The sequence below is a fragment of the Vombatus ursinus genome, unplaced genomic scaffold, assembly GCF_900497805.2.
Source record: "Vombatus ursinus unplaced genomic scaffold, bare-nosed wombat genome assembly UNPS02014778.1, whole genome shotgun sequence".
Taxonomy (NCBI): Eukaryota; Metazoa; Chordata; class Mammalia; order Diprotodontia; family Vombatidae; genus Vombatus; species Vombatus ursinus.
Window position 1 is genome coordinate 2,366,859 of NW_020954556.1, and position 144,179 is coordinate 2,511,037.

Here is a 144,179-nt window from a genome sequence, read left to right on the forward strand (position 1 = left end):
CCAACCCAATTTTTTTTTCACTCTCCTTTCCAAAAAGGAAAATGATCTTTATACCAGAAAGAACATAACATAGTTGAGAGAGAATTAAGGCTTAGCATAGAAGAGAAAATAATAATAATGCATTTGGTCATTTTAAGGAAGTTTAAGTCATAGAATGTAGATGGGGAGGGACCTTAAAGATAATCTAGTAACCTCTCCCCCCATTTAACAATTGGGAAATTGATGCCCAGAGAGACTTATCCAAGGTCACATAAGCTTTCATCATTAAAATCCACATCCTTTGGCTCCATGTGGATCTTTTCACTATAACATTTAATTTCCTCTTAGGGAATTATATAACAACTTTCAGACACAATTGTAGAACCACTTTTAGTATTCTTTAAAAAATCATAGAGAACAGGAGAGAATAGAAGCTAGAAATAGGTAAATGCAGTACTGTTTTACTATAAGAGGCTAGGGGGAAGGAATATGGATCTCAAAAATTATACATTATTAAATTTGATGATATCCCAGGAAAAATTCTAGATGTAATTGGTAAATCATTTGTTTGTGAGTGCTTAAAAAGGAAGCAGTGGTCACTAGAAGTCCCCATGGATTCACCAAGAATAAATCATGCCAAACTAATTTTATTTCCTTTTTTTTTTTAAATGGCTAAAAAATTAAAAAATTAAAAAATGGCTAACTAGGCTGGTATATCAGGAAATGCTATAAAGCCAGTATATATATATATTTTATTTTAAGAGGGATTATAACAAAGTCTTTCATGATATCTTTGTGGACTGGATAACAGTACCTTTGGGTAGAATTGTAGCTGGTTGAATGACTGTAGATAATGAGTATTGATTCATGGATCAGTCAACCTGGTAGGAAGTCTTAAGTGGCATCTCACAAGGCTTTTGTTCTTAGCTCTGTTCAACATTTCTATCAACAACTAGGAGGGATATATAGAGAGCATGTTTGTTGGGTTTTGTGAGAATGCAAAGCCAGGAGTGATATGAAATTTTTTGTAGGACAGAATCAAGATTTTATAAAATTTCAATTGGTTGGATTGAGGGCTGAATTAAAAAAAAAATTTAATAGGGATAAATGCAAAGTCTTGTTCTTAGGATAAAACTAAACAAACACCTAAGTACAGAGAAGACAGAAATGGTTTCATGTGGAAAAGACTTGGGGAAAGACTGTTGAAAAACATGACGCTTCATGGTGATGGACTATAGGTGCTGAATGATACACATTTTCAGACACAAACAATGTAATGCAAATTTGTTTTCCTTGACTACACTTATTTTTATAAGGGAGGGCTTATATTTTAGGGGAATGGCAGGACTGGTAGGAGGAGGGGGCAGTAAGACTGACACAAAAAGAAAAAAAAGAGCAACAATAAAACATTTTTAAAGCCACAGAAGACAAGAGAAGAACATTCAGAAGGGGACACAGAAAAGCAGGGCAATTTTAGTACTACCATGTTTAATTTAATAAATGTTAAAAATGTAAGTTACACGTAAATAATTCATAATTTCATATATAAGCCTATTTTTCTGGCCTTCTTTCTATACAGAAATATTTATAATTATTGATTATTTTCTAGTTGATAATGAAGCAAATTTGAGCAACAAAAAAGAAAAAGATTTGAGGTTTATAGTCAACAACAAGCTTAACATGAGTTAATAGTGTGGCTTATTTGCTTTAAAAAAAAGTTAATATTGTCTTAGAATACATCATTAGAAGCATAGTGTCCAAAACAAGGGTCTATACCAGTGAGGACATGTCTAGAGTGTTATGACTGGTTCTATATGCAGTACATATAAAGATACTGACAAGATTAAGTTTATCCAGAAAATTGTAACCATAATGGTGTAAGGGTTAGAAGACATGCCGTATAACAAACAATTGAGGGAAGTAAAATGTTTATTTTTAAAAAGAAGAAATTTAAGAATCATATAACAGCTATCTTAAATTTTTGCAAGACTGTCATATGAAAGATTATAGAGTCTTACTCTATATTTTTCCACAAGGTTGATCAGGCCCAATAGGTAAAAGTAACAAGGAAACTTTTGGCTTAACATAAGTACTTGCTTGGTTTTTTTTCTATTTAAAATTTTTTAAATTTATATCTTTTGTATTTATATCATTTTCATTTCTTTTTTTATTTTTTTTCAGCTAACAAAAATATATTTTCTCTCTTTTCCACTACTTTATTGGAAAAAAGAAAGAAAATAAAAACTATTGTAACATATATATAGTCAAGCAAAACAAATTCCCACGTTGACCATGTCAAAAAACACAATATGCCTCATTCTCCACCCCAAGTCCATTTCTATAAGAAGGTGGGTGGCATGTTTCATCATTGGTCCTCTGAAACTGTGGTTGGTCATTGCATTGATCAGAGCTCTTAAGTCCATCAAAATCATATTTAAAATGTTGTTATGTAAATTGTTCTCCTGGTTCTACTCTGCATTGGTTTGTAAAAATCTTCACAGGTTTCTCTGAAACTGTCTTCATTTCCCAGGTACAATAAATATCCCATTGCATTCATATAAAGCCTTTCTAAAAGGTAGAGAGATAAAACAATGCAATGAGTAGCCCCTGAAAAGCAGGTGGGTATCCATTCCTGGAAATTCATAATTCAAACCAGAGTAGATGACCAGCTGTCAGTGATATCAGAGGGGATTCCTTCACTGAAAAGAAGGTGGAACTTGATAACCCACTAAAGATGCCTCTAAGGTGCCTTCCACCTCTAAGGTCCTCATCTTATCATTCCAATGAATCTATTGGTTCTGTTCACTATTTATTAACAACTGGGATAGAAAGCCCGTTTTGTTGTTGTTGTTTTTGAGTACACGAAGCTAGGAGTGCTAAAAACTTCATTTTGTGACAAAGTCAGAATAAAGTAGGAAGTTGAGGAGGGTGGGAGGAAGATAATAACTTGTACCCACTATGTAGGCTATGGATTATAGTCTGGAAGTCCAGCTAGGATTTGAACCCCAGGAACGAGAGGCCATGGCTTTGGGTTAAGAATAAAGGGAAAGACTTCTTAGAACTGCTCCTGAGGAATAGCAGACATCCACAAAAATGAGATCTCCTGATTCCCAGATGAAGATTCCATCATCTAAAAAAAATGTAGTATTTTCTCTCAAGTCCCTAGAGACATTCTAAAGGAAGCTGGCACATTTCTATGCTCCTTTGCTTGGTGATGATTGGACTATTAGCAATTGGTGTTGGGGTGGTGTGGGGAGGTTGTGGTGCCTTCACTTACTGCAGAAATGTCAAGTTCCACTTAACTGGAAGCTAATACATAATGTTTCTTCCCTTTCCCCATGAGTGCAATCCTGTTAAATGATTCTTTTATGCTCACATTATTTTATTTATTTATTTATTTCGCTTTTCAACTTCAAGGTCTAAAAATAACATATTCCATCCAATTGCTTTGCCACTTTAAAGGCAACAAGCATAGAACTTGGGAGGTTTTTTTTGCAAATTGCTGGGAAAGTTGGATGTACTTCAGTGAGAGACCTCCCCCTCCCTACCCTCCAACCCCTATGAATTTTTGCAAGGCCAGCCTGACCCATTACAAGTACCTGAATTATTTTGGTATAGTACTTTTCACTTTCCTAAACACTTTAATTTCCTTTTTTTTTTTAAACCACTAACCCTACCAGGTATGTAGAACTGATACTTAATTCTCATTTTCCAGATGGGGGAAAAATTAAGTTAAATGACTAGCCTAGATCTGGAACTAGAAAGGACCTCAGAGAGCATCTAGCTTAACTCCACCCTTCCCAGCCACCAGTTTTATGTATCAAGAAACCGAGGCCCAAAGAGGGCATACAGATTGTTGTTGTTGTTTAGTAGTTTCAATAATGCCTTACTCTTCATGACCCCATTTGGGGTTTTCTTGGCATAGACATTGGAGTGGTTTGCCGTTTCCTTCCCCAGCTCATTTTACAGATGAAGAAACTGAGGCAAACAGGGTTAAGTGACTTGCCCAGGGTACACAACTAATAAGTGTCTGAGGCCACATTTGAACTCAGCTCTTCTGGACTACAGGCCCAGCCCTCTATACACTGCACCACCTAGCTATAAATGGCAAAGCCAGGAATTATGGGACTCAAATCCTATAACACCAGGCTCAGTAGAAAAGTTTAATGTTCTTTCTCTAGCACCATACTGACAGTCTGCCTGCCAGTGGTGAGACTGGGCCTGGGACTCATATTTAGTGGTCTTTCTACCTTCTCATCCAATACAGTAACCTTTCAGTCATTGACTAGACCCAAAAGAGGAAAGTTACAACTGACAGGCCAATGAATGACCTTTATCAGCAGACAAAAGTGTCGAGTTCCAGGGTGATATGTCCTTAGGAGGGAGAGGAAGAGGATGAGATAAGTGATGCCCAAGCTTCAAGACACCTTGGTTTGGCTCTTAGGCTGCACTTATTGAGCCAATTTTGATAGGTGGAAAAAACACTGGACTTGGAGACAGACCTGGGTTTTAGTTCTAGCATTTTTTGGCTACATGACCTTTCTTAGTCTCAATCTCCCTAGTTGTAAAATAAGAAGGGGGACGGAGGAGAAAAATAATCATCATAAAGCATTTAACAACCACAAAGACATTTTTAAAAAGTGATACATTATTATTTTAATATCAGGGAAGACTTGCCCAGATATAGGGATAAGCCAAGGGCTTAGAAGGCACATGTACATTCTCATCGGGTTTTAAACTAAAGGAATTAAGTTCAAACAGTGGAATTTCAAGTATCAGAGTAAGAATTCATATTTGGGCAGCAACAGACTCTTCCTGGGCCCCATGAAATGACACTGTCAAGGCGGTCCTCCTTTACCTATATGAAAGGTTTATTCTGTTTGTCTTTTTCAGAAGTTTCACCAGCATCTCTTTGCTTTGAGATAAGGGGGTCTTCATCTATAAAATGAGCTGGAGAAGGAAATGGCAAACCGCTCCAACGCCTTGCCAAGAAAACCCCAAATGGGGTCACAGAGAGTTGGACACAACTGAAAATGACCGAACAACAAGCCATAGTGATGGCTTCTTGTTGGCTTTCAAAGCATCCCTGCAGCTTTCTGACCACATATTTATTTTTTTTATTTTTTGGTGATTCTATTGCCAGACATGCCTGGTTCCAGCTTTCAAAACCAGATGGAAGTCTCCGTATGAGCACTTTAATCCCAGAGAGGGACATCCCCAGAAAATCCTTAGACAAAAAGCTACCTTTTGTCCTGTCTTATATATCTACCCTTTCCCCCAAACCCTCAAACTTGAGATGGTCCACAATAAAGTCACTTCTGTCAATGCAAGACCTGGTTCTGATTCACCCCTTCATTATCCTACAAGCCAATGAGACAGCCCACACCTCCCTCCTCCTCCTGCCTGCTGACTTCAGGCAATAAACACAGGCTGGGGGGGGGGGGGGTTTACTGATAGGGAAGTGGCAGAAGGAAGAAAGGAGGAGATAGATGGACTGACTAAGACAGAAGACCCAGGAAATTCCACGGAATTTCGGGGTTGGCCTACTAGCTTGTCTAACCCAGGCTTGGGCTAATTGAACTCAGACAGGCAGCCCATCCTACCTTCCCCAAAACCTATTACAGCCCAGAGAAAGCTTCTCACCCTTAGCAGGGAACCTCAGGCTGCAAGTTGCAACAAGACTCCCAGCCTCCCCCTCTCCTCAGCCAGCCAGGGCTTTAAATAGGATTAATGAGGAAGAGCACTCGGAACATTACTCTGAGCCCCCCAGAGGATATAAGAAGCACAAAAGTTGAGAGTTGGAAAAGATCTCATAACAACCTGGCCCAACCCATACAGGAATCTGTGGGGTTCTGCACTACTGTTTTGTTGTTGTTATTCAGTTATGTCTGATTCTTCATGACCCCAACTTGGGGTTTTCTTGGCAGAGATACTAGAGTGGTTTGCCATTTTTTTCCTTCTCTAGTTCATTTTACAGATAAGGAAACTGAGGAAGACAGGGTTAAGTGACTTGCCCAGGGGCACACAGACAGTAAGTGACTGAGGCCAGCTTTGAACTCAGAAAGAAGAGTCTTCCTGATTCCAGACCCAGCACTCTATCAGCTGAGCCACCTAGTTGCCCTATTGCTTACCCAAGTGGTTGTCCAACCTCTGCCTGAAAGCCTCCAAGGAGGGTGAATCCACTTTGTTTCAAGGCCCATTCCTACTTTGGGACAGGTCTGATAGTTAGGATGCTTTTCCTGACATCAAACCCCAACCTGCTGGCTCTTTGCAGCTTTTACCCACTGCTTCTGGATCTGCTCTCTGGGGCAAAACTGGACAAGTTTAATCCTCTTTACTCGACAATCCTTTAAATACTTGAAGATAGTTCTCTATCATATCCCCACCCACCCAGGCTTCTCTCCTCCAGGTGAAAACATCCCCAGTTCCTTTACCCAATTCTTATGTAAAATGGCCTAGAGGCTCTTTATTAGCCTGATTATCCTTCTTACTGTTCCTCACCCTAGACACTCCATCTCCCAACTCCAGACATTTTCAGTGACTGTCCCCTGTGCCTAGAAGACTCTCCTTCATTATCTTCACCTCCTGGCTTCCTTCGTGTCCCAGCAAAAATCGCATCTTCTACAGGAAGTCTTTCCCAACCCCCCTCAATTCCAGTGCCTTCGCTGTTCGTTATCACCAATTGATCCTGTCCGTATCTTCTTTGTATGCAATTGTTTCCATTTGTCTACCTCTTTAGGCTCTGATCCCCTTGAGAACAGGGACTGTCTTCTGCCTTTCTCTCTATCTCCAGCACTTAGCACAGTCCCTGGCATTCAGCAGGAGCTTCATGAATACGTGTTGATTAACTTCTGGTCTAGACATTCTGTAGCTTGACAATGTCCTTAAACTTAGTGCCTGGAAAGGCACACCATACTCTAGATGAGGTATAACCAGTGCAGAGTAGAACACACCTCCCTATAGCCTTCTTAATGCCACTTAAGATCACATTAGTTTTTTTGGTAATACCTCATACTGCTGGCTCACTGAGCTTGTAGTCCACTAAGACTATCAGCCACTTTCTCTAAGTATTATCTTGGACTGGCTGCCTCACCTTATTTGCTTATGGTAAACACCTCCTTACTTTGACCTTCCAGCTCCACTCTGAACTCAACAAAGTTGACAAGTAAGAAATGGAAAAGTAGGAGGGTTTCCCAGAAGAGGATACAGCATAAGCAAAAGCTTGGAGGTAGGAAGAGATCTGTGCAAAAGGTAATAAGTGTCCCAAGTTACCAATTGTTGTATATCTCCTTTGAAGAAGAAGGAAGAGCAGCAATGTTGCTGTTAGTACTGGAAACTAGTCACAGACTTCGAATACCATATATATTATTGAAAGACAGGCTCTTAGCAAACCAGTCACAGTAATCAGAGAGAATATCAGAGTCAGAGAGAAGAAAACCCTGTAGCAGGGGCAGTCTTCAGATACAAGACCTAATGACCCCACTGTCTCTTGCCTAGACTAAATTGCAGGTATATTCATGCATTCATTCAAATTTCAACAAGTATCTATTAAGTAGCTAGTGTGTCCAGCACTATGCCATGGACTGAGGTGGTTTGGATACAAAGTTAAGAGTCTGTCTTGACTTTGATGGAACTTGTTATCTTGTAAGGGACTAAGATAAAATGCAAATCATTTCAATAAATAATACTAGCTGAATGTATTAAAGAAATAAAAAGCAAAGTGCAAGATCTGAGGGGAAGACCAACTGACTTGGGAAGAAGGAAAGTTTCTTGGAAAAGGTTGCATTTGAGTTGAACTTTTAAAAGATGGTCAGGATTTCAAATGGCCAAAAGTTTAGAGGGAGGGAAAAGCACAAACTTAACTACAGAGTATGTCCAGGAGGCCAACCTCTTCCATTTTGGTTGGGACAGAAAGGATATAGGGGAGAGTGGTACAAGTTAAGGCTAGAAAGGTAGGGTAGCAGCCCAGTTGTGAAGAATCTTGAACAGACAGGAGAGTTCAAATTCTTCTCAGGGGACAATTAGGAGCCATTGAAGATTTTTTGAGCATAAGAGACACATGACCCTTTCTATGCAGAAAGATTATTCTGCCTGTGTATGAAGGCTGGACTAGAGAAGAAAGACCTGTTATGAAGGCATTACCTTAGTTCAAGGTGGATAGCAATAAGGGCTTGTCCTAAGGTGGTGGTAGTGGACCTAGAAATGAGTGGCCTGAAAGTGATGTTGTGGACTAGATAACTGAATGGATATGAGAAGTGAAGGAGCATTAAAAGTTCATGATAAACCCAGGTTATTGAACATGGGATACTGGGTCAATGGTGGCACCACTCATAGAAATAACAGAATCATAGGACCATTGATTTCGAGCTAGAAGGAACTTTACTGGTCATCAAGTCCAACCTCATCATTTTACTGATGAGGAAAGTGAGACCCAAACAGGTTGAATGACTTGAGCAACATCACACAAGTAAGAGTACAAAATGGCATTCTAACCCTGGTTTTCTTGACTTCATGTTCAGTGCCACATTCACTATACCACATTGTCTTGACAAATAATAAAGCCATAAGGAGAAAAAAGTGTAGGAGAAAAGTAAATAAGCTCATTTTTGGACAAGCTGTGGTTGAATTGCCAGTGGGGCAAGTATTTGGAGATATGGATTTGGAGCTTGGTAAAAACACTGAACTAGTGAATCCTTGAGATGCCTCCCAACCCTGAGATTCTGTGGCTGGGAGAAAGAACCCTTATAAGCCTATAAGGTCTACATTTCTATAGCAGAAACTTTATTAAAGTTTTGACACCAGTTTTTCCCCCAAAATCTTATAAGGTAGGTGAGGTACACATTATCACTCATGTTTTCCAGATGATAATACTGAGTCCTGGTGAGGTGAAATGATTTGCCCAGGATTACGAAGCTAATAAGTGACAGAGACAAAACCTGATGTCAGTTTCCTAGCTCCCTAGCCTTTCTAATGTGGAATCCTCAACGCAATTGTGTGTGTGTGTGTGTGTGTGTGTGTGTGTGTGTGTGTGTGTGTGTTGGGGGGAGGTGCAGGAAGGGAAGAGAGAATTACCTGAATAAAGAGAACTTGTAAATTAAATTTTAGCATCCTGGGACACAACCACCTCCATTTGTTCCTGATTTCCCCTGCCTTCCCCCCAGGGAGGAAGTGGGAGCAGGTGGGAAAAATGAGTGCTGCAAATTTCCCCACAGGAGAAATCTATCATTTCCCAGCACTCCTATCACATGGGTTTTATTTGTTTAAATGAATTTAAGAGTTCCAAGAAAGAACAGGATTGATAGAGCTGGTTGGCTCTCACTCTCTTTTAAATTTTATTGATGTCTTTTGCTTTTATGCCATCCTTATCTCCTAATGCAAGCCCCTGTGACCAACCACCATCAATATAACAGTTCTTTGTAAGAAGGAAAAACAGTGAACTAAAACTAACCAATATAGGCCATTAATGCCCAACCCCAACTCCTTCATTCCCCTACAGAGAAGAAAAAGGTTTGTTTCATTATCTGTCTTCTGGAACCAATAATCTGAGTTCAGTTGCCTTTAGTGTTTTTTTCTCCCATTTATGTTATCATAGTCATTGAGTATATTATTCTCATCATTTGTCTTTCTTTGCTCTCCATCCATGCATCCAGAACTTTTGATGATTCTCTGAATTTCTCATATCTATCATTCATTACAGTGCTATACTCTTCTACTAAATTCCTATATCACAATTTGTTAATTTATTTCCCAATCAATGTGTACCTACTTTGTTCTCTAGTCAGAAATCTTAGCTTTGTCATTTACTGCCCATGTTCTTAGGTCAAGTCACTTAACCTGGATGGTACAAGTTTTCCTCATCTGTAAAATGACAAGGTTGGAGTGGATGACCTCTGTGATTTCTCACAGCTCTAATCTGTGATCCTAAGGAAAAGCTTCCTTGTAAAACCATCTAAAAAAGAAAACAAGGTGAGGAGGGCTTGGAGGGCTAGCAAAGACTTTACCAGAAATTGTTTTATTCAAGACAAGAGGCCCTGAGTAACTTAATCTATTAAGCATTGGAATAACTGGTCTGGAGGGAACCTTCTGTGCTTCTTGGCAAATCAGCAGGCAGAAAATCAAATATATCATCAGGACTTCATCAAGCAGAATGTAGATGGTCACTCATCAGGTATAGTAGAATGGAGCTTCCTTTTCATGTATGGGTTGAACTGGATGGTTGTTGAGATTGATCCCTTATGAATCAAAATACTGTGATTTGGTGACAAAATGGAAAAACAAAGGAAAACAACCAAAATGGTACCTATATTCCCTAAAGGAGTTTACATTTTATTAGGAAGATTAAAATGTGGAAAGAGAGAGAGAGCCTGCATAAATATACATATATGTATGTGTATATGTATATGTATGCATGTATATACATGCATATGTGTATGTATTTATGTGTGTGTATATATATGTGTGTGCATAAATATATATGTATGCCAATTTGAGGGGGGAGTAGAAAAAACTTGCCTCCAACCAAAGGTAGCACATAAATTGATCCATGAAGGAAGCTAGGGATTGTAAGAGGTTAGATGATAGAGAGGAGGGAGGGAGTGAATTCCAGGCATGAGGGACTGCCTCTGAAAAGACATGGAGGTAGAAGACATAATATTGAGTTTAAGTAACAACAAGTAGACCGATTTGACTGGAAAGTAGAGTATATGAAGAAAAGTATTATGCAATAATTCTGGGAAGGTAGTCTGGAGCCAGATTATTATTTGTTTTTAAGTGCTAACCTGAGGGGCTTGTATTTTAAATTAAAAGCAATAGGGAACCATTGATAGATCTTGAGCAGGGGAGTGGCATAGGCATATCTATGCTTTATAATGCTTGTTTTGGCAATTGTGTATAGGATGAATTGAGGAGGACAGAGCCTAGATGTCAGGAATCCAGGCAAAACACTTAGTGATTTGGGACTAGAATATAAATCTCAGAGTCACCAGCAAACATGTGATATTTCAATCAATCACTAGGAGTTGATGATATCAAGAGAGAGGAATTATAGGATCATAAATCTAGAACTGGGAGGAAAGAAGGCACAGAACAGAAATTTGGTATACATTCATGATAAGAGGATAGGTAACAGATAAAGGAGCCTGAGGAGGAGAGGTCAGACAGGCAGAAGGAGAACCAGGAGAAAACAGTATCATAAAAACCAAAGGCAGAAAGGGTCAGGAGTTGGGAGTCAGCAAACTACAGAAAGTATAAGAAAGATGAGGAAAGGTTTTAGAATGTAGTCAATAAGAGATTATTGGTAATCTTGGAGTGAGTTGCTTCAGTTGGGCATTGAAGTGGAAAGTCATATTGTAAGGGTTTGATAAGTAAGTGGGAGGAAAGGAAGTAGACACAAGGAGTAAGGTTGTTTCTAAGAGTTTGACTATAAAGGGAAGAAAAGTCATGGATGATAGCTTCCTATTTTAATCAATTATTCTTGTTAAATAACAAGATGCTAGATAATCTGTTTGTGATTGATTCAAACCAGGTAGGGAGTCAGTCTAATATCCTTCTCAAATGCATTCAGGTCCCCAAACAGACATTGTGTATGTGTTGATTGTGGGTAAGACTAAGTCCCAAGGCATTAGTAATGAGAACTTACCTGCCCACCTAACCCAGGCCAAGCAGACATACGCCCAAATAAACTCACAACTCTTCAAGCTTTGGGGTGAGAGAACAGCAGTAGGGAATGTGTGGTTGATGGACCACAGGTAGTTTCTCTCCCCCTCCCCCTTCCAGTTTTTAAGCATAACATCATCCTTCTTCTGAGGGAGGGGCTGGGAGTTTATGGTGGCTGCTCCCAATGTCAATAGGATACCATCACCTGCCCTACCTTAGGAGATTTCTTTGGTTCCACTGCTTTAGGGATCTTCCAATCTTATCCCCTTACATGGTCCTTATCTCGCTGGGGGAAGGAGATCATGGAGTGTAGCCAGGCATTAAGGTCATTGTAACACCATATGGAAATTGGCAAACCCCATGTGCCTTCCTTGACCCCTGTGGCCAGGTACCCTAGCTAGTCTTCTATTCTAAAGGATTAAAGATTTTGTTCACTTGTCATTTCTATCCTTTATGCCTCCTTTCCTCCAGTTTCATCTCGAATGTTGGAGCCCAGATTGCTACAGGAAGAAGAGATACCTATTTCCAATTTTCCCAAAACCACTGAAGGGACAATGGTAGCCTACACCAGAGGTGGCTAGTGGCAGATAAACAGTATGGGGAAGACACAAGCATTGATTGCCTTACCTCTATTAGCACCAGAATGAGCCCAAAGCCACTCTTCTCATGTCCACAGGGCCAATATGGTGCCCTTTAAAAATATCTTCTTGGGTCAATGGCCACTTACCCATGGCTTCTTCTATTGTAGCTCTAGTAGTTAATGAATTCTCTCTCATTGGAGGTCTTCAATTGGAAGCTGAGGACCACTTGTTGGGGATGCTAAAGATGGAATTCCATGCATAAAGTACAGGTTGGACTAGATAGCCTTCAAAGTCCCTCCCAAATCTGAAATTCTATGAAAGACAGCAGTGCTGATTTGAAAGCTGGTGATCACTTTATAAAATGCAAGCACTATCTCTCTAGTTTGAAAAAGAAAACTGGTGGAGGTGGGTGTTCGTTGTGGAAAAGAAAACACTTACGGGAAGCCATGATAACTGTACTTAAGTATTTGAAAATGGAAGGACTGGACTTTTTTTCTGCTTAATCCAAGAAGATAGAGCTAAGGATGGTGGATAGAAACTGCAAAATGTCAAAATGAGTAAGAGATATTTGTAAAACACTTAGCATATTGTTTGGCACATAGTAGGTGCTTAATAAATATTTGTTTACTTCCTTCCTTCCTTCCTAGCCATGAGAGATTGCCAGTTAAAAAAACACAAAGATTGGATATGGAATGGATATGGATATGGAATTGGATATGTTAAACATCAAAAGATCCAATTTGGCTGGACCATAGAGTGTGCAAGGGGATGCATATACAAAAAGGCTGGATAGGTAGGTTTTTGAGGAGCTAAGTGGAAAATAAAGTCAGATGCCAAAAGTCCTTCCTGTTTCTATCTAATCTGCCTCAGTATTGCTCTTCTATGAAAGGACCATTTAGACTTGGGCCCTGCCAGCAGTTGGCAAGAACTGCTAACACACTCCACAGATAGGATAGTTCCATCCCATCCCTGGCTTTGTACCAACCAATGTTGCTGGCTGGCCTTCTCTGAGCTCAATGGCACATTTTGTGCCATTGCTGTCACATCATGTCATTTGCATGCCCTCCCAGGACACATTTCAGAGTTCTTTTGCCATCTATGAAACATCAGATAAATCCTTTCCTCACTCTATGCCTTGGTTTTCTTGTGGGAAAGCAAATTGAGTGATCTTGTGTTCTATACCGACTTTAACACTTAGGGCAGTTGTTCCCAAAAGCCAAGGTAAGACGGTGATGACTGGGGAGATAGAGGAGGGATGGTAAGAGGTGAATCATTGGATGGAAACCCTGATGTCTGCACATCCTTCCCAGTGAATCTGAGGGTGTTTCCACTCCAATCACCTTACCCTAACCATGGGTTAAGCCTACAACTAGTATGATACAGCTACTAATAATCCTAGTAATGATAATAATTAATAACCCCTTCAGGTCATAAAGTATCTTTCTTATTAGGAAGTAGAAATGCTTCTCATTTTCTATTTCATTTATCCTTAAGATACCCTTGGGATTCAAAGAAGAAAGAGAGTGGGGAAATTTCTTCCTATTTAGTAGGCAGGTAAATTAAAACCCAGAGAATATGGGGTGTTGTGTGGCTAGAGTCACATAATGACTCTGGTAAGGCACCCTGGAGCTTCATATATTCTAGAGGGAGGATAGACAGAGTGGCCATGGCCCAGTGGTAATAACACATTTGCCCAAAGGCTGTGCTCCTTCGACCTTTTTCTAGGGTGAGTGGAAAAAAGAAGTTGCCTGCCATCCTCTGTACCCTGTCTGGAAATATGAGAATTTCCCCCACATGTTTCATCTCCAGTGTCCAACACTTGACAATGGACAAGTACAAAGGCCCTCTCTTAGTTTCCAAGCTAGATCCTTGGGCTATTGGACTTGAAATAATAATAATCCCTTACATTCGCCTAGTGCCTTATACTTATATGACTTTCTCATCCATGATCTCATTTAATCCTCAGGACAACCCAGGAAGGTAGATAGGATTGAGATCATTATCACATTTACAGGTGAGGAAAGTACAGAAACAGTAGAGTTGAGTGGCTTTCCTAAGGCCACACAGCTGTCTAGTGACAGATCTGGCCCTATTCTCTTCATTGGTGATTCCCAGGCCCCAATAACATTTCATGGGGGGCTCTAGCCATGGTTACTTCATTCCCTGTTCAACTTACTGTGCAGATTGCTCTACCTCCTGAATGTCCATGCTTTCCACATGACTTCCTTTTCCTTCTGCCTTCCTCTCCCCCTCCCCCTACTTTCAAGTTCTCCTCCATATTTTTGTCTTCTCTCATCAAAATGGAAACTCTTTATAAATATGGACCTTCTTATTTCTTTGTATTTGTTTCCCTAGCACTTAGCACAGTAACTGGCATATATGCCTGTTTGTTCATCTGTCTATCTAGCTATCTGTCTGTCTGTTTATCTTCCATGTTTCTTATCTTTGATTCCATCACACTACAGCAGGCTTCAGTTTACCCAGTAAAATTCTGGGTACCATATTTAGTGTACCAAGCTTGGTTGGCCCATGAGAGTAATCTACTATGACGTTGCTCATGTCCTTACTGTTCTTCATTCTGTGATCTTCATCATACACTTCCTCCGTCCTTCCCAAGAGTCTCAGTGACAAAGGAATAGAGAACTGAGAAAGGGATTCTACAAAAGCATTTTGTGGCTATCTGGAATTCCAGACTTGGGTCAGGCCAGGTAGACCCTGAGGCAGAGCAGATGATCAGTGAGGAGACTTCTGTCTGCAAGCAGAAACCAAGAAGGCAGGAGAAAGGGCATCTCTCCTTCCCCAAACAAAGGGAAGGAAGGTCTGCCTTGGAGCCACCAGGGTGATGGGGCAGACACACCCAGCCATTACGTTAGCACTTCCAGCCACTGAATCAGGGAGCTAATTATGGCTTTGCCTCCCACCTGCTGGAACACACATTCCTGAGGCTTTTACAAACAACACCGCCATATGCATGTACCATCATGTGCCCTTCTACTCATATGCCACCCCCTCTGCCCCCCCACCCCATTCCCTCTCCTAAACATCATTAACACAGAGTATCATATATGGGAGTTCCATTTTGTTTCAAAGGAACACCAATCACAAACACTGTCCAAATCTATTACCTAAAAGAGATCTTATCAGAAGGCCATACGCCCCTCCCAGTAGCCCTTCTTGGCATGTATCTGACATAGAATCATAGAGTGATGGAACTGGATCATGGGAGGCCATCTAGCTCAACCTTTTTATTTCAAAGATAAGAAAACTGAGTGAGACTCAGAGAAAGGAAAGATTTCCCTAAAGTTATCTAGTAAGTTGATGTTATAGCAGAGAGGAAAATTTAAATCTCCAAGTTTCCACTCTTCTCTTCCATGAAATCTTGTATCTAAGGAAGACCCATCATTGAGAATCAGTTTTGTACGAAACAAGAACCCTAAACCTATTCTTCATCTCCCAAGAATGATAAAAGTATACTCGATTCCTGTTCCTTTCTCAAGATGGCACAAAATTCAATTCATTTTCTAAAATTCATTCAGAAAATTTCTATGCAAGGTACAAGTTCCCATTCTCAAGGAATTTGTAATCCAGCAGAGAAGAAAAGACATATATAGGAAAAAGTATGAATAGAGTATCAATAAACTAAGTAATAAGTGATAAATGGCATATAAGCAGTACAAACAGGAATATCTTAGAGATCAATTTTCCAGCTCGGGTGATATTTGAAATGGGCCTTGAAGGACTTGCCACATTATGATAAGTGAAGAAGGCAAGGGAAAGCATTCCACACAAAGAGAAAGGCATGAGCAAAGGTGTGGGGGTGTGAAAGCACTAGCAATAATGAGTCAGTTCAGTAATGAAGTAATAAGAAATAAGACTGGTAAGGTAAGTTGGGGGTCAGATTTTGAAGGCCCTTGAATGTCAGGCTAAGGAACATGAACTGCCTCCTATGGCCGATAAAGGTTTTTCAGTCAGGGGGAATGGTGTGAAAGCCATGTCATCCTCTCTCCATTTCCAAAGAAGGGTCAGATCTAGACTAGGACCTGATGATTATATTCCCCAAGAAAATCTACCTCTCTCAGGTGCCTAGCCAAGCCTATAAAACTCTATCACTAACCCACCTCTTCGTCCTCCAGATGAGTCTTAGTCAGACTTACAGATGCCTGAGTACTATCTCAGTAGTGTGATACATTATTGTAAACTTCTCCAGCATTCATAGCCTCCAGACTCAGCTCCAGCCTCCATTACCTAGTGATTTCCTACCTGGGTGTGAATCAAGTCAAATCTTCTGACTGTAGGTCCAAAGCTCTTGTGTCAAGGGCATCACAGCTCAAGTCAAAGGATGTGGGGTCAAGTCTTGCTTCATTACTTGCTACCTATAGAACCTTGGTTAAGTCATTTAATCTTTGGGCGCCTTAGTTTCCTCATCTATAAAATGATCCAATTAGACTAGATTAGAGGTTGTTAACCTGGAGCTCATGGATAGATTTCAGGAGGTCCATGAACTTGTATAGGGAAAAAGAATTACAGCTTTATTTCAGTATAACTGGGTTGTTGTCATTGTTTTTTTTTTTTTTTGGTAGTCCTATGTATTTTATTTTATGCATTTAAGAACATAATTCTGAGAAGAGGTCAGTAGGCTACAACCAGACTGACAAAGGGGTCCAGGACACAAAAAGGCTGAGAACCCCTGGACTGGATGATCTCAAATCTAAATCCAAAAATTCTATAGTCCTATACCAATGGAAGCTGAAGGGGACAGAAACAACAAAGTATAAAGGCAATATGTAAGAATAACAGCAGCAAACTTACCATGGGGTCTCAAAATTGGAAGGGACTTCAAAGGTTTCCTCATCCTCCCCCTGCCCTAGTCAGGAATAAAGATTATAATAAAATATTATATGATATATAATATCCAAACAATGACAAGTGTTCATTCAGCCTCCATTCTAAGACCTCCAGGAATAGGGAATTCACTACCTCATGAAGCAGCCACATCCACTTTTGCTCTCATTGTTCAGAAGTTGTTAGGTTTTTTTTTCCCTCTTTATATTGAACCACAATCTGCCTCTTCACAACTCCCACCATTGCTCCTTGTTTTGCCATCTGGGACCAAGGAAAACAAGTTTAATCCCTCTTCCAGATGGCAGGCCTTCAAATACTTGAAGGCAACTCTTCTATTCTCTAGTTTAAACTTTCCTGATTCCTTCAATCAAAACATATTTGGCATGGTTTTGGAGTTTGTCCCTAACCTGGTCATTTCCCTCCGCAAGTGGTCGTTTGTCAATATCCTTCTTAAAATATGGCACACAGAACTGAATGCAGTACTCTAGTGGTGGTCCAATCAATTGGAGGAAGGGGGGAGGGGAAGGTAACAAGAATTTATTATGTGCCTACTATGTGCCAGGCACTGTGTTGAGTGCTTTTTACAAATATGATCTCACTCGATCCTCACAACAACCCTGAGAGCTAGATGCTATTATTATCTCCATTTCATAGTTGAGGAAACTGAGACAAATAGAGGTTAAGTGACTTGTCCAAGGTTGCACATCTAGGAAGTATCTGAGTCTGGATTTAAACTCAGGTCTTCCTGACACCAGGCCCAGCATTCCATCGACTGAGCCACCTAGTGGCAGAGAACAGCAGTTTGCTAACCCTCACATTCTGTATGCTACGCTTCTACTGCCTGAGCCAGTGAGGGACAGTGGAAAATGAACAGGGCTTGGAGACAGGAGAGATCTGGTTTTGAATCCCACCTCCAAATCTTGCTAGCTGTGTGACCCCAGACAAGTGACAACCCCTCTGAGTTTGAGTTTCCTCATCTGAAAAATGAGGATATAAGTACCTACTTCTCAGAGTAGTAATATGGATTAAATGACATAAGGTATATAAACTGACTCGCCAACTTTGAAGCCGTATATAAATGCCAACTGTTTTTAATGCAGCCTAGGATCACATTAACTTTCTGGGTTGCTGTCTCATATTAATCGAATTTGCATTCTACTGAATTCTGTAGTTCTTTTCCGTGTGAATTACTAACTAGTTATATCTCCCCCATACTATACTTGTGCCCCTGCGTTGTCTTTTATTTTAATCCAAGGGCAAGACTTTATATTTTTCACTAGTTTTATAAGTTTGGTCCTCTATTCTAGTCTGCTAAGATACATTGAACCCAATTTTGTCATCCATCTCTAGGGCTTGTGGTCTACACTTGGTCCATCATCTCTACCTCCTTCCCCTGGAACCTTGAAATTCCCAGCCCCCACCAAGAAACACGTCCTTCAAAGCCTGATTTGGCCTGATCTTGCTGGGTTCTAGCTTCTATAACACTTCCAGGTCATTTATATGCCATGCCACAACCTGAAGGTCCCTTCCTTCCTCTCCTCCTCCTCTTATTTATGTGTTGTTTTCCTTTTCATTAGAATGTAAACTCCTCAAAGGCAGAGGGACTGTTTTGCTTACTTGTATTTGCTTAGCACAGTGCCTGGCACATAGTAAGTATTTAATAAATCCTCTCTCTCTCTCTCTCTCTCTCTCTCTCTCTCTCTCTCTCTCTCTCTGTCTGTCTCTCTGTCTCTGTCTCTGGCTCTCTCTGGCTCTCTCCCTTCCTTTTCTATTCTTATCTATTTTAAATTGAGAAGGTTGGACTAAGGTCCCTTCTAACTCTAAAACACTATAATTCTTTGCACTTTCTGTAGTATTTAACACTGTAGACTATACCCCCCTTAATGCCCTCCCTCCCCTTGGCTTCTGCAATAATGCATTTTCTCATGGTTCATCTCCTTCCTTTATTGCTATGTCTCTGTCTTTTGCTGGTTCTGCAATGTATGTCTTCCTCCCTCTCCCCTCCCCCCTCAAACTCTGTCCTTAATCCTCTTCTCTTGCTACACTCTCCCTCTTGGTGATCTCACCCATTCTCACGGTTTCAATGATCATTTCTTTGCAGATGACTCACAAATCTATGTCCTTATTTCCAAAATCTCCCCCAGAAGCTCCAGGCCCATGTTTACAAATGCCTGCTGATATCTTTACTTAGAAAAGCAACATGGTGTAGTGGTAAACTTGGAGAAAGGAGACCCCAGATTCAAATCCTGTTTCTGACGCTTTCTGGATGTGTGACCATGAATCAGTCACATGTCTTCTCTAAGCCTTAGTTTTCCCATTTGCAAAATGGGAATAATAATAATAATAATAATAATAGGACCTACTTCGTAGATTTGTTGTTAGAATCAAATATATAATATATACAAAGTTCTCTATAAAGCATAATAGCTTTTCTATTAGCATCTTGAACTTAACATTCTACAAACCAAACTCATCAACTTCTCATTTCTGTTGATTCTATAAGCTAGAAGAGATCGGGAACCAATTCACTTCTGTCTTTATATCCCCTGTGCTTAGCTCAATTCCAGCTCCACGTAGTAGGTGCTTAACAAATGCTTTTTGATTGTTGATTGATTTTCCCAGTAACTGGGGCTTGTAACCACTAAGCTCTTTCCTTTCCCTTTACCACACACATCCACATAAATGGATCCAATTAAATTCTGTCATTTTTACCTTTATAATACCACTCCAGTCACAATCACCCTATTTGCAGCCCTCACCTCTTCTTACTTAAACTAGTGTAATTACCTCCTAACTGGTCTTTCTGCTTTCCTGTCCATTCTTTTTGCAATCTATTCTTCCCACCACTTATTCAAGTAATCGTTCTAATGCATTACTATAATTATTTCACGCCTCTTCTTTAAAACCTCTATTGATTCTCCATTGCCCACCAAATAAAGTATGAAATCTTTATCATGTTATTCAAACCCCTCTGCAATTTGGTTCCCAGCTACCATTATAGCTTTATCTCCAGTGGTCTCTCCCTCCTCAAATGACTTACAACACTGTGCCTGGCCCCACTTTTCAAAGTGGTCTCTTTGTCTGTCTTTTCAGCTATCTTTGTTCGTGAATTTCTCCCATTGTTTGGAATGGACTCCTTTCTCTCTTCCCTCCCCCAGATCCATCTGTTGGAAGTCTTACCCTTCCTTCAAGGCCCATTTCAGTTGTTCCCTCTTCCATGAAGGCCTCCATTACCTCCCTCAAGGAAAAGTGGTCTCCTCTTCCAGAAATTTCTTCTTGTATTTTGCCTGGGCCACTCCTTTGTATTTCTTTCCTTCTCTTTTACGTCATAGGTGTTTTCACGCATGTCTTTCCCTTCCATTAGATTATGAGCTCCTTGAGAATCTGGATTATTAACAATTACACTTTACCATGGGGGCTTAATAAATATCTGTTGAAGAGAAGAGAAGGGAACCAAATGGGTACCTCCCTTGTATCTTGACCTTTCATTCAGAACCTAGCCTCTGAGAAGAATGGTTTGGGGAGCTGTTTGGCTGACACCCACGGTGTGCCCCATCCTGTTCCAAAAAGGTAAAGGTCGAGAGATGTCTTGGCAATAAAAGGAAGAATTCAACATTTTTCCTGGAGGGGTATGAGGCAAGGAGAAAAGAGAGAACTGTGAGAAAGATAGCTAGAAAATGGAGTGGGGGAGGGCAGAATGAAAAAGGGGAGAAAAAAAGGAGAAGGAAAAGGGGGGTGGGGAATGGGGGGGGGGGGGGCAAGAAAGAAACTACCACAATGAAAGTGAAAGGGAGAAGGAGTGAAGAGAAGCGCAACTAAGGGTGGCAGTGGGACATTGGGGCAAGGGAGACCAGCCAGTCTCAAGGAAACAAGAGCGAGCACGGATCAAGTTGGTGCATATTTGAGATGGGGGGGGCGGGAGGGGGGGGGAATCCTGACAAATGTACAGCTGTCATGCAGGAAACAAAGGCTTTCTGGAAGGGCTCCCGGACCTCTGCTGCTGCTGGCGCCCGAGCCAATGAGCTGCGAGAACGGAGAGGTAGCCCCACCTCCGCCTGCCTGACTGGGGTTCCTCTAGTTGGGGATGGATTGAGGAACAGAGGCTGGGCTGTGAGCCAAGTTGCCTGTAGGAGCTCCGTGCCTGGGAAAGCTTCCCTCAGAACTGGCTCGCTGGCTGTGCCCGAGTAGAGAGAGGCTGAGCTAGAGAAGACACCGAAAGTTTTTCTGCTCCTTACTCCAGGGGTCAAACGGGACCAGCGGACGGATACCATCAGGTAGGATGGGCACCAGCGCTGCCTGCTGCTCTTGGGGAAAGAAAAAAGAAAAGAAAAGCCAAAACAAAAATCTTCATCAGCCCCAAGGCGAAGGGGGTGGGAGGAGGCGGGAGGTAAGGTCTTGGCAGTGTGGGATCTAGTTACCTTCTGTTAAGTCTTTGGCTGCTCCTAGTACTAGTGATCTCCCCGGCTCTGGGGGCAGGGGCGCTCATCTGTGTCAGTTTGTGCGTCTCCCTGACCCGTCTTGTCGGTGTGTCTGTGTGTGTCTGTTCATCTGTCAGTGCCAAACTGTGTGCCTGCCTGTATGTGCTCAATCTCTTTCCAGCCCCAAGACTAGCCTTGTTCCAAAAAAGTACTGGGGTGACATTGCCAGCAGCGGCTAGAGCTCGGGCACTGGGGGCGCGTGGTGGGAGCCAGCTGCAGAAGGGAGCCCCATGGCAGCTGGAGAGCTAAAGAGCCTTGAACTTTACTGGCTGGCCATAGTAGTTGTCATCTGGGAACGAGTGCGAGAAAGGGACCAGGATTGCTTGGCGAGCAGGCGCAGGGGCTGTGGGTGAACTTGGCTCTTCTATCCAGAAACTGAATTCCGGGAGAATAAGCTAAGAGAAAGGGCAAGTAATCTGAGGTGTCAGGATGACTTCCGCAGAGCTTCAGGTCAATGGATAGGTCAATCGAGGGTCTATAGGAGAGGCAAACCACTCGTGCGGCCGGAGCGAGGGAAGAAGGGAGGGAGAGAGACAGAGACAGAGACAGACAGAGAGACAGAGACAGACAGACAGAGAGACCGAGATAGAGAGAGACACACAGAGAGAGAAAGATTGGGGAGGAGGGTGCAGAAGACCCGAAATAAGCGCAAAGCAGCGTTCCTTCTTTTCTCTCACACACACGCAGCCTGAGGCGCACACTCCCTACCACATGCTTCCCTCTCACACATCAGACAGACAATACAATAACCCTCCACGGAAGTGGGGCGGGGGGTGGGGGGTGAGGGCTAGGAGGGGAGCGGAGAGCAGGGAAGCAGGTGGAGATATTACAGTTTCTTGCTCCAAATGCAAAGGTTGGAGAGTGGGGGTTGGCTGGCTGGCGCACACCCATTTGCTGTAAAACTCGCCCACACTTTCCTTCACCCACGGTTGTCTCAAACAGTTGAAGAAACTGCCAGTGGGCTGTTTGCTGCAGAGCCCTCAGACTCCCAGGTAAAAGGGTTAACTTGCCTTGTCATCTGAATATGTGGATGTACTACTTCCCAATCCTCTCCATCCCCATCCCTATCCATTTCCTCCCACTCCCCAAAATGTCTTTGTTGTGGAGTCTCAGGAAACTTTCTTGGAAGAGAACTGAGTTCTCAAGAGCCCTTGGCAGATAAGGGTCTCCTGCTCAGCCCAGCATGTAGGCAAATTGTGGGATGTACAGTCAAAGCAAGATGAGCCTTTCTGTTTGGTAACTCCTCACTCGGCTTCTTGAGAAGGGTTTTTGGAGAGAAGAAAAGAGTGCTTTTAACTGGAGCTTTCACTTAGAACAAATTTGATATTCTGGAGGTACTGATGTGCATGAAGGAAAAATGAGGATATGAGTATGCAAATGACCTTTAGTGTGTGTATGAGAGAAAGAGAGGAGGGAGTAGAGGGAGGTGGGGGAGACACACACACACAGACGCAGACAGAGACTGAAAGAGAAAAGAAAAAGAGAGTGAGCTACAGAGAGACACAAAAACAGAAACGGACCAGTAACATCAAGGTTGCTGGAGCTGGGGTATGGAAAGAAGTGGTTTACCCCTGAGGAAGAGGGCAACATATTCTGTGGGTGGAAGTCTATGGGAGATGGGCACATATAATAATTAGAAGGAACTCCTTATTGATGGGGCAGCTCAGTGCACCTCTCAACTGCTATTTCATTTGCTATCTCTATCTTCACAAGGTCTCAGAAAAGTAGGTTTGAGAGCACCCCCATTCCATCGATGAAGGAACTGCAGGCACTGGGAGGGAAAATTACTTGTTCAGGGTCACCTAGCAACTAAGGGACAAAATTAGGTATAGCACCACCCCACCCCCAATCTTGCTTTCTCTCCCAGGTCTCTCCAACAGGAAGGACACATTGTCTTTCTACATATAGATATGAGTGGAATTGGGAAATATTTTTTGGTGGGAGGAGTAACACCATCCTCCTTACAAGGCATGATTATGTGAAGAAGAGGGGCAAAAGGAAAGGATTGAGGTTGTATGCCTTAAGGGGGAATGATGTTTAATAATAAAATATGTATTAGCAACTAGGAAGCAGCCTCAGAACTCGTATTAAGGCTTGAGTTCAAGACCACCTCTGGGGACCACATGACCCTGGACAAGTCCATTTGACCTCTCAGTGCCCTAGAACACTCTCTAAGACTTTAAATTACAGAGAAGGTGCTAACCTATACTGGTAGAGAGAGTTTCTTATACTGATGAAGGTCCTGTTCTTATTCCTATTCCCTATGTTTGTTGGGGTGCTATAGATGTCATAGTGTCAATCATCAAACATTTATTAAGCACCTACTATATGCCAGGCACTATTGCCATGTTACTGGAGAGCAGGGTAGATGTTGTATGTAAGAGAGAGGCATGGGAGAATTGTGTACATGTGGGGGTCAGAGAGTAAGTGTTGATATGATGATCCAAAGGTGAACAGCTGTGAGTTTCCCTCAGTCCACTGTGCTGATTTCTCTCTGCTATCTGGCAGCAGACAGTAACCCTTATTCAAAATAACTTATCTGTGTCAAAAGCCCTGCCTCTCATCAATAGAAAGAATATCAGGGGAAAAGCCATGTTTCATGGCCATCTTTCTGGTCTTGTCCTTCCAAAATCTTGAGAGGCAAGATGTCACAATGGAAAACCCACTGGACTTTTGGATCAGGTTTGACAAGGTTGGCGAAATCTAACCCTTAATAACATGATCAGGAAAGAGCTACTTAACCTCTTCAATTTCCTCACTTGTAAAAATGAAGACGGTGAGACCTGTACTGCCTAGTTTGTTGTTAGAAAGGTTTGTTGTGGGGAAACCCTAAAGATGAGATATTATTAGACTTCTGACTCTCTGTTGGCTAATCAATGGATATTGAGCACCTAAGATGGTCTCTGTTGTCAAGAAACTTGGAATTCATTTGGGACAATAAAATTGATAGAAAATTGGGAGTTCATTGAAGGGAGAGGTCTGTGTGAGCTTAATTAATAGTACTACATCTACAATGCATTGTGTGCTTATAACTGCTTTGTATATGTGATTTCACTTCATCCTTCAAACAACCCTGGAAGGCATAGTGAAAGCATTATAATCCCCATTTTAAGGATGAGATGACTGACTAGAAACTGAAGTTCATCCAATTAGCTGAACTTGAACTCCAGCTTCTGATTCCAAGATTAGAATTTGCTTTCAAGTCTTGGCTCTGACATTTACTAGCTGCCTGACCCTATGCAAAGCACTCTGAACTTTGGTTTCCTGGTCCATAAAAAGGGGGTGCTAAATATGGCACTAACTAGTTGAGTAGTTGTGAGGAAAGCACTTTTTAAACCATAAATGGGGATTCCTCTCCCTCCCCCCTCACTTCCTGAATGATGAGTAGTTGTTGAAGACTTCATAGAGGAATTGGGCTTTGAAGAATGACAAAGATGGCCCTAGAGGCAGTAGGAAATTCTCACTTTCCAAGCAAATAGATCAGCCTATTGAGTCAACTGAATTGTACGTTCTTTGACAGCAGAGACCATACTAGATGCTCAATATACAGTGATTAGCCAAGGAGGGGATCAATCCTGATTGTGTTGACAAAACATCTGCCTGAAATGGGGAGGCATGAATTTTTCTCCCAGGAGGAAAGTCTCTGTTTTGCTCCCACCGTATGGAGACAGACCTCAAACCTGCTCTGTCTAACCTTCTGATTCTGAAGTAGCTAACTGAAGGTGAGAACAGCAACTAATTATTTAGGATGTCAAAAGAGATGAGTCTGCAATGAGAGCAAAAGAATTCAGGCTCAGGATATTTAGAGAAATGGTAGACTCATGGTGCCTGTTGTGCAAAAGTGGTCTGGATGGACCAGCAAACATCCTTGTTCCTTCAGGGTACCTCTGAGTCACATTGTGGTTTCCATTCTATCTGGCAAGACTGCTCACCCTGGACTCAAGTGAATTTAGGTAATATGAAACATGAGAAAACCTCACTTACTTTATTCATTTGTGATGTCCTCAGAGTAAGTACTCCCTTCGACCATGCAAATTACAACTCCTCTGCAACTTAGTAGATGGTCTTCATATGCTGCTCTGGCCAACAATTTCATCACCCCATGACCATCTGGGTGATTAGTCTTTCAGTGTTCCCCCATCTCTTCCTCAAACCTATTCGTAAAGGCTTGGTAGGATCTACCAGAGCTTTTATTACTATCATAGCCTTGTAGATCGCAGTGAACACCTTGAAATGTATGTCTTGTAGACATTTCAAAATCAGCATTTCTAAAACAAAACTCATTTATTTTTCCCCTCAAACTTTCCTGTCCCACATTTGTATTATTGTTGAGGGCACCTTCATCCTTCCAGTCACCCAGATTCATTCATACTCACCCAACATAACCAATTTGCTGTCATATCTTATCATTTCTACCTTCACAAAATCTCTGCTATATGTCACTTTTCTATTAGAGTTCAGGCCCTCTTCCTCTCTTGCATGGAATATTGCAATAGCTTCATCTAACTCAAATTGGAGTGAGGAGAAAGCCCCACTCCTCCATTCAGCTGCCAAAGTGACACTCACCCAATAAAATCCTGTAGCTCCATATAACTTAAGTATCAAATAGAAAGGCCTCCAGCATTTAAAGGCCTTCATAACTGCTCCTTTCTACATTTCCAGGCTTCATATACTTTACTCCCCTCCACATTCTATGATGCAACTACACTGGACTCATTGGCTTTCTGGACTCCCTGCTACTTTTCTGGACTTCTTGCAGTTTTTCTGGACTTCTTGCCTTTGCACTGGCTGTCCCCCTAGCCTATGCTGCTCCCCTCCCTCACCTTCACTTCATGACTTTCATGGCTTCCTTTGAGCCTCAGCTCAAAGCCCACCTTCTGCAAGAGGCCTCTCCTGACTTCTTCTGCCTCATTCCTCTTCTCCCTATTAAGCCCATATATTGTGATACTCTGAATATATCCTGTATGTACATATTTATTTTCATGTTGACTCCTCCATTAGAATGTGAACTTTTAAAGGGCAGGGACGGTATTTTTGCTTTTTTAAAATATTTCTTTTTGTATCCCCAGTGCCTAGTAGCTTGCTAGACAGTTAAAGCTTAATAAATGCTTGTTGACCAACATCATGACATCAGAGAAAAAGTTGGACTATTTTAAAAGACCAATGTACTTTCACATAAACTCCTAGAGGAAAAGGAACGTAATCTGGCTTCCTTTGCTGGTAGTTAGTTGATCAGCAGATAATAATTTGAATAAAGAAAAAAGGTTAGCCAAACTTATCCAAGTAAGTAGATAAGCAAGATTTGTAATTAGCATACTAAGTGGTGGTAGGGCATTGCTCCTGTAGCGTTTAGGGATGGGCTGTCTCTTAAGTAGGTTAAGCGTTTCCTCTTTGAAATCTCATTTGGTCTCTAGATTTCTTTAGCACTTTCTCTACAGCTAGTTCAATGACAAACTTTTTTTTTTTAGCATAGTCCATATCCATATTATGCCAAATATTGAAACAATGGATTTCTAATTGAAATTTTAAAGAAATAACAAAGTTTACTTCATTCTCAGTTTTTTTGACCTTTCTGGCGCCAAAATAAATGCCTAATTTCTAGTACTCAATAATTCTAGTACCTAATTCTAGTACTCAATAAATTCCTAAACTCATTTGGCCATTTTTTTTTCCTTTATGAGCTAAATAATGTTTAAGACCACATTTAAAGAGATGACAGAGCATGAATAGATTCCACTCCTCGCATAGGGGAAGAGTACCCAGGGAAAGGGACGGAAGGGATGGGGAAAGAGAAATAGAGGGGAGGCAAGGAAAGGTGTGAAGGAGCAGAAGAGATAAAAACAGAGAGAGGAGAGCTAATAGCCAAACCAGCTAATTATTCCAATTAGGCCAGAGAGGTGATTTTTCTTAATAAGAGTAAATTGGATAGTGAACAGATGTAATGTGGGTGGAGTCTAATACCTGGAACAAAAGCATTAAAGAGCCTCTCTGCCGAGATCACCAATGGAGTAGCTCCAAAGTGGTAGAAGATAAGTGTTTTAAGGAAGTCCGCTAGGAGCCGAGACACAGGCACACACTCATAATCTTGCAGACATTCTCTCGCATACTCACACATTTTTGCAGTGACAGGGACAAACACAGTTAAATGATCATGGCCTTCCTAAGGGTCAGAGGCTACAAATCATAAAAGCAGAGACACACGGCGTTACAACTACCAGGAACACACGTATATCCACACAGGCCAGCCTCACCGTGCCAACCCTCACCCCTAAATACCTCCCACATGCAGGTACCACCATACCTGAAATTCCATCTTTGCTTTCCCCCACCATCTCCCTTTTGTTCTTCTTTTGAAATGTAAATACCCCTGGGAAGGGTAACAAAATAACTTACACCTTGATGTGAATTAGTTTATCCCTTTGCTTACTTTCACCACAGGAAAGGCTACAGGGCTTTGGAGCCCTCCTTGGTTGGCAGTTTTAGGGAGTTTAGAGAGAGTGGAAAGAAATGGAAATGGTGATCATCAAAGACCGGTCTGAAATAGGGACAAAAAGCCTGGGTTTTGAGTTAGAAGACCTCAGCTCAGCCACTTGCTAAAGTTCCAAGGCTTTGGGCAAGGCATTTCCCCTTTCTTAATCCTGTTTCCTCATAAAGAGCATTAACTTTGGAGACACAAGATTTGGGTTCTAGTCTCATCTCTACTATTTCCTATCTGTGTGCCCTAGGCCAAGTGATTTGACCTCCTTGGGCCTCAGTTTCCTCCTATATCCAATGGGGGAATTGAACAAGATAGCCTCCAAAGACCTTTCCAACTCCAGATCTGTTTCCTATAGAGCAGTTTAAACTAGGTGGTCTCATGGGTTCCTCTGAGCTTTATAACCTATAAAGTCACAGTCTTGCCCAGGAGCAGTCCTGAACATGCACACTCTGGCTGCAGAGACCCTATCATAAGCACACAAACACGTATGAACAGCTTCATGCCTAAATTCACACACTGTCCCTATCGCATAGATTCCCAGGTAACCTGTAATTCATACCCTCTGCCCAGAGGGGTACTTGATTAGACCTGTGCCCTCGGCTATTGTCAGCCTGTTAGCTTTGGGAGCATTTCAATTCTCCCTGCTGCTGCAAACCCATTTGCTGCTAAATCACCCTCCCCTTGGCACCCTGGACTGCTAAATTGGTCTCAACTTGCTGTATTTCCACCCACCACCTTAGTCATTATTCGCTGGCAGAGTTAGGAGAGTGGGTGTAAGGCAGCCGAACATTATATTCCTGCTGAAAAAGAGAATGAGAACGAGAGAGAGAGAGAGAGGAGAGAGAGAGAGAGGCTGGGCACATACACGAAGGGAGGGGGAAGGAAAAAAAGAAAATCAAGAAGAAAATGGACCCCGGAGTCAGGGAAAGAGATGTATGTGCTTTTCACCAGCCCAGGATGAAAGATGTGGAATCTTTTGCAGACTGAGATCTCAGTTTAGGAGGAAAAGTGAATGGAATCTACCAAAGGAAATTTCCTCACTAATCCCAGGTCACATTCTTGCCATGTTTTAAGGTTTATAAAGCCCTGATACACATAAAAGCCCTGAAACATAGGTAGAATAGTATTCTCCCAGGACCTTTGAGTAACTCACTTAGTGGGTCTCAGTTTCCTCATCTGTAAAATGAGAGGGGTTGAATTAGATGATCTTTAAAGTCCCTTCCAGCTCCAAATTGTGATCCTATGATCTCCACCCAACAGATGAAGGACCTAAGGCTCAAAGGTTAAAGAACTTTCTGGGGTCACACAGCCAGGAAGAGCCAGAATCAGAATTCACACTCAGGTTTCCCAACTCCAGGTCAGTATTTTCTCATACCTGTTTGTCTCCATAAATGAGGGATGACACTCCCTCAGTTAAGAGCAAGGAAAAGGTATTAATTCTTAGAGAGAAGGAAGATTCCCCTCGAGGGTCCTGTCTCTTCAAGATCTTTTCCTCCTTTGGATTCCCTTAGCACTTACTGTCTATACCCTTTCGTTGGTACTTACAGCAAGATTAAGAATCTGGGGCAATACATCCTATCTCCCCAGTGGTATTATAAGCTCTTTGAAAGCAGAGGTCTCATTCTCTTGTTTTATCCCCAGTGACTAGCTCAGCACTGTATGCAGTATATATTTGAGGAATGGTTAGTTGTTTTTGGTTTGTTTGTTTTTTGGGGTTGTGGCCACCCTCCTCTTTCCGTTCCAAGCAGCCCCACCCTGGCCCAGTGGTCACAGACAAAAGTCTTCCTAAGACGATAAGATTCAGGCAGCAGAGAGAAAGAAAGAGAGCAAGGAGAAAACTTCTACAGAAACTCCCATCTTCCATATTTCTGTTGAGACTCTAGGAAAACAGAAATTGTACCAGGTCGAGGTATCTAATTTTGGGTTGGGGGAGAGATAAGTGGATAAACTGGAAGGAATGAATGGATCAGGGTCTCTTCTCTGAAAAAAGCAGAGATCTGGAAAACTTTCCCAAGCTATTCCATTTCTGTATGGAAATCTCTACCCTTTGGTTCATGGCCACCTAGCCCAGCCATCTGGCCTTGCATGAGAGCAGAGATAATTTCTTATTTCAGACAGTTGGGGGAGGTATCTGGTGCTGGGAGTTGACGTGGTATCATCTGGCAGAGTGGAGTAACCTTGACTAGAGGTTTTCTGAGTCACTGATAAGGTTCACTTGGCCTAAAGAGGGTAGGAGAAAAAAGGAGAGCCTATCATATGTTGGCTCAGAACCTAATGGACCTGACATTCCCATCTCCTTCTCCACCCACAGCTCCAGGCTGATGGGAAGACATTAGAAATACAAGCCCCACATGTTGGGGAGCTAAGGAGGCAAGGGCATTTGAACTATGGAGTGTTTGCCAGTTCTGGGGAGATAGCCTGCCTCCTCACAGATCAGATTCCTCCAATCCTAACAAGCAGGTGAAGGAAACAAGAGGTGTACCTCTAAAGGGAGCCCCTCCACACTCCACCTGGCTTGTAAGGTGAGCTCTCTCCTTAAAGAGGCCTTGGAAGAGTCCCATCTGTAATCATTTTCTACTTTTCTCCTGCCCTGCTTGCAGCTATCTCTGCTTGGGTTAAAAAAAAAAAGACTCAGACAACCATAGTGTAAAAATACACAGATCAAAAACATCCAATGAAGACCCAATTTGGTGGGGTAGGGGTATGGAAAGAATCCTCTGTTCTCATGAGACTATGCTCTTTCTTGAGGCCGGTCAACATTATTAGGTTACCAGGTTATTCAAACCTTCCTGATAATATTCCTATCTTACATCCTTTAAGTGGAATTTTCCTGACTTTGAGGGTTTTGTGCTGTAGCCCAGCCCAGAAGCGTAGATCCAGTCCTTAAGACCCATCAGCTTCAGACTCAAATTATATTCTATGCTGCTCCACAGTGGGAAAGGTTTTAATCTTAAATTTGCTAATTTCCTTCAAGCAAGTCATTTAATTTCTCTGGGCCTTGGTTTCCTCATCTATTAAATGGAGACAAGACTTTCCCTACCTACCTTCCAGCAGTGCTGTGAAAATCTATTAATTCATGCTTGATTCAGCAACATATATATGAAAATTAGAAAGATGAGATGAGCATGGCTCCTGTATAAAGATGAAACACAGATTCATGAAGCATTTTTTTCCCTGGTCCTATCCCTTTGAAACTCCTAAGTGAGAATATGAGGAGTACCCATATGGTGTCAGCTTTACATGTCTCAGCATGTTTCCCCTCAGTGTAAATAAGACTTACTAAAAGAGAGAGAGAGAGAGAGAGGAAGGAAGGAAGAAAAAAAGGAAGGAAGAAAAAAGGAAGGAAGGAAGGAAATGAAAATGGAAAGAAAGAAAATCTGTAGAGTCTTAGAATGATATTACTAGAAACCTCCTTAAAGTTTTTGAGTCCAACCTTCATCCTTTTTTCAGTGAGGAACAGAGCGGGAAATGACTTGCCTAAGTTACTAGGAAGTTAATAGCAGAGTCTAGGACCAATCTTAAGATAATCAGTCAGAGGCAGTTAGGTGGTGCAGTGGATAGAGCTCCAGGCTTGGAGTCAAGAGGACCTGAGTTCAAATCTGGCCTCAGACATTTAACACTTACTAGCTATGTGACCATGGGCAAGTCAATTAACCCTGACTGCCCCAACAGGAAAAAAAGAAGAAGATAACCAGTAAAGTGTTCTTCCCCTACAGATGTGGTGCTTCATCTCTCTCCACCCTTAGTACAGCCGTGACCACCCCTTGTGAAAACACTTAGGAAAAAAAAAATATTATGTGCTAAACAAATGTTAGGTATTGGGAATTTTCTTTTAGTATCTGGAGAATTTGTGTTTTGGGGTTAAGAAAGAGAGGTACGGAGATAAAAAGACACTGAGAGAGAGACATACAGAGACATAGAGAGAGAAATTCTGAGATATTTTCTCTTTGATCAACTGATATTTACCAAGATAATATGTGCTGTCTTCCCCCACTGGATTGTACACTTCTTGAGATCAGGGACTGGTTGATTGATTGTTTATTTTCTTTGTATCCTCAGGGTTTACTTAGCACTTTGTCTGGAGCATAGTACAGGGCTTAATAAATGTTTGTTGATTGACTGACTGATATGGAACTCAAGTGCTCTATGTATTTAACCTTGGCTTTTGAGTATGTAGCTCTGCTGTGATGATAAGGATGCTGTGACTGACCCTAGTTGTAACTGCATCTGCATTAATGAAACATGTTATAAAAGGTTCCTATTCAACTTTACTAACTAATGACAAATTGGTCCATTACTTTAGTCTTTAAAAATATAATTGTCTTGATGTGTGTTTTTTACCTGAATGCCCTTGTCTATGTTGCCTGTCTGTGTCCCTACCCTCAAGAGACATATTCTGTGTGGTTAACACAGGGGATGTTGCCTGCACATAGGTGCTTAATGATAGGCAGTTCCTAATGTAATTTAGAGACCAGAGACTTGGGTAAGCCTGTGGACAAACAATTTTGACTTACTGGACCCATTTCATCATCTGTAAAATAGGGATAAGAATACCTGTGCTGCAAATCTCATCGGTTATTGGGAAGAAAACACTGTGTGAACATTAACAGTGTTTAGAAATGCCAGCTTTTTAGACTGACCGTATCATGGTATACACCTGTACTTCCTGCTCCTGGGTAAGCTAAAGTTATGGTGGATTGCTTGAGTCTGGGAGCTCTGAGGACAAAAGTCAATTGGATACCTGAGCTAAATCCAGCACCAATATGGTGGGAGGGGGTGGGAATAAGGCCACCAGGCTGCCTGACATGGGGCAAACTGGCCCCATACGGAAATGGAACAGGTCAGAGCCTTTGTTCTGATCAGCAGTGGGGTCAGGCCTGTGAGTAGCCATTTGACTTCCAGCCTAGCAAGAAAGGAAGGCTCAGTATCCAAGGGGGAAAGATGACAGCTATTATTGGTTCATTTTCTTTGATATAGCGATAAGCAGTAGGAAAGGCATGAAAAAGGAACAGACTGACCAATGCCCACATTGTATAGAAGCTAACAGATGCTATAATTTATTAACGAAATTAGTCTGGAAAAGGGGGAGGGGATTTCTGCTTATTTTTGAAACTAATAAGTTTGTCTGCTCTTTAGCATTGCTTTCAGTTGCATTATTGTAGTCTAGGTAGATACTCTGTGGGATTTGCTTGCTTCGTTCTACATGACACCATAAAAGTCTTCCCATGCTCATTTGAATTCCTCATTTCTGTTGTTTCTTGTGATGCAATAAACTTTAACTACATGAATAGCACTGAATTTATTCGGCTATTCTTCAGGTGATGGCCTCCTCCTTTGCCGTTTTTGCTAACACACACAAAAAGTGTTGCCGTGAATATTTTGACATCACCATAGAACATTTCTTTGTATCTTTGACCTCCTAGGGCTGTTTGAACAGTCATGGGATTGGTGGTTCAAATTTATAAATAGGTCAATGCCTTTTTTTTTGCATAATTCTGCATTTGTTTTCCAAAATGGACAATTCTCAACTGATAACAAATCAGGAGCTGATTCTTGATTACAAAACAAGAGCTTCTGAAGTCTTATAAATCATTCTAATTCTATGCTACAGTAAAGTTCAAGTTCTAGTGAGGTTGACTTTGATTCCTGGGGAAATTCTAGAAATGCTCACTTGAAAAAAGATAGCATGTAAACAACTAGAAAAGGAAACAGTGATTATAAAGGACCAGCACGGTTTCCTCAAGAATGGCACACCAGACTAACCTTATTGCCCTTTTGAACAAGCTCACCAAACTTATAGGCCAGGGAATCTCCAAGAAGATACACTAAGCTATAAATTGGCTAAATTATCTATTAACTCTAGATATAATTTAGTAGATCTAGAAGAACACACAATCAGGGGTGTGCTGAAGCCAGCTTGTAGAGCTGATGGTTAAATTTTGTGTGTGAACATTTGTACGTTGGAAATCAGCAAGTGCTACAAATTCGGGCTTGTTTGGTTGATCATCTAGACCTAAGGAAATGATGGGAAAAATGTTGATAATGCAGATTAAACTGGAAACTGTGTTATAGGTACATGTTTTCCTTTGAGAGTCAGTTGTTAAACATTTACCTGCACACCTCTGAACACAATGATAGTAGAAAGAGTAGCAGAACCGAACCGTAGGAGGTATGAATTATATAGTACATTAACATTTACAAAGTACTTTATAATATATCATTTTATAGAAGGCATTCTTATTAAATTTGCAGATAAGACAAAGCTAGGAGGAATAACTAACTTCAAGGATGACAGAATCAGGATCCAAAAATCCCTTTACCAGATAGAGCAGGGGTCAGCAAACTAGCTGCCACCTGAATTTTTTATATTTTTCAATAAAATATTATTATATTTAAAAATATAAAAAAAACCCACATTCTTAGCCTGCTGTTCTGGAAGCTGGGCCCTTGGGCCTATCATTGCTGACCCCTGGGCTATAGCATTGATCTGAATTTAATAAGATGAATTCAGTAGAGAAAAAATGTAAAGACTTACACTTGGGTTCAGAAAATCAATTTCACCATTATAGGAGAGATGAGGCATGGCTAGATGTCAGTTTGTCTGAAAATATCTGGGGAATTTCAATAGGCTGAAAACTCACCGTGAGACAGTGGAGTGATAGTGCAGTCAAAAATTTAATGCCATCATGGGTTGTTATAGAAAGCCTTGTTTTCCAGAAATAAAGAGATTATAAGTCCCTACTTTGTCCTGGCTAGACCACATCTGCAATATATTTGTTCACTACTTGGTACCACATTTTAGGAATGATAATAATCATAATATTTATAATGATGACAACAACAGTTCTCACTTACATAGTTCTTTAACATTTATGAAGTACGTTACAAACAGATCATTTTATCTTCACAATAATTTTGGAAAGTAGGTGTTCTTATCATCACCATTTTACACATTAGGAAACTGAGGCAGACAGAGGCTAAGTGACTTTCCCAAGATAACACAGCTAGTAAGAATCCAGGGTGAGATTTGAACTCAGGTCTTCCTGACTCCAGCCCCAGTGCTGTATCTGCTGTTCTGCCTAGCTGCTGGATATCGTCAATAAGCCTGATGGTGTCCAGAGAAGGACCTAAAGTCTATGTCATATAAAGATTAATTGAAAAAACTGAGGATGCTTACTTAGTTTGAGGAGAGAAGATCTATTGGGGACATGTTAGGTGTCATGCAAGAGAGATTAGATTTGTTTTATTTGGCCCCACGGGGGAAGACAAAAAGCAATGGTGGTAATTATCAAAGCAGAGACTGGTATTTGGCAAACTGGTTGTTATAGTAGGGTTTCCTTTTAAGTATGGTTCCCATTAGATGCCTACTAAGTCCCTTCTAACTCCAGAGTTCTGTGATTCTATGATTTCATAAATACCTTTACACAGCTGTAGGGAACTTTTAAAGACTTATCAGTGGGGAATAGCTTGAGACAGCTTTCTTCCCTTCAAGGGGACCCTCAAAATGTGCTTCTCAGTGATAATAGGTAGAGAACCCTGCCTTCTTTCCTTTTTCCTTCCTTTCCTGAGCATTTTAGTCATGTTATATCCCTCTGTCTCTCTTCTTTTCACTTCCTCCCAGGGGTTCTAAGAAGCTTGAAGTCACTAGCTGCCTAATTAATGTGACAAGTAACATTTACCTTGTCACTCTGCAGTTGCCTTCAGTTCCTTTCTCTGGAAGAGACTTTAAAGGAAAAGAAAAAAGAGGGGAAAAAAGCCTTCCCCTCTATGAGCGCATAGAAAAAAAAAACCCACAGAATAAAAGCCAAAAAAAAGGAAATTTTACCATGTGACAGTTGGCACTAACCACCCAGTGCCTATTGGCACTAATGAGAGAGGGGTTCCCAGACAGTAGGCAGATGCCTGGCTCGACTGCTAGACAGGTGGCACAGGACAGAAGGAACAGGGGAGATGATTAGCTTAGGACCAACCACACAGGGAGGTCCACAGCCATAGACAAGAAGGGTTTCTAGGGGCTCCCGCCCACAGATCTGGGTAGGAAGCTGGTTGAAACAGTCCTCATAGGAGACTGCCAGTTCCTTTACCAGGAAGTTGACAGTGGAACCAATTTTTCTCCCATTTGTTGGGAAGCAAACCCAGCCAAGTGAGGCAGTGGCTACAGTGGTTTCCCTGCCTTGAGCAGGGTAGCTTGTTTCTTCCTTAGATGGACAAAGGGCAGGGTGATAGCGCTTGAAGGTAACAGATTTCTTTCAAGAAGAACCTCAAATATGGACAAGGTTTTACTCTAAGATTAAGTTCTCTAAGAACCCCAGGAAGGCTAAGTAAGCTTCACTGTGAAGCCATTCTCTAGATGGTTCTCTTGTTCTCTTCACAGACAGTAAATAATATCAGAGAGGCATAAAGGAAGAAAAGAGGCTTGTTGAAGCTTGTCAATGCTTACTGATAAGGGCTGACTACCTCTGAAGGCAACTGGGCACTGGCTCAGTGACCACAAAGGTTATATTGACATGCTTCCATGTTTTAGGGTTTACATGAGAGAAGGAGAAATAGCTATGCCTGCCCCTTCTCAGGCACAGTGGTTCGGCATCCTAGGAATTTCCATAGATGAACTTAAGGAATTTCATTAATTTATTTTCTTGTGTTTCCCTCATGCTTGGACAAAATGGGTGAGGCGGCAGGGGAGGGGGGAGAGAGGACAGACTTGAAATTCAGAACAATTTGGAAAAGATGGAGTTCTACCCTTGTCACTATGGGACTTCATTGGCCAAAATCTGATTCAGTTAAAGTGGTTTTGTTAATATTGCCACATAAACAGTGGTTTTCGATAGATTCTTATACCTGCAATAATGTGGCACTGCCTTCAGTTGAAGCTCATTCAAAAGATCCAGAGGGGAGCAGGGTTAGTCTCAAACACTAGGGCTTAAATCAGGGGTTCTTAACCTCGAGTCTATGAACTTGCTTTATTATTATTATTATTATTATAACTCCATGTCAATATAATTTGTTTCCTTTGTAATCCTATATATTTAATTTTATGTATTTAAAAACATGATTCTAAGAATGGGGTCTGTAGACTTCATGAGCTTAGCAAAGAGTCAATGACACAAAATGGGTTTAAAACCCCAGTTCAGGGGCAGCTAGTGTGGCACAGTGGATAGAGCACTGACCCTGGAGTCAGGAGGACCTGAGTTCAAATCTGGCCTCAGACACATAACACTCACTAGCTGTGTGACTCTGGGCAAGTCACTTAACCCCAATTGCCTCATTAAAAAAAAAAAAAAAACCCAGTTCACAAGAATGTCAGCAACATCACTGTGCTGAGGGAGTCATCTTTTGGAGTAATTTAAACCTCTTCATATACCCAATTTCATATATTTGTCCTTTATATGCATTTTCTTGTTTTATCCTTTGGGTTCTGACCCTGCCATATTGCTATCTTGCATGTCCAAATCTTGAACACATCCTTTCCCTGTCCTCTGCCTAGGTATTACCTCAATAGAGCTAACTTTTTTGTCTTAAATGATCTAGTGCTTACTTCTGGTCCCTCACTACTAGAACTGCTCCTGCTACAGATCATCATGTCCTCCCTTCTCTTAACCAGCTCACAGAGCCCTCTCAGCTACAGACCCTGGCCAGACCTGCCCCTGACCCCACAGGGGAGTTATAAGCTGGTAAGCTAATACAGAGAAGTGAGTCTAACATCTCCTGAATGAGGTCTGGGCACAGCCAGGGGTGGGGCATGGGGAAACTCCATAAACTTCCTAATGAATTTAGTATAGTAGGATGACCATTGGGTACAGAATTAGAAGAAGTGGGTTTTCAATGTTGATTTTGACCTTTGACCAAGCTATTAACCTTCCTGGTCTTTGGTTTCTTCATCTGTGATATGAGGGGGTTGGACTAAATGACCTCCAAAAGTTCTTTTCTCTTGATCTTACAATGCTATAAATGAATGAATGAATGAGCTTTTCTCCTCTTCTGATAAAGATGGGGTCCAATCATTCTCTTTTTCCTACCTCCTAAAATCATTCCACTTGATATTCTACTTGATATTCCACTTGATATTCTAACCTGTCTGAAACAAGAATAAGTATCTGTCTCCTAGCTATTCTCAATCCAACAGGACTAGGATGGAAGTAATCACTGAGTGCCATGGGACTCTGGGGTGAAAGGGCCTCCAGAATTCCTGAGATCCATCCCTCTACCCTGCATCACAAACCATATCATAGACAGATGTAGCAGAGAAAGTGTTCTTGCTGGATAATGGGAGGAATGATTCACCATTTCCTCTTTCTTCCTGCTACCCAACCACAAGCCCAGGTCAGTGCAATTCAATTCAAACATTTATTAAGGCATTTTTATGCTTGACCTTTCCCCATCCCAATTCATTTTTCCAGAATGTTATATACTGTCAGGGATAGAAGGAGAAGGACAACAGGAAACCTCCTCTTTCCCTATTCTGTGGGGGAAGAGTTTAGGGAAGATTATACAGATGTGAAAAGGGCCAAGTCTGGCTCCTTGCCACAAGGCAGAAAACAATTTTGCATGAAAATTGAAAGGGCTCTTAGAGTTATTAATTGTTAATTTGACAAAATTATGGTTAGAATGGCAGCCAGAGCAGACCCTAGAAAACATGGTGCTTCATTACATCACCACACACAAACACACATACACATACCCACAGACAAATACCATGCTGCCATGGGATAAGATCTTGTGATTAATAAAAAAAATTTCCCAAGGTGAATGACAACTTACTTTCCTTCCCCACAACTTATAGAGACTGCCTCCTTTGCATGCTGTTCTCAAGAAGGTATCCATATCTTCTTCTGAAAGTGGAAATGTTCAGCATTGCTTCAGACATTGTCTTCAAGTATGGTGCAGCTCAGCTCTCATCTGTTCTATCATAGGAATAACAGAGGTTGACAAAACCTTTGAAATCTGGTCTGAGATCATGAAACTTACTGTTAAAGGATTCCTGATTATTTCTTTCCAGAAAGGAGCATTGAGGGGGCAGCTAGGTGGCACAGTAGATAGAGCGCTGGCCCTGCAGTCAGGAGGACCTGAGTTCAAATCCGGCCTCAGACACATAACACTTACTAGCTATGTGGCCCTGGGCAAGTCACTTAACCCCGACTACCCAACCAAAAAAAAACAAAAACAAAAACAAAAAACAGAAAGGAGCATTGAGAATGTTCAATTAGGAGAGGCATTTGGGGGAGGGGGAAGGAGAGAAAAGGGTCTATGTGTATAGAATATAGGTATATAAAAACAGATAAAAAGTGATTTGTGGAGATCATTAGACATTGGAGGGGGTAAAGAAAGACCAGATATAGAAGGTGACATATGAGTTTTCAAACAGCTGGCTAATCATGCCTCACACATCTTGGACTTGTGAAGTTCATTTTTTGTAAACCAAGTCTAAGACTTTACATTGAATCCTTTTGATTTTCATCTTACTGGGTTCAGCCCAGTATTTTAGCCCATCAACATATTTTTCAATCTTGACTCTGTCATCCAGTTGCTGACTATGTGTCACAGGTTTATCTAATCCACAAACTTGATAAATATATCGTCAATGTATGTATGTACATACTATTGTCTTGCCCACTAGAATGTAAGCTCACTGATTTTTTAAAACCAGGTTATATTTTCTCTCCTTCCTACTCTACTCTGCCTCCACCATTGAACAATTAAAAGAGAAAAAAAACTTTTATATCATATATGCATACTTAAACAAAACAAATTCCCATGTCAACATGTCCCAAAACATATGGTTTATTCTGCATTTTAAGTTCATTACCTCTCTGGAAAGGAGTGGGTAGTATGTTTCATCTCTGGTTCTCTGGAATCTTGGTGTGTCACTGCATCAGTTAGAGTTCTAAAGTCTTTCAAAGTGCTGTTCTATATATTATTATCATTGTATAAAGTGTTCTCCTAGTTTTGCTCATTCACTCTACATCAGTTCATAGAGGTCTTCTCACTTTCCTTTTGAAATTATCCATTTCATTATTTCACTTGGCATAATAACATTCTATCAAAATGTAAATTTGTAGTGATTAATGATTGTTTCACTCCCCTGAGCCTACTATGGTGCTGGGCACATAGTAGATACTTAATAAATACTTGTTGATCAGTTGATTAATCTATGCTTTTGTCTACATCGTTGACAAACATGTTACGTGGCACAGAACCAAGCATGGAACCTGAGGCACTGCCCTGGATACTTCCAAGTTGATATAGAGCCATTAATGACTACTTTTCTTTTTTTTAGGCCATCTATTCAACCAGTTCCAAATCCAGCTCATTGTATTCTCGTCTAGCCCATATCTAAGTGGCAGAGCACTTTGTCTGGAGTCCATAAGACCTGAGATGAAATCCAGCCTCAGATATTTACCAATTGTGACCCTAGGAAAGCCACTTAACCTGTCAGCCTCAGTTTTCTCAACTATAAAATGGGGATAATAATAGTGCATACCTCCCAAGACATTTATGAAGATCAAATAAGATAATTTTGTAAAGTGTTTAGCATAGTAGCATATAATAAATTCTTAATAAATGCTTTTTTCTCCCCTCTCCATCTTTTCTACAAGAACAGCATGATCTACTGCTTTGCTCCAATCTAAGTAAATGTTCTCTACGTCTATATGCAATATCTGCAACTGTATCTTTATCTGATCTACTAGTTTTAGTAACCTTGTCAAAAAAGGGAAAAAAAGGTTACTCTTCATAAGCAAATTATTCTTTGTGTGTGTGTGTGTGTGTGATGTATATGTATGTGTGTATATATGTGTGTATTATGTGTATTTATATACACATATACATATAAACACACACACATATATATATGTATTTGAGACTGTTTTGTCATTAGCTTTTCCTGTGAGTCATAGTTCATTGTGAACTTCTTTAGCATTCCTGTTCTTATAATACCATACCATGCTTTTCTATTTTTGTCTTCTTTTATCTACCTTGCTTCAATCTTCTGTACATGTCTCTCTAAAACCTAAATTGATTGGTGAGTTCCCTATGCATCCATAACAGTCTTTTCAGACAACCCCCTATTTTCCTGATGATTACCATTATTTTTCTGTCTTCGGAATTTAGGTCATTAGTTTTGCATCCCTCCTGGGTTGGCTTTTCCCTACATAATTATAGGCCATGGGATTCTACTGATCCATCTTCTGAACGCTTTAAAAATCTGTTCTATCAAAATCTGGGGTGCCCACTAGACAATGTCCAGCTGTCCTTTTCTTCTCTATCCCAAACTCTAGAAGGGAATAGTCAAAGATCACTAAAATGAGTCAAGAAGTTATCAACTACTTTTAGATGAGAGAGCTTCAACAGCTCTTTCGATAAACTGGTCTCCCATGACTCCTCTATCATTCTTTCGTGCCAGGTTTGGGATCCATTTTCTAAACTCTTCGTCTATTTCCCTCTATCCAGGTTGCCTAGAGTATACTCTGATAATAGAATTGCTTCTGTTTCTTTCTTCATTGACCTTCAACTCTATGTTCCCCAATGATTACTCTAGTTCCTATATTTCCTCGCATACTGAGTATACCTTCTAGTTTGCGATTTGATACCACCACCATATCATTTTCCTTGTTGTTCAGTCATTTCAGCCATGTTCAGTTCTTCTTGACCCTATTTGGGGTTTTCTTGGCAAAGATAAAAAATGGTTTGCCATTTCCTTCTCTAGCTCACTTTACATATAAGGAAACTGAGGCAAACAGGGGTAAGTGACTTGCCCAGGGTCACACAGCTAGTAAGTGTCTGAGGCTGGATTTGAACTTAGGTCCTTTTGACTCCAGACCTGGTACTCTATCCACTGTACCACCTACCTGCCTCGTGTATCATTTTTACTAAATTTAGTGTGTTTGTGTGTAGATATTTGAGGCCATGAGTTTGATTACTTGCTCCTTTCTTGAATTTTGTGTCATGTGAACCTCCGGGTGTCTCAGGTGCTATTCTTCCTATGACACAGTTCCCCTCTGTAGTATCTAGCTCTCTATATATCTGTATGTGGCTTTTTTACCTTCCTTTTTCTTCTTTAGTTTGAAGCTTTTCAAATTATATTTGAAACAGATCAGGAAAATGTATTCTTACCAGCCTCTGTTAGGTGATCTTCATCCTTAGAAGCAGACAAGCAAGCTTGGACTCCTTGGACAAGAAGGAAAAGTTTTTATAGATTTCAGGCTTCATCCACCTCCAGCATCAGGAACCAGCAAAAGCAATATTGATCTCTGGCTCTGCTGACTCACAGGATCTTAAGATACTCGATGCTGTAAAGGACATTAACAGGACATTGAGTTGAACCTTCCCATCCTACAGAAGAGGAAACTGAGGTCCAGAAAGTATAAGTGGTGCCAAGGCCACAAAGCTAGCATCTGAGGCAGGATTTGAATCCAGGTCTAAGTGAATCCAAGTACAACATTATTTTCATGTTGTTTTCTCCATTAAAATGTGAGCCCCTTGAGGACAGTATTTTTGCCTTTCTTTGTTTTTGCCTTCACCTGTCGCAGTTTCTGGGGCATAGTAAGCTATAATAAATAAATGCTCATTGACTGAATGACAGATTCCATAACACCCTAAGTCTGCTGCTGGGGAGGCCAATCCAGGGAAAGGAAGTGAGCCATCTGGTAGCTTCCTATTTTAACTAACTATTCTTGATAACTAGGTGTTAAGGGCAGTTGTTTCTTCACACTTAGCATCCAAGAAGCCTGTCTATCTAAGAGAGGAGGAGTGATAACCCTGACAGCAACCAGATGCTTTGGAAAAGGAGGATGAGACAGGGCTTAGAGGCAGTCCTGCCCAAACCTTCAAAATATAGGATAAGTCCTACTCCATTTTTTATATAAAAAGTCAAATTTTATTCTTTAGGAAATTGGAATTTTATCTAAGTTCTTCCAATAAACATAACAGAATATACTCCTTCATTTTATAGAGAAGTAATATGAGACCCCATAAAGGGCAAGTAACTTGACCCAGGGTCCCAGATGAAGGCTTATTTAACTCTCCCTGAAATTGAAGCTGGGCTGAAATGTTGTCAAACAGAGCCCAGATCTTGAAGACACAGACCTTTGAAGCCAGAAGAAACCTCAGAGCCCACATTGTCCAAACCCTTCATTTTATGGAAGAGAAAATGGAGGCTTAGAAGGCACTAGAACCCATGTCTCTTGATTGATCATAGGAGTTAAATGACTTGCCTATGACTACATAGCTATTATATGGCGGAGCTGGACTGGGACTCAGGTTTTCTGACTCCAGTGCTTTTTATTATGCCATCCTGATTCTCTTATACCCTACTCTGGCTCCCCCTCAGCTTAGAGGATGACTTGATATTCTGGCCTCCTTCTAGCCTATATTCTCCTCTCTTCTGTTCATCTGTCAAGCTGTTTCCAAAAGTAACTGCTACCTGCCCACTGCCCTGTCAACTCACTCAGATCAGGGAGGTGGTAGGAAATGATATAGTGGTTAAGGCAAGGAAGTTGAGGGAGCAGAGAGAATAGGGTCTCAAAAATAACAGGCTGGAAATAAGTTACTTTCAGAAATCTAATGATAGTCCATCCAGTATAGGTATGGGGGTAAGTAGGGGGAGGCGGGGGGGGGGGCAGGGTTGGGGAGAGACAGATCGGAACCTTTCCAACCTTTCCAAGGAAGGTGATGAATACTGTACAGCTAAAACCAAGAGCCAGAGCAAAAGGGGTGGGGGTCTGGTCTACTTAACTACTGACCTTGGCCAAGTCACTTACAGTTTGGATGGAGCTTTGGCTTCATCCCTGGACTTTAGAGGAAAAAAACTGATGAGAGAGAGAAAGGAGAAATTAACTAGCTGGTGTTTTAAAAGTATTTGAGCATATATAGCTGTAGCTTATATAGCATATAAAGCATGTATGTGTATGTGTGCGTGTACATACATACATGGAGAGAGAGAGAGACAGAGAGACAGAGAGAGAGATGTACATTTGTCAGGTTATATCTGTAGCTATCTATACACAAATAATTAGCTCCCAAATGTTGGGTTTTCTTCCTCCTCTCCTTTCCTCTCCTACCTCCTTTGTTACCTTTGATGCTTATTTTAATCTAACTTTAACAAGCTAAATATGTTGCAGCCAGAGTCCAGAAGGACACCTGTGCAATGTAATTGCTGCTGCTTGCATTAAGTTCACTATGTACAGTTGTAACCTGAGGATTTCTGGATAACTGGCCCGAGTACACTATTGTCTCCATCTCAAAAAACAAGCAAAGTTTCATCAAGAAACCTATACATAAATTAGACTTAATCAATGTCTTCTGGGACCTCACAGTACACTTAAGAGAGACAAAGGCATTTCTAAAGGTTGGAGACAGTGGTAAAATGTGCTAATTACAAATCATTCTTGTCTATTCACTAATTTAGTCAGTTTTTTTCAGTGGTGTGTGACTTTTCATGACCCCATTTGGGATTTTCTTGGCAAAGATACTGGAGTGGTTTGCCATTTCCTTCTCTAGCTCATTTTATGAGACAAACAGGGTTAAGCGATGTGCTCAGGTTCACACTGCTAGTACTTACTAGTCTGAGGCTAGATTTGAACTCAGGAAGATGTCTTCTTGACTTCAGGCCCGATATTCTATCTCCTGCACCACCTAGCTGCTCCCATCTATTCACTAAAGTAGATCCTAAAGGTCCTCTATTTGGACGTGTTTGGTTAGTCCTATTATATACAAATTACTTATTTACTAGGGCTTAGTATATACATAGAACTGCACTTAAACCAATGTACAAGAAAGATGAAGACATCTTCCAAGGTTGTAAGCAGTAAAAAGGTCAACCAACCTAGGATTAGAACCCATCTGGCTAGCCTTGTGTTTGGGCCACCAGGTGGCACCAACTCCCAAATCTGGAAAGTGATCCTGCTCCATTACCGCCCCTTAGGCCAGGTCTGCATGGCTACCTGCAGGGCTAGAGCAGAGCAGTTGGACTGAGTCAACCTTCACTAAGTGGAACGGCAGCTTAGGGAGGAGGGTGATGAGTGCTACACAGCTAGAACCAATAGCCAGAGCAGAAGGGACAGGAGTGTGTTCAACGTAACTACCTATCCAACTTTGGCCAAGTCACTTACAGTTTAAAATTTAAAGGGACCCTAGAGGTCATCCTAAAACAAGCCTCCCCCTTTGTCTGCCATTCTGAAGATGAGAAACCTGGGCCCAAAGAGATGTGGAGGCACAGTGTTTTGTGGAAAAGCTCTTGATTTAGAGTCCAGATTAAGGTCTTCAGATCAGGAGACCTGGGTTGGAATCCTAGCTGATACTTACTGAGTTACCCAGGGCAAGTCACCTACTCACTCTGAGCTACAATTTCATTGTTTATAAAAATGGGAAAACAATCATCATGTCCTCAAGTTCACAGGGCTGTTGTAGGGAAAGCACTTTTAAAACCTTGATAAAATACAAATTTTTTTTTGTAGTCCATGACTATGAACTGAAGTTTGAGGTTTACACTGTCTGGTTCAGTTCATAAATAAGTACTGTCTTTGGCTTGCCCCCACTCCTACCCCAAAGAGATTACCCTGGGAACCTCATGTTTTGGTTTGTTTTATGCTTCATCCAAGGTAGTATTCTAAGGGACATCAGAATTTGACTTAAGTCTAGGTATCTCCTGAAAACCTAAAGACTTCTCAAGTCCCCCGCAAGCACTCTGGCTAACGTAACTTTTTATGTTATGTCAAAGATATTAGTTACTCCAATTTATTTATTTATTTATTGGCTAGTTCAATGGGGTTAAGTGACTTGCCCAGGGTCACACAGCTAGTAAGTGTTATGTGTCTGAGGCCCGATTTGAACTCAGGTCCTCCTGAATCCAGGCCTGGTGCTCTATCCACTGCACCACCTAGCTGCCCCTACCCCAATTTAATAAAAGGAAAAGTGAAAAGATTCACAACTGAGTCCATAAACAGTCAAAACAACTTTCCTTCCTTTTCTGGTGGACCTGTATTCAATGTGGAGACTTATATGGTCTTCCAGACTTAAAATATTAGGATCAAGCAACCCTTCCTTCCCCTGCCCTCTACTCCCACACCCAGAAAGGAAAGCAAACTGTTTTGCTAAAGAGTAAAGCAAAAAAAAAAAAAAAAAAAAAGAGTAAAGCAATCATGCATTCAATGAGATGTGACCCATCTCCCCCAAAATCCTAAATAGTTATTTTGACTTCTAACACTCTCCTAGAGCAGAGGTGTCAAGTTAAAATAGAAATGGCTCCATTAAACAGTATATAATATTAGCATTATCTACATTCTGTTGTATATTGATTTTGTTAAATACTTCCCAATTGTATTTTAATATGATTTAGCTGAACCAGGCAGGCCTCTGGTAGGTTGTGTGTTTGACACCTCTGCCCTAACAGTTGTGGCACCTCCTCTGAGGGAAAAGCAAATAAGGTTGCTAGATGATCAACCCCTTTTGTCCCTTGACCAACACAGTCCATATAACTCTAGACCTGCTATTTCCAAATCCTTTCCCCTACCCCCTTGATGATCTCCATCTCTCCCTTGGTTCAGAAAATGTGGCATTGTCTGGGAACTCTTCCACCACGGTCTTCTCTCTGTCACCAATATTCTCCCAGAGCTAGCGGCTTGACCCACCAAAGTTCAAAGCCAGGTGGGCAGTTCCAACCCAGGAATCCCTTTACTTCTGTGCCATAGATACTCCACTCCACATACTGGCTTTTCTACCTGTAGCTACTGGCTTGACCGAGGAACTCTTTACCTTCCCACCATTGTCTTTGCTGCTGTCTCTGAGTCATGTGATTCATCTTTTGTTGGGATCCTCAAGCACATTGTTCCCTAGGGAGACCATGGGATCATAGGGATGTGCTGGCTTCTCTCCAGGGAACCAGAGTCCATGTATGTCCATCCTGTCTTCACTCTGTCTCATTTCTGATTTTTCTCCATCTCTCTGAGACCAGAGGCCTGCCTAGTTCAGCTAAATCAGATTAAAATACAATTGGGAAGTATTTAACAAAATCAATATACAACAGAATGTAGATAATGCTAATATTATATACTGTTTAGTGGAACCATTTCTATTTTAACTTGACACCTCTGCTCTAGGAGAGTGTTATAAGTCAAAATAACTATTTAGGATTTTGGGGGAGATGGGTCACATCTCATTGAATGCATGATTGCTTTACTCTTTTTCTCTTTTTTTTTTTTTTTTCTTTACTCTTTAGCAAAACTTTTAGTTTGCTTTCCTTTCTGGGTGTGGGAGTAGAGGGCAAGGGAAGAAAGGGTTGCTTCTAATTTTTCTCCATCTCTGTCCCCTGCTCCCTAGCTCTCCTTTTAAAAGCCAAGTCCAAGGGCCTTTGCTGTATAAATTGGCCATGAATGAATAAATCAGTCAGCCACAAATGAACAAACAACAATCTTAAAGGGGCACGGAGGAGTAGTGATAGCACCTTATTTAATTAAGGAGGCATCATAACAGCCAGAACAAAAGCCTCATAGCTGTTCATTTTGTTTTTGAGTCTTGAAAAGGAGTTAATCTTGGCAACAAAATCTCAGTTACTACTTGTCAACGGAATACTCAGTTACTTTGGCAGTTAAAAGACTTGTCCAAGGCCACATGACTTGAAGTTTTAGAATCCCTGGTTTCCTTCAGAACTCAGCTCAAACATCACCTCCTACATGAGTCCTTTCCTGATGCCCTGAGCGGCTGGTGCCACCTGTCCCCCACCTCATAAACTGGTATTTATTTTTGTATATGTGTGTGTATTGTATATCTGCACATTCATATAGATGGTGTCTTCCTCTATATGATAATAATTTCATTGAAGGCAAAGATTGCCTGATTTTTTGCCTCTATTCTTCATACCTAACAGCACTTGGCAGTTGTTAGACATTTAATAAATGCTCATTTAGCTTGTTTGGACCTCAGTTTAAATAAGGGAATTGGGTGCTAAGGTCCTTCTTAGCTTTAAATCCCATGACCAGGATTCAGGTTGGTTTTAGGCTTCTGGCTAGATCACTAGGAAATCAGAAATTGGATAAGCCAGCACTGGAGGGGACAAGAAGGAGGCTCTTTTAAGCAAAGAAAGCAGGGAGCAAAATGGTCTGTTACCACCTTGGAAATTCTGTACCACAAGGAAGCTCACCTGATGGCCCAGCTTTGTAGGGGGCTGGCCTGTCACCCTAGCAGGCCCATGCACCTGCTGCTAACACTTAGTGAGGGGGTGCGCCTTCTCCAAGGCTTGGGCTCCCTGACTGCTTGGTAGGAGGGACTGTGATCAGGGCTTTTCAGAGGAGGCTGCTGACAACAATCAGGTCCTGATTCCTTTGTGAGAATGTGATTGAACAATTCCCCAGCTCAGCTGTGCGGGGGAGGCAGTAAGCGGGAAGTCAAGAGCTCAGCCCAGCCATTTGCAGAATAGTACAGCCTCATTACCCCACCTCCTTTCAGTGTTCTCTGTTTTCTTTTTTTTCCTTTCTTTTCTTTTTCTTTCCTTTCCTTTTCTTGGCTTATCTTGTAACTCTTTATGAGCCTAAAAGAAGACAAGACTGGGCTTAGTAGGTTCAGTGTTTGGGGATGAGGCCACACAGTTATTAATCAACCGGTCAACAATCATTTATTAAACACCAGCTGTGTGTCAGACACTGTGCTAAGTTTTGGGGATGGAAAGACAAAAATATTTTTAAATGAACTTGTCATTCTATTGGGAAAGGCAAACTTAAATGCACATTAAAAATATACAAGATATGTGCAAAATAGCAGTTTTGGAAGAGAAGGTTCCCTAGAGGTGGAGGGAGGGATGGGGTTCCAGAAAAGGATCACACATTTCGAGGTGTATTTAAGGCAATAAGCAACTTGAGCCATTGTAGTTTTTTGAACACAGAGTCACATGACAAAAGTCATGTTTTAGGAAGATTACTGTGGCAGTTAGGTGAAGGTTCTTCTAAAGGGGCCCACCTGGCCAAGTATGGGGGGGAGGGAGGCTAACACTGGCTAAGCCAATTGGTTGTCCACACTAAATTCGTCATTGACATGATGAACCTCAAGGATCTAGGGGCCACCAGGTTGCTTTTTAAGGAAGGGTGAATTGGCCCATGATGGAGAATAGAGCAAGTCAAATTTCTGGTTCTAAACAAAGTGGGATGGGGCCTGTGAGTAGTAACTATACTTCCAGCCTGGGTGAGATAGGGAGACTGAGAAAGGAGAGAGACAGAGAGAGAGACAGAGAGAGACAGAGAGAGAGGGAAGGAGGGAGAAGGAAAGAGAGACAGAAAAGAGAAACAGAGAGACAGAACTGGGTGAGGAGAGGTATAAGGAAGGGAAGGGAGAGGAAGAAAGAATCTAGAGGTACTTAAAAGGTGACTATAATAATCCATGTAAAAGATGATAAAGGTCTGGACTAAGATGTTAGCTGCAGAACTGGAGAAGAGAACATAGACACAGAAGCTGTTGCAGAGGAGGCATTGGATGGGTACCAGATCACTCTACTCTTCCTACTTCTCTTCCCATGCAGTGGTGCAGGCACACACATCCATAGATGCAGGCATATACACATGCTACTGCACTGACATATGCAGATATGTGTGACAGGCAGAAGGCAAACAGAAGGAACCGTTTTCAGAGCCAGGGGTGCTGACAGGCGAGCTGCCTATTTGCAGTGTCTTGTATTTGGGTTTCAATAACTGAACCCCCCATTTCTACCAAACTCCCCCACACCCCATTGTCAGTAACCTTCAGCCCTGGCCCTCTGACTCTTCCTACTAGTGAATCCCTAGACTGTCTCTCTATGCCCAATGCTCTTCCACAGTGAACAAAATGCATCTCCACATCTCCCTAGAAGCTATGGGACATGGAGGAGGAAGAGTGAAAAAAGAAAAGGGAGAATTTTGTATCCCTGAATTACCAAGCTCACCACCCCTCCACTTCCTCCAGGCCTTTGCCTTCTCACACTGGGTTTGACCGCCCTGAAATCTTGGAAGAGGCAAACCTTGTACAAGTGAAATCACTGGAAGCCTGTGGTTTGCATGCTATTTGCACAGGCTGTCTCTAGAATTGTCAAAGATGAGGAAGATCTTTTTCATTAGAACTGATTTTTTCCATTCATTGATAAAAGAGTCTCAGAGGAACTCTATAGTACATATGAGAATGGAAGAAAGGTAAAGGGGAGGCCATGGAGAGGAATTCTAGGTAAAGCATTGAGCCTGATGACTAAAGATTTGCCCAAAGAGTGGTCTCTGCCCTAGGACAAAACCAAGCTCCATATGCTTCTCTTTAGATTTTTAGACAACAACAATAACAACATCCCTAAATAAAGATACCCTAAGCTGAGTCAAATTCTAAGTACATAAAGCATGGTGGGATTAATCAGCAAATATTTATTGAGCACCTGTCCCCCAAGCTTGGAATGCTGTCCCTCCTCTGCTCCAACTATGGACCTCCCTGGTTCCTTTAAGTCCCAACTAAGACCCCACCTTCTACAAGAACCTTACCTTCTCCAACCCCTCTTAATTCTAATGCCTTCCTTCTGTTAATTGTTTCCTACTTATCATGTATATAGTTGTTTACATATTCCCTTTTTTGTCCTAGGTTATTAGACAGCTAGCTTAGGGAAATATTCTAAATGTTGTATACCTGAATTGTAGCAAGACATTCAACACAGTCTTCTGTGATTTTGTGGACTAGATAGAAAGATGTGGGCTTGGTCATTGTACGGTTAGGTAGATCCAGACCTGATTGAATAACAGAGCATAATCAGTCAATAAACATTTATTTAGCACCTGGGGTGTATGGAGTGTTCAAGGAGCACTAACACCTTTGGTGTGAGGCCTTGCTGAGCCCTTTTCAGGGCTGCTCATCCACCTTTGGTGTCCACCTTTCAGCCAGCTCTCACCTGTGCCTCCAAGAAGCTGTAGCATTTGCAATGGCCACACCCTGGTAAAACCATCTACCAGATGGGCTAAACCAGATTGAGGGTAAACAAGTCCAACCCATTGGTGAGTTAGGGTGGTGTCTACCCCAAGCATGTGAAGATTTCCCCAGGTGGAATGGGTAGATGAGAACAATAGCCATGAAAGAGGCTGAAGCAGGCACTGCAGAACACTTAGAGCTTGGTCAGACATCAAAGATGTCAAGGTCATCCACTGCATCCCTAGCCATCCCAGTCATCTTGACTTTTCTCTGGCCAGTGGACTGCGATGTCTCTGGAAAAGAGAATGAGGCCGATGACTTAGTACAACTCTATTTAATTAAATTCAATACGTGTAGGAGTTAAGACTTCACCCTATGACGTCATTGGTACCAACAACAGCATTAAGCACCTACTCTATGTCAGCCACTGTGCTGAGGACTGGGGATACAAAGAGGCAAGGATCCTGCCCTCAAGGATCCCACAATCTAATGGGGGAGACAACAAACAAATAAATATGTCCAAACAAGCTATATGCAGGATAAACTTTAAGATTCTGTAATTCTGTGAAAATACAAGGCTTTATCTATCAAAGGCCACCTAAGAGACACAGACAAGGGAGAGAGGAGAAAGGAGAGTGGTTAAGGAATCCTTTGAAGGAGGCAGAGTTTGAGTTGGATCATGAAGGATACATAAGATTTGAATAAAATGAGGAAGAAACAGTGTGAGGCATATTTATCATATTGTATATATATATATACATATATGTATATACAATATATTTATTATAATAGCTAGCATTTATGTGGTAACTCTTATGTGCCAGGCACCATGCTAAACGCTTTAAAAATATTATCTGATTTGATCCTTACAACACCCCTGGGAGGTAGGTGCTATTATTATCCCCATTTTACAGATGAGGAAACTGAGACAAACAAAAGTTGTAACTTGCTCAAGATCACACAGCTAGTAAGTGTCTGAGGCTGGATTTGAACCTAGTGACTGCAGGCCTAGCACCCTATCCACTGCTGCACCTAGCTGCCTAAGGGAGAATTGAGTTGACCTTCTGGAGATCAATTTGGAACTATGCCCAAAGGGCTATAAAACTGTGCATACCCTGTGATCCAGCAATACCACGACTAGGTCTGTATCCCAAAGAGATCATAAAAAAGAGAAAGAAGCCATATGTACAAAAATATTTATAGCAGCTGTTTCTGTGGTGGCAAAGAACTGGAAATTAAGGGGATGCCCATCAATTGGGGAATGGCTGAACAAGTTGTGGTATATGAATGTAATGGAATACTACTGTGCTATGAGAAATGATGAACAGGCTGCCTTCAGAAAAACCTGGAAAGACTTATATGAACTGAGGCTGAGTGAAGTGAGCAGAACCAGGAGAACGTTGTACACAGTAACAGCCACGTTGTGCAATGACTGACTTTGATAGACTTAGTTCTTCTCAGCAAACAATAATCCAAGACAATTCCAAAAGACTCAGGGGAAAATGCTATCCCTATCCATAGAAAGAACTATGGGGTCTGAATACATACCAAAGCATACTATTTTCACTTTTTTTTTGTTTTTTATTTTTTCTTTCTTGTGTTTTTTCTCTTTTGTTCTGGTTCTTTTTTCACAACATAATTAATGTGGAAATATGTTTAACATGATTGTATATGTATAACCTATATCAGATTGCTTGTTGTCTTGGGGAGGGCAGAGGGAAGGGAGGGAAAAAAATTTGGAACTCAAAATCTTACAAAAATGAATGTTAAAAACTATCTTTATGTGTAATTGGTAAAAAATATATATATATATATATTAAATGCAAAAAAAAAAAAAGAAAGAAAGTGAGTTGAGCTGCAAAGTTCATAGATGGTCTGGCTTGAATCCAGTACCTTATAAGGCACAAGGACATGGAGGATACAGAGAGGAGTTATGCCCGTCTATCTCTTGGCTCTGGGTGGAGGTTAGGATTTGGAGGTGAGTGGGGTTGCTGTGTTTCTAACGGAGTTGCTGATCCTATACCTAATAAAGTAAATTACCACTGGTCAAGTACCTAGTACCACTGAGACTCTATCCCCCCCCTCCCTTTTCCCTTCTCCCCTCCCCCATCCCAGCAGATTGGAAAGAGAAACAATTGTAGCAAATTCTCCTGGCCAGTCCCAAAATGCCATTAACATCAATGGAGCCCCAGCACTTAGAGGGAAGTGAACGCCTGCACAATTCGTGCCAGGCTGGCCTTTATCTGAAGGGTCCTCTCCACTAATGGGAAATCAGAACTAAACACATGTGCACGTGCCCTGTGCATGGGGCCTCAATGCACTCGTGGCACGGGAATTATCCCAATGAATGTCAATGAATGGACACGGACAATGCATTACAGTGAATGAATGTGTTGTAATGGGGCCTTTTGCAGGGACTGAATGACAATTGAACTCCCTTGGAAGAGAGAGGCAGTGACATTATCTGCAACCAGAAAATTAGACTAAGTCTTGGCCTGAGAAAAGACCATGCATGGTAGAAGTAGCTCAAGTCCCTCCAATTAGAGCCATTACTTGTATATATTGGGATGGGGGGGAGAGGGATCGGAAGGAGGGGGGAGAAGGGGTCTGCGGATCTGAGCTGTGTTGTGGGCCACTCACATGATCACAGGCACTTCTATGAAGGACTGAAATTAGCCAGCCGGCTCCTTAGAGCTCAGCTTGCATTTTCCAGTGAGTCAGACAAGAGGTCTCCAACCCCTTCTCTACTCTGAAGAAACCCTTCAGGTTTGGGGAAGAGGAGGGAATATCAGAAAAGACAGGAATTAGCATACCTCTCAGTCTAGAGGGCATGTAGAAAGCCTTAGGGAGAAAAGTCCAATTTGGTTCTTCCAGATCTGTCCGCTCTATCAGCACCACCCAGCCTCCCTCCCATATAGCCCTAAACCTTCAGTCTGGGGAGAAAGTTGAATCAGAACAAGGAAATTCTAAGAGCATCTGTAATGGACCAATCACAAGGACTCACACACACACCTTCATGCCCTCATACACATTAATAGATTCATACAATAAGTAGCAGTCCAGAATTTGAACCCAGTGCTCTGATTCCCATTCCTCCAGCATTCTTTGATGTACCATACTCACATGCTCTCTCTCTGTCTCTCTGTCTTTCTCTGTCTCTGTGTCTCTGTGTCTGTCTGTCTCTCTCTCTGTCTCTCTCTCCCCCTCTCTCCCTATCCCTACTTCTCTTCCTTTCTCCCTTTCTCCCCATCTCCCTCCCACCCTCTCTTTGTGTCTCTCTCCCTTCCTCTTCTTCCCTCTCTCTATCCAAGTCTTAAGTCAGGGATAGTAAAAAAGACTATTTTATAGTGAGTTACTATGGTGGAGTGGAATGAAGACTGGCTCTGGAATCAAAGGACCATGGCTGCCTATGTGACCTCAAGTGAATTGTTTAACCTACCTGGGCCTCAGTTTCCTCATTTGAAAAATGAGGGGTGGGGGTGAGGTCAAACTTCCAGTTCTATATTTATGACCTTGTGTCTATATGGCCTGAGGTCTCTTTCAGGTCTAAATCTCTTGTCCTATGTACTTTCCCCCTTCATGTTTCTCTACCAGTGTTCAGGTGGCATTTCTATGGGACAGTCTCTATTGAGAGGTTTTGAAGCTCAATGCTAAGAACCACCTTGGTCAAGACACCTGAGTTCTGGGTTTGCCACCAATAATCTGTCACATTCCCTTCCTGGGACTATTTCTTTCTCTATAAAGTGGAGGCTAGATTAAATCACTTTTAGTCTCTCCCAGCTCTGAAAAATCTTCAAAGATCTTATGATTGTAGCTGTCCAGGGAAGCATGCTCCCACCTCTGTCAATCTCCTCTTGGATGATGGAATTCCCAAACCCCGTGCCAGACACTGGCCCTCATGGGGCCATGCTGGAGTATTGCCACAATGCTAACAAACATGGATGATTCTTGGCTCTGGGCTGGTAACAGATAAAATGAAGAGTTTTTAAGGCAGGTTGCCTATTCCTAAGGGTTTCCCCACCATTTTTAAACACTGAGCAAAACCGAGCTTTTTCAAATGCAGTTGTTTATAGTCAATGATCTTCTCTCCTCTTACCTTCAGACATTTGGAATGTAGACTCACCATCCCACTTGATGTGAAATAACAGTCAATCAACAAACAAGTATTTATTAAGTACTTGCTGTGTGCAGGCACTGTGTTGGGCACCGGAATATTAGAAACCTTTCCGATAAACTTCAAATATGTGAGGGGCTTTCATTTTAAATTAATTAAATAAATTGGCTACCCCATAATGACTCCTTAGTCCTATTGATCTAAAGTCCCAGTGACCTAATATTCCCAAAGCTCTCCCCACCCAGAGGCACATGAAATCATCTTCCCACTAAAATATAATCCTGACTCCAAGAAGCCCCTCCTCTGTGGTTTCATCTCAGCAGGAAGGAACAGCTTCTTAAAACTGTGCTAAAGAACACACAGCCACACACTTACTTGCTTCTAAACCCTGACTTCTTCCAGTTAATAACGGGCTCACTCTTCTTTGTGGCACACACACAAAAGAAGAGCTCGGGTCTCCATAACCACCAGCTATGATATAATCTTCTCTACATTCAGCTCACACCACTGTTCTTACAGCTTACCCTTCACCCCCTTCTTCCATGCACTCCTCTCTCTCCCCACCTCTACAGTCACTTCATTTGCATCATAATTGAGAGTGTTTTTCCCCTAGGTCTCATTCTAGTCTCTGCCCCCCCACCCCCAATCTCCTCTTCTCCACCCTCCTCATTTCTTTGTCCCTCTCCCTTTTTTTTCCTTTTCTCATTCTCAGTATCACTTTTTCTTGCCTCTGTCTCCCTCTTATCCTCCCTAATTTTCTCTTTTAGCCCTATCTTGCTTTCCTTTTCCCCCTTTCTACTATTTCAGTCCATTCTCTCTATCTCTCCCCCCTCCCTCTCTCTCCCCCCCCTCCCTCTCTCTCCCTCTTCTGTCTCCATATTCCCTCTCCATTCTTCCCTGTCTCTTCTGTCCCTCTCTCCTTATCCTCTCTCCTTATCCTCTCTCCCCATCCTCTTCTCCCTCCCTTATCCTCTCTTCCTATCCTCTTTCCTCGTCTCCTCTTTCCTTTCTCCCTTCTCTCCCCTTTCTCTTTCTTGTCTATTTTTTCCCTCTCCTTTCCCCACTCTGATATGAAACTAGACTCTCGGAAACAGGCCACCAATTCTGTTGGGCAAGCACAATATTCCCCACTTCTTTTTCCATCCCAGGATGACTCCCAAAGCTCATCCCTGATCTCCAAGCACACCCAAAGATGACACACAATAGAACAAAAAAGCTTTGGCATCTTTTCTTTGCTTCCAATAACAGAACCTCAGGGGGCCTGTAAGTAGCAGAGTGACAGGGCATCATGGCATATTAATTCTTTCCATTGAATACAAGCGACAGCCTTCCTGCCCCCCACTCCTTTCACTACATAAGCTGCTAGTGTAATGACTAATATCTCTGATGCTAGAAAAGGTTAATGACAGAAGGGAAATCTAATCCAGTATCCCTGCTTACATCCAACCCTTTGTGTCCTTCACTTGTAATCTTATCTCTGGGCTGGCAGTCTCCTCCCCATGCAGGCACTTCAACATAATGCAGTTTAGCCACAGAGTCAAATACATTCAGATCCTAGTACACACACCTACAAACAAAAGCGAGGGTATTTAGCCATTTTGCAAGTATCAAACATCATGTTGGAAAATTAGCTACTCTGGAATATTGCCAGGACAGAAAGAAGATAACCCATTTTAGGCCAGGCCCCCATAAGAGGGAATATGATTTTTAAATGAGCTTGTCTGGGTACAATATCAAATTGTTATTGAGCTTCTCTTATGTGCAAGCCGCCATAGTCTGGAGGGAGGATACAGGAAATAGTTTTGTCTCTTTATTGCCAGGACCATGGCTTAAGGTCTAGTTGGGGAGTTAAGATATGTACAGATAAAAAGATAACTAACAATAGCTCCCGTTTATATAGTCTAGTTGGCTTACAATACAGTTGGGAAAATAAGACATATACACACATACACAGAAAAAGATAAATAATAATAGGATTTGTGTAGTTTAAGGTTTGCAAAGCATTTTCCTATTTGTTATTTCATTTGATCCTTACAACCCTGTGTAGTAGGTGCTTTTGTTAAATAAATGAGGAAACTGAGGTCAAGAGATGAGGTGACTTGTCCCCATCACATAAGTGTCTAAGGCTGGATCTGAACTCAGGTCCTCCAGATTCCAGTCCCAGTGCTCTATCCACTGAGCCACCTACCTGCCTCTAGGCAAGCCAGGTAGGCAAGAGAGGTATTACTGTTCTCTTGTCCCATGGCCATCCTTTGAAATTCCTCCTCCAAAGTCCAACTCAGATACCTTCTCTTCTGTAAAACCTTTCAGTGAACCTTTCACAAAGAAAGTGATTTCTCCCTCCCCAAAATGTCTCATTGCATTTTGCCTGAATTTCTCCTTTGTGTTTATCTCACTCCCCCTTAGATACACAAGCCAATGGATAGACTATCTAGCCAGGCTTGCCCATTGTGACAACTTAACTCACTTGCTGCTCAACTTTTCACCCAATCTACCATCCATTGCATCCTTGATTCAAATCTTTTTCAGGAGGCATGGAGGTACAGTGGAAAGAGTGATGGGGACCCATCTAGGGTGTAAATTTCCTTTGCCTATAAAATGAAAGAATCAAAGTCAATGGTCTTCCAGCTCTCTAGATACAATCCTAGGATCTATAAATGTCTTTGGAATAATAAGTCACATGTATCAAGTACTTTCCTCTCAATAACCCCCCCCCCACTCCCACCCAGGGGTTTGCAGTTGGAGTATTATTGCCTCCATTTTACAGGTGGGGAAAATGAGGCTTAGAAAAATTAAGTGGTTTACCCAAGGCCACCCAGTTGATAAGTGTTAAAGCCAGGATTTGAAACCAGAGCTCTTCTGATTCTGCGCCCGTTCATTGCACTAGATCGTGGCTTTACAGAGGAATGGAACTTAGAGACCTGTCTATTCCAACCTCCTCATCTTAAAAGTGAGGAAACTGGGGCCCTAAGAGGTGAATGACTTTTCAAGGTCACACGTGTAGTAAGTGTAGATTCAGAAGGAAGGAAACAAGCATTTATTAAGTGCCTACTATGTGCTGCGCTTGACAAATATTATTTCAGTTGATCCTCACAACAACCCTGGGAGTAGGTGCTATTATCATCCCCATTTTATAGATGACACAACCAAGGCAAGGTTAGGTTAAGTGGCTTGCCCAGGGTCACACAACTAGTAAGTGTCTGAGGACAGATTTGAACTCAGGTCTTCCTGACTCCAGGCCAGCCCTCCATCCTCTACACCACCTGGCTGCCTTGAATCCAGAATCAAAGCCAGGTTATTGGGTTCTAAATCCAATACTCTTTCTACTTCCCCAAACTCTTCTCCAGAACCACCATGAGAGAACTGTTAGATACTTTTCTCCAGCTACCAAAGTCCCATTGCCGGATTTCCAGAATGCTAAAGAGAGGAAGCCAGAGTCGTAGCCAGATCAGCTCTAAACCCAAAGTGGGGTCTTTCACAGAGCTTTAAGGATGGACTTTTCCCCCTTCAGACATGCTGAACAGAAACTCCTTTTGCTTCTGTTCAACACCTGTGAAGCTCTGTTGTTCAATTGAATCTGACTCTTCATAACCCCATGAACCATAGCACACCAATACTGTCCATGGGGTTTTCTTGGCAAAAATAGTGGAATGATTTACCATTTCCTTCTCCAACTCATTTTACAGATGAGGAAACTGAGGCAAACAGGGTTAAGTGACTTACCCAGAATTACACAGTTAGAAAGTGTGTGAGGCTGGATTTCAACTCAGGTCTTCCTGACTCCAGGCCCAGCTCTATCCACTTAGCCACCTAGCTGCCTCTGAAGTTGTAGTTACTTCCATTTCATTTTTCTGGTTCTTTTCTTGGGCTCTTGTACTAGATGGAGAGAAAAATGTAGGCTAAATGAACACAGGATTCAGGGGAGGGAAACTATAGGCAACTTCTGGTGTCTTAAAGGGACAAGACAATGAGCCAGTCTTGGCTTCAGGAAATAACCTAATTATTTTGCTTTTTGTCTTCCCCGGGGGTGGCTGGGGCTGCAGGCAGGGAGGTTAAGGGCATTAGTTAATGTCTACAGGGAGCTCTATTAAGTGCTATTTTATTTAGCAAGGGGGAGAGCAGGACCAGGGCCAGTGGCTTCACACTGCAGCATGAAGCCAGAAGGGTGAGAATTCAGGACAGTAAGTGATGGAGGCGTTCAAAACACCCAGCCAGACACATTAAATAGCTTTGAGACTAGAAGGAAGCACCTTTTGGTAAGGATGGATTAACTAGGGCAAGCAGGGACCAGCCAGAGACCCCCAGTGAACTCAGGCATGCACACACATACTTTAGAGACAGCCAGACACTAAAGAACCGCTCTCAGAGCAGACAGATGGATATCCTATATACAGACCCCCTCATACCAGAGCCCAACCCTGCCCCCACCTCCACCCCCAAGAAAAAGACAACCAGGCCTACGCATCCACAGGCACACACAATTGAAAAGAGCAGATCCACATAGCAAAGTAGATTCAAATAAATTGCATGTTGTAAGGAATCCAGGTTGACTCGTACCCCCAACCCTAACTAAACCCTAACTAAAAAACCCTTACCCTCAAACCCACCCCTGAATTGAAAAACCACTTATTAAGTGCTAAAAATACAAAAAGAAGATGCAAAATGGGGTACAAAATGGGGTACATTCCAAAGAGGGCTGCATTTGGAGTCAGAAACAAGAATTCAGATCTCAGCTTTGCTATTTACTGACTTTGTAACAAGGAGTCAGCTGGATAGCTAGTGGATAGAGAGCACTAGGCCTGGAGTCAGGAAGCTCTGAGTTCAGATACTTCCTGTATGACCCTGGGCAAGTCACTTAACCCTGTTTGCCTCAGTTTCCTCATCTGTAAAGTGGGCTGGAGAAGGAAATGGCAAACCACTGTCATATCTTTACCAAGAAAATATGACTGAACAACAAATCACTTTCCCTCTCTCTTCCTCAGTATTCTCGTTTGTAAGGAAGAAAATCAGTAATTATTAAGTGTTTAATATATGTCAGGCCCTTTACAATTGATCATCACAACAATCTTGGGAGGTAGGGTATACTATTATCCCCATTTAATAGTTGAGGAAATTGAGGCAGACAGAGAATAAGTGACTTGCTTAGGGTCACACAACTAGCAAAGGTAAATCTGAATTTGAACTCGGGGCTTCCTGACTTCAGGCCCACGTAACTGCTTCTAAAATGCCTATAAAATGAAAGGAAGGGACAAAAGGACTTCCAAAGTCCCTCTACCTCTGAACTCTACCAATCTCTCTTCCTTGTGATGGGCTGTATGTGGGTGAGTAGCTCTTAATTACTTGGGAGTAAGATGAAGGGTTTTCAGTGCTTTCTTCTTTTTCTCTCTCATCCTTTCCTACCCCTCCCCTCCCCTCCGAAGTCATTTCTCTGGGTTGTTTCCTTGTTTTCTCTTCCTTCCTTCACTCCCCCAAAACTGCTGTCTCACAGGGGTAGAATGGGTGGTGTGGGCAGGAGAGGCTGTCTGCTATACCTGCTCCTTAGCAGGCAGAACACACACACACACACACACACACACGCTTTTTGCAAAGACCCAATTTTCCATTAATATCTCATGGAAAAATACTACCCTGCAGAGACTTTATTGGCCATTGGTGCTTATTAAATCCAAAACAGGCTAAACACCTGGCAGGGAGGGGAAAAAAGAGACTTCTGGGAGTTTAAGACCAGACTTCACCTTTTCTGAGTGTGTTGTTCTCCTATGACCTGACCTATTAATATGAATATTTCATTTCCTTTCCTTTTTTTTTTTAACTGATAGCCTGGTCATATCACCTTCATTTCCTAGTGGAATGCCTCTTCCCCTACTCAGTAAACCGTCTCTTGTTGTTTGCTTACTTGTTTTCAAAGAAAATATTTTTTAAATTAATTTATTTGTCTTTAGTTTTCAACAACCACTTTCATAAGCTCTTGAGTTCCAATTTTTCTCCCCCTCCCTCCTCACCTTCCTCCCCAAGATGGCATGCAATCCGATATAGGCTCTACATATATATTCCATCTAAACATATTTTCACATTAGTCATGTTGTAAAGAAGATCCAGAACCAATGGAAGGAACCACAAGAAAGAAGAAACAAACAAACAAAAAAAAAAAAGGAAAAAAAGAGCAAATAGTATGTTCCAATCCGCATTCAAACTCCACAGTTCCTTCTCTAGCTATGGACAGCATTCTCCATCATGAGATTCTTGGAGATGTCTTAGATCCTTGCATTGCCAAGAAGGGCTAAGTCTATCAAAGTCAGTCATCACACAATGTGGCTGTTACCGTGTACAACATTCTCCTGGTTCTGCTCACTTCACTTAGCATCAGTCCATACAAGTCTTTCCAGGTTTCTCTAAGTTCGCTTGCTCATCATTTCTTATAGCACAATAATATTCCACTACATTCATATACCACAGCTTGTTCAGCCATTCCCCAATTGATGGACATCCCCTCAATTTCCAATTCTTTGCCACCACAGTAAGAGCTGCTATAAATATTTGTGTACATGTGGGTCCTTTCCCCATTTTTATTAACTCTTTGGGATACAGCCCTAGAAGTGCTACTGCTGGGTCAAAGGGTATGCACATTTTTATAGCCCTTTGGGCATAGTTCCAAATTCTCTCCAAAATGGTTGGATAAGTTCACAACTCCACCAACATATGGTACCTCAGAGATGTTTTGATTTGCATTTCTCTAATCAATAGTGATTTAGAGTATTTTTTTGTATGACTATAGATAGCTTTAATTTCTTCATCTGGAAACTGCCTGTTCATATCCTTTGACTATTTACCAATTGGGGAATGATTTGTATTCTTATAAATTTGACTTAGTTCTCTGTATATTTTAGAAATGAGGCCCTTATCAGAGACACTGGTTGTAAAATTCTTTCCCAGTTTTCTGCTTCTCTCCTAATCTTAGTTGCATTGGTTTTGTTTGTGCAAAAACTTTTCAATTTAATGTAATAAAAATTATCCATTTCAAAGAAAAATTTAAATAGATAAAAAAGTAGTTCTGTAAAACCAGCCATCACACCAACTATATCTGCCAGTTGATGCACTATTCCATACCCATCATGGGCCCCTTCTTCAAAGAAGGGATGGAGGTGCAGTTTCTCAGCTTTTCTTCAGGGCCAAGCTTAATCATGAAAATTGCATCATATTCAAGTTCATGTGTTTTTGTTTTTGTTATTTCCGCCAATATTGTTGTGGGAGTTCCATGTATTATTTTCTTGGCATTACTTCACTTTATATCATCATTTCATCTAAGCCTTCCCTTGTGTCCTTGATTTTTTAAATAAACATTTATTAAGTGCCTACTATGTACCAGGCACTGTGCTAAATACTTTACAGATATCTCATTTGACCTTCACAACAACCCTAAGAAATAGGTACTATTGTTATTTCCATTTTACAGTTGAGGAAACTGAGGGAGACATAGGTGAAGTGACTTTCCCAAATACACAAAGTTAGTAGGTATCTAAAAGTGGAATTGAATGCAGGTCTTCCTGACTCCAAACCTGTTTGTTCAGTGTACATTTTTTGTCGTTCAGTTGTGTCCAGCTCTTCGTGACCCCATTTGGAGTTTTCTTGGAAAAGATACTGGAGTGGTTTGCCATTTCCTTCTCCAGTTCATTTTACAGATGAGGAAACTGAGGCAAACAGGGTTAAGTGACTTGCCCAGAGTCACACAGCTAGTAAGCATCTGAGGCCGAATTTAAACTCAGGTCTTCCTGACTCCAGGTCTGGCACTCTCTCTACTGCACTACCTAGCTGCCCCACTGTACACTTATATTCAGCACTTCTGATAGCTCATCAGCATTCAATTGCACTCATGGCTTCATAGTTTAGCTGTTACCCAACAGATGGGCATCTGCTTTATTCCTACTCCTTTACTATGACAAACATCAGTCAACCACTCAAAAAGCCCATATCAGGGTCCTCGTCAGTTTCAGGTACTGTGTTAGACCTAGGGAACACAAAAATCAAGCAATCCCCGCCCTACAGATGCTTAAATTCTGCTGGAGGAGACAACCAGTCTACATAGAAATTTAGTAAAAATATATACAAAATAAATACAATTAATTTTGAGGAAGCACTAGTGTGATCTGGTTCAGATCAGGCAAGACCTCACATTGCAAGAAGCATTTGAACTGCGCTTTGAAAGAAACTAAGAGGTAGAGGTCAAGAGGGACTGCATTCCATGCATGGGGGCCTACAGGGTTAGGGGGTTGGGAGTATGCACATAAGTAGGAAGTGGAGTGTCATGTGTGAGGAATGATTAAAGGACCAGTTTACCTAGACCAGAGAACTACTATATAACCATCCAAGAATAATAGATTGGAACCAAATTGTAAAGGGCTTTAAATGCCAAACAGAGGAGTTGATACTCTATCCTAAGGGTAATAAGAAGCCACTGAGGCTTATTGAGGAGGGGAGTATCATGGTCAGATCTATGCTTTAAAAATATTACTTTTTGGGGCAGCTAGGTAGTGTAGTGGATACAGCCCTGGATTCAGGAGGACCTGAGTTCAAATCCAGTCTCAGACACATAACACTCACTAGCTGTGTGACCCTGGGCAAGTCACTTAACCCCATTGCCTAGCCAAAAAAAGAGAATATCAATTTTGCAGCTGCATATGGGATTGACTGAAAAGAGAGGAGACTTTGGGAAGGAAGTGGAGGGGGGTTACAGCAACTTGAAGGTTAGTTATAAGGTGCTAGGCCTGGAATTAGGAAGATATGAGTTCAAATCCAGTTTCACACTTACTACTTGTGACCCTGGGCAAGTTACTTAACTTCTGTCTGGCTCATTTTCCTTATCTGTAAAATGGGGGTAAGAATAGCACCTACTGTACAGGACCAAATGAGATAATATTTGTAAAATATTAGCACAGTGCCTGTCACATATTAGGTGCTTAATAAATGCTAATTTCCTTCCTTCTTTATTGTAGTAGTCTAGGCTCAAGGTCAGGTATGAGGGCCTGAACTAGGGTGGTGAAATGTTAATGAAGAAAAGGGGAGTGTGCATAAGAGATGTTGTATAGATGGTGTATAGCAGTGAGCGTAAAGGAAGAGGCAAGGATAATACTGCGTGCCTGCATGCTGGGAGAATGCCTTCAACAGCAACAGAAAAGTTGGGAAGAGGGGATGGGTTGGGGAAAAGATAAGGGGTTCCATTTTAGACAGGTTGTATTTGAGCTGCTGGGCCTCTATTACCTCGTCTGTTCAAATGAAGGGTCTGGGAATAAGGGGATCCCTTCCAGCCCTCATCCCTTGATGTTACTCTCTTCCCCTAACTGAAGTTGGAATCCTTGGTGTATCATTAGTTGCTCTGCTGGACAAAGATGGCTGCTCTGCCTGATGCTGTGCAAGGGTGAGTCCAGTGCATTGCCTTCAGCCTAAAGAAGCAGTTGCCTTCTGGTCTCCTTGACAGGTGATGGAGGTTGAGGGAAGAGGCAAGGAGGGGGAGCAGCAGGGGTTGAATTTGCATGAGTTTTACATGCAATTGTGGCTTTATTTTTGGAAAGAGTCAGGGAAGGGTTGAGGTCAGTTGGTAAAACATGTTCTTGAGCAGATGTCAATCAGTACAGGGAAAACAGGAAGAGCCCACAGATGTTTGAGGGATGGAGGATGAAGGGCCTGGCATCCAGGGCCAGCCACAGCATGAAAGTTGACGAGGGCCGGCTCACACACAAAAATGGGCAGGCAACGTCTGGGCTCAGTTTTCTCTGAAGTAGCAGGAGACAAAGGGGCTTTGGATTGTTCACCCCAACGGAATGGCTCAGGCGTGGACCTTTTTCCTCTTTCACTTTCTGCCTCTTTCCATGGACTCCGATGGCACTTAAAAGTGAGCGGAGTGAGAGGGTCATGCTGCCATCCCACCAGCAACCTGGATTCCCTGATGCAGTTCAAGGCTCTACCTCTGGCTCTGCTCTGCCCTGATCTGTATTCTTTCATCTGCTCTGTCTCTCCTTCCTCTGATCCATCACTGGCTCTGTCCTTGTGTCTGCTCTGCCCTGGCTTCTTTTTCTCTGTCTCTGCCCCCTACTCCGTCTCTTCTGTGCCTTTACTCCTAGTTTTCTGTCTGTGTTCATCCCTGGCTCTGCCCTTGCTCTATTCATCCTTTTCATCTCTTCATTGTTCTTACTCTCACCTTTTCTTGTTTCCCCTCCTCCTCCAAACCCATTCGGTAAACCATTCCATCTGAATCCAGTCAACCAGGATACTTTTGTCCTGACATGATCGAGTGGGTGGGGGGAAAGGAGAGATATGCATCTGCGGGTGGGTGGGTGAGAGTGTGTGGGTGTCATTTGTAGGGTGAATTAACCAGCTCTCCCTATATCCCATTGTATCTCCCTGGGCTCTAAGCAGTACCACAGCCAAGTCTACACTGTGGTGCAATGGAAAGAAAGTTGGATTTGGAGTTAAATGACCTAGGATGCTCCCTCCTGGTGGTGTAACTTTGGGAAAATCAGCTTGCCTTTCTGACCCTCAGTTTTTCCTTCATTAAAATAAAGAGATTGGGCTAGATCAAGGGTGGGGAACCAACAGCCCCAAAGCCACATGTGGCCCTCTAGGTCCTCAAGTGTGGCCCTTTGCCTGAACCTAAACTTCGAAGAACAAGGGGATTTATTCTGTGAGGTTTGAATTCAAAGGGCCATACTTGAGGACCTAGAGGACCACATGTGGCCTCAAGGCCATAGGTTCTGCACCCCCGATGGTTTCTATTGGACCTTGCAGCTTTAAATCATGTGATTCTCTTGAATCTTCATATGAACCTGGGAACTCATTTATTTGGATATTTCCTCTCATGGTGATGCTCACAGTCCAGCCATGCCTGCTTGTCCTGTTTGACCTATCCATGTCAGTAATCCCTCCACAAGTACCTCACTCAAGATGTTGGGAGCCTGCTTACCTTTCTCTAGACATCACAAATATCCCAAAGGAGTCCTTGGGCTCTTGGGCCTGTTATCCCTCATGCTTTGCCATGTGACCAGCCCCCCCACTTTTAATCATCCATTTCCCTTAAAATATACCATCTTCAAGTTAAGTGGGATAATGGTCAAGGCAAGGATGAGAAATATAAGCAACAGAAGGTGCTGGGAGAGGATTACTATGTAGGGAAAGCCAGAAAGCTTGGTTGGTTTCATGAGAAAGGAAGGGCCCATGAGGAGAGTTGTCCAGGGTGGTGGTTGATTAACCCTGGGCAAGACCCCTTTCAGCTCTCTGAGGAAGCTTTGGCTATATATAGGCCCTGGTTCAGTGCCACCATTACACCATCAGGGTCTCTGCAGGAAAACCTTAGTATTATAGTCATATAATTCAGAGTTCTCCAAAATCATCTGGGTCAGTAGAACTCAGAACAATTTACAAGTTGGTTTGGAAGAGAAGGAGTAACAGAACACTGAAGGAAAGAAGATGGTTAGGTTTAGGGCAGAGCAAGGAAAAGCAGGGGCACCCAAATCGCAGAATTTCAGTGACCATTTAGTGCACCCCAAATAACACACAAATCCTGCTGCGACACACCTGACAAGTGGTCATCCAACCTTTGTTTAAAGATCTCCAGTCACAAAGAATCAGACACAACTGAAATGACTGAATGACAAGAAGAAGCCATTGCATACTACCATCTTTGGAATGTGTTCCTTCTTCCCCTCTGTGTCTTGGAATCCCTTCAAGACTCAGCACAAGGGAAACCTTTAAATGAAGTCTTTCCTTGTCCTACCACCTGCTAGTGCCCTCCCTCTCATAACTACTTTGCATTCATTTTGCATATGTCAAGTGTATCCTTTTGTGCTGACTGCTGTATCCACTTAGAATGTAAGATTCTTGAGGGCAAGGTCTTTCCTTTTCTCTTTATAGCCTCATCTCTTCACACAGTGCTTGTCACATGGTAAACTTAATAAATGCTTACTGATTGATGCAATCTTGCAATCTTGTTCATGCTAGAATTTTGTCTCTAAGGGGGGGGAGAAAGGAGGCAGCCTGAGGACCCCTAGGCCTGACTGGTCCAAATTCAATGGAAAGGACTGAGTCTTGGACTAAGAATTAGGAGACTTGGATTCTAAAGCAGAGTCTGGGCATGGACTTACTGCATGACTTTGGCATCCTCTGCCTAATTTTCTCCTTCCATAAAATAGGTAGTAACTTCCAACTAGAATGTAAACTCCTTGAGAGCAAGAATCCATTATCTTAATTTTGTATGTCCTCCTCATGCTTAACACACCTCTACAGACAAAATGGAGGGCTTAAGATGTTGAATGAATGATGAATGAATGAATGAATGACTACTGTGCCCTCCCTATGAGAGGATTCATTCAGCAAGTAATTACTGAGGGCCCCCCACTGAGCTAGGTGCTACGGAGGATATGATGAAAACACAGTTCCAGGTCTCAAGAGACTTTAAAACTTGATTCTGAATTAATATACACTACATATTTGAAAAGTTAAATTATGATTGATTTAATTATGTGGCTGGTATTGTTATTTAACTGCTTAATGAATAATTCAGGCAGTGAGAAGAATCCAGAGAGGGGATAGATCACTGTGAAGCTGGGTAGCCTGGGAAGGCTCCCTGGAGGAAGGGAAGTTGGGAGCTAAACCTTTAAGAATGGGTAGGATGTGAATAGGGGGAAAAGGGGGGTATTGAGATGTGTGCCTGATGTCCCTGAGGTGCTATATGGGGCAGCTAGGTGATGCAGTGGATAGAGGTCCTGCCTTGGAGTCAGGAGCACATGAGTTCAAATCCGGTCTCAAACACTTGACACTTACTAGCTGTGTGACCCTACGCAAGTCACTTAACCCCATTGCCTAGCCAAAAAAAAAAAAAAAAGAAAAGGGTTTTGTGAACCTTAGAAGTGCCACAGAAATATTGTCAATGCTACTGATAATATTAGGAGTTTGTTGGGATTGTTGTTGTTGTTGTTCAGTTGTGTACAGTTCATCCTGACCCCATTTGGGGTTTTCTTGGCAGAGATATTGGAGTGGTTTGCCATTTCCTTCTTCAGCTCATTTTACAGATGAGAAAACTGAGGCAAAGAAGGTTAAGTGACTTGCGCAGGGTCACACAGCTAGAAAGTGTCTGGAGCCAGATGTGAACTCAGGAAGATGAGTCTTCCTGACTCCAAGCCTAGCACTGTATCCCCAGTGTCAGGGGAAAAGCCTCGGCTCACTTGTTCTGTGGACATCCAAATCTCTCTCGAGAAGGCCAGGAGGATGGGTGCTGGGCCCTGGCCTTGCCTAACTCCTGCCTCCCATTTCCAGGGAGCCAGGTGCCATTTTCCTGCTAGGGGTCAGAGAATTCATGTAGAGCAATAACCTCTAAAGAGCTCAATGACATCTAGGAAACACACACTGAGAATCCCAGGTACAGTGAGCCTTTTGGATGACGGTGTCTCTGGCAACATCACACACACACACACACACACACACACACACGCAATTATATAATCTCAACCAAAAACCCTGTAAGGGACATTTAATCCAACATTATTGACATTATCTACAGGCTTTACTTTAAAACCTACAATAAGGGGGATCCCACCACAACCCCTCTCCCTGCCTTCACTCCACCCAAACACAGTCTACTTTTTTAGACAACTTGAATTACTAGGAATTTTTGTTTTGTTTTGTTTTCCTGATATCAAGCTTAAATTTTTCTCTCTATAACTTTTATCCAGTGCTCCTGGTTCTGCGAAATGTTTTGGCTTCAGAACCAAAAAGAACAGGTATTATCACTCTTCCCTATCATCCGCCTTCAAATCGCTGAGCAGAGCTATCACGCTTCTCCTGAATCTTTCCTTCTCCAGGCGATGCATGCCCAGTCCCTTCAAATGATCCTGTGCCATTCCAAAGCCGCTGAAAGTTCATTCCACTTGCTCAGAATCACACAGCTAGTCAAACCTGCACAGGGCCTGTTGGCCAGGTGTCCCTGACCAGCTCTGTCAGGCAACCCTTCATTCTCCCCTTTTATCTCCCCCAGGGATGATCTTGGATAAAATAGTGAATTTAGTGGGCTTTCTTTGAAACCTCTTCTTTCTTTCCCTCTGACCCTCTCCTGACATCCTACCTTTCTTCTTTAGACAACCCCACCCCCAAAAAAGAAGCAAATTACTCCTAAGGTAATAGTCGATCATAGAACCTAGCTAGAAGCCAGAGGGGACTTCAAAGTTTATCTAATTAAATTGTTTCATCTTGTTGATGAGGAAATTGAGGTCTGAGAGATAAAATATCTTGTTTATGGTCACACATATAGATACAGAGCCAGTATTCAAACACAGATTCGATGCTTTTTCCAACGATTTTGAATAGGGAAGGGACTTAATAGAATTATTAGGGATGTGATATACTAGAAAGAGTACTAGTTTACCCAAATTAACTACAAAAGACATATGAAGGAAGACGCTATCTTGATTATATATTTATGATTTTATGTATATATGATTATATATGTATATGTACTTATACACATATAAACACATATATTTGTGTTTAATGGTAGCCATCTCTAGGGTGGGAGGGAGAAAAAAGGGAAAAAAATTTACATGATAACTTTATTATATATTTTAAAAGAAATAGCAAGTTGTATGTAATAGATTTGCAGTTTCATATACAATCATCTTTTATTTATTCTACTATGTTAGGGAAATGCTTGTTTTATTTCATAAATTGAAAAAAAAGAGAGCATTAGTTTGGCATCAGAAGACCTGAGTTCTACTCCTGAATCTACTGTTTATTCTCTGGTGACATTGGGCCAATCACTTCTCTTCTCTGGGCCTCAGTTTCCTCATCTGTAAAATGAATCTATCTAGATAAATCTCTAAAGTCCCTTGTAGCCAGGGATGTGCTAGTAACTGTTTAACCATCAGGTCTCTCCTCAGGAAAAAAAAATAATGCACCCCTAAGTTTAATCTGTATTATCAACATTTTCTCCATCACTTTCTTAAATCAGTCAGCACAATAATAAGTCAAGTTCTGAGCTGTAGCTTTTGCTAATTCCTGCAGCATAAACGCTCACACTGGCAACATAATAATCAGCTCCTGAGTTGTTTCCAGCACACCACTGCTTGTAGGTCTAAATCTATGCTTCTATAATAATAATAACTACACAAATAATTCATGTTTAAATAGAGCCTTCTGGTTTGCAGAACACTTTTCTCACAATGAACCTGTTGGGTAGGGACCACATGTTACTATCACCTTAGGGGGAAACCAAGATGAGTTTTGTAATCCTTATTACGGAGCAGTGGCCCCCATTTCTATTAGAGTTTAGCTGTTCTTATCTAGTCTAGTCTCCTCATTTTTTAGATGAAGAAAGAGGTGCAGAGAAGTTAAATGGCTTTTCCCACATTCACACAGGTGGAGGACTTACAGAGATTGGATTCCAACTGAGGTCCTCTGACTCCAATTCAGTGCAGTGGAAAGAGCGCTAGAGTTGGCTCCCTGCCAGTGCATCTTGACCTGGAAAACCATATGTTGATGTTATTAATCCTGTGTTAACAGTATTTTTATTTATCTTGTTAAATATCTCCCAATTCCATTTTAATCCAGTTCAGGTCACCTGGATTCCTTGACATCTCTGCTTTGGCCTATTGCTTGAAGCATTCTGCTACTTCATAAGAATCAGGAAGTCAGTTTAGGTCCATGGGACCCACGTATGGCAGGATGAGGCAGTTGGAGCAGGCAAATAGAATGACCTTGAGAAGCTGGAGCATTGTGGTATCCATGAGGTGAAAATGAAGACAGTGGGTTTGAGAACCTCTCCCCTGAGTCCATGACCCTTCTCCCCTCCCTCAACTTCCTCCGTTCATCTCTAGAAAGACCCTGGGAGTCATTAGGGTTAAGTCAATGGTTAAATCAACAGCCTAAGTCCAGATTATTTGTACCTTTCCAGGAGGCCACAGAGTTCATAGGCTGATTAAACAGGATGGGGATGCCATCAAATCATAGACTTTTAAAGCTGGAAGAAACTTTAAAGTCCCTAGCTCCCAAACGAATGATTTAAAGATCATCTCATCCAGGGGTACTTACCCTTTTTTATGTCATGGACCCCTATGGCTGCCTGGTGAAACCTGGGGGCCCATTTACAGAATGAATTTTTAAAAAATTCATTATGAAAGAAATGCTAAATTTCAGTTAGAGGTTTGTCAAAATAAATACATTGTTTTGTTTTGGTTTGGTTTTCCCATCCAGGCTTATGGTGCTTGGGTTAAGAAATCCTGATCTAGACCAACCCTGCCTCTCCAATTTTACACATGGAAAAATTAGAGTTCAGGGGATGACTTGTCCAAGGTCACCCCCCATTAGTGTCAAATCCAAGACTAGATCCCAGGAATCCTGATTTCAGAGAAGTAACTGCAATCATTCCCAAGGTCTCTTCATTGCCAAGGCAATATTGTCTCCTCTCAAAGGTAGCTCCAGATGTATATTAAAAATTGACTCTATAATGCCATTTGAACGTCTTGGATAAATCCACTTAAAAAGCATGAAAAATAACATTAATAATAATTTATTACTATATGACACTTGAAACTTTTGAAAGTGCTTGTACATAAATCTTTCTTTTAGCTTCCAGCATCCCTGTGAGGCAGGAAGGGCAGATATTATTATCCCCTTTTTAACATATGAGAAAACTGAAACCCATAGAATTTAAGTGATTTGCTCAATGCTATACATGAGGGGAGTGACAGAAATAGGATAAGAACCCTGGACACCATTGGTTCCTGTACTGATTAACCAGAGTTAGAGATAGCATCACAGCATCAAAGTAAGGGGAGGCAGCCCAGGAAGCATGAATTTCCCTACAGGCTACTTGGCATGAGTTACCAAGCAGAAGTCTGAGGGACAGTGTGTGTGTGTGTGTGTGTGTGTGTGTGTCTGTGTGTCTGTGTCTGTGTGTATCACAAAGAGAAAGTAGAGAGAGAGAAAGAGCAAGAAACTGATACAGGTGAGTGGGGGGAGGTTGGGCATACCTTTCCCTTCTACTGTTCTTCTCTTTCAGGTCTCTGATTGTCAGTGTTGTAATTCAGCATTTTTTTTTTTTGGCTCCTGCTTTGCCACGTGGCAGCGGCGGTGGCAGCAACAGCAGGGCTGGTGAGAATACCAAAGGCAATAGGAAGGCAGTGACGGGTGCTAGGCAAGCAGGAGTGCCAGGAGGGGAAGACAGCCCTTGTGGCCCTCTCCTATGGATGACCCGCGGCTAGCTGTGCTATCTCCCTACTCCCATAGATTTGAAGAAGAGAGGGAATAAGGAAGAAAAGGAGGGAGGGAGGAGAGGAAGTAGAAAGAAACAAAGAAAGAGGCAAAGAGGTAGTTTGGAGGGGGCTGAGGAAGAGTGCAGGATGAGAGACTCTGATAGTCTGGGTTTAGGTCAGCTCTCTTCAGCTGTATCTTTATATTGGGCGCAGAAGAGGCCCAGAACTGTGGCAAGAAAGGGAAAGAGAGCCATATTGCCTACCATAACCTGGGACTCCTGATGGAATTAGGCTCAGCCACTGCCCCTGCTTCTCCACTGCCTTCACAGAAAAATTGGCAATGGGGATGGAGAGAACGGAAGGAGGCTCCACGTGTGTGCTTTCTGGGGCATCTGCCCTTTGTTAAGAGTGTTCTTGTTCAGTCATTTGCAGTGGTGTCTGACTCTTCGTGACTCCACTTGGGGTTTTCTTGGCAGAGATAGTGGAATGGTTTGCATTTCATTCTCCAGCTCATTTTACAGATGAGGAAACTGAGGCAAACAGGATTAATCAATTTGCCCAGGGTCATACAGCTCATAAGTGTTTGAGGCTAGATTTGAACTCACAAAGATGAGTCTTCTTGACTCCAAGTCCCACACTCTATCCACTTTGTCACCTAGTTGCCCACTTAAGAGTGGTAAAAAAGAAATCTGTCTGGACTCTCATTTTCTTTGTTAAAAACGGAAAGAAAGAAAATTGGAGTCCAGACGGATTTCTGTCCAACTCTACTCTGGGACATCCTTTTTCTAAGCAATGGGCAACTCAAGGGAAAATATTAGTTTAATGACTTGCTCAGCTCCCTGTAAAAAGCTAGTGATGAGTTGGGAAGTCAGTATAGAAGACAGAGATGCATCCTAAAGCCTTGGGGGGTGGAGGGGGGATGAATGTGGGAAGCTATTTCCCATTCCTGTCCCTGCTTTAGAGCATCAGAAATTCCAAGGTGAGCCCTTGACTTGCAATTCATTGGGGAAGCTCATGCTGTTTTAGGTTGGGGATGGAGAGGCTGAGAATCACAATGAAGACAGATTCTAAAGATGTCGGAATAGTCTGGACCTTGCAATAAACCATCTCCCTAGTGTTCTTGGGCATCCAATGATTGAAGGGAGTAGGACACAAGACAGGTACCCCTACCACAGTTATATGCTTCTCTAATTCTCACTTCTCCCTTTTTCTTACCTCATCTCCCTCCCTCCCTCCCTCCCTCCCTCCCTCCTTCCCTTTCTCCCTCCCTCCCTCCTCAGTTCTAGTTCTGGCTCCACTACTAAGTTACCATGTCACCTTAGCTAAATAATTTCACCTCTCTAGCTTTTGGATTCCCCATCTATAAAATGGGGGTTGAACCAGATGATCTCTAGGCTCTTTTCTCCAATTCCTTCCCACAGCAGAAGGAAGAAAGCCCATCACCCTAAGATGGAGCCCGATTGACTTCCACTTGCTTGTCCATTCCAAACAGTCTGTGATTCTATGATTTTTCCCCCTCTGAACCTCAGTGTTCCCATCTGTTAAAATGAAGGCTTTAAAAATCATAAGATTTAGAGCTAGAAGAAAACATAGAGGTCATTTAGTCTAACCCTCACATTTTACAGATGAGGAAACTGAGGTCCAGAGTGACTTGCCTAAAGCCACATAGGTACAAAGTGACCGTCTAGGTTTTGAAACAAAGCCTTCTGATGCCAGATCCAACACTTTCTCTACTATATCACAATGATTCCATAGGACTTGGATTAGAGGACTTCTGAAGTGCCCTCCAGCTATAGCATTCCTAAATTCTATCATTTTATAAATCTTTTTTTTCTTCCCTTATGTTGGTCTTCCTTTTATTTTTCCTCATTTCTTTCTTGACCCTCAGGTATTGCATAACTCCTTTCTAACTGCCAGCAAGAAGGGGTGTTAGGGTCAAAGGAAGAGCACACGGGTCATGAAACATCAGTGTTTGCTGTCACATTACGCATCTGGGCTAGATGGTTCAGTGAGCTATAGCACTTGGCAGACTGGGGAGGAAGTTAGTCGGAGACTCATGGAGCCAGCCAGCTTCCAATGGATTGCAAAACAAGGCTTATCTTCAAAGTTTTTTCCTCTGTCATCAAAGTAGCTGAGCTCCAGGGAACAAAGGGGAGTCTTTCCTGAGCTTAGGGACATCCCCTCTCTCTGGCAGTCAGAGGTAATATTCTTTTAAATTCTCCTATCTCTTCTCCCATTATTTTCCCCTGTGGTACAAGAATATTAGATTTGGTGTTACATAAAGAGTCATTAAACAATAGATTTAGACCTGAAAGAGAACTTGGAGGCCATCTGGTTCAGTTCTTTCATTTTACAGATGAGAAAACTGAAACAAAAATGTTAAGTGACTTCCCCAGGGTCACATAGATAGTAAGTATCAGAGGCAAGATTTGAATCCAGGTCTATTGACTGCATATCCAGAATTTTTTTCCACTGTACATCTTGGATTCCACTCTTAACTTAGCTTTGCCACTTCTCCCTGCGTGAACTTCAGCAAATCTCACTTCCCTGGCCTTCAGTTTCCTTATCTACAAGGATTGGACCAGATAACCTCTAAATTCCCATTCACTTCTGAATCTACAATCCTATTCTCTAGGGTAAGCAGAGTAATGAACAGAAAGCTGGGCTTGGAATCTGGAAGATTTGACTTCAAATCCTGATTCTGTGTAATTATGGGCAGGTCACTTGATATCTCTGCCTCGGTTTCCTCATCTGCAAAATGGAGGCTACGTTGACTATATCTCACAGGATTAACACAAGGTTCAAATGAGATAATATATGTTCAGCATCATAAAAATGAGTCAGTATTACGACTCTGTGATTGGAACCACATCCACTCCCCAAGTGCTCCTCAGTGCGCACTTGAGAGATGGAAGAATGAGCAGAGACTAGGGCCTTGGCTCCACCTCTGACTCACCACATGGCCTCTAGCAGTCACTGATGAAATGAAGAGAATTGCCCTTCCACCTGCTCCGCCTCCCCAGGAGGCTGCGAGGCTGAAGTTTACCGCGCCCAGCAGACAGCTCAGAACTCAGCCACCTCTCAACTTCTCTTGGAGCATCTGCCCGCGTGGGAGTAAGTCCGGCAGCTTGGATGTTCCAGCTTCCTGATGCACAGCCCATAGGGCATTTCACTGTTATCCCTGGCTCTGATCCTCTGCTGGAGGAGGTTGGGGGAGGGAGATAACAAGCATAGTCTGAACTTCCAGAATGAATAAGCACAGTGGAAAATCAGGTTGTATCCAACGGTCATTTTGCACTGGCTAATCTTGTTACTTTTGAAACTGTTCCTCCTTGGTTTGCCATGGACATTCTTCAAGGCCCCATTCCAATCTCACCTCCTCCATGGGACCTTCCTTGACCACTCCACTGTGGGCTGCCACACTGCTGAATAGTGCTGTAATGGTTTTTTGACTACCCTAGGCACCGGAGATCAGCCCCCTATTGTGTCATTAGATCCCTGCAGGGAGGCACCATCTGCCTCTCCTTTGCCTCCTCCCAACGCCCTATACATAGTAGGCCCTTTGTGAATAAATGAACAAATAAGGAGGCAGCTGCTTCCGTGATGTGACCCTAATAGGCTGGTCTGCCAGGTATCTCTCCCCCACCATCTTGTCACAGAGCCTCATATTCACTCTTAATCATCTTTCGGTTAAGGCACTGAAGCCCTGAGGTAAAATCATGCATTATTTTCTGGGGTGTGGGTAGCACATTCAGCCATTAGAGATCACTTTTGCCCCACATTCCTGGTGAAGGCATAATGGAATAGGGCATAGGACCAGTAGATGGGCACTAGGAAGCACCATGATGAAAAACATAAAGGTTTAAGGTTAACAGATAGGTCTGCAATACAGACAGTGACCAGCAAAAGGGAATTGACCTGGGGAGGGGTTGGGTGGGAAAGGGGAGGGAGAAGGAGGAGAAGGTCCTGTGTGGAGGGGGAAAGGGAACCCACCAAAGGCAGATGGAAATACATTTAGGTCACTGTGCTGCCTCCAGGCAGACTATAACTTGAAATAAATGCTTGTTAAAATAGCTCACATTTATGTAATGGTTTGCTATTTGCAACTGAAAGCCAGCATGGCATTAAGAGGTTGTGTGGTGAGGTGGAAAGAGAGCTGGCCTCAGAGCCAGAAGGACTTGGGTTCAAGTCCTGACACATACATACACACTGCATGAACTCAGCAAAGTCATTCAATCTCTAAGGATTCTAAACAACTCTAATCTTGTTGTGTTACAGAGAAATTATCAAAACCTGCATTGGTAGAGGAAGTATTCTCATCCAAGAGTTCTCTATAATAATAACAGTTAATATTCAAAGTTTAAAAGGTGCTTTATGTACATTATCTCAGCTGATTCTTATAACAACCTGTGCTATTATTATTCCCATTTTATGGAGGGAAAAACTGAAGCAGAGAGGGGTTATGTAATTTCTCCAAAGTCTTACAGCTAGTAAGGGATGAGGGCAAAATTCAAACTCAGATCTTCCTGACTCCATGTCCAGCACTATCCACTATGCCATCTTGCTTCCTATATCAGTGTAATCATAGGTCCCGTACCAATATTAATCCCTATTTCTTTGCCATTATGAAGCACTACCCTTACAGCAGCCCTATGAGACAGGCAGTGCAAATAATGTTACATCCATTTTATAGATGGAAAAACTCATTCAAAGAAGATGAAACATCACCTATGACTACACCGATTTAAATCCTATCTCGTGTCTCCCCTGTGCCCTGCTGCAGGTCTGAGGCTTTTGCTATGACCGAAGCCTTCCCACAGAGCCAGGACGTGCCCCTGCAGCCAAATCAGCATCAGGTTCCCTTCCTGCCCTCCCGGCCTTTGGCCCCACATCACCATGGGCAGCGTCAGCAGCCTCATCTCAGGCCACAGCTTCCAGGGCAAGCACTGCCGGGCCTCACAGTACAAGCTTCGTAAGTCCTCCCATCTAAAGAAACTCAACAGGTATTCAGATGGGCTGCTGAGATTTGGCTTCTCCCAGGACTCGGGTCATGGCAAATCAAGTTCTAAAATCGGCAAGAGCGAGGATTTCTTCTACATCAAGGTCAGTCAGAAGGCCCGGGGCACCCACCGGACAGACTACACCTCGTTGTCCAGCGGGGAGATGGGAGGCCAGACTGGGATGGACTTTGGCACACCCCCAAAGCTTATGCCTTTCTCCAATCAGCTGGAACTGGTAAGTAGGGGTCTCCAAGGGTAGGTGGCAGAAGATGGGTGATTAGAAGGGCTTGCTTTTTAGGGCTATGAGGAAGGTACTCGGTGGTGGTGGTGGTGATATCATACCACACTCTACACATCCCAATTTGATAAGTTTTTCATTTAAATGTTTTAAGTTAAAGCTTTGATCAACTATCACAACCATGAACAATTACATCATCTATGACTTGTTCTTGATGTCCAGCATCCTAAAATGCTATGGCTTTTCCCAGGTCCATGATTCTTGGTAGATAGGACCACAAACTTCCATTGCCTCCAGCCCACATGCAGAATCTGTCCCATGCAATATAGGAAATGCCACATGAGTCAGTTTCATAGTCTACCCAACCCAAGACTCCATCTCTGACAGGCATGTAGGGGATGTGATATGGAAGGACAAACTAGAGGTGTACCCCATCTGGAAGTCAGAAATACCCCATCCCCATGGGGAGAAAAAGAATACTCTTAAAATAATCTTGGGTTTCCTGGGTAATAGATGGGAATATTCACCATCTAGCCAATAAGGAACAAGAGTTAAGAAAACTGGTCCCTATTCTACCAATGAACAAGGGGATACCCCTTGAAAATTTTTTATGTGATCCTGAGTGAGAGATGGAGAACAAGACCATAGACTTTTCAGAGAAAAGGTTAACAATATGGCAGCCTTAAAAGGTCCTATGGAGGGAAAAAGACATCTTTCATTTCAAGATTTTGGTGATAGTTCATAGGATTACAAGCTTTAGAATTGGAAGAAATGCTAAAGATTTATTCCTACCCATACATTTTACAGAGGAGGAACCTGAGGTCCAGAAAGGTGAAGTTGCCCAAGGTCACCAAGGTCACACAGGTAGACAAGGTCAGGCTTTTAGACCTTCAGATCCTTTGACTCCCAAAGCAGAAGGCAGGTGATAGGTGGACCTCTCACAGGATGGATATCATCAAGTCCTTCTGGACACAAGGCATTTTCCCTCTTGAGACAGTATTAGAACATGATCCCTCCTATATGGCAGGCCACTTCATCTACAAAGTTACCTGTAGAGAAATAATCCCAATATGAAAGGGTATAGCACTTGCAATGAAATCTTAATCTAGGAATTGTTATGGTGCCAAAGAAAGAGTAATTGCCCTGGAGTTGGAAGACCTGGCCTTAAACATCACCACAGACACTCACACCCATGTAACCTTAGACAAATCACTGAACTCATGAGCCTCGGTTTCCTCATCTATAAAATGAGAGAGTTGGAGTAGATGGTTTCTGAGGCCCCTTCTAGCTCTCAGCCTATGATCCCATTACCCTTCTAGCTCTAGGATCCTATGACATGCCCTTATTTAGTATATTCCTCTTTCTCCAAGAGGCCAACCCAGAAACTTTGAGGATCTTTCCCTCCCAGACTGATATTTTTGTGATGGTGAACTAGGCTGATGACTTTGAGCAGCTCTACCTCACTTCAATTCAATTCACACACAAGTCAGGATCACCCTAGTGATGTCATTAGTCCTCTTTGAGAACGAAGGATGAACAGCAACAAGTAAGGTAGTGGCTAGAGCATCTGGCCTGGAGTCAGGAAGATCTGAGTTAATATTTGACCTCAGACACTTACTAGCTGAATGTCCCTGGACAAGTCACTTAACTCTTATTTGCCTCAGTTCCTCGTCTGTAAAATGGGGACACACTGGAGAAGGAAATGGCAAATCATTCCGGTATCTTTGCCAAGAAAACCCCATGGACAAAGTCCATGGGGTCACACAGATTTGGACAAGACTGAACAACAGCAATAACTTTCACATTCCAAGGACAACCCTCTATCTACTATATATACACCATGATGTTTCTCGTTATTATCACAACCTCCCCAACTCCATCATCATTATTATTTCTAGCCAGAGAGGGAGGAAAGAGAAAAATATTGAGGGGAGAAGCTATTAAGGAATCTGGTTCTTTCTCTTCCCTAGGGCTCAGAAAAAAGCATTGCAAGGCCGACAGCATTCAAGCCTGTGTTGCCGAGGTCAGGGGCCATTCTCCACTCTTCCCCCCCAGAAAATGCCAGCCACCAACTGCACCCGACTCCTCTGGATAAAGCCAAGGATCAGGAGCTGAAACCCACCCTGTGCTCAGGGGCACTGTCTGACTCAGGTCGGAACTCTATGTCCAGCCTCCCCACTCACAGCACCAGCAGCAGCTACCAGCTGGACCCCCTGGTCACCCCCGTGGGGCCCATCAATCGCTTTGGGGGCTCCGCCCACAACATCACCCAGGGTGCCATGCTCCAGGACAGCAACATGATGAGCCTGAAGGCCTTGTCCTTTTCTGATGGAGGCAACAAGATTGGCAACCCGAGCAAAGCAGACAAGGCTGCCTGCATCCGCTCGCCCCTCTCCACGGATGAGTGTACCATCCAGGAGCTGGAGCAGAAGCTGCTGGAGAGAGAGGGGGAGCTGCAAAAGCTTCAGTGCAGCCTGGAGGAGAAGGAGCTGGCCTCCAGCCAGGCCTATGAGGAGAAGCAGCGGCGCTGCCAGGAGGAGCTGGACGGACTGAAGCAGAAATGCAGCAACAAGCTGAGGCAGGCCTCCCAGAAGAGCCAGCGGAGCCAGCAGGCTCTGCAGCTCCAGGTATTCCAGCTGCAGCAGGAGAAGAAGCAGCTGCGGGGAGAACTGGAGAACCTCATGAAGGAGCAAGACCTGCTGGAGACCAAGCTGAGGTCCTACGAGAAGGAGAAGACCAACTTTGCCCCTGCCCTGGAGGAGACCCAGTGGGAGGTGAGACTTGAGGCGGTGGGGAGGGGGCTCCTCGCCTGGAAATCAGAGCCAGAAGGACTTTGAGAATCCAGCTCAGGTGCTGCAAGGCCCTCTATAAAGGTCAAATGAGATTAATAATAATTAACAATAATAATTAATACTAATACAAACATTTATATAGCACTTGCTTTGTGCCAGGCATTGTGCTAAGTGCTTTACCGTTATTATCTCATTTGGTCCTCACAACAATCCTGGAAGATTAAATTCTTTATTATTATCCCCATTTTAATAATAATAACAATAGCTAACGTTTATATCACGCTTACTATGTGCCAGGCATTGTGCTAAGTGCTTTATACTTATCTCATTTGGTCCCCACAACAACTCTGGGAGGTAAGTTCTATTACTATCCCCATTTTAATAATAATAATAATAATAACTAACATTTGTATTATATTTACTGTGTGCCAGGTATTATGTTAAGTGCTCTATAATTATTAACTCATTTGGTCCTCACAACAACCCTGAGAGGTAGGTGCTATTATTATCCCTATATTACAGTTGAGGAATCTGAGGCAAGCAGAGGTTAAGTGACTTACCCAGGGTCACACAGTAAGTGTCTGAGGCCAGATTTGAACTCAGATCTTCCTGACTCTAGGCCTGGTGCTCTATCTATTGTACTCCCTAGATGCCCCACATTATTTTTAAAGCCCTTATTGCAAAGCCAGACACATAGCAGACTTTTGAAAAATGCTTCTTCCCTTCCCCCACTTTTTCCAATTGTATTTGACTCTTTATGACTCAATTTGGGGTTTTCTTGTCAAAGATGCTGGAGTGGTTTGCCATTTCCCTTTCTAGCTCAATTTATAGATTGAGGAATTGAGGTAGCCAGGGTTAAGTGACTTGCCTAGGGTCAACCAACTAGTAAGTGTCTGAAGCCACATTTGAACTCAGGTCTTCCTGACTCTAGGCACAGCACTCTCTCCACTGTGCCAACCCTCTAACCATATCCGTCTAGAAGTTATTCAATCATAGAACCATACGTCATAAACTTAGGGCTCCAAGGCACCTTTGAGGCCTTAAAGTCTAACCCCTTCATTTTACAAATGAGGAAACTGAGTCAGTAAGGGATTATATGACTCACTCAGGGTCACACACAACAAGTATCTGAGACAGAATTCAAATTCAGGTTTTTCTGACTCCAAAGCCAGACCCACTATCTGCTCCGTCACCTAGCTGCCTCTCATATCATCTTGAGCTATACCCACACCTTAAGCAGCCTAGTGAGTACATCTATACTCAGTTCTGGAGAAGACTATGTAATGGAAGGTAGAAAGGCAAATGACAACTTTATGATGTCTCCAAATCAAAGAATCCCAAAAGGTCATCAGTCCTTCAGGTAGGATAACCTCTAGACGTCCAATGACCCAGCGGTAGGAATCTTCTGGAATCCTTTTCACTAGAAGTGGATGAGAATAATGGCAAGAACTAAAAGATGAAGAATCTTAGTGTAAAGGTACAGAGAGTCTGGGAGAGAAGGTTACTCTTGTTTTACCCAGGTTTCCCAATGATTGGTGCACGACCTCTTTCTTTTTTCTGTGCAAAACACTATTGTCTAGGGGGCAGAACCCCTATTTCCCACTAGTATCATCCAAAGATGTCTGTGATGTACTACTCTGTGTTGGCTTTTTACTGCCTTGTGCATTTTATTTGCAATTTATTGATAAATTTTGTTATTATGAATTTAATAAACATGAAATAGAATGGGCATTTACATGTGTATATAAGATGGGGAGGGGAGAGAGGGAGAGAAAGAGAGAGAGAGAGAGAGAGAGAGAGAGAGAAGAACAGAGAACGGTGATTGTACATGAAATTGCAGGTCTGTATTATGTGTGGCTTTCTTTTCTTTTGAAATATGTAACTTTTTTTGAAGTCTTCTTTCTGACCTTCCTTCTGTCCTTTTGTCTCCATTTTTGAGAAAGATGTCTCAATTATCCTCTTTTCTTTTCTTTTTTATGTTTTTGGCCCTACCCTATCTCTCTTCTCCATTGCTTCCTCATTCCTCACCCCATTGGGAAAAACGGAAAAAATAAAGCCCTAGTAACAAATATACAGTTAAACAAATTCCAACATTGGCTGTGTCCATTCTTCATTTTGAGTCCATCGTCTCTCTCTGTCAAGAGGTAGGTAGCAACCCTATGCCAATTGTAGAGCAGGGCACAGAAGGATAGAGAGGGTGGGTGTAATGATAGAAAGGAGAAAAGATGGCTGATGAGTGTGGGTATATGAATGGGTATAGGTGATATTGTAGTAAAGAATAAAGATAAGAATCCACTGAAGTATTACTCAGATGCTTTATTATAGAGTAGGAAGAACTTGAGCTAGTGAAGTCTTAAAGACTAGTGCAGTCTTCCATTGGAACATAAACTGTGTGACAGGCTCTATTGGGCTGAGAAGCATTTTGAGTGCATCAATGTTTAGATGGATTCTGCACTTGTCATCTGAAGACCAGAGTAGCTAAATTTTGAGAGGCTCATCACCAGGTTAGCTACAGAACGAAGGGGAGAGAGGGGGAGAGAGACAGAGAGAGAGAGACACAGAGACAGAGAGACAGACAGACAGACAGACAGAGAGACAGAAAACACTGGTTTGGACAGTAGCCACATTAAGAAAATCAAAGATCCTTAAAGTGAAATGAAGTAATAAAAATATCCCCTACCCTGGCCTCAATTTCCTCATTTGTAAAATTGTAAAATTATAAAATTTGGACTAGATCAAGGGTTCTTAACCCTTTTATTTAGTGTATCATGGACTCTTTTGTTAGTCTGATGAAGCCTGCACACCCTCCTCAGAGTAATGTGTTTAATTGCATAAAATAAATAGGATTTCAAAGGAAAAGTTATTTTGAAATAAACATTTTTTTCCATCCAAGTAAATGGACTCCTTGTAAATGTACCTACAGTCTGAGGACCCTCTTGTCTAGATGTTCTCAAAGGCCCCTTCTACCTCTAAATCCTATTACCTTAAAAGATATCTTTAATACATAATACATATCTTTAATACACAATATGTAATACATATGTATCTTTAACACATAATAAATAGATAATAATAGATAATCCATAATACCTAGAAGTAGAAATGCATTTATATATAGATACAGATACTAGTATAGTTCTGCAGATCTGGGTATTGATGACAAGCACTTAAGCATATCGAAAGATATATAGGAGGCAGCTAAATGGCACAATGAATAGAACACTGGACTTCTAATGAAGAAGACTGACGTTCATATCTGCCTCAGACAGATGGCCATATGTGACTCTGGGTAAATCACTTCATCTCTTAGCCTCCGTTTCTTTATCTCTAAAATGGGGATAATAATAGCACACACTGACATGATTGATGTGAGAATCCAATGAGATAACATACTTGCAGCATTTTGTAAATCTTGAAGCTGGGGCATGCTGGTCAATGTTTAACATTCAGCTGCATGACACTCTTCTAAGTTGAATCTTCATTATTAACATTTTATCCATCACTTTCATAAGTCTAGACAATCAACAAAACAATAAATCAAGTCCCAATTTGCAGTATTTGCCAATTTCCAAGGTATAAATGCTTACACTGAAAATTTAACAATCAGCTTGCCTGTTAGAGCTGGCTTCATCATCACCCCTGCCTTAAAGCACTACATACACTGCTATTATTGGATTATGGAACATAGAAAGAATGTCAGAACTGCAAGGAAACTTCAAGACCATCAAGTTCAGCTTTCTAGGTGTAGCTCTAAAGCTAATAAGTGTCAGAACAGAGATTCAAATCCAAGTTGTATGGTTCCAAATCCTAATATTTGTCATAGCTATACATACAGGTAGAGGTGATAATCATAATGATGATAACTAAAATTGACATAGAGCATTAAGTACTGCAAGGCATTTTACACCTTTTTTATCTCATTCGATCCTCACAACAACCCCATGAGGTGGGTACTAGAGTTAGATGACCTCCATTTTACCAATGAAGAAATGGGATGCTATGTGACTTAAGAGATTTAAATGACTTGCCACTGGGCACACTTAGTTTTCAAGTAACGAATTTGAATTTGATCCCAGGTCTTTCTAATTCCAAGTCCAACACTCTCTCCCCTATGCCATATAAATATCCCTAGAAATCATTTGGGGCAGCTAGGTGGCCCTGGGGTCAGGAGGACCGGAGTTCAAATCCAGCCTCAGACACTTACTAGCTAGCTGTGTGACCCCAGGCAAGTAACTTAACCCTGACTGACTGAAAAAAAGGAGGAAAAAAGAAAGAAATCTTTTAGTTCAAATCTTTCAGAAACAGACTTGGTTAGTGGTGAAGTAAGCTTATGGATACACCAGTGCCTGAGTCTGAAAGCTGAGTGAACTCCCCAGTTTGATCCACAGACTGAAAAAAAACTGGAAAATATCAGCCCAAGCCCCTGAAACTACCTGAACAGCTACATAGCATACTGGATAAAATTCTGAGCCAGAAGGCTGGATAGACTTGAGTTCACATCCAGCCTCAGGTACTTACTAGTTGTGTGACCCTGGGCAAGTCACTTAAACCTCTGACTCAGTTTCCTTAATTATAAAATAGGGATAATAATAGCACCTACCTCCCAGAATTTCTGTGAGAGATTTTCATAAAGTACTTATCACAGTGCCTGGCACATAATAGGTGCTTTATAAGTGCTTTTTTGTTTCCTTTCTTTTGGATAAGGCTTCTACTTTTCAGAAATCAGGGACTTCCTCTGAGCGGAGGCTTTTCTTTTCTCGCCCTGGTGAAATTTCTCTCACGAAATTCCCTGGTTTTCCTCTCTCTTGGCAGGTGTGCCAGAAGTCAGGTGAGATCTCCCTCCTGAAGCAGCAGCTGAAGGAGTCCCAGACAGAGGTCAATGCCAAGGCCAGCGAGATCCTCAGCCTTAAGGCACAGCTGAAGGACACTCGGGGGAAGCTTGAAGGGATGGAGCTGAAGACCCAAGACCTGGAAAGCGCCTTACGGACCAAGAGCCTCGAGCTGGAGGTGTGTGAGAATGAGCTGCAGCGCAAAAAGAACGAGGCGGAGCTGCTGCGGGAGAAGGTTAATCTGCTGGAGCAGGAACTCCTGGAGCTCCGGACTGAGGCTGTTCTTCTCCGCCAGGAGCGCGGCCGCAGGGGCGAGGCGGAGTGGGATGGCGCCTGCCCAGGGGCCACTGGCCCAGAGGACATCCCTGCCTTGCAGAGGGAGCTGGAGAGGCTTCGGGCGGAATTGAAGGAAGAGCGGCAGGGCCACGACCAGATGTCCTCCGGCTTCCAACACGAGCGGCTGGTGTGGAGGGAGGAGAAAGAGAAAGTGATCCATTATCAGAAGCAGCTGCAGCAGAGCTACCTGGCCATGTACCAACGTAATCAGAGGTTGGAGAAGGCCCTGCAGCAGTTGTCGAGGGGGGAGGGGGGTGCCGAACCCTTGGAGATTGACATCCAGGGCGCTGATGTCCCCTATGAGGATATCATTGCCACTGAGATCTGAGGACCCCGGGGTAGGGAGGGGTGGGGAGGCAGAAAAGCTGGACCCATCCAAGAAAACATATCCCTTGCCATTGCTCAGTTGGGCTATACTGGGAGAAGCCTTTTCTTCTACACTGTTGGCCAAGTTATTCCCATCTCTCCCATCCCTCTCCCCCAGCTACCAGAGGTAGAATGTAACTTGCCGAGAAAAGACACGTGAGACTTGATGCTATGGTCAAACCCTCACCAAGGTGTCTGTATCAGTCTGTGTTGAGCTGGTCATCATGCCCCTGACAGCCATCCCAGGAGTATTATAGCCATCCCAACCTCCCCTCTACCTTTAAGGACACCCAGAATTCTCCTCTTGCCCTGAAAAGATTTTTTTTTTCTCATGAAGACACTAATTTGCCTTGGGATGGAGAAAAGCCATTACTGACCAGGAGCCTTGGAACCACACCCTTGCTAGGGAGAAACTTTTTCGGATATCCTGAATTGTTTCTCATTTATCAAGAATAAGTTTCCTCAATGGTTCCAGAATTCTTTGAAGTCCAGCAGATCCTCCTCTTGCCCCCAGAAGAAGACTCAATAGAAAGAATGGCTCCAAGAATGCCAGGGATAAAGTTGGGAGAGGCCTCAGAGTTTAGGCAAACCTAAGATGAAAGAGGAAGGTGATTCAATCACAGGGAACAGTGATAGGAATGGCCAGTCTATGGCAACACTAAAGCCAGGGGCTCACTCATGCCAACTCTAGCTCAACTTCCCTGGCCAGGATGCTACCTGGCCAGAGAAGGTTGTTCTCTCTCCAAAGATGGCTGCTAAGCTTTGACTTCAGTGACCAGTCTCCCCAAAGCTATGGAAACCAAGGGACTGGACTTCAGAGAGGAAAAACAAATTTCAGAGTTTAGTGTCTTCCCAGGGTATTCTGAAGCAGGGATTTGTACTGCTTTTCCACCGTCCCAAAAACAGCTACCAATTTTTTCCAGACAGACCAGGGGAGTGGATTTCCCTGCTGATTCCAAGCTAGAAACCTGCTGCCTTTGACCATTCTTCCAACCAAAGTTGGAAGTAGTCCCTTAGTGTCTAGAATCATTGATGATCACCACCATTTCCCATGTAACTGCTGGGGTTTTTTTCTTGACTCTTCATCCCCGGCCTTATTCATTCTCCCACACCCAACCCAGCCCAATTGTTGGGTGGTATCTTTAGTGCCAATTCTTAACAAGTTTCAGTACCACGCCCAAAATACCATTGGGCCAGTGATACTGGAGCTGAAGATGGAAGACAACCTCACATCCACCACTCCTGAGTCCGTCAAATAAACCCACAAACACTCCACCGATCCTCCCTCCACCTCACAGAAACATGGATACCAAAAAGTCAGGCCAGCAGGATTGGCCAGAATCCAAGAGACCTGGAAATCAGAAGACTTGGGCTCTGACCTGGCACTGCTGCTAACTAGCTGTGTATCCTTGGAAAAATTATTTCCCTTCTCCTGGACTTCAATTTTCTCTTCTGTAAAATGAAAGGAGTGGAATAGGTGATTGTGAAGTTTCTTCCCAGATTTAAAAATCTGTGAGCTGTTTCTTCCCCCACTCCCACCCCTTCAGTTTCTAGGACATTGAATTGCTTGGTTTGGGAGTTGTTAAAGGATATTTTCCCCCTCTCAGAAGCAAACAGCAGACCTAGCAGGCAGCAGCCGGCTGTTCCCCAGTCTATTTTTGCCTCTAGCTGCAGATGCTGTACTTGCAACAGCCATCTCCCTCCAAATCTCGGAACTGTATACCCAGCACTTCCCAGGGAGACGTTTCCTAGGGAAGCGATGGGGAGGTAGCAATTGAGGTTCTGGAAATTTTAAGGGTAGGCAGTTCTCCCTACTCCCTCATTTCCTCTACATTGACCTGCTTCTTCCAGAGAAACGCCTCCTGCCTCTTCCCTCACTCATAGTTTCCTCCTTGCTCAATCCAAGTTCCAGGATGAAAGATTAGAAGCCTAGTTCCCCATGGTCTGTCCAGGGAGTCCCCAACATTCCTTTGAGTCCCTAGTGTCAGGTATCATAAATCAAAGCAGGTGGGTTAGGGCTGTGAGTGAATAACCTGCTAGGAGAGGAAAAAAATCACCTTCCCCAAGCCCACACACAATATGACCCTTGACATAGAAGAATTTGCTCAGGAGCTCAGTTCTTGCCGAGCTTTATAATCATGGCTGGTTTGGGACTCAATTTGAACCTAGAATTCCAAAACCAAATATCCTTCCTTTGCCATAAGGGCAGGACTCTGAGGGATACCCAAGTCCCAAGCAGCTAGTAAAAGACCTCACCTTCCCAATCCCAAACCCTTTCAAGCCAGTTTGTGCCTTGTATGATTCCAAATCTTCCCACTCAATCTTATAGCAAAAACAAAAACAAACAAAAAATTGGGTAGAAAGAGAGAACCAACATTTCTTCTTTGAATTGATGCCTATCCAGGAGAAAATAACTCCCAAAACACAAAGGGTTCTTTGTGAAAGGCCTCATCCAATCAATTAATAAATATTAATTAGCACCTACTTGCCAGGCACCGTGCTAGGCCCTGAGGGTACAAATACAAATAAGAGAGGGATGCTTCAGCCTTAGGAAAGGTTTCTCTGAACCCAAAGACCAAGACTTTAACAAACTCTCAACAAATAAGAGAGCTCTCCCAATCTCCCCCACAGCCATACTCCAGGCTATACCAGGGATTTGGGCCTTTGATTAGAGGGAGGCCCTAACTGGATGGCCTTTGAAGCCTTTAGCTCCAACATCCTTAGGTACAAAGATGCCTTTCCCTGAGGGCATGGCCCAGTGCTAAGGTCTATACCCTTTGTCATGACAGGAGTACTGCTGCTTTCTGTAACATAGCTAGGTCAGGTGGACTTGATTTCCCTTTTCTTGGCACTGGATGAAAAGTCCTTGGTGTCCTTGGACTGTATCAACCTGGGCACCTCTAAAATAAGGAGAACAGATGAAGGTGGGCAAGCATCCCATCCTTTGGGAAGTCAAGGATGGGTGGGGGCAAGAGGGTTAACTGTTCTGGTTCCTTTTACCATGTGAAATGTCCACCCTGTGGCCCTTCCCTTTGGCAAAATTCTTGTTCCTCTTATCCCCTGACTGCTTGCTTGTTTCCCAAACCATCCCCTGTGCTCCCAGAGGAATGAGGATGGCTGGCCAGAGAATAAATGCTTATCTGCAAAGCCATAACCCAGAAAGCCCATCTTCTGACCAAGAGGGGAACTTTGCCTGTATGCTTTGGAAACTGACCCCTGCAGACTCTGTCTTCACTGCAATGACTGGATGCCTTTCCCGAATGTCTTACCCTCTCCCTTGTGAGCTGCAGCTATGGGCACCTGACTCCAACCGATCGTAAACATATAGGTTGAATTTGAAATATGCTGTTTCAGGAGGCTGCCTCTGCTCCAAGATCCAGGGGTTGGCAACTAGAAGGCCAGCCCCAGCTGCAGAGGAAGAAGTATCTAAGTGAACGTCTAGGATAAAGGCCCAATAAGCCAGGACCATTCCCTCCTTAAAGTTCTCTCCAGGAGCCTGGTGAGACAACAGGCAGGAAGAATTGGAACTGTCCCTAGAGGAGGCACTTGGGTGCAGAATCTCCTGCCTGCCCAACAGCTATAATCTGAGCCAGTGCCCCAGAGCTGTGTGGGCAGTGCCCGTGGGGAACCCTGAAGCCTTTGCATCTGCCCTGGCAGCAGCCGCTCCTGCCTGCTGCTATCACTGCAGGCTGTGCAGGGGACCTCCCCAGGAGGACATTCCCCCTCCCCGATCCCCACTTCCAGCTTCTGGAGGCCCATGTTTTGTTGGACATGTAAATAGACTTTTGTTCCCTTTGTCGTTTTTTTTTTTTTTTTTTTTTTTGGTTTGGGGCAACTCTTTTATTCTATTTTTCATGTCTTCTTCCAGTCATGTAAATGGTTCCTTGTAATTTTATGTTTTAATTTATAAATAAAGAATGCCATATCTCCCTCATGGATGTGCCTGCTCCTCACCCTTCCTAGTTCCATCCCTGCTGCCCCTTACTCAAGTTGTTTCTGAGTTACCTGCCCTGGAGACAGTAAGTGGTTATAAAGAAAGTACTGGCAGAAAGGGAAAAAGTTCTCCACCCCACCCACCTTCAGGGTGCCATGGCTACCCCAAGTGCTTTGCTGTGATATAACTGGGGCATAAGAATTCTTCCCTCCCCTTTTCTCTGGGGAAGTCTATCTTTGGAGTTCTCACCCTCAGAACCCATACCTCATCAAAATCATATGTTATTTTCAGTCTGTGAGTGAGGGAAATTAAACTATATTGGGGGGAAGAGAGAGAGAGACTCTTTTCTAGTGGTTGGGAAAGAGTTTGGGATAATTTTTCTGATATTAACACTCAAAGGGTTAACCTGCTTTGGTTTTGGTTTGATTTGGTTTTTTTTAAAGCAGAATAAAAGGAAGGGGTACAAAGTGACTTAGAGGACCCCATTCTCCTTCCTCTCTAACCCCAACCCAATACTCAAAACATACTGATTTCTCACCTTCTTGGCCAACTTGTTGGTCTATTTGCATGAAAAAAACACCACCCCCCAGTTTTGCCAGTGGCTTTGTTGGGGACTTCTGGTCCTCCGTTAGCCAGAACCCCTTTGTCCTGGAAGGGAATGGAGGTGTCTGGGGAAGGGAGGGAGGTAACTGAAGCAGCCATCTGTCCTGCCTGCCTAAATGAGCTGCCTGGCCAACTCTCCGTCTTTGTCAGCATCTCCTGAGCACCTGCTCCTTCACCAGAGTCCAAGCTCAGCTGTGTGGGATGCAAGAGAGAGCCAGGATACAGGCCCTGACTTTAAGGAGCTCGGAATCTAACTGAGAAGCACAGCATGGGCACAGAAAGTTAAAACGAATAAGTTCCAAGATGGCATGGGCCCATAAGCATGGTAATAGGCAGTGAGTTCATTGGAGAAGGGAGTTGTCCCCTTCCATTGGAGTGTTCTCTATCAAGAGGCAGCTAGACCCTGCAGATAGAACACTGGCCTAATAGGCAGGAAGCCCTGGGTTCTAATCCTGCCTTACGCTGCTTCGGTTTCTTTATCTGTAACATGGGAATGATAATAACACATTACGTAGAGTAGTAGTGAGAATCAAATGAAATAATTGATTTAGATCTGGAAAAAATTTCAGAAGGCATCTAGTCCAGTCTTCTTATTTTACAAATGAGGAATTAAAGCCCAGGGGGGAGATTTTCTGGCTGAGCTGGTTATTTCTTTGTGGAAAATCACAGTAGGCAAAGATGCCATGGATGTTACGTCATTAGGAATTCTCCAAATACTTTAGATTGCCTGATGCTGTTGCTGTTAAAACCAAAATGACTTTAAATTCAGGGCCACCAGCATTTGGATCTTACTATGAAAACCATGGTTATTAACTGGAAAACTATCCTCCAGGGCACCTTGTGAATACTAAGGCTTATGTACCTTACCCAGCTCCATATTGCCCTTCAGCAGTGCCACAGTACATCCCAAGAGTTGTTACTCATCCCTCAACACCAGCAGCAGTCCATTTACAACCAAAATCTTCATCTGGGATCATGTTTACTTCAAAGGCTAAGAAAATCATATATGTTGTCATTAGCATTGGAATAATACTAATTGGTGCTGTGATTGCAACTATCTTTCTTTGGAAGTTTGTGAAAAATAGCTGCCCAAATTCTGGAATAGTATGTGGAACTTCAGGAACTTGTATCAGTCCAACTAATTGGTGTGATGGAACGTTGTCCCGGTGGTGAAGATGAGAACCATTGTGTTTGTCTCTATGGAGTATCCTTCAGGTTTACTCATCTCACAACAAATCCTGGTATCCTGTGTGCCAAGATGATTGGAAAGATCACTATGGAAAGATAGCACGTAAAGACATGTGGCATAACACGAATAGTTTTTTACTCTAGTCGAGGAATAACAGCTGATAGTGGTGCCACAAGCTATATGAAGTTGAACCTGAGTGCTGGAAATGTAGTATGGCCCTGGAGTCCAAGGACCTGAATTCAAATCCAGCTTCAGGCCCTTACTAGCTGCATGACCCTGGGCAAGTCACTTACCCCTGTTTGCTTCAGTTTCCTCATCTGTAAAATGAGCTGGAAAAGGAAATGGCAAACCACTCCAGTATCTTTGCCAAGAAAACCCCAAAAGGGGGTCATGGAGAATCAGAAATGACTGAAACAACTTGACAACAACAAATTGAAGTCCGGAGTGGTTGTGACTTAGACAAGGTCACAGAAGTATGAAGTGGAAGAGCGAGTTTTCCACTCCAAATTCTTCCCACTGTCCCACCCTGCTTCTCACACTCTAGAAGTGCTATATTAATACCAACTTTTATTATTTCTATCAAAAGTGGGACTTGACCTAGACCTGTGAAAACAAGCATTTGGATACGCAAAGAGAAATTACAAGCCTTGAGAACAGCTCATGGAATGAATTATAAATTGTCAGAGCTGGAAGGGACCTGAAAGATACTCATCCGACTTCTTCATCGTATACATGAGCCCCCAAGATGGGAGGCAGTCAGCTCAACACCATGCAATTCGTTAAGTGGGAGAGCTTGCACTGGAACCCAGGGCTCCTGGACTAAGGTCCTGCTCTCTTTCTATTTTATCACGCTGCTTCTAGTGATAGTAGATAGTAGCAAAAAGTCCAATTTACCTGGACGCTTGCTGGCTGCCAGGTGATGTAATAAATAGAGCAGTGGAATGGGACTTAAGAAGACCTGAGTTCAAAATCAGCCTTAGAAACTTACGAACTATATGACCTTAACCCCATTGCCTCCAAAAAAAAAAAAAGTAATAATAATAGCACCTACCTCCCAGGGTTGTTGTGAGAATCAAAGGGGATAAAATGATAAAGCCCTTAGCATAATGCCTAGAGCACAGTTGACACCTAATAAATGTTTATTTCCTTCCTTCTTTCTAGAAAAAAGTCCTGCACTTGGGTTTGAAACACATACTTCACAAATACAGTAAGGGGGAGACATGGCTACACCCCAGAATATCATATCCTGCTCTCTTCTGCCCCGGGTTGACAGTGTCTGGAGAACTGTGTTTAGTTCTTGGCACCTTGTTTTAGGAAGGACATTGGTGGGCTGGAGTATGTTTAGAGAAGAGAATGATCAAGATATTGAAGGGATTGCGACCAGGCTGTAAAAACATTGTTTAAAGGTGCCAGCAGAAAAGTAGACTTAGGGAGGATCATAGAACTATAAAATTAGATCTGGAAGGGACCTCCAAGGTCACCTAGTCTGACCGCTTCACTTTACAGCAGAGTACATGATAGATGTCTTCAAGAATTAAAAGAGCTCTCTCATGTGGGAGAGGGATGAGATTTATTCCCCTTGGCCCCAGTAGGCAGAACCAAGGAGCAATGGGGTGGGTCTGTCCAGAGGCAGATTTCAGCTCCATATAAGGAAAAACTGCCTGGAGAGGATTAGGGAGGGTTTCTAGGAGAAGTTTGTCAAGGGTGATGTAAATAGGATTCCTGTTCAGTGACAGGTTGGCCTTGATGGCCTGGAATGCCCCTTCAAACTCTAAGAGTCTGGGAAGGTTCATGCAATGAACTCCCAGGACACCATTCTCTCAACTGATTAGAGAGGAAGGTTGGGACCAGACTCTGGACTTCCTTGAAGGTCTGGATGAAGAGTTTGGAATTTATTCTTTAAGGAACAGGAAGCTTCCCCCTCTCCTTCATTCCTCGATTCTTTCTCTTGCTCCCTCCCACACAGATCTCTAAGAACAAGCTGCCCCAAAGTGACATATTCCAGGGGACCTTTCCCAGAGATAGTAGTGAGTGTAGAAGCAGCACAGCAGTGGTGAGTGGACTTGCCTTGGGGGCAGAAAGATCTCAGTGCACAGGAAGGTGTACTTTGCCATTTTGCCAACAATGGCCATGGAAATATTACCACTGGATTTGTCCACACGCAGAGTGTGTATGTATGTGTATGTCTGTGTACATATATATAGATATATATATGTGTATGTGTGTATGTATATGTATATATAGATATGTGTATATATGTATATATACATGTATATATACATACAACATACACATAAATGTATGTATATAGTATATATTGTTGTTGTTCAGTTGTGTCTGACTCTTCATGACCCCATTTGGGGTTTTCTTGACAGAGATATTGGAGTAGTTTGTCATTTTCTTCTCCAGCTCATTTTACAGATGAGGAAACTGAGGCAAATAGGGTTAAGTGACTTGCCCAGGGTCACACAGCTAGTGTCTGGAGGCCATATTTGAAATCAGGAAGATAATTCTTCCTGAATCCAGGCCTGGTGCTCTATCTACTGTGCCACCTACCTGCCTTCAGGGGTGGTAGTATTACTTGAAGGATTTAAGTTCTGTCTTTGATATACTCAGCTGTATGCCAATGGATAAATCACTTAGCCTCTCACTGGACCAAGTGCCTCCTTAAAACTATAAGCTACAGAAGACTTGTGATTTACATCACATTTGCAAGGTGTGTAAGGAATTTCTCACATTGAAGAAATTAAGGATCTGGACCAAAAAAAGAAAAGGAAGCAAAGATAGAGTCAGTCAGTCAATAAGCATTTATTAAGCACCTACTGTATTCCTGGCACTGTGTTAAACACTGTAGATACAAAGAAAGGCAAAAGATAGTCCTTGCTCTCAAGGAGCTTACAGTGTGATGGAAAAGACAATATGCAAACAACTCCATAAGCAAGCCATACAAAGATAATTTAAAGATAATCAACAAAGGCAAGGTATTAGGCTTAAGAAGGGATTGGGAAGGCTTCTTAGAGAAGGTGGAATCTTAGTTGTGACTAGAAGCCAGGAAAGCCAGAAGGCAGAGATGAGGAGAGAGAGTATTCCAGGCATGTAGGATAGCCAGTAAAATTATCCGAAGTCCAAGAATGGAGCGTCTTGTTTGAGAAAAGCAAGGAAGCCAATATCACTGAATTGCATAGTACATGGTATAGTGTAATGTGTAAGAAGATTGGAAAGATGGGAGGAAAGGCAATTAATAGAAGGCTTTGAAAGTAAGGATTTTATATTTGATCCTAGAGGTAATAGGGAGCCATTGGAGTTTATTAGGTGGGTTAGAGGGAGTGGAGATGGTAATGGAACTAGCTATTCGCTTAAAATGGTACCTAATGGTTGGATTTCAAACCAAGTACACTTTTCACTATACCGTGTAATTTATTTAATACGTGAACCAAGACTAAATATCACCATTTAAGGCCAAGGTCACACTGTTGATAAATAATGGGGCTGGAACTAGAACCCAGTTCTAACCTAGTCCAGAGCTCTTTCAACTTTGTGTCAGTGGGTAATGGGGAGGGAAAGGATACTGTAGGAGCTTGGAGGCCCCTGATGTGAACTGGGGTGACCATGGAAGGCTTCACAGAGGAGCTGAGATTTGAATTGAGCTTTGGAGAAATGTATAGGATTCAAATAAAAGGGTGTCATCTATTCCAAGGAAAGGGAAGGTATGAATAAAGGCTAGGAATATGTCAAGTGTGTTGATTCATATCTGGATCATACTACCACATGGGAAAGAGGAGTTTGGTCCTTGGTCTTTCTGTTGACAGCCTTCTGCTTCTTTCTTTCTTAACCAGAGCCTTATTCTTCCTTAACTGGCGCCCCGCCCCTCCCCTCCCCTCCCCTCCCCTCCTCTCTTCCCTTAACTTCACTTCCCATCTGATGTGGGAGAAAGTATGGGGTGGGGGAGGCATAAGAGGGAAAGAAAATGACTATTCCAGTTCTCTCTTTTTGACAACTTGAAACCCTGACCATAGGAACCACCACCTCCCAAAGTTAGCCCCATTCAAGTTGCTCAAACTCCTCTGGGTCTCTGTTTCCTCTTTTATAAAATGAGAGGATTGGCCTAGATGACCTTTATGGTCACTTTCAGCTACAGATCTATGATCCAAGTTCTGAGAGTGTGTTGGAGCCAGCTGGGGCTGGCTAATGAGATCTACTTGTTAAATTTTCAACGTAAGTATTTAAATCTTGGAAATTAGCACATGCTACAAATCAAGGCTTGATTTTTGCTCTGTCAATTATCTGGGGAAAGTGATGGATAAATATTGTTAATGCAGTATATATATATATATATATGTATGTAGATATATACGTGTGTGTGTGTGTGTGTGTGTGTGTTTGCATGTATTTCCCCAGAGAGGCAGCTCCCAAATTATGTCTCCTTGAAAGGGTGTTATAAAGATAGGGTCCCTCTCCAGGCTAAAATTGCTGGAGATGGGCAGAAGGCTTCTCCTCAGCCTCATCAGAGAAGACACTGTTGTTCTTCCCAGATCTATATTTAAAACCTATTGCTTTTAATGATAGTGTGTACTTGTAAGGATACAAGCTTTCAATGGAATTCCCCAAACCTGCTTATTAAATTTGGGGGTGGGGAGGTATCAAGGACTGAGGGAAGCAGGAGGGAGAATGGAAGAGAGAAAAAGAAAGAAAAAATCCCCCAATAAGGAATAGCCCATTCCTCATTCTCCACTGGAATTGGAATCATTACTGTAGGGTTTTGGTTTTTGTTATTTTGCATCTTTACAGAATTTTGAGCCCTCAGTACACGTGAAAGGACAATCCTGACAATGGACATGCCATATCATCACTGGCCAAGCCAACAGGCTGGGTACATACAGGACCTTCTTGGTGGTGTTACTTGAATGGTCCCTGGGAAATCTCCCTGTCTCTAAACCTGTATGAAGTCAGGTACTAAGGGATGAGAAAACCTACCATCACAGAGGTAGACTTTTTTCACTACTTCATTTTGCCATTGAGTAAGAGCCATCAAGACCTGGGTTTAAACCCTACCTCAGATTCTTAGCAACCTTCCTGGGGCTCAGTTTTTTTCATTTGTATGACAAGGAGGTTGAACTCATTGACTTCAAAGGCCTCTTTCAGTTCTAAATCTGTGATCCTATAGGAGCTCCCTGTTAAAACGTGCTTTTCCCCTGGGAAGGTTAACACCATGGTAAGTGATGGATGAAGTTAGGGAGAGAGCTGCTGGGGGGAAAGCGTGGACACCTCCAATTCTGCTCAAGAGTTTGGATGGACCCTGGCTTGCAGGTTTCTCCTTAATCTACTTCATTCAGTTCCCACTCCCACAGGAAAGAGAATATCCTCCTACAAGGGATACAGAGAATTCTACTTTAGAAACAAATGGCCACTCCCTACTACCATCTCTAGCAGTGCCTAGAGTACCCTTCTTGGTCAAGGAGATCTGGGCTCTTCTACCAGTCAATAAACATTAATCAGTGCCTAAGATGGGCCAGGCACCATGCTAAGTGCTGGAGATACAAAGAAATGCAAAAGGTAGTCTCTGTCCTCAAAAAACTCACAATCTACCAGTCCTTGGAGTAGCTCCAGAAGCTCATTTCAGGTGCCACATCCTCTCTGAAGCTTTGCCTAATTTTACCTCCCCATCCACAGTTGTTGGTTCTTTCTCTCTCTTCTAATTACTTATATGTACTTATTGTGCACGTGCCATACCTCCCACATCCCCCCAGTAGTATCTAATCTCCCTGAGGTCAAGGACAGTTGCAATATTTCATGTTTGTATTTCCATTGTCTGGCACTTACATAGCAGATAGTTGATAGATCTACTGCATTGAATTAAATTGAATAGGGCCACCTGAAAAAGTATTACTCACCCCTTCACCAATCCTTCTGCCCCTTCACTTCTTTAGCAACTCTGCTGTGTAGAGGTACTACATGGTTTAGGTATGAAGGAAAGAAATTGGGCAAAGGTTTCAAAGGTCACAGAAACCTGATCCTTGCAGTCAAAGAGTATGAAATCAAGAGTTGGACCACCAAATCTCTCTACCAAGAAGGTGGATAAGGGTGAATTTGGACCAGGGGGACTTCTCACTCCCAAGTCCAATCATCTTGTAATCTTGAGAAAAGAGGCTACTCAGTCTCACAAGGCAACAGTGATTGACTCAATGATCCCGAATTGACAGTTTGGTGCTTGTTGAAGCCTTTTATAGTCAGCATAAGTAATCAGATGTATTGATGTTGATCAGATCAGGTCCTGTCCTGCTCTCCCTCCAAAACAAAAAATCAATTTAACTTGTATAGTAAAAGCCAGGCAAAAATATAGTTATTCATCTTGCCAGTCAAAACAAGCTCCTATCTTACCTAACTCCCTATTGGACTGAGCACCTAGAAGGGGTCAAGTATTTGTGTCAAAACAAAGAGTTTTAAGTGACTATTAGGGTCCAATTGGATAAATGAATTAAAGTCCAGTCTCAAGTTCAACAATCCTTAGATATAACTTTGCCTCTTAAGTCAATAATTCCTTATTTTAAAATAATTTTAAATAAAATTTAAAATAAACAAATAATATTATTATGAAAATTATAAATAAATAATAAACAAATTTTAAAATAATTCCTTATATTAAAAAACTATTTTTATGAATCCTAGAGCTTCTGGTTCAGAGAAGAAAGGGATTTAAATCACACACACACACCCCTCCCCCAGTATAATTTGAACTGCCAGATGAGTAAGGATAGACCCATTACTGAGAGTGCTCAAGCAAAGACTAGACAGGAACCTGTCAGAGAGGAGATTCCTTGTTCAGGTAGGAACTGCATTGGATCATTTCTAAGGTCCCTTCTAACTCTGAGACTCTAATTCTAAGAGGGAGGGAGTATTAGATGGAGGGTAGCAAAAAGGTAGAAAGTATAGTAGGCATGTGGCTCCAGAAAGGGTTTAAGAGACAGCCTGGAAGTAAAGACAGCAGCATGCTAAAAAGCCCACAAACAGGAATCAGTTAGAACCCGAATTCACCAACGGGCTCTGGATAAAAGCCAAATCCCTGCCCAAGTCTCTGCCCCCACCCTATGCCCACAGTATCCTCCCTCTCCTGTATCTCCTGCCTTCCCTCTGCTCCTCTCCTCCCTTCTGCTCCTCTCCCTCTCTCTGCTCCCCTCCCTTCTGATCCCCCCTGCTGCCTCAATTATGGGTAATTGAGCCTTAAGCAGGCTCACGACAACCTTGGTAATCAGTGACAGGTGAAACAAATTAAATTCCTCACACCAAAAATAACAGCACAATTTGCCTGCCATGATCTGTCACTCCAGTGGCCCCCCTCTTGGGTTGCTAGGGGCAGGTGGAGGGAAGAGAGGAAAGGATGTGTAGCTGGGGGAGGGGCAGGAAAGAGGTAGAAAAGAGAGGGTCTGGTGGGTTTGGGCTCAGGAAACAGCCATGGTTGTTTTCTTTCCAGACTAGCTTCTCTTTGCAGACTGAAGACCTATAGTATCAATCCATCAGTCAACATTAAGCTCCTATTATGTCAGGTACAGTATTAGAAACAAGGGAAGCTGTGACAAAAAAAATTTGACAGTCCTGCCCTCAAAGTTCTTGCATTCTAACCAAGGAAACAACATATACACATATGTTACCCTTGAGTTGTGCCTGACTCTTTAAAGACTCCATTTAGGGTTTTCTTGGCAAACAAACTGGAGTGGTTTGCCATTCCCTACTCTAACTCATTTCACAGATGAGAAAACTGAGGCAAAAATGGTTAAGTGACTTGCTCAGGGTCACATAGCTAGGAAGCGTCTGAGGTCACATTTGAACTCAGGTTTTCCTGTCTCCAGGCTGGGTGCTTTATCCACTGTGCCACTGAGGGATAGATTAATCTTCAAAGTGTGTTGAGAATGCCCCTTATTATTATTAATTTTTTTTTAGAGAGCTGCTTGTTAAACATTTACTAGCACACCCCTGGTGTTCTCAACAAAAACAAAGAAGTTAGGGAAGATATATTTTTCAGGGCAAAGATGATGAGTTCCATTTGGACATTTAAATTTGGGGTGCCTACAGGAAATTCAATAAGAAATGTCCAATTGACAGTTTGTGATGTGCATTTGGAATTTAGGAGCAAGACTAGGGCTAAATAAACAGATTTAGGGATCATCTTGAACTCATAAAAGCAGATGAGATCACTGACAGAGAGGTTTTAAGAGAGAAGGTGCCCAAGACAGAGCCTTGGGGTCCATTTCAGCTAAAGGGCACAATAGGAATGAAGGTCTAGAAAAGAAGACTGATAAGAAGTAGTCAAACAGGTAGAAGAAAAATAAAAAAAAACAGTGTCACAAAAACCCAGAGGGTTTTTCTATAATGAAAGGGTAGTCAACACTGTCATATGATGCACAGAAGTGAAAAAGGGTGAGAACTGAGGAAAGACTATTGAATTAGACAATAAAAGGTCATTGGTAACTTTTAAGAAAGCAATTTCAGTTGAGTAATAAGGTCAGAAGCCAGAATGCAAAGGATTGAGAAATGAGAGGAATGGAAGTAGAAACAACCATTGTGAAAAGCTTTTTTTTTTTCCCTTCTAGCAGTTTGACTATGAAAACGAGGAGAAATATAGGAGTACAGATGGAGAGGATGATAGGGTTAAGTGAAGGGGTTTCATTATTATTGTTTTTTTTTTTTTAATAAGAAAGAGGAAAGCTGGGTATGTTTGTAGGCAGTACTGAAGGAACGAGCATATAGGGACAGATTAAACCTTCTTGGTAGGGGTAGGGATGATTTTCAAGGCAATCTTCAGGAGGAGAAGGGAGAAACAGAGATCAAAGATTCAGGTACAGGTAGGGATAAGGGCCACCTCTTTATCAGAGACTGGAAAAAAGGAAAAGAGTATAAGTGTACAGTAATGATATGAGTGTTGTTGCTGATATCATTTGCCTATAAGGTTGTATCTAAACAATGCTCCTGGGAGTGATAGAAATCAGTGCCAATAGCCACAACTCTTCCAAACAGATCTAGAAAATGTAACATACAGAATCCTGATGGGGAATTTCAGAAAAAAGTCCCAGTAAGTCCTTTGTCCAGCCCAGCTCAGCATAGAGAGACAGGTCTACAGATACTGGGGACAGGTTTGGCTAGGAACATGTTTCATGGGGAGCACTTTAGCACTCAGGGGAAAGCTGCTGTGCACCAGGGCAAGATGAAGTCCCACACCCATATACCCCCAGATCCATCCTGGGCCAGCCCCAAACCAATATGGCACTGTGATGGAGACAGGTGTGAACTGGCACCTTTTGTTGCTTACTACCAAATTCAAGGTCAGAGATCCAGGGTAGACTAAGAAAGGGACCTGCTCCAGGGACTAGCATTCCTAGGTAGAGTGTAACTGGGTTGTATATTGAGGAAGAAGGAAGTTCAGAAACCAGTAGCAGCCAGTCCAGTTCAGAACCCAACCTCAGATCAGGGTCTCACTTCCAGTATCTACCCCAACCGGAAAAGGAATAACTAAGGCAGGAATCCCACACTGTTGAAGAATCTACAGTTCCAGCACTTTGAACCAAGAGAGCTTTCCAAGTAGTGGATGGGGTGGAATTCTGCACCAAATTACTCTTGCACAGAATCAGACCCAGGTTAGGAACTTGTAGAGCTCAGACAGGTCTGGGCGAGGGGGAGTAACCAGACCGTGCGCTGGACTAGACCACTTTGGGAGCACTGAAAGCCTTCAGAACTGAGTCTGTCCCTGAGATCCAGGAATAACAACACATCATTCAATATGTCAAGTAAGCAGCAACATGACCAACCTTCCAGAGATGTAGCAGAGCCCAGCTACAACATCAGATCCAAAGTCAGGAGGTAGGCTGGGGGAATGAGCAAACAAACAAACAAAAAAAGGCACACACCATTATGAGCTACTATGGTGGCAGGGACATTCAAGATACAGGCACAGAGGAAAAGAATGACTCCAAAACATTTTCAAATAGTGCCTCAGAGAAAAACACAGCTTGGGCACACTACACTAGAATTTCTGGAAGAGATAAAATAAGTTTAAAATTTTGTTTTTGTTTTTTTTTTTTAATAAATGAAATGAGAGCCCTTGAGGGAAAAAAAATTGAAAGTAAATGTGAGCTATAGATGAAAGAATTAGAAAGGGAATTGATAGCCTGGCATAAGAGATTCAAAACCTTGCCCAAGCAACTAACTCCCTGAAAATTAGAATGGACCAAATAGAAGTCTTGTAGACAAGAAATACTAAAACCAGTCAAAAGCCTGGGGGGAAAATGGGAAAATGTAAGACAAACATATGAAAAACAACTGACCTAGAAAACAGATCAAGAAGAAAAAATTTAAGAGTCATTGGACAATCTGAATTCTGTGACCAAAGAAAAGAGCCTAGACGTCATATTTTAAGAAATATGAAAAGAAACTGTCCAGATGTCTTAGAATTAGAGGGCAAAGTGAAATATAGAAGGCTAAGAAAATAGAAGAGATTCACTACTTACCTCCTGAAAGAAACAGCAAAATGAAAACTCCAGAAACATTATAGCCAGAATACAGAGCTTTTAGGTCCGAGGAAAAAAATACTGCAAGCAACCAGAAAGAAAGAATTCAAATACAGAAAAGCCACGATCATAATCACACATGACTTAACAGTCACCACTATAAAGGAGCAGAGAAGTTGGAATATAAAACTCCAAAAGGCAGAGGATAAGGGCTTATAGCTAAGAATAACTTACCTGGAAAAACTGAGTATAATGGTAGAGGGGAAAAAAATGGATCTTTAATGAAACAGAGGACTTCCAAATATTCTTGATCAAAAGATCACAGCTATGGAAAAACTTTGAAGTTCAAATGCTGAAGTGAAAAGAAACAGAAAAGAGTACACTTGAATGAACAATGATGACAAACTAAACAAAGATAAACTTCTTACATTCAAATATGAAGAGATGATACATGCCTATGCTCTGAACCCTATCATTCTCAGGGTTCATAGAGGGAGTCAGGACTTTGCAATGGTTCTGTTATGTTTTAATGATCTTAAGAAAGGAATGGAAAAAGAGAAGAGGAATACACTTAGGAGGAAGGGAGAGAGGGAAAGGAAGATTAGGGAAAATTATCTCTAATCTATCTGCACAAGCAGACATTTCATTCAGCAGGGAAATAGGAGGAAAAAAAGAAGGGGAAGGAGGAATTAGAAGGAGGGGAGATTAAGGGAGGGATTAGTTCTAAGGAAAACAAATCCAAAGGATATACAGAAATATTTGTAGGTCTTTTTGAGGTGTCAGAGAAAAGGAAACTATGGGAGTGTCCATAAATTGGGGAATGGATTAACAAATTATGGTGTATATATATATATTTAATTTTTTATAAATGTAGAAACCGAGGCCCCAAAAATGTTAAGTGGAATATAGCAAAGTGAGGATTCAAACACAAGACCTTCTTTGTAAGAACAAAAAAGTTAAGCAAAACCAATTGACATATTTATCTCAGCTTACATGGCATGTACCATTCCAAACCTGTAGCACCCCCCATCTTTCTGTTGAGAAAATAGTATTAAGTTTCCTTATTTCTTCTCTTAGATAGAGATTATGATTAATACACTGAATCGGAGTTTATCTGATCATTCACATTATCATGTATATTGTTATAGTCGTGTATATTTTTCTACTTATTCCATTTCTCTATATCAGTTTATACAAATCTTTCCATGCTTTTCTGGATTCCCTATGTTCAACATTCCTCAAACTGCCACTATATATTTATATATTTACATTTTGGATATCCCTAGTAGAATCCAAGCTACTTGAGATGAAGGATTGTTTTACATTTTGTCTCTGTATCTGCAGAGACTAGCCCAGTGTCTTACACATAGTAACTACATTGTAAATGTTTTTTGCATAAGATTGACTTAGATTGGGCAGCTAGGTGGCACAGTGGATAGATCATCTAGCCTGGAGTCAGTAAAACCTGAGTTCAAATCCGGCCTCAGATATTTACTAACTGTGTGATATTGACAAATCACTCATTTAACCCTGTTTGCCTCAGTTTCTTCATCTGTAAAATTAGCCAGAAAAGGAAATCACAAATCACTCCACTATCATTGCCAAGAAAACCTCAAATGGCATCACAAAGAGTTGGATATGACTGAAATGACTAAACAACAATAACAACAGACCACATTAGGAAAAGTATAGTAACCAGAGCAAGCGACATGATGGCCCAATTATACCCTGCAACAGTCAGGCTATATCTGTACTACTGGACTGAGTTCTTAGCACCACATTTAGGAATACACTTTTAAAAAATAGTAAAGGGTAAAGGAAGGTTGACATGAGGCCCAACTAGGCAAAATCATCCTGAAGGGACTTAAAGAGAAAAATGGAAGGAGAGAAACAAACAAAAGAAAAAATGGAAGTGATCTGCAAAGATTTTTTTAACGCACTGTTTTGGCTACCAAGGACAAGGGAATTACCATACTTGGATTCCAATATCATAGCCCTGTATATGCTAGAGAAGAGGTAGAAAGAGGGTAAAAAGGTAGAAAAAAGAACAAAAGCAGGGAAAGTAGCCAGATGGACCATATATTCCATGTTGGAGGCAACACAACTGTGAGGGCATTGAGGAATCAATTGACAAGGTGTCTGAAGGATAGGAAGATGCCAAAGGTGTGGAGATAAATCCTTGACATTATTACTGAAGAAAAGTGACTGAGAACATCAACAACTACTGACTTACATGAATATTTTCCAATCTATACAAAATCTTTATGAGACTCATCTACTCACACATCAAAGGCATTCTTAATGAGGGAATGAGTAGGGAGCAAGAAGGCTTTTAAAAATAATATTCTAGGGGCAGCTAGGTGGCACAGTGCATAGAGTACTGGCCCTGAAGTCAGGAAGAACTGAGTTCAAATCCGGCCTCAGAATGACACTAGCTGTATGACCATGGGCAAGTCACTTAACCCCAATTGCCTATGTATCTATATCTATATCTATATCTACATCTATATATATCTATATCTATATATATATTCTACAATGAACCACATCTTTGCCAACAAACAATTGCCTGAATGATGTAGAAAAGATAAGATCCCACTGTACTTACTGTATGTTAAAGATGAAAAAGCATTTGATGCAGCAGAGCAAAATATTTCCTAAAAGACACTTTCCAACTAACCATCTTGCTTCCAAACATCCAAATTGTTCAAGATTCCTTGAAAAATATGCCAATATTTACATCCTTATTCAATGAAATTGATCATAAAGATGAGGCATAGAATGAGGAAATATATGTACTTGCTAAAGGTGATCACCATTATGATGAAGATCTGGCAGAGTTCAAACTGAGGAGAGATTCCTTGTGGATGATGAAGTTCTTCAGATGCTCCTATTTGTAATTGACATTGTGCTGGTTATTTCAAGCCTTGGAACTTTGTTGAGCCTCCTGGAAGACATCCATAACTACTTCTAAATGTTTTAACTGACCATGCCCACAGGAAATATCAAATGGATGAAGAATGTCTATTGCCCAGATTAATAGATCATCACCCTAAAGAGTTTGTTTATTAGTATGAATATCTGATAGACCGCTAGGGGGTGCATGGATAGAGCACTAGACCTGGAGTCAGGAAGACCTCAGTTCAAATCTGACCTCAGACACTTACTAGCTGAATGACCTTGTGCAAGTCACTTAACCTCTGCCTTTCCCCATTTCCTTATCTGTAAAATAGGGATAATAATGGCACTTATTTCCCAGTGTTGTTCTTAGGATAAAATGAGATAATGTTTGTAGAACACTGTGCAAACCTTAAAGTGCATATAAATGCTAGTTATTGTTACAAATGCACACCTGGGTCCAGAAGTAAATAGTAAAAGAGTAACCAGATTGTTTTCAGGGAAATGCAAACTTCTTTAATGATCCTAATCATCTCCCATAAACAGAGGGCCATTTTTTTAATACCAAAATTTCTAGTGTTAGTGTATAACGGGGAGACATGAAACCTAGCAATCCCCAAAGCACAAGTATCACACAGAAGGCAATGGAGAAGTGTGTAGTAGATGTAAGCAACCTGCAACATATAAGCAATGGAAAATGAAAATAAAAGATGTTGTCAAGGAAGTGTATAAGAGGAGAAGAAGATGGGCTTGTCCTTGTCATGTGGTAAGAATAAGGATGACAAATGGATAGACAGATAGCCCAAGTGTTCCACTGGTATCCTCACAATGTAAAAAGAAATTGAGAGAGGTCTCCAGCAAATGGTACCCTCTTCAATTCAAAAAAGAATTGAACAGGATGGGCACTCATGGATGGGTTGTGATTTGTATCGTGGGAAGGAATAGATGAGATTAAAGATCCATTTAAGTATTCAATGACAATAACAATAATAGTAGCTAGCATTCATATGTCACTTTAAGGCTTTCAAAGAACTTGCATGGGTTATCTTAATCCTCACAACAATCCTGGGAAGTAGATGCTATTATTATTTCCATTTTATAGATGAGAAAACTGAGGCTGAGAAAGGTTAAGTGACTTGTCACGATGTCACACAGCTAATAACTCATGACTTCCTGGCTCCATGTCCCACTTTTCTATTTACTCTGCCATCTAGTTGCCTGAGTAAAGAAGAACTTTTAAAACATTAGACCTGTCCAAAAGTAATAGGCTACCTTGCTACAGAGTGAGCTCCCCATCACTGGAAGTCTTCAAGCAGAGGCTGAATGACCACTGGTAAGGGATTTTATAGCAGAGGTCCCTGTTAAAGTATAGTAAAGACTGTATCTGATCTATGTGCATTTATCTTTTTTTATTGTGCTATGTTATAGAAATGCTGTTTTATTCCATAAATTAAAAATAAAATAATTTTTTTTAAAAAGAGTGAAGATATTGAGGAAGGTCAGCCCTAAGTGGCAGGGAGAGAAAAAAGAGGCCCACAGTAACCCCAAGGTTCTCAACCCCAAATTGCTTCATTTATCAAGCTTTCCTCCTTTCCCTGCAGAAACAGACACTTTCCAGGGAAACTCTGGCTCCATTCTTTTGGCTCAACCTCAGGGGCTATATTTAGAAATGTGGGGACTGTCCAGAGGGATACCAGTTGGCCACCTGTTAATGAAATCTGGCATTACAAAGAGAGACAACTTAAAAGCAAACCCAAAAATAAATTTTCTCTCTTCCTCCCTCCCCACCTAGAGGCCCACAGAGTCAGGCCTGGTTTTTTTGTGTTGATTTTTCCCCCAGTCATTCCCATGTTCTGCCTTATCTCTCTCCCCTGCCTTAGGAGAAATCAGTCAATCTAATATTCCCTTTAATTAGGGCATTTCCCCTACTTACAGTTACCAGAAAGGTCAGCCCTTCAGAAAAGAAAAAACCCATCAAGCTTATTTCCTGCCTTTATACATTACTTACTATCTGTCCTTATCTGTCTACGTGAAACAAGAGGGAGATACTGAAAGGAGCAATCGAAGAGTCAGAGTATCTGGATTTCTAATACTGCATCTAATACTGCATAGATAGATAGATTGTCAGGCCTGGAATCAGGAAGACTCCTCTTCCTGAGTTCAAATCTGGCCTCAGATACTTACTAGCTGTGTGACCTGGGCAAGTCACTTCACCCCGTTTGTCTCAGTTTCCTCATCTGTAAAATGAGCTGGAGAAGGAAATGGCAAACCACTCCAGTATCTTTCCCAAGAAAACCCTAAATGGGATCACAAAGAGTCAGCCATGACTGAACAACAACAACGATAACAACATGAGCCCTCTACAATTCCATGGCACCAAAGGACCCCCTTGAGAACCCCCTTCTATGGTTTGGACTGAAAGTATGAGAGTTAGGTAGACTGCATACTGACATCTACCCCACACCATTGGAAGGGTATGCCAATCTACTGCCCTACATCCCAACTCACAACAACCGTGACCGCCTAGACCAAGGTTCCTCTTCCTTGCCCACAACTCTCCCATATGGATTCTATCTCCCAAATAGAATGTAAACTCCTTAAAGACAGGACTATCTCACTTTTGCATTTGTATCCCTAGTATCTATCACAGCACCTGGTACATATCAGGTTCTTAATAAATGCTTATTGATTAATTGACTAGTTGATAGAGTGCCAGGCCTAGAGTCAGGGAGACCTGAATTCAAGTCTGGCTTCAGACACTTACTAGCTGTGTGACCTTGAACAAGTCACTCCACCTTATTTGCCTCAATTCCCTGTAAAATGAGCTAAAGGAGGAAATGGCAAATGACTCCAGCATCATTGCCAAGAAAGCCCCAAATGGGGTCACAAAGAGTCAGATGCTACTCAAATGACTAAACAACGACAAATATACCAAGCACTATGCTAAATGCTTTATAAATATTATCTCATTTGACCCTCACAGCAACCCTGAGTGGTTAATGTTATTATTATCCCCATTTCACAGAAACTGAGGCAGACAGAGGTGAAATGACTTGCCTAGGCTCATACAGCTAGTAAGAGTCTGAGGTTGAACTTGAACTCAGGGTTTCCTGACTCCAGGTCCAATGCACCACCTAGATGTCTCTAGGCAGTCCTTCCCTAAACTCTTATTATATTTCCTTTCTTTCTTCACTCTCAAATGAAGGGTTGGAGTGGGGTGGAGAAATAGAAATGTTCCACTCCATTTTTCTCCTCCACTGTTGGCTGCTCTGCAGTAGCTCACCAAAAACTGTTGCTTTTCCACTTGGGGGACACTAAGCCAAATGTCAATCAGCCAGGCCTGTCATTAACAAAACCACCCGGTGATGGTGGAGCTGTCCAGTAGTACCCCAAAGCGGCAATTCTTAAACTGTTCTTTGAGGGGGAGCCCTGCAGCTCCGTGACGACAGAGGCCTAGTTAGAGGATTTTGAGTCTATCTCTATTTTCTCTTATAAAATATCATTTGTATGCATAAAAATATTTTTATACATAGCAATTTGTAAAATATTAAAATGGGGCTGGAGGCGTATCATACTGGATTTGGGGCAGGAAGACCCGTGTTCAGGGAGAGTTTTTGCTACTTCTTGCCTGCGTGACTTTGGGTAAATCACTTCACTCCTGATCTGCACAGGTTGGGGTTTGGACGAAATGACTTCTAAGGTCCCTCTCATCTTTTCATCCTAAAGTTTTAGGCTTAATTTCTTCTATAATGTTTCCAAATTGCTCTGATCCGCCTTCCCCCCCCCCCCCCCATCTTCTTTCTTCGAAAGGATCTAGATGGCATAATGAGTACAGTACAATATTTAGAATCAGGAAGACATGAGTTCAAATCCTCTTCCAGATACTTCTTAGCTATGTGACATTGGGAAAATCAGTTAACTTCTCTGTGCCTCAGTTTCCTCATCTGTAAAATGACAGAACTAGAACTAGAGTTCCTTTTCAAATCTATAATCCTTGACTAGTATTTATGGGCTCTCTTAAATATGATTCAAGCATAAAGTTGTATTTCTGAACAAATAAGTCTGGAGAAGCACAGCTAGGCCCTGAAAGGATCTTGGAATAATATAATGAGCACTAGACTTGGACACAGAAGACCTGAGTCTGAATTCCCATTCCCAGGATAACTAGTCTGTACTTTGTTTCAATATCTTAATTGGTTTCTTTTGTAATTTTTGGTGTTTTATTTTGTGCCTTTAAAAACATTATTCTGGGGTGGAGGTACATAAAAGGGTGTCTAAATTAACAGGAATAGGCTAAAGAGGGAATAACATATATTTGGAAGGCTATCAAAGTCTTCTAAATTCAGGTAGAAACAAGATGGTAAGGGGAAAGGGTGGCGGGAGGCTAAGTGAGGGATCTTTAGAGGGAGCTAGGTTAAGTAATAGGAGGGCAAGATAGCAAGTAAAAGTAAAGTAGAGGAGTCAGGAGAGATAGGAAATAAGAGATACACATAAATATTAAGTAAAGATCAGGAGTAGAATTTATTAGGAAAAAAAGCAGGGGTAGCAATCATGATCTCAAAGTTAAAGCTAAAACACATTTAATCAAAAGAGGAAAACAGGGAAACTAAACTATATGTCAGCTATATTGATCAATATTGTTTTAGACTATTTAAGATAACTAGACAGTATAAGGATAGAATATTGCTGTGGTATAGGAAATGATGAGTTGGTGGACTTAGAAAAATATGGAAAGACTTGGACTTATCAAAAAAGATGTTATCCACCCTTAGAGAAACAGAAAACAAACAAGCATAGTGTGGTTTTACATAGATGCATATGAATGTATTCATCTATATATGAGTATGATTATAGATATCTAAGTATATGTATGTGTATGTAAGTATACATGTGTATGTATGTATGCGTATGTGTGTATAGGTTTATATGTGTGTGTATGTGTATACATGCACTTAATTGTAGCCTTGGGGCAAGGGAAGAGGGAAAAAAGAGCAAAGTAAAAAGTGAACAGAAAGCAGAGAAAAGTGAGCAGAAAACAAAACTTACAAAGAAGCAAAGAATAGATGGATAGCTCTGAACACAGTGTGTAGTATTTATTATATCGGCTTTGCTGAAATGGAAATTTATTGCTGTATATTTTGAATCCTCTCTTACATTCTGCTGTTCACATGGCAATGTTTTTTTTCTTTTTTTCTTTTTATTTAAGTTTATAATATGTTTCTTTTTCTTTCCTTACTATGTATGTGAGTTTTAGTATTTAAAATAAATTAATAATTTTTTAGAAAGAATCTGAGTGCAGCATCACCCAAAGACAAAGGTTTCCTGGAGCCATTTGGCTCTAGTGGGCCAATTTTCTGTGTAAGCATTTATTCCTCGGAAATTTTCAAATGATATAAATCAGGGTTTGATTTATTGTTTCACTGATTTTCTAGACTCAAGAAAGTGATGGAAAAATGCTACTAATGCAGATTAAATTCAAAAGTATGAAAAAAAAACATTATTCTGAGAAGGGATTTATCAGACTACCAAAGGGGTCCATGGCACACAAAAAATGAAAAGTTAAGACCCTTTAACATAAACCCACTTTACAGATGAGGAAGGTGATCAAAGCAACGCAGGAATTCCAGCACCTGGGTAAATTGAGTTGAGGAGAGAGGGCTGGGGCAGAAGGGAGGAGGTTTAAGGTTTGACCACTCCTGTGGTTAAAGTACCCTGGAGCAGTTATAAGGGTTAAGCTTCAGTTCAACTTGAGGGGTAGAAAAAACTGTGAACCAGGTACAGAAATTATTGGGGAGGGAGCACACCCTGAGGTCCCTAAATGAGGCAACAAAGATCTGGACAGCATGTGGTGAGCTTTCAAGATGGCTGACTGGTGGGTGATGGAGACAAAGGGAAGGGCCCTGGGAAGCAGAACCAATTAATTGCTCCTGGCCCTGGATGAGAAGGAGCAGCCAGCCTTGGAGAGGGCGCTTAGAGGGATGGTATCTTCAGGAAGGAATACCAAAGGAAAAAGTCTCAGATCACAGATTAGAGTGAGAAAGGACACTGGAGGGCACCTAGTCTAACTGAGGCCTAGAGAGAAGCAAGGTGATCTGGACAGGTCGTACAGGCAGAAAGCAGCAAGTCTAGGATTCAGGTCTGGCTCTCTCTGACTCCAAATCTGCTACATTCCATTGCCTTCCTCCAATGCATCAGTCAACCCTGAATAAGCCCTCAGTGAATAAATGAACAGACACAGGACAGTGAAGGGAGGCCCAGCCATGCCAGCAGGACACAGGGAGAAAGAATTGATCTTTTCCAGCCCCATTGTCTTTCCCACAGAAGAGGCCCTCCAGTTCCGGGACAGCACAAAGAGAAGTGTGAGAAGAGACAATTGGGCTCAGACAATGCCAAGGGGGGCTGGAGGGCTCTCTATTAAGTTGCCTTAATGAGGCAAGTGGAGATCATTAAAGGATACTTCAGCCCTGACAGCTAGAGCTGGGCAAAGAAGGCCAGGAGCCTTATGGGATCACAGAAGTGGTCCTGCCTACAGGTGGTCCACCCTACAGGAGGCTCGGTCTGACTGTTGTAGTCTGAGATACCCAGTACTGTGGTTAGTATGAAGGAGATGCCCAGGCCCAAACAGAGCAATGCACAGAAACAAATATTAATAACGACACCTAGCATTTGTGTGTGCACATGTGTGTGCAGGACTGTAGGTTTTGCAAAGTACTTTACCCATGTCATCTCACTTGATCCTTACAACAACCCTGCAGGGTATTATCCCCATTTTATGGATGGGGAAACTGAAGATAAGAGAAGTTAAATGACTTGCCTAGGATCACACAGTTGGTAAATATCTGAGGCAGGATTTGAACTCAGGTCTTCCTGTCTCCAAATCCAATACTCTATCCACTACAACAGGGGTGTCAGAACTATAGGAGGTCTCATATGGCCAAGACACTCCCCAGTTCAGCGGACCCAGATGAAAATGTAACTGGGAAATATTTAATAAAACAAACAAAAATATAGGAAGTCAATATACTTCCTTAAAGTATTGTTCTGTGGTCCCATTTCTATATGAATGTGACACCACCATATTGCATCACCTAATGGTTTCATTATTGTTGCTGTTGTTGTTATTTTCATCACCAGACAGCCAGTAACTAGGTAATGAATTTTTCTGGCCAAAACAATTCTTGAAGATAATTTACTAAGATTTTAAATCTGCATCAGTAAGAGGATTACAGGATCATATATTTAGAGTTGATAGGGACCTGGAAGGGCATCTCATGGATTTTACTTGTCCCCATTTTACAGATGAGGAAATTTGAGGTGCAGAGAGATTTATTGACTTGCCCAGGGTCACATGGATGCTAAGTGAGCCTGGAATCCTTATTGTGTTATAAAGTATTGAAGTCTTATTGGTTATTGTTGATAATTCAAAATATAAGAATAATAATTCATTTTATATAATGTTTTAAGGACTGCAAAATACTTCGTAGGTAAATACAAATATTATTATAGATTCTACAGATTAAGCAACTGAGGCTCAGAGAGTTGGTGTAATTTGACGGAGGTCATGTGACTGATTTAGTAATAGGTCTCAGTGGAGCTCTGTCTCCTGATGTCCTGTTCGAATCTTTTCCACTTTCACCATTCTTGATAGAAAGACCCCGCCTCTCTGTGAACCAAGAAAGGCCCCAGAGTTTTATTTTATTTTTATTTTTGGAGAAAATAGAAGTTAAGTGACTTGCCCAGGGTCATACACCTAGTGTCTGAGGGTAGATTTGAACTTGGGTCTTCCTGACTCCAGGGCCAGCTACCACCTCACTGCCCCTACCCCCCTTCATGTTTTTTTAGAACTATTATCTAACTAGTTCTTCCTAGCTTATACTTGTGACCACTTAACCTAATTAAATCTCATAATGTTAGCTTCAGGCCCATGAGATCTTCTTGACTCCTGATCATCAGTGAATGTGATAGCTACCCTTCCCAACTTTGTCATCTATGTATTTAATAAGTAAGAAAGGCATTGAAGTTAGAGAGAAGGGACCTGGGCTTTTATCTCTGCTCTGCTATTATTCATTCAGTCTGTAAGCTTGCACAAATCTCTTAACCTCCTTAGGCATCAGTTTCCTCCCCTCTAAAATGAGGTACCATATAACCTCTGAGGTTTACTCCAACTCAAAATTCCTAGATCCCTGTACTTCCCAATTACATCATTACTAAAAATGTAAAACAGTACCAGGCCGTGTACAGATAGAGCCTTAGAGCACTCAGAAAAGACGTCCTACAGATCTTCTAGAAAGACAGCTCCTTCTTAGTGAACATTGTCCTCTTAATGACTCCTCCTTGAGACTAGACATTTAAATAGTTCCAAATTCATCTAATCATACAACCAACCATCTAGCCCATATCTCTAGATGTAGCATAGGATGAAAAGCCTTACCATATTCTGTGCTAGAATCTAAATGAACTATTGTCTACCATTTTTCCTTGATCTACCAATCTGTTAACCTTGTCAAAAAAAGGAAAGGGTGCAGTGTTGTCAAATTCAAATAGAAACAGATCCCTGTGAACTGCATGTTGAGTTTTAAAAACCCACAAATTTACATTATCTATATTTATCATAGTTTTATTTATGTTGTTAAACATTTGCCAATCATATTTTAATTTGCTTTGGCCCCACTTTGGAGTTCTGCAACTGCTTGTGGTTAACACCTCTGGTTTAGGGCATGTTGGATTGTAAAGCCACTCTGACTCAACCATGTATTGGGGACAGAGCTCTTGAATGATGAGAAAAGTAGTGAGTGAGTGTGAGTGTGTGTGTGTATTCTTGACTACAGAGCAAGTTCACATGAGGCCAAAGGTCAGCAGGTACTATTGTATAAGAGAGAGATCCAGAACTGGGTCCCTTGTTTGGTACAATTGGAGCTGGACATAAAGAAATCAAGAGTTTCCAGGACAGACAATGGAGCTCAGAAGTATCACATCTCACTAGCAAATTAGGGTAGAAATTAGCAAGATGGAGCAATTACTGCTGCCATCTGCTAGAAGCCATGAGAGCTGCAGGAAGAGTGAACTTTTGAATTGCCCAGAAGATCCAAAAGATCAGTGGAAGGGAAGGCCAACAAGTATGCCACTCCCTGGAGCTATACAGGTACCCAGTACACTAAGGGCAAAACCTGTGTGGAGTCCTATGTAGGGCTTGATCCTAAGTAACTACAGGCTCCTGAGGGGTAGTTTCCCTTAGGCTAGGGACTGACATTCCATGAGCTCTATTGTGAGCCCAGTTTATTTTGTTTGACCTGTAAACAAAAATTTTATTCCTTCTTGGAGCTTTGTGAACAGTGTGCTTGAAAGGCGAAGCTGATGACAATGTGCTGAATGGTATCTAATAGTAGAGTAGCTTCAATTGGAAAGGTGTTTCAGTCATGATGAGCTTAAGATGCAGGCAGGACTTTTAGACTGAGGTGCTCAGCAAGTGGTTAGAAATGTGACCCTAGAGTTCAAAATAGTGGTGTTCTGGAGAATCAAATTTAGAACACCTGTCCACATAGGAATAAGATAACCTTTGAGGTTTACTCCAACTCAAAATTCCTAGATCCTAGAAATCACATGAGCAGATAAGAGTAAGGGAAGGACTCCTTCCTTCAAGATTTATCTGAAATCTCATCTTCTGCAAGGGGCTTTTTTTGTCCCCCCATATAGATTCCCAACTGCTATTAAAATTACTTCCCCTTTTCACCTTTGTATATACGTAGTTGTTCACATATTGTTTCCTCCATTAGAATATGTGCTCCTGAAAGTCAGAAACCATGTTTTTGCCTTTCTTTGTATTCAAAGAGTTTAGCACAGGTCTGGTCCTTAGTAAATACTTAATAAATGCTTGGTGATGATAGATAATGAAGATAATGATTTATTGAGGATGACAGTGGTGTGGTGGTGGTGGTGGTGAGTAGCCAAAGGAGCCAAAGAAATAAGAGACCAGAAGAAGAGGACCAGCAGTGTATAGGTTCACAAAAGCCAAATTAGGAGAAGACATCAAGGAGGAGGTCAGCAATGAACAATCTTTTAGAAGAGGACAAACAGAATGAGGGATAAGAAAAGGCAACTAGATTTGGCTATTAGGTCACCAAATAGCCTCCAATCAATTCCTGGAGCATTTAAGAGTTTTAGTCTAGAATTCCTAAGATAAGATAACAAATAAATGAGCATTTATTAAGTGTCCACTATATATCAAGAAGCAGGGGTGGGGCTGGGAGGAGAAATCCAGTCCCTTCCCTGAAGGAGTTCACATTCTAATAAGAGAGACAACACACAGACCACTATGTACAAACAAGCTCTATGCTACAGGATAAATCGATCCTTCCAGCTTTTGATGGTAATTTTGATGTTGATTAGTCATTTTTAGTCACGTCTGACTCTTCCTGACCCCATTTAGAATTTTCTCAGCAAAGATACTGAAGTGATTTGCCATTTCTTTCTCTAGCTAACTTTACAGATGAGGCAAACAGGGTTAAATGACTTGCCCGGGGTCGCACAGCTAGTGTCTGAGGCCAGATTTGAATTAAAATCTTCCTGGCTCCAAGCCCAGCACCTTATTCCCTGTGCCGCCTAGCTTCCCCAATCATAATTATAGGAATGCTATTTTCATTTGCGTTATTAATATACTATTGCCATGGCTAGAACATGATGAACGGAGCACTGCTTTCTAAATAGCTCGATTCGGTTCAAACAAACCAACATTTATTAAATTTCTACTAGCAAAACACAGAAGATACAAGTAGTAAAAAGCTAGGCCCTGACCTTGAAGGAAGGTCACTTCCAGATCTCCTATTAAGGAAGGATGACATACAGGGATAAGTATAATAAAAGATAGGAAGCAGGAGTGAAAAGAGAGATTCTCACACAAAATAACCAGTCTCCATTTCTTAGGCAAGAGGAGGCAGGTACCAAGGAAAGGGAGAAAAGGGGACAGGCTGGCTCCCCAGCTGCTCCCCTAGCATATTAAACACTCCTGCTTTCTTAATTTGCTATCCCCCCACCCCCTTAAGTGGTGATTAATGAGGCTGCCAAGGGCCTGATCCCTTCTAGCCACCTGACTTCAGCTAGTGGGGTCCCTCCGAGAGGCTGAGAGCAGCTGTCAGCTCCCTGCTTCCGGCCTGGACAGAACAAACATTAGCCAGGAGTCCCTCCCTCCATCCCTCTAGGGCCCAGCCTAGGACTGGCAGATGTGAAGCTGCAGTGATTATGCAGCCTGGAGGGCAGCAGACCTATTAGAGATGGCAGGTTATTTGCACTTCAAAAGGGGGCCTCCCCAATAGTTCCTCACTCCTGGGACTTTGGGCAGACAACGGATTTTTGATTTTTCCCTCAGAACAAACCCAGATTAAGTCACTGGGAGTGAGTTATGTACCCAAGTCTCCACCCCCTTAGACCCTCGGCTGCTTTTACACTCTTTGGAGGTGAAAGTTAACACACTGGGCTTTCATTCAGCCCTGTTCAATAGAGTGACTTTTAATCTAAGGCAGGTTGCCTCTTGCCTCTTGGAGGCATAATGGAGAGAAGCTCTAAGGGGGAAATAGGGAAGGAAACAGGCATTTATTACGATGTCAGGCACTGTGTTAAGCATTTTATAAATATCTCATTTGATGCTCACAACAACCTTCATTTTATTAGCTTCATTTTATAATTGAGGAACGTGAGGCAGAGAGAGGTTCAGTTACTGGCCCAGGTCACACAGCCAAAAAGTGTCTAAAATGGGATGGGGTAGGGAAGAGTTGAGTCCCCAAGAAGCCAACCTAGAAAAGAGGAAAGGATGCCAAACTTGGAGTTAAAATCGGATTTAAATCTGGGTTCTGCCTCTTTCAACCTGAAAATTTTAGATAAACTTCTGCTTTAGCCTCAGTTTACCCACCTTTAAAATGAGGGAGTTGGATGAGATGACTTCTAAGATCACTTCCAGATCTAAAATATAAACTCCTGAGATTACCATCTGCCCCTATTCCATTTCTCCCAGCACAGATCAGCCCCTCCTGACCAGTCCACTGGGAAAAAAAAAATGCCTACATTTCCTGGGGGAATTAAACAATTCAGTTTTGGAATTCCAGCCATAGGCTAAGAGATGGCTTGATTGGTGAATAGGTGGGTACAAAAATCAACTATCCTACTGTATCTAGCCCAAAGCCCTCCACCTGGCCCACATTGTCTTCTTGCCTTCACCATGGACTCCCATGAAACTCCACCAGTCACCACTTCCTTTCCTCCATTATCTCACTTTTGTATCTGTATATGCAGGGGCCAGCAGCATTTAGTACACACCGAATGCTTGACAAAGGGTTTTGTTTGTTTGTTCTTTTATTGTTTTTTAATTAATTAATTCATTCATTCATTCATTCATTCCCTGATTTCATTGTTAGGTGATACTATCAAACAGCCATCCCAAGGCACAGATGCTAATATCAGGTTGATTTAAGTCAACAAGAATTTATTCAGCAACTACTAATGTGCCAAGCACTGTGCTAAATACTGGGGATACAACCAAACAAACAAAAAACAGTCCTTCCCCCTTCTGGAGGAGGAGGATTGACATGTGTGCTGTGAATTTTAAGGAAATATCTTCTCCCTAGATAAAGAAAGAGAAGTTTCCCTTAGTTTCCTCAAATATAAAAGGATAATAATAATAGATCATGAACATGGAAATGGTAATGACAAGATCAAAGATTTGATCATTTCTGTGTGTAGCTGGTGGAGAAGGCAGTGGAGATGGATAAATAGGACATGGGAAATTCCTAAGTTGAGGAACTGGTTGTTTGAAGAATTATCAATATGTCTGTTGAAAGAAAATGAGGAGGAAAGGTTTTAGGAAGGAAGGAGGGTGGTTATACTAGATATCTGTAGATAACAGCTGCCAGAATTTTGATTGATAAACATGAATTGAATGAACCTCAAATGAGGAGAAATTAAAGACAGTAGAAAGAAAGCCTAGAAATGACAATGGGGAGTAAAGAGTATTTTAACTCCTCCACTTTCACCACTGAACCCAGGAGTATGAGTGATAGTACAACCATTTCTGGAAGAGTAGCCAGGGAAACTGTGTCATCTGGTGAGATCTAAATTTGTTATTTATGGAACAGGAATTTCAGAGAACACAGTAAAAGGGGTAGAAGATCTCAAGTGTTATTTTGGAGTTGGTGGGGTCAGCTTGAGAGAGAGAGAAACAAGGGAATGTGTAGGGGGGACAAGAAACTAGGTTTATACAAGGAAAGTTGGGATAGGGAGAGTATAACGGGGTGTAAGTATGTTAATCACTGAGGAATGAATACAGGTAGGTTATCATTCCTGTCTCCAGGAGACAAGCTAGAATGTAGAGAAGAGTGAACAGTGAGGCTGGGCCTTCTCACAGTATGGAAGTTCCAGGCAAGGGACTCACCAATTATTAAGTAGGACTCAGGGTAGTTTCGTCCCAGAGCTCAGGCACTGGTATGCATCTGGAAAGTGAATAGGGCACCCAAAGGAGAAAGGGAAGACATGTAGAGATGTAGTGGGCTAGGAGGACTAAAGAAACAGTTGATCAAGACAAGACTCTTCTCCCACAGCTCCCAATGAGCAAGAAGTTAGTAAGTACCTAAGGTGAGTACTCAGTGCCAAGAAGATCCGAAAGAAATGAGACACAGTTCCAGCTCTCTGGAAGCTCATAACCTGCAGTAACCCATAAAGGTTAACATACAAAATTCACTTCAGATTAAGAGAGTAGGAGAAGGAGAAGGAAAGGAGTAAATATTTTTATAAGCACCTACTATGTGTCAGCAGCAGCTAGGTGGCACAGTGGATAGAGCACCAGGCCTGAAGTCAGGAAGACTCAGACACTTCCTAACTCCAACTCCATTAGGGAAAGGAGGCCAAGTGATTTACCTAAGGTCAGATAGTTTAGTGAATGGGTAGAGTAGAGTTAGGGAAAAACAAAAGCTCCTGTCCCCTAACTCCCAGCTCAGTGACATTTCCATTATTATATCACAATATATCCTGGAGGGAGCCATAAGCCCTTTCCTCTGGGACTGTACCTAAATGGTATGATTTGAACCTAGGGTTGGGTTAGGTAGTAAGGATTGTTTGGGGAGGTTTACTTCTCACCAGTCCTCATCTGAGGCATTGTTCCTTCTGAGGGAGGGGCAGTGGGACCGAGGGAGTTGTAGATTATGCCCAATATCATCTGCCTTCACTCCTACTCTTATGCTGTTGAAAGAAACTGGAGAAAATCATGAAACCATGATAAGTCCATTATAAATGTTTGCCACATAATCTCAGCTGGGGGGAAGCTAGGTGGTGCAGTGGATAGAGTACCAGCCCTGGAGTCAGGAGGACCTGAGTTCAAATGCAGCCGCAGACACAAAACACTCAGTAGCTGTGTGACCTTGGGCAAGTCACTTAACCCCATTGCCTAGCCCCCCCCAAAAAAACAAACAAACAAACATAATCTCAGTTGCTCTCAGTTTGGCAAGACAATTCTTTTACATTTCCCTAATTAATTCACTGTCCCACTCACCATAATAATTTTTCCAAATGATTATTTTTCATCTCTCCTCAAATCTACCATGGCTCCCCCACACTCTACCCTCTCAGCCAAGAACCTTGCCTCATATTTTACAGAAAAAGAAAAAATTGAGGCCATTAGGCAAGAGCTTCCTCTTCTCCTTTTCTCCTCATCTCACATCATTCAGATGCTTTTATCCTGTTTCACTTGTCTCACATAATGAGACAGACTTTCTTCTTGCCAAGGTTAATCCCTTTACTTGCACAAATGATTCCATTAAAACCAGTCTTCTCCAGCAGATTGTCCCCTCTATTACCCCATTCTCTTACTTATCTCCATTCTCTCTTTGTCTTCTAGCTGCATCCCTATTGCTTACAAACATGCCCATGTCTCCTCATCCACAAAAAACTCTTGCTTGATACAAAAATCACCACTAGCTAACATCCCAAATCTCTCCTCCCTTTTGTGGCTAAATTGGGGAAGGTAATTTACCATAAATCCCTCTAATTCCTTTGCTTTGACTCTCTTTTTAATTCTCTATGGTCTGGCTTCTAACCTCATTATTCAAATGAAATTATGCTTTCCAAAGTCACCAGTGATCTCTTAATTGCCAAATCTATTGGACTTTTTTCAGTCCTCATCCTTCTTGACCTCTCTTTAGGCTTTGATACTGTCAAACACCTTCTTCTCCTTGACACCTTATTCTCTCTAGGTTTCTATGACACTACTCTATTCTGGTTTTCCTCCTACATATCTGACTACTCCTTAGTTCTCTTTGCTAAATCTTTTCCCAGGTTACATCTGCTAATGGTGGTTGTCCCCCAGAGCTCTTCAATTCTCTTCCATTCTTACTCTATATTGTTTTGCTTTGATAAACTCTCATGGATTTAAGAAAACATCTCTGCCGATGATTCTCAGATCTACTTATTCAGCCCTAAACTCTCTCCAAATCTCCACACTTGGAACTGCCTGTTGGACATCTCAAACTGAATATTCCATAGACTTTTTAAATTCAACATGTCTAAAACTTAACTCATTATCTTTCCCCCAAACCCTTCCCTCTTCCTAACTCCCCTGGAATCATATCATTTTGGAGGCACTGCCAGCTTCTAGGCATCCAGCCAGAGATGTGAAAGCAGCAGAAGGATATAAGAGGACAGAATTTTAGGCCAGACATCCCCCCCTTCTCAACCCAGAGGTGTACAGAATCTAGCACTAACAGAAAATCTAAAGTCAAGAAGTAGGCTGGAATAACAAATAAACAAACAAAAAGTAATTGATCATAAAGAGTTATTGTGGTGACAGGAAAGTTCAAGACACAAACACAGGAGAAGAAGAAGACTAAAAAAACAATCTACAAGTAAAACCTGAAAGATAAATGCAACTTGGACACAAGTCCAACAAGAATTCCCGGAAGAGTTAAATAAAGAGCTAGAAGTTATTTTAAAAATTAAGTGAATGCAGTAAAAGAAAGAATGGGCAAGGAGGTAAGAACTGGGAGAGAGATTTAAAAAAAAATAATAGCTTGGGAAAAGAGTTACAAAGTTATACTGAAGAAAATAACTCCTTTAAAATTAGAATTGAACAAATGGAAGTTAATTACTCTATGAAACCTCAAGAAATAATAAAACAAAGTCAAAAGATTAAATAGAAGAAAATATGAAATATCTCATAGGAAAAAAAAGATTTGACTTGAAAAGCAGATTAAGGAAAGATAATATAAGAATCTTTGGACTACCTGAAAACCAAGAATGAAAAAAAGAGCCTAGAAAGCATATTTCAAGAAATCATAAAAGAAAACCTGACCAGAAATCTTAGAACCAGTGGACAAAGTAGAAGCTGGAAGAATCCACCAGTAACCTCCTAAAAGAAACACCAAAATGAAAACTCTCAGGAATATTATAGCTAAAATTCAGAGCTCCTGGGTCAAGAGGGAAAAATATTGCAAGCAGCCTAAAAGAATTCAAGTACTGAGAAATCACAGTCAAGATCACACAAATAGCAGCCACTACTAAAAGAACAGAAATCTTGGAATATGGTATTCCAGAAAGCAAAGAATCTAAACTTACAACCAAGAATAAACTACACAGCAAAACTAAGGAGAATCCAGTAAGGAGAAAATGGATCTTTGATGAAATTGAGGGTTTTCAAGGGTTTTCAAGTGTTTGTGATAAAAAAAATCAGAGCTCAATAGAAAATTTTGTATGTGGACATAGTACTCAAGAGAAGCATAAAAAGGTAAACATGAGTAAGAAATCATAAGGAACTAAATACAATTAAACTGCTTACATTCTTATATGAGGAGATGAAACATATAACCCCTCAGAACTTTATCATAACTAATGGTCATAGAAGACAACTCATTAGATGAAGGGCCTCTGATTTTGTTGTGTTTGGATGATCTCAAAATAAGAATGTAAAGAGTAAGGAAAAGAAGTGCATTGTAGAAAGGGGAAAGGAGGAGAAGAATAGGAAAAATTATCTCAAATAAATGAAGTATACCAAAAGGAATTTATACAACAAGAAGGAAGCAGTAAGAGGGGGAGTAGATGACACTTGAATCTCACTCTCATCTGATCCGGTTAAAGGAAGAAAGAGCATACATACACACACAGGTGGGAACAGAAATATACTTTTCCAAAAGACAAATAAGGAAAGGGGTTAAGGGAAAGGGGGGGAAGGGTAAGAGGGACGGTAAATTAAAGGAGGCTTTATTCAGAAGCAAAATAGACTCTGAAAGAAGGGGGAGAGAGAGAAGAAGTATAACAAAATAGGATAGAAAGGAATAGAAATAATAATTGTGAATGTGAGTGGGATAGACACACCAATAAAGTGGGATATTATAGCAGAATGTATTAGAAACCAGAATCCAACAATATGGTATTTACAAGAAACATTTTTGAAACAGAAAGATACACATGGAGTTAAAATAAAGGGATGGAAAAGAATCTCTTATGCTTCAGATAAATTAAAAAAAAAAAGGCAGGCATAGCAATCATGATCTCAGACAAAGCAAAAGCAAAAATAAACTTAATTTAAAAAGATAAATAGGGAAACTACATTTTGCTTAAAGTTACCATAAATTATAAATTAATATTAGTGCTGAACATATATGCGCCAGATGGTATAACATTTAAATTCTTAAAGGAAAAGCTAAATGAGTTTTAGAAAGAAATAGTAAATCTATAATAGTAGTGGACCTTAATTGACCCCTCTAAGACCTAGATAAATTTAACTAGGAAGGAAGGAAAGAAGGTAAAAACCTGAATAAATTTTAGGAAAATTAGATATGCTAGACCTCTGGAGAATACTGAAAAGGAACAGAAAGGAATATGCCTGTTCTCAGTTGTGCAAGGAATATTCACCAAAAAAAACTCACAAAAATTGCAGAAAAACAGAAATATTAAATGCATCTTTTACCAACCAGAATGTAATAAAAATATTCAATAAAGGGCCTTTGAAGCAAATGGTAAAAATTAATTAGAAATTAAATACAACCCTAAAGAATGGGTGAGATAATAAACAAATTATAACAGCAATCAACAATTTCATTAAAGATAATAATAATAACAAAACATACCAAAATTTGTAGGATGCAAAGTGGTAATTAGGGGAAATTATATCCTTAAACTCTTCCATAACTAAAAGCTAGAAAGATCAAACCAACAAATTGGGCATAGAAAACAGAACAAAACAAGAATTCTAGAAAATAAACAAATTAAAAACTCCCAACTAAATACCAAGATAGAAATCTTGAAAATTAAAGGAGAGATTAACAAAATCAAAAGTTAAAAAAAAAGAATTAATAAGTGAAACTAAGAGCTGGTTTAAAAAAGCAATAAAACAAACAAGCTAGTAGTTAATTTGATTAAAAAAAGAAAGAAAACCAAATTATCAATGTGAAAAATGGAAAAAGGTAAATTCACAAACATTCAAGAGGAAATAAGTGTAATTATTAGGAGCTATTTTACCTAAGCATATACAAATAAAACTGACAATCTAAATGAAATCTAGGAATATTTATAGAAATACAGATGGATTTATAAGCAACTTTTATCAAACATTTAAATAACAATTAATTCAATACTATATAAATTGAAAAATGATTAAAGGATCCTATTATCTATGTCTTTGAATTCTTATATTCTAATAACATCATAAATAAAAGGAATAATTTAAAAAAATAAAGGATAACAAAACAAACTAGTAAAATATGAAAGAAATTATCTATCAGATCTACAGATAGGAAAAGAGTCCATGAGCAAACAAAACATAGAGAGGTTCACATGAGGTAAAATGTAAAATTTTGATTACATTAAATTAAAATGTTTTGACACAAACAATACCATTGCAGCTAAAATGTGAAAAAAAGCAGGAAGGGGGGAGTGGGGGGAGGGGGTGAGGGGTGCGAATATATCTTTGTAGCAAGTATAAAGGTTTCATTTTTAAAGGTACATAGAGAATTAAGTCAAATTTACAAGACAAAAGAGCCATTCCCAACTGATAAATAGCCAAAGGATATGAACAGGCAGTTTTCAGATGAAGAAATCAAAGCTGTCAATAGCCACATTTAAAAATGCTCTAAATTGCTAATAATAAGAGAAATGTACATTAAAACAACTCTGAAGTTCTACCTCATCCCCCATCAGATTGGGGAAAATGAGAAAAAAAAGGAAAATAACAAATGCTGGAGGCAATGTAAGAGAATAGGTAAACTGATGCACCTGTTGGAATTGTAAACTAGTCTAATCAACAATTTGGAACTATTCCCCAAAAGCTTTTAAAATATGCATATCCTTTGATCAAGCAATATCACTACTAGGTTTATACCCAAAAAATATCAAAAAAAGAGGAAAAGTACCCATATGTACAAAAGTATTTATAGCAGCTCTTTTTCATGATGACAAAGAATTTGAACTAGAAAACTGGAATTAGAATTGGAAAGAATTCAAAACTGAGAGATAACCATTAGTTGGGGAATCGCTGAATAAATTATGGTATATGAATGTGACAAAATACTATTATCCAGAAAGAAATGATGGAGGGGATGGTTTCAGAAAAGCCTGGGAAGACTTACATGAACTGATACAAAATCAAGTAAGCAGAACCAGGTAAACAGTTTATACAATAACAGCATTATTGCACAGATAATCAGCTTTGAAAGACTTGGTAACTCTGATCAACATAATGAAAATCCACAATTCCAAAGAACTCTTGATGAAACATGCTGACCACCTCCAGATAGATGATGGGCTCAGAGTACAAACGGAAGTATATTTTCTTCTCTTTCTTGTTCCTTATTTTTTGGACATGGCTAACATAGGAATTAATTTTGCATGACTATAGATATATTCTTTCTTGCCTTCTCAAAGGTGGAATAGGAAAAAGGGAAAAAGAGAATTTAGAACTGAAAATAAAACAAAACTAAATTTAAAAAAAAGGAAGTTAGGAATGGGTGATCTTCAAAGGCTGCTCAGAATCATCAGGAGTGCTGAACTGAAAGGGTAGGAGCAAGGAAAGTGGAGATTTTTCTTTCAGATGGCTCCTAAAATAATACAGTAGCTGATATTTTTAATTCTGCAGCTCTACAACTCCAATTTCATGCAAAAAAAGTATTCAAACCTAAAAAATTACTTATCAACTAACATTGTGGTAAGAGACTGAATTATTTTGCCCTATTATTAGTACACCTGATAAAAGGAGTTTGATATGACTAAAATAAGGTTTGGGGGGTTATCAAGAGAGACCTATGGATTCTGCTTTCCCCATCACACAAATAAATTTTTACTACTGTTCTGAGGCCATACAAGCAGTGACTTCCAAACTCTTTTTGATCACCCCTATCTTTATGCTATGATTTAAAAGTTTCAATGTTTTATATGTATATTTATTATTTACACATAGGTACTATTGTACATTTTAAAATATATAGATTTTCTATAAAATAGAAAATGAAAAGGGCTTAGTTAAAAAAAGAAACATTTTAAAATTTTATTTTATTTGTTAAATGATAAACTTTTTTCCACTAAAATATTTATTACTACTTTCATATATTCCATGTCATATTATATATTCTTATATATTCCATATGACTGACATTGATCAAGTTAGGGAATCAGTGTCAATCCATATATCAAAATGGTGGAGTTTAATTTCTTTCCTATTTTAAGATAAATTTAAAAGCAGACTTAATACTACAAGTGTTCTGACAAACTACTACTTACACAGCTAGAGTCAATAAGCATGATCATTTTACTTAAAAAAAAATCTTTATACTTCCTTGGATGAAGTGAGGGAATAGAATGGAGGCAGGGCAGACTTATCAATAATTCTTGGTAATTATGGAAAGGGTGGTGGTATGAATTTCCCCATTGTTGCATACATGCCTATACATGACCAAGTCACTTAACTTCACTGAGGCAGATTCCCCATTTGTAAAATGACAGGGTAGAACTGGATGACCTCTGAGGTCCTTTACAGTTTTAGTGCCTTCCTTTAAGAGTATCCCAAATTTATCCTGTATACATCTTGTTTGTATGTTTGCATGCTATCCCATTAGAATATGAGCTCCTTAAGGACAAAGAGTATCAATTTTTTCTTAGTTTTGCCTTTCTCTGTATCTCTAGTCCTTAGCACAGTGTCTGGCACATGAGAGGTGCCTAATAAATGCTTGCTCAATGGGAGATCAGAAGACAGGAGTAATGGGTTGCAAAAAGACAAATTTAGTCTTGATTGAAGAATGGCCTCCATGACAGTTGTCCCAAAGTGATGAGTTTCTGTATACTGCGGGCTTTTATACAAGGCTATATGACCACATGTGAGTTATGCTTTTTTTTTTTTGGCAATTGGTGTTAAGTGACTTGCCCAGGGTCACACAGCTAGTAAGTGTCAAGTATTTAGTCTAAGGCTGGATTTGAACTCAGGTCCTCCTGACTTCAGGGCTGGTGCTCTATCCACTATGACACTTAGCTGCCCCTGGGGAGTTCTTACTAAAGCATGGACTGGGCTAGATGGCCTGACCCAATCTGTGACCTAGGTGGTTTAGCACCTGGTTGGGTCTAGAGCAGGGTTTCAGAATTTTTCCTCATAGGCTAGTTTCTTTTGTCATAAGGAATGTCACACACTACACATCTAAGTTGGCTTCAAAGAAGGGATTATAAGCCGACAGATCTGGAAGGGACCTTAGTGACTGTTGAATCCAGAGAGGGTGTGACTTGTCCAGGGTTCCCAGGTAGTTTGGCCTTAGTGTTCCTCTGTTTCCCTTTGTTCATCCTTTAACTTCTCAAATTCCAGTGGAGAAGGTCACTTTGCACCTCCACACAGAGCTGCTATTGTCACCTCAATACCAAGTTGTTCAGAGTAGGCAGCAAACTGGAGGTGGGAGGGTTTGTGGCATACTCTTTGAAAACCAGCGGTCTAGAAGAGCCCTAAAAGGCATTTAGGTTGTCTTTGTTTTAAAAATTAGTTAAAAAAAAAGCCAATAAGGACTTTAAACTATCAGGTAGTACCTTTAACTAGGAGAAGGGTAAAAAGAATTAGTAGACAAAGGAAGCCCATGGAGACTCAGGCAGTGATGGACGGACAAGTTAAGGACATCATGTTGAAATTCATTTATTCAAGAGGTAAATAGATGTAAAGTGAGTTCATGGACATAGACAAAGGTCCAAGTCCTTTGCTTCCCCACTCCCATTCAGGAAGTGGACTAAAATAGAAGGAATTACAACATGTCCAAGTTAAAAAAAACTCCTTAAAATTATTAAGATAATTAGTTTCATATAATTTAAAAAAAAAAAAAACTCCAAGGCATTTTAACCCAGTTCTAGAAACAAAGGCCAGGTATGAATTTCTCAACCTATAGCTACCACAATCCTGCTCCAACTACCCAAGGGGGGGAAACTACATGCAGGCAGGCTTTTGAATACACTAAGATCACTCAGAGAGCCTACATGCCCTTGAGCTAGGGAACTAAGTCTAAGAGGTCCTTGCAGCCCTAGGTTATGCTGGGTCTACCCTTTCCTCCCTTCTAGGATAGGAAGCCAGTTCTCTAGCTTCTATACTTTCACATCTCATCAACACAACTATCCAGCTAAAATAGATTAAAATTACCCACCAACTCTACTGACTCGTATCCCCCTCCCCCTTAAAGTGGTTAAACAGATTGTCATTTATATAAAAGATCTAGGGGACACAGAATATTGGGAAAGAAGTTATTTGCCTGCTGTACAAATTAAAAATAGGACAACTAAATTCTTGACTGTAATTATAGTCACATTGGACTGTGGATGTTGTGATTTCTATTATATCTGGATCAGAAATAACATTCCTCATAAGACCTTCAAGGCTAAGCCCTGATCTTATTTGAAGGCATTAGTTCTTTTGAAAGCTGAGCAAGGCGCAGCCAGGATGACTTTCCTTCTTGCTCCTGGATTAAGTCAAGGACAAGAGACATCAACATGACCAGAAAGATTTTCAGCATGAAAGTGCCAGTGGTCCCCTGGAGAATGAATCACAGAATGTGAAAGTTAGGAGAGATCTCAAGAGCCACTTACTCTAGTCAATACCCGAAATGGAAGTCTTACTCTAACATGTCTAACAAGTTGTCATCCAACCTGTTTCTAGACCTCCACGGAGGGGAAAACATCTTGAGAGAACCCATCCCACTTTTGGACAGTGAGGAAGATTTTCTTACAACAGGTTTAAGTTTGCCCTCCTTGGTAGCCCACTGGTCCTAGAGAGTAAAGTCAAGAAGCAAACTGAAGACAAGAACTGGGTCCAACTACCTGGTCCAAGCTGGGGTATTAAGGGTCCATTTGTTAGAATATTCTAAGACAAGGGAAGCTGTTGCTGACAATGCCAATCTTTGCCATGTCTCAGGATAGACTTAGTAGGTAGTTCTACTTGTGGGTCAGGAAAATACATATTCAAGTGTGTGTGTGTGTGTGTGTGTGTGTGTGTGTGTGTGTGTTTGTATCTAGATCCAAGAACCTGGGCCAAATGTGGAGGCCATATCTGTTTACTGATTACTTTGGCTTTAGGCTTCCCAGCCTAGGGTGTGCAACCCCTAAGTTGCATATACAGAGGTTCTTTCTGCTCCTGTAAAACTGTTGCCGTTACTCATAAAGGGGTTGTAGCTTACACATGCCCAGGGCATATGCATAACATGGGCCGGTTATATTCTACTTACCAAGAGCATATATGGAATTGCTTTTTCAGGGTTGCTCTAAGGCCAAGTCATTGACCTAGAAAAGAATCACAAAATTAGCCTTTGAGAAAAGAGGAAGTTTTTCCTCTAGAGCTCTTTTGAACCTCTTTTTCCTGCTAGTTACTTCCTCCTCCCTGGGTTTCAGTGATGCTGTTCTCTTGATTTCCATTTTTCCTTTTCAGTCTCCTTTGCCAGATCTGTCATTTCCTTCCTATTAAAAAGGATGTCCTCCAAGAATTCACTATTTCACAAAAACCGAAAAGCAGTTTGGCAGAAACTAGGTATAGACCAACATTTCACACTGTCTACCAAGATAGGATCGCAATGGGTGTATGATTTGGACACAAAGGGTGATAAGCAAATTAAGTGAGCATGGAATAGCTTGCCTGTCAGATCTGTGGATAAGGGAAGAATTAATGACAAAACAAGAGATAGAAGCATTACAGGAAGTAAAATGGATGCTTTTGATTACATTAGAAAGTTTTTGCACAAACAAATCCAATATAGCCAAAGTTAGAAGGAAAGCAGAAAGCTAGGGGGATTTTTTTACAGCAAGTTTTTTCTGATAAAGGCCCCACTGCTCAAATGCATGGAGAACCAAGTCAAAAATACAAGTCATTCCCCAACTGATCCCCAAATGATCAAAGGACACAAACAGTCAGTTTTCAGAAGAATCAAAGCTACCTAGTCATAAAAAATGCTCTAAATAACTATTGGTTAGAGAAATTCAAAGTAAAATAGCTCTAAGATAATACCTCATAACTATCAGATTAGCTAATATGACAGAAAAGGAAAATGACAAATGATGGAGGGCATGTGGAAAAATTGGGACACTAATGCATTGTTGGTGGAGTTGTGAACTGATTCAACCATTCTGGAGAGCAATTTGGAACTATGCCCAAAGGGCTATAAAACTGTGCATATCATTTGACCCATCAATACCACCACTAGGTTTGTATCCCAAAGCTATTAAAAAAAAAAAAAGGAAAAGGACCTACGTGTACAGAAATATATATAGAAGCTCTTTTTGTGGTGGCAAAGAACTGGAGAATGAAGGGATGCCTATCAATTGGGGAATGGCTGGACAAGTTGTGGTATATTTGTGATGGAATACTGATGTTATAAGAAATGATGAGCAGAATGCTTTTAGAAAAACCTGAAAAGACTTATCACTCATGAAAAGTGAAATGAGCAGAACCAAGAGAACATTGTATACAGTAATAGCAATATTATATGATGATCAGCTGTGAATGACTTATCTATTCTTAGCAATACAATGATCTGAGACAGTTCTGCAGAACTTATGATAAAAATACTATCCACCTCCAGAGAAATAACTGATGGAGTTGAATGCAGATTGAAGCATACTTTAAAAAAAAAACTTTTTCTAATTTGTCTGTTGTTTTCTTTTGCAACATGGCTAATATGAATGTTTTGTATGACTGCACACATCAAATCTATATCAAATTGCTTGCCTTCTCAATTGGGGGGGAGGGAGAGAATTTGGAACTCAAATTTTTTAAATGAATGTTAAAAGTTGTTTTTATATGTAATTGGAAAAAATAAAATATAAAACTTAAAAAGAATGATGTCCTCAATGCATTTTTGGATATACCCAGTATGGGAATTTGCTTTGCTGGACTATGTTACAAGGTCTTTTTATTACTCAATGGTGGGGAAGAGATATGGAAGGGGGAGGAAATAAATGCTAGTGAAAACATAATGAAGCTGGAAGTTATTTATAAGTAAATATTATAAAAATTATAGCTTTAAAATTGTAAGCAATTAAGGCAACCTAATAAAAACACCTAAAAAGTAGCCTAAGAATAGTATCTCCCCATGCCTATCTTGAGGCTTCTAAGAAATATCAGTTCCCATGGGTCCAGTCATCTCTACTTTCTTGTCATCCCTGTAATTTACCAGACTAAAGGCTTGTTATATTCAATTCTTTCCCTACCATAAACCAACTAGTAATTATTAAAGTGTCTATTGAACACCAGGTCTTGGAGATGTAAAGACAAAAGTTAACAGTCCCTGCCATCAAAAAGATTATATTCTTCTGAGAGGGAATGACAGTTACATATAAGCAATTTGCCAAATACATGGTAATGTTAGAGGGGAAATATTAGCACCCGAGAGAGATCAGAAAAAAAAAAAACTTTACGTAGAAAGCTTAATCCAAGCCTTGAATAAAACTAGGGATTCCAAGAGATGAAGATGAGGAAGGAGTACATCCCAAGCACAAGGGATAACCAGTTTCAAGGTAAGGAGACAGAAGATAGAGTGTTGTGTAAGGAACAGCAAGTAATAATGTGTAAAAAGGCAAGTTGGGTCCAGGTTGTGAAGGGCTTTAAAGGTCAAAGGGGAATTTGCATTTGATCCTAAGGGTTGGGAGAGTGGGACAACTAAACACCATTAGAGTTTTAGTTAGAAGAGTGGCATGGCCAGATCTCTGTTTGAGGAATATCACTTTAGCAGTTGTGTGGAAGATGACTTGGAAAGAGTAGTCAGGTACATCAATTGGGATGCTATGCTTGTAGTATGGCAGGAAGCAATAATAGGGAAGGGGATGGATGTGAAAGGTAGATATTGTGTAGTAGAAATTATAAGATATATACATCTCATTCCATTGGGGCAAAAGGAGTGGATGGAGATAAGAAGCTAAAGATGACCAAGATTGTGAACCTGAGCGAACAGAAGTGTAGTACCTTGGACAGTACTAGAAAGTCTAGAAGAGTGTTAGCATAGAGGATGGCTCAAGTCATCAAGGATGTGGTTGGGACTTTATCACTTAGGTTATTATTATTGTTGTAGCAGAAAGAGAAAGAACATGAATGTTAAATGTTTTGGAAAGTATCTACTTAATGACCCCATCTCTCCTCAGGAGAGGACAATATTTCCTTCCTGTTATCCATGGAAAGAAAATGAGTTAGGAAAAACAACTGTAATTAAGACTGAAGCTCTATCCCAGCTTAACTTAGCTTGCACCTACATAAATGTGTATGAGCAATTTTACATCTGACTCAGCTGCTTTGAGATGTTGTAAAAGAGAGGGAGCATGGGAGCATAATCTCAATCTGACATCTCTAGTACTTGGGGTTTGTAGAGTATTTCGATAATAAAAATAACTAGCATGGATATGTTGCTTTAAGGTTTACAAATTTGCTCTAAAAATCTCATTTTATCCTCATAACCACCCTGGAAGGTAGATCCTGTTATTATTCCCATTTTATAGATGAAAAAACTAAGGCAGATAGAGGCTAAATGATTTGCCCAGGATCACACAGTTAGTTAAGTGTCCAAGGCTGTATTTGACTTCATAGGTCCCTTGCTCCATGTCTAATAATCTATTCACTACTCCAACATAGCTGCCTCTACATTCACTCACTGACTCTCGAAACAACCCTATGAGGTAAGTAACATGGTTATTCCCATTTTAGGAAACTGGGGCTCCAAGAGGTTAATTCACCCATGGTCACAGCTCATGTTAAAGGAAAGATTTTAAGAAAGGTATTTCTGCTTCTTTGTCCAACATTCAATCTGCCTCTGTCTTAAATAAGGCTCATCACTTCCTGCCAGACCATCAGAATACCCTCCTAACTGGTATCCTGGACTAGCCTTTACACTTTCCAAATCATCCTTCACACAGCTGCCAAAGTAATATTTCTCAAACACAGATCTAACCATGTCAGTCTTCTATTGAAACTCCAATGGTTCTTAGCTACCCATTCTCCCAGCCCCTAGGATCAAATGCAAATTCCCGCTTGGCTTTTAAAGCTCTTTACAACCTGGCCCCAACCCATCCACTATTATATTACCTACTCAAGGCAGCCAAATGATACAGTGGCAAGAATCATGAACATAGAATCTGTACTCATATCCAATTCAATAATTCTCCTTCCTCTAGACCTCAGTTTTCCCTCATCTGAGGGATGAAAGGTTGGATTATATTACCTCCAAGATTCTTCCCAGTTCTAAATCTTTGCTCCTAAGTATGATTTAAAGAGAATGAAAGCACTTTAAGAATCCTAAGAAGAAATTCCTTTTACAACACAAATATGGTGCTGATACCCAAACCAAAAAGAGCCAAAACAGAGAAAGAAAATTATAGGCCAGTTTCCCTAATGAATATTGATGCAAAAATTTTAAACAAAATACTAATAAAGAGATTGCAATATATCATAAGGATCATACACTATGACCAGGTGGCATTTATACCAGGAATGCCAGACTTGTTCAGTATTAGGAATGCTATCAGCATAATTGACCATATCAATAACAAAAACAGAAATCATATGATTATCTCAATAGATGCAGAAAAAGCCTTTGACAAAATACAGCAACCATTCCTATTAAAAACACTAGAGAGCATAGGAATAAATGGAGCTTACCTTAAAATAAGCAATATTTATCTAAACCCATCAGCAAGCATTATCTATAATGGAAACAAGCCTTCCCAGTACAATCAGCTGTGAAGCAAAGATGCCCATTATCATCTCTATTATTTAATATTTTACTAGAAATGTTATCTATAGCAATAAGAGAAGTAAAAGAAATTAAAGGAATTAGAAAAGGCAGCGAGGAAACAAAACTATCACTCTTTGTGGATGATATGTTATACTTAGAAAATCCTAGAGAATCAACTAAAAAATTACTTGAATTAACAACTTGAGCAAAGTTGCAGGATACAAAATAAACCCATATAAATTATCAGCGCTTCTATTTTACCAAAGTCCAGCAGCAAGAGATAGAAATAGAAACTCCATTAAAAATAACTATAGATAATATAAAATACTTGGTCTACTTTTTAAGACAAACCCAGGAACTGTATGAACACAACTATAAAACACTTTTTACACAAAGAAAGTCAGATCTAAACAATTGGAAAAATATTAATTGTTCATGGGCAGGCCAAACCAATATAATAAAAATGATAATTCTACCTAAATTAATCTATTCAGTGCCATACTAAACTATCAAAAATTTTATAGAGCTAGAAAAAAAAAAACAAAATTCATCTAGAAGAATAAAAGCTTAAGGATCTGAATGGAATCAGTGAAAAAAAAAAATGTGAAAGATTGTGGTCTAGCCATACCAGATCTTAGATTGCATTATAAAGTGGTAATTATCAAAACAATCTGGTACTGGCTAAGAAATAGAGTGGTGGATCAGTGGAATAGATGAGGTACAAATTACATTATAGTAAATGACCATAGTAATCTAATATATGATAAACCCAAAGACCCATTATTTGACAAAAACTTCTAGGAAAACTAGAACAGTATGGCAGAAACTAGGTACAGACCAACACCTCACACTGTATACCAAGATAAGGCAAAAATGGGTACATGATTTATACATAAAGGGTGATACAAAAAGCAAAATAAGACAGCATGGAACAGTTTGTCAGATTTATGGATAAGGAAAGAATTTAGCCCCAAGGAAGATATAGAATATTACAAAATGTAAAATAGACAATTTTGATTATATAAAATTTAAGAAGTTTTACACAAACAAAACCAATGCAACCAAAATTATAAGGAAAGCAGAAAACTGAGGGGAAATTTTGCAGCAAGTATCTCTGATAAAGGACCTCATTTCTCGAATGTATAGTGAACCGAGTCAAATTTATAAAACTCTGAGTCATTCCCCAATTGATATTGGAATATTGGGATATGAACAGGCAGTTTTCAGACAAAGAAATCAAAGCTATCTATAGTCATAAAAAATGCTCTAAATCACTATTGATTAGAGAAATGCAAATTAAAACTGCAGTACAACCCCATACCTATCAAATTGGCTAACATGATAAAAAAAGGAAAATGTTGGATGTTGGAGGGGATATGGGAAAACTGGGACACTAATGCACTGTTGGTAGAGTTGTGAACTGATCCAACCATTCAGAAGAACAGTTTGGAACTATGACCAAAGAGCTATAAAACTGTGCATACCTTTTGATCTAGCAATACCACTGCTAGGTCCATATCACAGACATCCAAAAAAAAAAAGGGGGGGGGGGGGAAGGACCTATTTGTACAAAAATATTTATAGCAGCTTTTTCTGTGGTGGTTAAGAACTAGAAATTAAAGGGATGTCCATCAATTGGGGACTAGTTAAGCTGTGGTATATGATTGTGATGGAATATTGTTGTACCATAAGAAATAATAAGCAGGATGATTTCAAGAAAACATGGAAAGATTTACACAAACTGATGCATAGTGAAGTGAACAGAACCAGGTGAACGTTGTACACAGTAACAGTAATATTGTTCAATGAAGAAGTGTGAATGACTTAGCTATTCTCAGCAATGCAATGATCCAAGACAATCCTAAAGGACTAATGATGAAGGCACACTACCTGCCTCTAGAGAAAGAGCTAATATTGATTGAATATAGATTAAAGCATGTCATTTTTTACTTCTATTTTTTCTTTTTTTCAAGTCTTTTTGTACAAAATGACTAATATGGAAACGTTTTAGATGACTGAACATGTATACATATATAGTTATGGTTATTGTCCTTTGTTCTCAAAGAGGACGAAAATGATACACTTAAACTTGATTCTAGCATAGTGGTATCTGTCTGTGGCTGATCAGACCAATATGAGCTCAGAATCTTCTACCACAGGTCAGGCATAAATCATCCATGTGAACATTTGGGGTGGATTCTCTAAATTGGCATATCCTCAGTATTTGGGAGGCTCCAAAGGAAAGTATGGGAGAGAAGAGGTATTAGACTGACTACCAAACTTAAGGTCTGTAGAGCCATTGTGCTGACCTCATTGTTGTATGCTTGTGAAACCTAGACAGTATACCAGCACCATGCCAGGCAACTGAATTGCTTCTATTTGAACTGTCTTAGGAAGATTCTGGAGATCACTTGGCAAGATAAGATACCAGACACTTTCTCAAACTAAGCTACTAATCATTCAAAATCTACTAGAGAGAGCGCAACTCTGATGGGCTGGCCATGTTGTTTGAATGCCAAACACACGCTTGCCAAAAAGACTATTTTATGGAGAACTCACACAGGACAAGCATTCACATGGCCATCAGAAGAAGTGATGCAAGGATACTCTCAAGGTCTCTCTTAAGAACTTTGGAATTGTGGACCCCAGGAAAAACCCTGGAACAGTTGAACCAGAAGAAAGATGGGGTGCAGCAGTCCAGTAGCTGAGGTAACTTGAGAGATTAATGGGAAAGGCCCCTCTTACCCTGAGGGAAGGTGAGCAGTACAGAATGGGAGGCATCCCAGCAAGCTAGTGGAAAGCCCCACCTCAGCATACCAGGAGGAGATACTGAAGCCCAGGTGGTGGAGCAGGCAAACACCAACACCTGGACCACCAATTGCCTCAGTGAGAGTAGGAGAAATGCTGGAAACCAGCTTGGAAAACCACCAGGTGCCTCAGCATTCTCCAGCAACTGGTTCTCCCAGTACTCAGCAAGACTAAGGGTAGCAGCACTCCAAGGGGCCCCAGGTGGGTAAACACCCTACAACATCTATCTGAAAAGAGCTGAAGAAAGCAAAAGGAAGGAAAGGCCTGGGTGAGCAGGAAATTCCAGAAGCCACACTACCTAGAGTTCCAGTATTGCTGTTTCCAGTCCAACACCAGGTAAGCTGCCAGAATCCTACAGCCTCCAACTGCCAACATTGGAGGCCCCAGAACACAAAGCCATTGACCAGGTCCTAGGGCTTCCAACACAAGAAGCTTGGGTCAGTGCCTTCTGCTCCCCAGCAGGAGAGCCCAATCTCTTTAAAGGCCAGGAAATAAGCAAACACCACGAGCAAAAAGAAATGTACGATAGATTCTTATTATGGGAAGGGTGAAGATCAAGGCAGAAATTCTGAAGAGAACAACATTGACAACAAACCCACATATGGAACCTCAAAAAGGGAATATGAACTGGTCTGAAGCCCAAAAAGCCTTAGAAGAGCTCAAGAAGGATTTTAAAAGTCAAATGAGAGAGGTAGAAGAAAAAATGGAAAAAGAAATGAGAGATATGCAAGACTGAGTCAATAACTTGCAAAAGGAGGGACAAAAATTAACTGTAGAAAACAAGTCATTGAAAAATACAATTGGCCAAATGGGGAAAGAGGTACAAAATCTAACAGAAGAAAATAATTTGTTAAAAGTTAGAATTGAGCAAATGGAAGCCAATGACTCTATGAGAGAGCAAATCAGTCAAACAAAAAACAAAAGAATGAAAAAATAGATGCAAATGTAAAAAAAAATCTCATTGGTAAAACAACTGACCTAGAAAAAAATCGATCCAGGAGAGACAATTTAAAAATTATTGGTCTACCTGAAAATCACGATGAAAGAAAAGATCCTGGACAGTATCTTTCAGGAAATCATAAAGGAAAATTGCCCTGAAGTCCTAGAACCAGAGGGTAAAATAGCCATAGAAAGAACCTACCAATCACCTCCAGAAAGAGTTCCCAAATTGAAAACGTCAAGGAATATAATATCCAAATTCCAAAATTACCAGGTCAAAGAGAAAATGCTGCAAGCAGCCAGAAAGAAACAATTTAAATATCATGGAACCACAGTCAGGATTACACAGGACCTTGTAGCTTCTACATTAAAAGGCTGTAGGGCATGGAATATGATATTCCATAAGGCAAAGGAGCTTGGATTACAACCAAGGATCAACTACCCAGCGAAAATAAGCATGATCTTTCAGGGGAGGAGATGGATATTCTACAAAATAGGGACTTCCATACCTTCCTGATAAAAAGACCAGAGCTCAACAGAACATTTGATCTTCAAATACAAGACTCAAGAGAGGCATAAAAAGGTAAACGGGACAGAAAAAACAACATGTTATTAATAAGTGCAAACTGTTTACATCCCTACAAGGAAAGATGACACTTGTAATTCTTGAGAACTGTATTATTACACCATGTTAAAGGGGTATACGTAAAGGGGGTAGGTATAAATTGACTGATGTAATGATGAAAAAAATCTAATCAAATGGGTTGAATGGATCCAAGTAAGTGAATTAATCTGATCTAACTAAGAAAATGTACTGAGAGAAAAGGAAGGGAGGAGGCAGACAAGGGCAAATTACATCGCAGGAAAAGGCACAAAAACCTATTACAGCAGAGGGAAAGAAGGGAGGGAGATGAGCATTGTTTGAACCTTACTCTCATCAGATTTGGCTTAAGAAGGGAATAACATAATCAGTTAGGCATAGAAATCTAACATGCCCTATAGGCAGTAGGAGGGAAAGGGGGAAAGAAAAGGGAGGGGGTTAATAGAAGGGAGGTGGGACTGAGGGAGGTGGTGGTCAAAAGCAAAACATTAGTGAGGGGAAAGAAGAAAGGAGAAAGAAAAGCATAAATGGGGGGGGAATGGAGAGAAAGACACAGATAGTTATAATTGTGAATGTGATATAGGAATGTAATGGAGTACTATTTTTCTATAAGAAACGATGAACAGGCAGACTTCAGATAAACCTGGAAAGACTTGTATGGTTCGATGCTGAGAGAAGTAAGCAGAATCAGGAGAACATTGTACACAGTAACAGCCACACTGAGTGATGACTGACTTTGATAGACTTAACGCCTCTCAGCAACACAAGGATCTAAGACATCTCCAGAAGCCTCATGATGGAAAATGCTATTCACATCCAAAGAAAGAACTATGGAGTTTGAATGCAGATTGAAGCATACTATTTGATTTTTTTTTCTCCTTCTATTGTGTTTCGTTTCTTCTTTCTGGTGGTTCCTCCTATTAATTCTAATTCTTACTTAGAACATCACTAATGTGAAAATATGTTTAATAAGAATGTATATGTATAGCCTATATTAGATTGTGCACAGTCTTGAGGAGGGAGATAGGGAGGGAGGGGGAGAAAAATTTAAAACTCAAAAGCTTATGGAAGTGATTGTTGATAAATCAAAACAAATTAATAAAAAGAGAAAAAAAGAACTTTGGAATTGTGTAACATGGGAGACACTGGCACAGGACCACTCAGCATGGTGTACCCTCAGAGAAGGTGCTGTGCTCTATGAGCAAAGCAGAATTGGTGGGGGGGGATGCATATATAACCTATATCTGATTGCTTACCACCTCAGGGAGGGGGGAGAGAAAGGAGGGAGGATAAGATTTAGAACTCAAAACTTTAACTAAAAAATGTTTCAAAATTAAAAAAAAAAATAACATGAAGAACCTCCGTTTCTAACACTCAAAGCTCTAAAGGCATTGCTATGTGGATTCATTGTCATGTCTTGATGATTTTTATACTCCTTGACTAAGTAGGAAAGAAATGGCATAGGTGAGTTGAATATAACTATTTGCTTACATTCCACATGAAGAGATTCTCCCATTTCAGCCTTAACTACTCCAGCAAAAACCAGGTTAAGCTGCCTTACTAAGAAGGCCCTACCCACTAAACTTGTGCTGCCTAATGCTATGACGTTCTGAGATTCTATAGCAGCAAGCAGCTCCCCATCACGGGCCTTCAGAAGCTCTCCAGCAAAACTGATGACAGAAAGGTTTTACCTGCTTCGAGGATCTTGGAATACACAAGGATCTTGAAATATGCCAAGGTTCTTTGTTGAATCGTCTGGGTCCTTCTGCTCAGTGGTCTTCTCTTGCTCGTGGTCTGGGACAGTCTCAGAAACCTCTTGAGTTTGTGAAGGTGGCTCTTCTATCGCAACAGTATCTGAGAATCCAGCAACACCTGAAGAAGTTAAAAAAGCCCCACAAGACAGATTAGGCTGTGGAGAGATTAATTTGCCTTATGGATAAGACCAGAATAACTGATGTTGAGCAGTTTAGCTGCATCAGAATAAGTGATACAGTACTTTAAAGTTTTCAAAAGTGCTTTATACATCCATCAGGTACAAGTAATACAAGTAATACAAGTTGCATTTTAACTATGGGAAGACTAGTTCAGAAAGCAAGGTGACTTACTCCTGATTACACAGCTATTAGATGACAGAAGTAGCATCTGAACCCCCAAAACTAAAGATAGAGCCATATCTGGATCCCGATCTTGAAAGTCACCTGGGCAGAAACTCTTAAGTTTAACAAAAAATTTACAGCCCTATCTATAGGCAGCTAGGTAGCACCATAATGCTTAGAGCACCAGGCCTGAAGTCAGGAAGATGAGTCTTCCTGAATTCAAATCCTACTTTAGGCACTTGCTAGCTGTGTGACCTTGGATAAGTCACTTAGCCCTGTTTCCCTCAGTTTCTTCATCTGTCAAATAAGTTAGAGAAGGAAATGGCAAACCACTTTGGCATCTTTGCCAAGAAAAACCCCAAATGGGGTCACAAAGAGTCAGACACGCCTGAAACAACTCTCCTATCTAAAAGGTTATTAGAGCAGGGAACAGGTAGTCATTGTGTGACAGAATCCAAGGAAAGATAAGGGAGAGAATCTCATGCATCAGATTAGATTGTACTAGGGCCTTGTAAAGTGTCTCCTTTGACCTAACCTTCGTAGGTTACACAGACCCATATTGAAATAAAAAGTGGGTGTTATGTACACTTCAGATGAACTAATAGCTACCCTCTGTAGAACAACTTTGCTCTTCATGGCAGCATGGCAGCACGGCGTTTTCTTCATCTTCTCCCTTCATTTCCTCTAGTTGTCTTACAGGAACTTCGTCCAACTGGCCAGGGGGCGAAAAAGGAAAGATAACAAGTTGGAAGTAAGGGTTTTGGGAGGGAAAAAAAAAAAACCTTTTAGTGTCACCACAGGAAGGTAGGCATGTCACTTCTATAGATTCTCATGTAAATGAATAATTCATGTCATTTCATTTTTGAGATATGAAATGGGATCTTGTTGAATTGATTAGATCCAACCTTTTGTGAAATCTTCATATTGCATCCCACTCCCCCCCACAATCAAGGTGAAAAAAAAAATCAGCCAACAAGCAGAAATATCTTTACCTTTGCAACTTGAGCATGAAAACATTTTGCCATCTTCCTGGCAAGGGTTCTAGTACCATTGGAAAGACTGAAGGTAGGGTTGCTAGTTGCTTTGGTGTGAGAAACAAGGGAGATTAAAGAGATTTTTAGAGCAGGAAGAAGCCCAAGATCTAGATCTACATCCTTTTATTGCCACAATAAGAGGGAAACCATGGTCTAAATGGGAAAACAACCCGTCTAAGGTAACATCTAGCTTGTTTCCCCAACCCCCAGTACTATCCCTCTTGAAATTATTTTGATTCTTTATGGACATGTTTTATCCTTCCCAGTAGGATGCAAGTTCCCTGAGGCAGGAACTATGTTTTTATGCTTTTCTTTGTCATTTCTTTCTGCTTCAGTTTCATCATCTGTTAAATGGGAATAATAGCATCTACCTCCCAGGACTGTTGTAAAGATCATATAAGAAGAATAATAAAGCTCTTTGAAAACCATAAGGAGTTATGTAAATTCTAGCTATTATGCCAATGCTTACTATAATTCCTGGCACATAGTAAGTGCTTAATAAATGTTCCTTACTTGACTTGTTGAATAAAAGTTCCTCAAGGTTAGGGGCCGTTTGTTTTTGTCTCTGTGTGTCTAAGATTTAGCCTACATTTAAGTGCTCACTGAATTAAGATTCTCTCATCTGGCACAATGAGAAGTGGAGGGTTTGTTGAAATACTTCTTTCCCAAGATAGAATCACTTGGTGGGGGAAGGGTGGGAGGGGACAGAGACAGAAAAACATGTATACAAAGGTGATCAGAGAATAAATACTGATAGCTCAGAGAAAAATAACAAGATTTCAGCAGGGATGTAGAATAGCATTCTTGTTCCCTAGGTAGAGTTCTTCTCCAAAAGCAGCATATGAAACCAGTGAAGGCAGACTCAGCTGCCATTAGGGAGAATTACCCTCTATTATAAAGAAAGGACAACAATAAAAATGATGGGAGCTGTCCCCCATCCGGAAGAGAGCTTCCCTGCCTGCCCCTGCCAGAGTCTGACACATTCATAGGGTTGAATGACAGTCTGGGCCCTACTGCTCATTGTCATTGCCATGACCAAAACTCCCTTCCCCAGCCACCTCTTTCTTGGGGGATTTAGTTTCTTGAGGGCATGTGCTCTTTCCTTTTTGTATTTGCATCCCCAGTGACTAGTACCATAATAGGTACTTAATGAATTCATGTTAATGGATTGAAGATGGAAAGAAATGGGAAATGAGGGTAAGATCACCTGGTCCTTAGGCCTCACCTTCTTTAGACTGGCATAATAGCTAACTTTTAAATAACTCCTTAAGTTTTCAACCAGCTTTACAACTATTCTCATGTGATCTTCACCACAACCCTGGGAGATAGATGCTATTATTCCTATTTTATAGATGATGAAACTGAGGCAGACAGAAGTTAAGTGACTTGCCCAAGGTCACACAGCAAGCAAGTGTCTGAGACTAGATTTGAACTCGGGTGTTCCTGACACCAGGTCCAGTGCTCTATCCACTGTGCCAACTAGTTACCTCTTACATTTCTAAGCAAGGCTTTGCTTTACAAGGTCATTGAAGGGGCTATATTATACAGCTCTGATAAACATAACTGCACCCCCTGGGGATGAAACTAGGAAAGAAGTAGGGAAAGAGAACCTACCCTGGGGTGGATCTTGCCTTACGTCCAGTTCAGTGGGACAATCTGTCTCCAAGTGCTGCAGAAGAGGTTCTGTTAGAGAACTGTGTGGAGTATGAGAAAGACAACTTAAGAAAAGGCATTGGTCTTTTTACACCTTAGCACTAGATATTCTCTGTGCTCACGACTACTCAAATGCTGCCTTGGCCTGCTGGCTTTCAGGCCGTGAGTTTACGTTTATTTGCAAAGTATACCTCACCTTCTCTCCCAAACACCCCTTAACAGGTCTAAGGAAGTTATTGTCTTAGAATGCCTTAAATATATGGAAGCAGGAGAAACCCCAAGAGCCAAGAAGGCGAGGTCAGAGTTGAAGGACAGCTTACCTACCTGCTCACAGTAAACAGAGGACATAATTCAAATACATAATATTCATCCACATCAGAAGGGGCAGAGACATTTGAATTATCTGGAAGAAGCTCTGTGCTGTCTGTAGCTATATTCCTTATTTCTTCTTCTGGTTCTTTTATCAGGTCAGAGACTAGAGCAAAAAGATTGTATTTATTATTTAAAAAAGGGAAAGGAATAAACATTTATCTAGTGCCTGCTCTGTGCCAGGCACTATAATTAGTGCTTTTCACAATGATTTCATTTGATCTTTACAGCTCTGGGAGGTTAGGGATATTATTCCCATTTTATATTTGAGGAAAATGAGGCAAACAGTTGAAATGACTTGCCCAGGGTCACACAGCTAGTACATGTCTGAAGTGAGATTTGAACTCAGGTCTTCCTGACTCCAGGCCCAGCACTCTATCCACTGTACCATCTGGCACATGTCAGGACAATAGATCTTTCAGAAAACTGGGGGAAAATAGTTACAACATCCTTTTCTTGATACTAACCATAGGCAAGAACATTCTTGATAGGAACTCTAGTACAACCACAAAGTCGAAAGAAGGAAAAAACAGGATATAAATGTGAGGAATAGTGTGAGAGGAAGACAAAATATATCTTCATGCTGAAGAACTGGTAATGAGATTTCTGTACCTTTTTCCCTTCTGCTTTAGAGTTTGCTCTTTCTAATACTTTGCAAAAGTAGCCTCAGAGACCAAAGATCAATTATTCTTGGCCATGTGTATGTGCACTAAGAAATCTTTAGAAGAAAGAACTAAGGATACGCATTAGAGGAAAGGGAAGGGGTGGGACAAAGGAGGAGAGAGGGAGAAGAGTGCTCATTCAATGTTCAATCCATTTTACTTAGAAATCATAACCTTACCTTTTTCTAAAAGGGGACGTTCTTGGACATCCTGTGAGCCATCACAACTATCTTGGTCCAGGTTTGCTTTAACACAATTTGGAAGAAACAGACAGCCTTTTTTAGGTCTCAGAATAACTAGGTTATAATTATAGCTTGAACTATATGACATTAAACAACTAGCCCCTAAATTTGAGCTTTGGAATGGTTAATGACTGGGGGGGGCGGGGCGAAGTATGTCAAGGTCTACAAATTTCATAGGATCCCAAGGGAAAAGTACCTTGACTCATGGGCCAAGAAAGGGTCAGCTGCCACAACCTCCGGAGTGGGGTTTTTCATTTTATACAGTGTAGTGCCCACTTTCCTTTGATCCCCTTAAGGATAAGGAAGGGTGATCAGCACAGAATATTACTATACCACGCACCCTTCTGAAGAGGCTTCCAGAGCATTGTTGGGCAAGCCTAGAAATCACACATTGGGGCTATTAGGTTTTGTGCTTCTTTACCCTTATTCATAAGTTTTTGGTTAGGAAGGGGCAGTAAAGCCATAAGGAAAAAGAGGGAGTTGGGGAGCAGAGGTGGGGCGCAGTACATGGAAGGAAATATAGTAAAGGTTATTTCTTAAAGCCAGTTCTCATAGACAAAGTTTAGGTAAGAACCTCAAGTCATCTTATGGGTACATCCTTATGTTTTGGACCTCCCTTTCCCGACTTTTCTCTTACCATGGGTTGGGCTTCTTCC

General features: G+C 41.2%; 1 protein-coding gene and 1 pseudogene across 1 annotated transcript; both read left to right on the top strand.

The window, feature by feature from the left end:
• Positions 1-21,170: 21,170 nt before the first annotated feature.
• Positions 21,171-89,737, top strand: LZTS1 (leucine zipper tumor suppressor 1). The gene is made up of 4 exons (XM_027864977.1): positions 21,171-21,331; positions 77,035-77,486; positions 79,460-80,263; positions 85,094-89,737. The coding sequence occupies exons 2-4, from the start codon at positions 77,148-77,150 to the stop codon at positions 85,772-85,774; spliced, it is 1,824 nt and encodes a 607-aa protein (XP_027720778.1). The 5' UTR covers positions 21,171-21,331; positions 77,035-77,147; the 3' UTR covers positions 85,775-89,737.
• LOC114045567 lies at positions 31,090-31,185 on the top strand (annotated as a pseudogene).
• Positions 89,738-144,179: the final 54,442 nt, after the last annotated feature.

Excerpts from the sequence above, each read along its gene's own strand:
- LZTS1 (XM_027864977.1), top strand. The coding sequence starts at position 77,148 with ATGGGCAGCGTCAGCAGCCTCATCTCAGGCCACAGCTTCCAGGGCAAG. Across the intron at positions 77,487-79,459 it reads TCTCCAATCAGCTGGAACTG|GGCTCAGAAAAAAGCATTGC; the intron begins GTAAGTAGGGGT and ends TCTCTTCCCTAG. Across the intron at positions 80,264-85,093 it reads TGGAGGAGACCCAGTGGGAG|GTGTGCCAGAAGTCAGGTGA; the intron begins GTGAGACTTGAG and ends CTCTCTTGGCAG.